This window comes from Dipodomys spectabilis, unplaced genomic scaffold (genome assembly GCF_019054845.1).
Source record: "Dipodomys spectabilis isolate Male_0828 unplaced genomic scaffold, ASM1905484v1 ptg000009l, whole genome shotgun sequence".
NCBI classification, from domain to species: Eukaryota; Metazoa; Chordata; class Mammalia; order Rodentia; family Heteromyidae; genus Dipodomys; species Dipodomys spectabilis.
In genome coordinates, this window is record NW_024870686.1 from 16368194 (window position 1) to 16484735 (window position 116542).

At 38.7% G+C, this 116542-nt stretch overlaps 6 protein-coding genes across 9 annotated transcripts; 4 read left to right on the plus strand and 2 right to left on the minus strand.

Moving 5' to 3' along the window:
* Positions 1–412: 412 nt before the first annotated feature.
* On the plus strand, positions 413–30404 carry Pdlim3 (PDZ and LIM domain 3). 3 transcript variants are annotated; one of them, XM_042700842.1, is made up of 8 exons: positions 413–591; positions 10971–11122; positions 12590–12674; positions 19746–19813; positions 24196–24459; positions 25923–26053; positions 27871–27982; positions 29572–30404. In XM_042700842.1, the coding sequence occupies exons 1-8, from the start codon at positions 499–501 to the stop codon at positions 29759–29761; spliced, it is 1095 nt and encodes a 364-aa protein (XP_042556776.1). In that variant the 5' UTR covers positions 413–498; the 3' UTR covers positions 29762–30404. The 3 variants fall into 3 exon arrangements, with proteins under 3 accessions (XP_042556776.1, XP_042556760.1, XP_042556769.1); XM_042700826.1 differs by lacking the exons at positions 19746–19813; positions 24196–24459 and adding an exon at positions 19211–19398; XM_042700835.1 differs by lacking the exons at positions 19746–19813; positions 24196–24459 and adding an exon at positions 19211–19398 and having other exon boundaries at positions 25923–26047.
* Positions 30405–35050: 4646 nt separating this feature from the next.
* Ccdc110 (coiled-coil domain containing 110) lies at positions 35051–42658 on the plus strand. Its single transcript, XM_042699818.1, has 7 exons — positions 35051–35107; positions 35576–35858; positions 37309–37364; positions 37648–37713; positions 39062–39172; positions 40090–42199; positions 42612–42658. The coding sequence occupies exons 1-7, from the start codon at positions 35051–35053 to the stop codon at positions 42656–42658; spliced, it is 2730 nt and encodes a 909-aa protein (XP_042555752.1).
* Positions 42659–45266: 2608 nt separating this feature from the next.
* CUNH4orf47 (chromosome unknown C4orf47 homolog) lies at positions 45267–65613 on the minus strand. The gene is made up of 8 exons (XM_042701518.1): positions 65544–65613; positions 62867–63047; positions 60171–60390; positions 53585–53722; positions 53420–53495; positions 47357–47536; positions 46173–46342; positions 45267–45499 (listed from the first exon to the last, which is right to left on the minus strand). Exons 2-8 carry the CDS (start codon positions 62964–62966, stop codon positions 45451–45453), a joined length of 933 nt encoding a protein of 310 aa, XP_042557452.1. The 5' UTR covers positions 62967–63047; positions 65544–65613; the 3' UTR covers positions 45267–45450.
* A 331-nt stretch (positions 65614–65944) lies between these two features.
* Ufsp2 (UFM1 specific peptidase 2) lies at positions 65945–85040 on the plus strand. Its single transcript, XM_042701279.1, has 12 exons — positions 65945–66024; positions 68312–68390; positions 69799–69982; positions 70059–70125; positions 73625–73782; positions 74134–74326; positions 75987–76133; positions 78101–78265; positions 78470–78594; positions 81641–81717; positions 82580–82704; positions 84883–85040. The coding sequence occupies exons 1-12, from the start codon at positions 66022–66024 to the stop codon at positions 84967–84969; spliced, it is 1410 nt and encodes a 469-aa protein (XP_042557213.1). The 5' UTR covers positions 65945–66021; the 3' UTR covers positions 84970–85040.
* Positions 85010–88310, minus strand: Ankrd37 (ankyrin repeat domain 37). 2 transcript variants are annotated; one of them, XM_042701308.1, is made up of 5 exons: positions 88117–88310; positions 87822–87974; positions 86614–86705; positions 85807–86010; positions 85010–85321 (listed from the first exon to the last, which is right to left on the minus strand). In XM_042701308.1, coding segments are annotated over exons 1-5 (477 nt in total). In that variant the 5' UTR covers positions 88144–88310; the 3' UTR covers positions 85010–85320. The 2 variants fall into 2 exon arrangements, with proteins under 2 accessions (XP_042557242.1, XP_042557233.1); XM_042701299.1 differs by lacking the exon at positions 85010–85321 and having other exon boundaries at positions 85344–86010.
* LOC122126784 (LRP2 binding protein) lies at positions 88139–106344 on the plus strand. The gene is made up of 10 exons (XM_042701290.1): positions 88139–88209; positions 95308–95378; positions 97347–97473; positions 98226–98338; positions 99517–99630; positions 101779–101921; positions 101999–102104; positions 102628–102851; positions 103576–103750; positions 105852–106344. The coding sequence occupies exons 2-10, from the start codon at positions 95349–95351 to the stop codon at positions 105915–105917; spliced, it is 1098 nt and encodes a 365-aa protein (XP_042557224.1). The 5' UTR covers positions 88139–88209; positions 95308–95348; the 3' UTR covers positions 105918–106344.
* Positions 106345–116542: the final 10198 nt, after the last annotated feature.

A 116542-nucleotide genomic window follows, 5' to 3' on the forward strand; every position in this document is an offset into this window, starting at 1 on the left:
ACAGAGGAGGAAGCGAAGTTGTCAGGACTTTCAGTGACTTCACCCAAGCCGCACAGCCAGTGAGTGAAGATCAGCACACTCAAACCCAGATCCTAACCACACGCGGTGCGCCAGGGAAAGCGTGCAACCTGTATGGCTTGATGGCTTTTCCACTTCCAACAAAGTGCTCTGCCGAGATGGGGGGAGAGGATACACAGGACAGGTGTAACTTTAAGGGGATGATGGAGGCTGTAACCCGAAGCCTCCTCCTGCGCGGCCCGGGGTGGCTGCTCCCCGGGGCCCGGCGCCTCTCCCACTTCCAAAGTTGGAGCTCTCCTGGGCGGGCGGGGCGGGGCGGGGCGGTGACGTCCTCGGCCGCGGGAATAAAGCTGGCGGGCCGCCCCCCAGCGCCGGGACGCGGTGCGGCGGAGGGGGCTGGCCCGTCGGGGACCCTGGCGGTGTGCTGCGCCTCCCCTCGCTGCGCCCTCACCTGTGGAAGGTCGCCCCACAAAAGGCACCATGCCCCAGAACGTGATCCTCCCGGGCCCTGCGCCCTGGGGCTTCAGACTCTCGGGGGGCATAGACTTCAACCAGCCTTTGGTCATCACCAGGGTAGGTGTTCTCCGTTCTTAACTGTTTGTGCAAGCGCCGGATTGTGGGGTCCCCGGGAAGGCGCAGCGAGCGCCTCTGGATGGCAGAGTGCGCCTGGGAAGGGGAGGAGGGCGGACCCCGGGTGGGGAGGGGCGGGACGGTTCACCTGGGGGTCCCGGGCTGCTGGCTCCCAGCTGGGCAGCAACCACTGGGTAAGTTGAGGTTTGAAGAATGCAACGCCAGTTCTGGGGTGTCACTAAGTCAGCCCCAAAGTCCTGCCCACTCTTGGTCCCTGGCAACTTTCTGAGAAGTCAACTGACATTGCTATTTCCCTGGGTTCCAAGAAGCTGGAAAGGTCAGGGTGCCTCGGCACTCCCTGCACCCCATCTTCTTCTGGGAACAAAGAGATGGGGTGCCCCGTGGGAGGGGTGAAGGCCCGACTACTGCGAGGTTCTGGTCTGGGTGAAAACTCGAGCACCAGGCTGTTCTGAGGATGCAACCTGAGTTGGCCAAGTTGGCACAGCCCATATCACTTCAGACGGGGAAAATATTACTAATGTGTATTCCTGGGTTTCTAGGCATTTAGAATAAATATTTTTCCAAAACTGAGAACTTGGCTGAAGAATCGTTACCTATAATTCAAACTACAAAGAAAACTTTAGATTGTTTACCGGAGAGCAAGTACCACAGAGGAGTAACTCTTTAAAAAACAAAAAACTTTAATATCAAAGTCAAACTTTTCCTTCATGTTGTCTGAAGCTCTGCCCAATGAGAAAAGAATTTTAAAAGTTAAAAACTTTTGTGTCCCGTCAGAAAACTTCTAGAATTAATTCTAAAGCATTATTTGGTCTGGTTGATATTTTTCTAACATGAATTTTTTGGTTTTTTTAAGAAATAGAAATATTATCATTTGAGCTCTCACGTATAAAGCATTTTAAGGTTAATTTAAAGGCATAAACTTCTGGAGTGTCGTACTTTTGGAAAATTTTTTCCTACTGCTTATGCCCTATTTTATAAATGTGTGCTTCATAATCTGATCACTTACAGATTTTAACAAGGATATACCTTTTTCATTCTGTTCTATTTACATTTGTTTATGACATTTGGGAACCAGTGTTCTTTGTAAAATGTCTTAAAACACTTATCATCCAGATGCATACAGTGGATCATTTTAAGCTTTGTTTTACATTTTTCAAAAACATATAAACACATTTGACATATGTTTTTATATCAGACATGAAAACTTAACATACCCCCCAAATCGTTCTTAAGTAAACTAAGCAGAACATGCTTCTGTGATCTGGGCCAAGCAATTCCTTTTATAGATGTCCCAAAGAAAACAGTCACCATTAACTCTGCTAAGAAATATGTTTCGTTTATGGAGTACTGCCTTCATTTGCTTATATTAAATGAAATAAGCTCTTGAATCATAACAAAGAATAAATCATATGTAGATTAAATCCAAAAGAAATAATTATGTCAGGAAAACATTTTAGGGAATTTGTAAAAGAAATATTTTGCTATTACATGTAACATGTCTGTATGATGGTATGCTTGAATTTTTGAGTTGTTGATGTCATAAACAATGTTTACCTCTGCAGATAGACTACAAAAGCTATTGTTAATGATCCTTATTATCTGAAAAACCAATTCTGTCTTGTATTTCTAACTCTTACCTAGTTTGTGCCCCAAAATTTGATACTTGATTTATTAACAGTGCATGACTAGACATGATTATTTTGTTGGAGTCTGGTTTTTGTTTTCCAATTATTTTTTACCTCCAGGACATCAGGTTCAACTAAAGTGTTCATGTCCCATGCATGCCTAAAACCATGCATATGGTGGATTTATGTTGAATAAATGAAGGCGTGTTCTCTTGGCCATGTATTCCTTGGTGAATACCTACTTAAGAATACTTGCATTGAAACTATAAGCGCATTCAGAATCATTTGGGGTGGGGGGAGTCCTAAGATGTATTATTTTAAAACAACCCATGTGGCTATTACACTTATTTGATAACTTTTATATTGTTTTAGAAAGTGGCAAATAAGGTTATGTATGTGTTGTTATATGCTTGAGCTTGCTGTGTGTTTTTCTCAGCCCTTTATATTCATAACTCACTTCAGACTCACAATGATCCTATGCGAGGAGAGTAGTAGATTTGCCTTTTGAAGGTGAGAAGTATGAATCTTTAAGAGGTCATTAGCCTACCAGTAATTACATGGATTGGATACCATGTCAACCTGCTCCCAAGCCTGCCTTCTGTCATTTCCACAAGCGGGGGGAAAAAATCCCACTTACCACTCAGATATTTCTGAACAGGTGTTTTATACCATCCATTGTGACAAGGTCCCATCAAGTCTACTTTCAAAATCTGCTATTTCCCATTTTTAACCACCCTGATTATTCAAAATTCCCTGAGTTCACACCCAGAGATCTGTCTCCTCTCTTCAATTCACCCTGCATATCTTTATCATTCATCTTTGAAATACAAATTTTGCCCATCGCTCCCAGTTTTTAATTAAATTTGTGTTCTTTTGCAGGGCATTTACAACTTTTCATCCTCATTTCCAACTTTCTTTCTTTCCCTCAATCTTCCTTTTCTCTCCCTTTCACCTCTTTCACTCCATGCTGCTGTTCTGGGCTGCTTAAATGTCCTTCGCATGTCTTTGCTTCTAAGATGCATCCCTATCCCCAGAATTATTTTGCTCACCACAGCCCCACTTCCTCTTTGTCTATGGAAAGGCATTCAAGCATCAGTCCCCGAGCCTTCTTCTAGTAATAGTCATCTCATCAGTTGATGGGCTCTTCCCTCTCCTATTGTCATGCCTGTTCCACAGATGTTTAAACATATCAAGGTCCTGCCAGATTGTCTACTCACAGAGAGCAGAAACTTTCTGCTTTGTGATGTGCCGTGTGATGCCTAGTATAGTGGCTAGTACATCATGAATACAGACAATATGATTGACCGACTAAACTGGTCACTTTTTGTGTAATTTTATATGCCAAAGATATTCCATCATAAGAATCAAGGAAAGTAAGTTTGTTAGTTGTCTATTTTAGAAAATCATAGAAAGAAATGAAATGCCAGTGTTCATACTTAACGTTAAAGAAATCCATGAGATGTATTTCTTGAAGTCATTTTTTGTTCTCTAAGCTACTCCTGTCCTCTTCTTTTCTCCTGTGCTGCTCTCTTCTCTTCTCTCTTCTCTTTTCCTGCCTTACACTATGCCAATGCACACATTAATTGGTCCCCAATTAACAATAGTGCTACTTCCTAAAGATATGAAAGTCACAATGCATCAATCCCATACTTGGGATTTTGAGTTTGGGTTGTTTCCTGGGTTAGAATAAATGCTATGCTAATCTGTCTTGGTGCTATGCTCAGTCATGAGAGTAACAACAAAAACTTCATGTTGTACTACACTGCTATAGTATATAATGGTCAATAGATAAGGCCTACTAAATGTACTTCAACTTAACAATATTTTAGGCTGCATAAAGAACTTGGTGTTTCTCGGGACATAACTTCATTAGAGACCAAAGGGTATCTGAATATCAATGCCCCTAGATAATGAGGCTCTGTCCAGAGTTTGTAGGAAAGTGACAAGTGTAACTCTCTCCATAAACTTGAAATAGCAGTTCACAAAATTGAGACAGTCTCTGCTTCTTAACAACTCACAAACCAATTAACCAGTGGAGTGAATCTTTATATCATTTAAAAAACACATATATCAGGCCAAGCATGGTGGGACATGTCTGCTATCCAAGACACTCAGGAGGCAGAGAGAGTAGAGTCATGTTTCAAAGGTGAGTTCCAACAAAAAGTTAACACAGCATCTGAAAACAAAACAAAACAAAAAGCTAAAAGCAAAAGGGATTAGGACATGGCTCAAGTGATAGAATGCTTAGGCAAGCATTGTATCTAATGGAAAAACCTGAGGTCAATCCGTGGAGTATATGAATGCACTACACACACACACACCAAAAGGCAGATAAAGCCTGGTACCAGTGGCTCACACATCTAATCCTAGCTATGAAGTTGAGATCTGAAGGATCATGGTTCAAAGCCAGCCTTGGCAGAAATGTCAGTAAGATTCCATCTCCAAAATAACTAGCAAAAATCTTGGATGGGGCATTACTTAAGCAGTACAACACCACTAGTTCCAAGTTCAAACCCCAGTACCAGCAAAAGGGGGCAGGCCGGGGGCAGGGTGGGGAAACATCGACAGAGGTAAGTCTACAAGAGTCACCAGCAGTTTCTAGACCAGTGTACCATATACTTTGTGCAAGATAAAATTTAAGTTTGGGATGTTCAGTTTAAGGGAGGAAGTGGTCTTTCAAACACTGTCTATAATTGGCCTAAGTAGTTCATAGAATAGTGTTGAAGATTTACATCTCCCAGTGAGCTTCTTCTATTTTTCTTGCAAGATGATGCTAAGGAGTCTCTCTCTGAGGTTCTTAAACCATCTAGAAACCATCTACTCACACAAACAAGTTATATATTATTTACTTTGCATGACAAAGTGAGTCCTGATGACAGTGTGCCTTTCTTACCAAATTCTTCTTCCTCCCTTCACTCAGCCCCTCTTCTTCTCAGAGCATAAGATCATTGTAACAGGCAAGGCCAAGATGGTCCTGAGTATCAACAGAGCCACTGTTAATGTGTTCTGTATTTTTGCAGGTTTTAACACAGAAAAAAGCATAGCAATGTAAACTATATTTGAAATTTGAACTTTTAGAAAGGAATGTTTCTTTTGAAATCAATCCTTTTTCCCGGTTAAAGCAAATGTAGTAGCAGGGTTGATATGAAATTTAAAAAAAACCTATACAATTCATGCTAGTAAAGATTATTTCCATGTGGAAACACTGGTTTATATATTCACGATATTCATATTTCCAAAATATCTATTATATGTATACAATAACAGATGTGGAAGACCCTATGTGGACACAATCATAATTTAGAAAGATTTCTGTTCTCTGCCTGAGAAGCTCATACTTCAAGTGGAAAAGGTAGGTCATGTACATAAACTATGATTATACACTCTGTCCAGGATACCACAAGAAAAGTATGGCCAAAGAGATAGGAGGAGAGAGAGAAGAGAGAGAGAAAGAGAGAAAGGGAAGGAGGGAGGGAGAGAGAGAGGAAGGAAGGAGGGAGGGAGGGAGGGTGGGAGAGAGGAAGGGAGAGAGAGAGAGCTATAAGGCTCTAAAGCCAGTCCAAAGTGGGAATTTTATATTTTAATTGGATGTCTAATCCTAAGCAAGTTTCTTACACTCACTCAAAATCACTTTTCTTGTGTTAAAATCAAGGTAGTTATTTTCAAGATTGTCTTAAGGATTAATTGAAATAACAGTCACTCAATATAACAATAAAAGAGTAGTTTTTATGTCAGCCACACAAGAGAAACACCCAGATAACTTTTGAGTATACATGCCCAGCTGCATGCAAGGATTGTGCTGTAACTGACCATGGATATGCCTCTAGAAACATCTACTGCAACCAGGTGCTGGAGAATTCCTGTTGCCAGGGAAGCCATGTAACGTTTATTTGATAAGTAATGGCTTATGAAGTTTATTTGATCAGTGTTCTCAGTGCTGTTGTTCAGTACGTTCTTGCCCTGCTCTAAAATCTTGACCATTTTGATTTTTCTCGTTGCGGTGTTATTAGAACCCCTGGACTCATGAGGGAGGGTCCTCTTACCTCAGCCTGTTGCATACTTAGGACCACAGGTCTCTCTATACCATTGTGCCCAGTTCCATGTTTATTCTTAATATCAGCAACGTAACAGAGGCATATGTTGAGCTTCTCTTGTGTCTTTCATAGTAAATAAGACATAACAGATGCACTGTTTTGTTTTGAATTAGTATTTTTTCCCAAATGGACCCACGTAATAGTTTAATGTGACCAAAAGAAATCATCAGCGGCAGCTGTTGACACAAATTCCCTGGCTCTTCTCCCATAGATTCTAACTCTTGATCCCAGACATCTGGAATAGGATAGAGTCTTTATGTTCAACAAAGACCTCTTGTAATATACTAATTATGATGTAAGACTATTATAGCATAAAAATAATAGTAAATCATAAAGTGATTCTAGGAAGTAATAGGTTTTTATGTTTAAACAAATGGCTTAACTTATTAAAACCAGACCAATATAATTGTCATATTCTGATCACCAACCTAGTGGAAATGGAAAATTAAGAAAAAGTAAAGGCATCATATTTTCTCTTTCTCGTACTCTGTCTACATCTTTTATTCTTCCTCAGCAATTGTGAAGTTGAATATAAAGTCACCAGTGCATTCTAGCCATTGCTGTCAAACACTTTTCCTACTAGTATCTGAACTCTTGGTGACATAGTTAGGTAGCTGCTGTCCACTTACCAGAAAGCCAAAAGTTATTCAGATACCTTTCCTCATCTTCTCTATTCACATTGTCTGTCAGAGCAAAGGTGGAGAAAAAATACTTTCTAAAATATAACATTTTGTATGAATAGGAAACATTCTTAACTTTTGTATTACTGTTAATACATTTTAGTAATATTGAATATTTAATATATTTAAATAAGTCACCCAATACTTTTTAACATATAAATTCAATATCTGTTACTTAGGCATTCTCTGAGTTCTAATAACTGTGCACATTTACAAACAACTCTACCTTCTGCTCATCCTAACCAAAGCTAAAAAAATAAAGAACTTTCCAAAGTCAGAAATGGGTGTCAGATAACTCAAATCCACTCAAGTGTATTAGTGAAGCTTCGAAGAGCTTTAAAAGCAAACACATTAAACCATACTTTCTTGTGTTAACTCAGAGAAAAGCATCCTTGTCTTAAAAGTTTAAAAATAGCAAGTACTGACTTTGGCATACTATATCTAGAGACAACTCCAAAGTTTAACATTATTTTTATCCCTCTATGTTTTACTGAGGATGGAAACTTTTGTTCTTCTAATAGATCTGGGTCTGGGAAAACTAAATGGAAATCAGTTCCCAACCCAACTGCATTGTTGGTGGGAGTGTAAACTTGTTCAACCACTTTGGAAAGTAGTATGGAGGTTCCTCAAAAGACTCCACATAGAGCTCCCCTATGACCCAGCAAACCCACTTTTGGGCATTTACCCAACTGATCACAAACAAGACCATAATAAAACTACCAGCACAACTATGTTTATTTCAGCACTATTTACCATAGCTAAGATATGGAACCAACCCAGATGCCCCTCAGTAGATGAATGAATCAAGAAAATGTGATATATATGTGTGTTCGTGTGTATGTGTATGTATACATATATAGATACACAATGGAATTCTATGCCTCCATCAGAAAGAATGATATCACCTCATTTGTTAGGAAATGGAAAGACTTGGAAAAAATTATATTAAGTGAAGTAAGCCAAGCCCAAAGAAACATAGGTCCCATGGTTTCCCTTATTTGCAGTAACTAGTATATGTCTGGGACAAGTAGAAAAAAGGTCAAGGGGCTGGGAAGGTGGCTCAGTGGTAGAGCGCTTGCCTTGCATGCCTGAGGCCCTGGGTTCGATTCCTCAGCACCACATAAGCAAAAAGAAAAAAGCCGGAAGTGGTGCTGTGGCTCAAGTGGTAGAGCGCTAGCCTTGAGCTGAAGAGCTGAGGGACAACACCCAGGCCCAGAGTTCAGGCCCCACGACCGGACCAAAAAAAAAAGAAAAAAGGTCAAAAGCTATGTACATATGACCAGATAAGATGAAGTTAAGTGAAATGAACCCCAAGGTAGGGACACAAGTGGTTTTTTCTTTATTGCTATTGTTTCTAACATATTTATAAGGTACCATGTGATTTTTTTTTGTTGCTTTGTATGTCCCTCACCCATGGTATAACCCCTGTTTTCACTGTGTTTGATGTTGGTATAATTTGGGGAGGGGAAGGGAAAAAACAAAATGTTTAAATAAGGATACAGGTTGACCCATTGTAACAATGAGATGTACAAGACACTATGTTGAAAAACGAACTTTACAATCTAGGCAGGAGGGGGAGTGTAGATGTGGAGGTGGGAGGGAAGGGATGGGAAGGGAAAAACAAAGGAGGAGGCAACAATACTTGATAAGAAATGTACTCATTACCTTGCTCATGTAACTGTAACCCCTCTGTACAGTATTTTCACAGTAAAAAAACTTACATATAAAAAAAAGAAATACTTCCCAAAGGCGAAGATATAACAAACACCACTTGTCATCACCTTGCTTCTATCAGCTGCCCCTGCTGGGAAATCACAAGCTGATCACAGAAATAAAATGAACCAGCATTTTAGTGGTGACACTGAGACCTTTAAGTATTATTTGTTTAGATTAACTTGGAACCCTTGGATCCACAAAGTAAAATAGGATAACCAGAATATAAACAAATAGAGAAAAAAGATGAATTAATGACTGCCCAGTTAGGAACAATACAGTTTATTCTGGGAGCAGTTTAGGATTTACGTCAAGTCTTATCAATTAGTCTACTCTAAATATTGGGAACTTGCAAACATAGCAATAATAAATTGGCATGGATAGCTATAGTCTTTGGGTATATAAAGATTAGCTTCTTTTATTTTCTGAGCTGTGATATAAATAGGTGTTTTATTCATTCTTCATTATTTATTCATTCATTCTAAATACTGCAGTATACACAGTGAATTTTTAGACACACAATGCTCTTTGACTTACGATAGGACTAAATCCCAGTAAAGTCATCAGATAAATTAAATGGTTCAGGTGATAGTGAGTGCTCACTTAGCAACAATGAGACCATATGTTTCACCCCCACGCTCACCCCCACACTCCAAAATATATTTAGTACGTTTATGTTACCAAATATCATACCATAGCTTCACAACAGTATAGAGTATTCATTGTTCACCCTACTGATCATATGAATGCCTATACTCTGTAGCTTGCTACTAATTAACCCAGCAACACAAGAGAAAAATCACTCATTAGGAAAATGTCAGAATTCGAAGTATGGTCCATGTAGGCCATACCTTGGAATTTACCAAGGAAAACTGACAGTAGGGGTAGCAATCGAAAGAATTACTCATTTTAACCAAATATTTTACATTCATAATAGTTCATATTTTCTGTTTTTAAACATTTGAAAATACAGAGAAACATTTTCTCAAAATCCTTAACTCTTCTTTTCATCTTCTCCTTCCAAACATATCATCAATAGGGATTTTCTTGTAGACAGCAATGAAATGGACCGTCCTTTTCCTCAGTTTGGCAATCTGTGTTTTAAAGTGGTTATGTCTAGACCATTTACACTCAATGTGAATACTGATGTGGCTCAATTAAAATCTATCAGCTTAATTGTGTTCTGTGTATTCCATCTGTTCTTCATTCATGGAGAGGACTCAATGAGTAAATACAGACCTCCCTAGTGTTGGTAGTTCCTAAGGATCAGGACATTCACTTAATTCACAATCAACCTTTAACAATTTGTTATTTTAGCTGAATTTTTTTATGGCTAATGTGAGACTACCTTTTCCTCTGTGGAAGATGACCCTATGCTCAAGATGAGGCTTCTACCCTGCTATTTCAGATCTCTGAAGAGTACAAGAAAAGTCATAAATCTGTATATGGTCAGGCTTCTTGCTGTGAATCCTGCAGTGAATCCTGCAGATTTCTATACTTCATTCTCTTAGTTCAAGGTATTATAACAAACCAAAACAGACCAGGTGGGTTATAAACAATAGAAAGTTATTCCTTGCATTTCTGGAGCCTAGAAACCTGAAATTAGGGTATCAGCATGACTGAGACTGAGATTACAGACTCCTCGTGGTAGAAAGAATTCTCCCTAGGCTCTCTCTTTCTAAAGGTATTAATCTCATTCATACAGGCTCCATACTTCTGACCTGATCACCACCCAAAAGCCCCACTTCTAAACACCATCTGGAAGGGTTAAGTTTTAACACAGAAGTGTGGGTAGATACACATTCAGTCCATTGTACTCTCTCAAGTGAATTTTAAAGATGCTAATCATCAGAATGCAAAAATCACCTTTAATTCAAATATGAAAGTGGCGTGAATATAGTAAGACACTATTCCCAAACAGAAAATCCTGGAACAACAACAACAAAAAAAAGACTTGTTAACTATTTCTTTTAAACGATCAAAAAATTCACAGGTGGAGGTGTATGGAAGGTATTTTGAATGAAAGTAAGAAACACAATAGTAGATCAATGTAATTTGTAAAGAGATACAACTGGTTAGCATGGTAATAAAACAGAGCTAATATCGTGGGTCAGCTAAGAATTATCTTAAGATTTCCTGCCTCATGAAACATTTAAAAAATAGTCTTCCAGGCTAAAATATAAATGTCAGGCACAAAATTCAAGATAATTCCAGATGTTGTTTTGAAATTATGCTTTGATTTCTTCCAGATTACTCCCGGAAGCAAGGCGGCAGCTGCCAACCTGTGTCCTGGAGACGTGATCCTGGCGATTGATGGCTTTGGCACAGAGTCCATGACGCATGCTGACGCACAGGACAGAATTAAGGCAGCAGCCCATCAGCTGTGTCTCAAAATTGACAGGTGTTCTTGAATTTGTGGTGATAAAGCTTGTTAGGGGGACGAATCTGAACCAGCACTACAGATGATTTCCTCTTCCGAATGAGAGTTGTGGCAGGGCCTACACTTGTGATGGGCTCTTTGTATATATTGGCTACTTTATTCTGATCTTCACTACAGTCAGCTAACCTAGTAGATGTGGATTGGATAAGCCAATTTGAAATACAATTTTTTGCAATGTCAAAATAATCAAAGAGGCCAAATGAAATGTTTCTCCAGATAGTAGTCCAGTTGCTTAATTATAAAAATAGACATTGGCCCTAAAAACTCGGAAGAAAATGGCTCATTGCCCTGCTCTTTTCACGGTAGCATAGAATGAAATGGTGGCATAGAATGTAGAGATGCAACTAAAAGAATCTCTTGATGCACCAAAATGTCATCATGTTAAAACTGGTGGTTAATATTGTATGCTGTTTGATGGGGGAGAAGTTTGTTTTGGTTTGTTTTGTTTGTGCCCATTTTAAGTCTTGATCTCAGGCCCTAGGTGCCTTCTCTGAGCTTTTTTGCTCAAGGCTAGTACTCTACCACTTGAGCCAAAGCTCCATTTCTGGCTTTTTGGTGATTACTTAGAGATAAGAGACTCACAGACTTTCCTGCCCCACTTTGCTCAGGTCTGAGTAGCCTCCTGAGTAGCTAGGATTACAGGTGTGATCCACTGGCATCCAGCCTGTTTTCTGTTTTGTAGAGATTTCAAACAAAAGAATATTATAAAGTGGGAAATACGTGTGCATATGGATGTTAAATACTGAGATATTTCTGATTCTGTCCCCCTTCCAATAAGATATTCTTAACAGAACCCCAGTTGGAATCTCAGCTATTGGTTTTCATGGTTATCTGTGCATGATTACATTGTTGATGCAATAGTCACACATGTTTGAGGTAGAAAAATCTCAATCACTTAGCTACTCTACCAGTGGCCTGTGAAATAATAGATTCTGTTCCTATGTCTTCATAATATTGTACCTCTCCTAAGTACCCAGTCCCTTAGAAGACACTGGGTCTCAGATGCTCAAGAAGAGTTAAACACAGCTTAGTTCTTTGATGTCAGTAGTAAATCCATCTGGCCAGCCCCTCTCTGTTTTCTATGATGCCTTGAGTAGAATAGAGGGGCTGAGGGGAGACATAGTCTACCTCCTACTATCTTTAAGATATGCCTTCAGAACTTCCCTCTTCTGTTGATTCCTACATGTATTGGGAATCCTGCTTTCTCTAGATATCACACACTGCACTACAACTGGCCCTGATCTATTCAAGATTCCCTAAAAGGAATCTAATTGAATGGGAAAATAAAAATTAGTAAGCAAAAATTTTCTTCTTGATTTACTTATTAAGGGCTGTTAGTGTCCTCAAAAATCACAATGGAAATTAAGGGATACTAAACCTAGAAGTTCTACTCGAATTGGACATTTACAAACTTTGTTTGATTTTCAGGGCAGAAACACGCTTATGGTCTCCACAGGTATCAGAAGATGGAAAAGCTCATCCTTTCAAAATCAACTTAGAAGCAGAACCACAGGTATGAATTTTATCATAAATGATACACACTCACAGTATATTTCCTTTCCAATGCTGGGGATGCAGCAGAGAGGGGACAATACAAATGCAAACATTGGAACAAGTCATCTAATGAAGTAGTGATCTATCTTTACTCTCTAAAATTAATCTATTATGATCCATACTTTCTTAGATCAAGAAAAAAAGGCAATAGGCACGGTGACTCATTCATGTAATCCCAGCTACTTGAAGAGGTGGAGATGAGGAAGACTGCACTTTCAGACAAAAAGATGTACAATTCTCATTTCAGTCAATAAACAGGACATGATGGAACACGCATATATCCCAGCTATGTGGGAAGTCAGAGGTAGGAAGTTCGAGATCCAGGATAAGCCAGGATCCAGGCAAAAACACAAAATCTTATCCAAAAACAAAACTAAAACCAAAAAACGAGTGAGAGGGTGTTGGTTCAAATGGCATAGTGCCTGTCTAGAGAACATGAGGCCTTGAGTTCAAACTACCATTCAAACCACAGAGACAGAGGCAGGAAAAGGGAAAGTAAACCTAGGTGAATAGTTTGATAAAAATAAGTATATTTCATAAGGAAGAATTTGGCTGGCTCTACATAGAGTTCACTTTTTCACTTCTTATAATGGACTTAGGCCAAATGAGGTAATCTATGAAGTTTATGCTATTAACACAAAACAAAATAGGCTTTACATTTGTAACAGGTGTCTCTGATCTTATTCTTATTTCAAACTTCACTGCTTTAAGGTTCTCACAGAGATCTTATTTTTACATCTTTCTTTAGTTACCAGTTCTGGAATTATATAATTAAATTTATCTTAGAAAAAGGATTTAAATTATGTTATCATGTACCTATTTAGCCAGTGTTACAAAACAGAGGATTTTTCCTTGATGAAACTCTATGTCACGAGCTAATAATCTGATGCTTATCTGATTATGTCTACTTTCAGAAAGTCCAAATCGACTGAAATTAAATCAAACTTCAATTGTGATATACTGAAAAATCTAATTAAGAACAGGATTTAGGAAGCTCTACTCAGAAACTCACAAGGCTTAAAGTGAATTCAATATCCCTTTTAAACAAGCTCTCCTATAAAATGGCTAGATATTTGAGCATGTCCTTTTTCTATATATCTAATGAGGATGAGCTGAAAGCATATTTGTCACTTATACTTCAGTAGTGGACTCCCTTTCCGGATCATTACCCCCTGAGTTTATCTTCCATGCCTTTCATTTGCATCTGTAAGCCTCTTCTTCCTTCTGGATGACACAGAGGTAGCACTACATAAATATAAGTATCTCAGAGGGCTTCTCAAAGATTTAAATAAATCAGTATAAGCAAAGAACTTGGCACATGCAATTGTTCATAGTCAAATAAGTAGTGTCTGTCACCATTAGTTAGATTCGCCATCCAGTTTCAGACTGTGAGCAGAAAGCCTCGTTGGCTTTCTTGATAGTGAGGTAGAAAAGTGCCTAAGTGAAAGAGATTCCTGTTCTCATTATGACTATTTTAGCTATTTTATAATAATGGTGGCTTTCTTCATTGTTATCATGAAAGATATACTTACGGGATCAAAGCCTTATTTTTGGTTAAAATATAACACTTCCCCAGGAGAAACATCTTATGTGCTCTTTAGAGGGAGTTTACAAGTTTCTTATCCTAGCATTTTTTTTCTATTGTGATACTCAGGGTCTTGTGCTCTTTATTCAGCTTTTTCATTCACGTCCAAATCTCTACCATTTGGGCCATACCTTCAGTACACATTTCTACTGGTTAATTGGAGGTATTTCTTATGGACATTTCTTCCTGAGTTGGCTTTCAACTATGAAACTCAGGTCTCAACCTCCTGAGTAACTAAGATTATGGGTAAGTTGCAAGTATGAGCTACCAAGGCCTGGAAAGAGGGAGGAAAGGAAAAAGGAAGGAGGAAAGGAGGGAGGGAGAGAGGGAAGGGAACAAGAAATTTAAGTGCCTTATGCACACATTCATTTGTTGACCAATTCTACATTTCTTTTTCCATATATGGCACACAACCAAAATTGTACAGCACCCTTTTGGAAATTGTTTCTCCTAATTTCTTAAGCCCTGTTTCATCATAGGACCAAGTAGTAGACAGACTGACCAATGCCCCAGAAATCCTCAATCACTGGTCTGTTCTCCCATTCTGGCATGTAGGTAATCCAGTGACCATTTATTAAAGCACAGCTATTTATTAAAGCTTAGGCTACTATGAGAGTCTGTGCTTTGCTAATATCTCTCCAGAATTGGAGATTAAGAGTAACTCCTCTTTGGCTAATCTGTTAGCATTCATTTTTAACTTTTCTAAGAATTGGATTTTCAGGCCTAATCCTGATCTTAAATACACTGGTCTCTCTTTTCAATCATGTATTGGTCCATATGTCCTGCATTTTGAGGTTAGAAACATGAATATTTATGACCCTACAAATGACAAAAAAGGAAATGAGATTTCTTTTCGTTGAAGGTGAAGATTAGGTTAAGAACGAAAGAAGCCAGTCAGAAGGAGCCTTTAAAAATTCCACTAGCTTGAGTCATGACTAATTCTTCCTGGCATCCTCTCCAAGAGGCCAGTGTTTGAAGGGCTCAGAGATAAGAACAATTTCAGCCCTTTTCTTATTGGACCAAAGTATTTCTATTCCTTATGGAGACTCTTCGGCCAGATTCCTTCATGACCATCTCATATAATGTAGTACTTCAGAACCAGCATTTCCGAAAACAGAATGTTCTGAGAACATAGAGGAATTTTCTTTGAACAAAGTACACACTTGTACCTCCTTGTACAACTATTTGAAGATAATAAAAATAATTAAAAAGAACTAAAAAGAAAATGTTAGATCTTTTTTTTAATTATTACACATTTGTGACCTGTGCAATATATATAATCAACTAGAAAAAAACTAAGTTATGGTTATTTGGGGTTTTTGTAAGCAATACAAAGTTAAGCAAAGAGATTTCTTTTGATAAAAACTCTGCAAATATAGCAGTCCTTTGAACAACAGAGGCCTGTTTGAGAAATAAATAGATTAGTAGTAAAATGTTGGTGATCAATACAATGTTTCTCTACCCAAGTCACACTTCGATCAAAAGTGACTTTTGCTATTAGAATAAAATATTCACACTAGTGGCTCATACCTGTAATCCTAGCTACTCAGGAAGCTAAGATTTGAGGATCACAGTTCAAAGCCAATCCAGGCAGGAAAGTCTGTGATACTTTCTCTCCAATTAACTACCAAAAGGCCATAGGTCAGGCTATGGCTCAAACAACAGAACACTAGCCTTGAGCAAAAAAGCCCAGGGATAGTGTCTAGGACCTGAGTTCAAGCCCCAGTACCAGAAATAAAAATAAATAAATAAATAATATATATACATATATATGTATTATTTCCTGCCATCTATGGTCCAACCTTAAGTAATAATATGTTAATGGATATATTTTTCTCTATCAATAAGTTTAGGCCTGGACTTTTCGATAAACAGTTATAGTAACAATTGATATCAAATTTTAATACCTAGATTTTCTTTTTCTCTGTGCTGTTGCTAAAGAGTTAACTTTGTGTTTTTATAGATTTAACTTGAATTGTAGCTCAAAAAAGACATTAGAAGTTGTTTAGATCATTTCTCAACAACTGAATAAATTCCTTTCATACAATCTTGTCGGTCTATGCCTTTTCCTAAGCAAAGCATTGCTCTAGAATAAGGGTATATTTGTTTTCAGATAAACTGTTTTGTCTATTTTAGTTTAATGGCAATTGGATGACTCAAAAGTATAAGGTGGCTATCACAGTAGGGAAATGCCTTTCAGAAACAAAAATGGTTGCACAGGAAGAAAGCTGTCTCCATTTCTGTATACACGACTGACTCCTCCTCACAGTTTATAATAAAGACATAACTTACTTGGGCAGTCACAATTTATTTTTGTAAAATCAACTTCAACTTACAATGTTTTCAAAAGTAGAAGGCAGCCTACACAGAACAAATTTCATAATCACCATTTCCCCAGACTTTTTCCCAGTGAGCTATGGGAACACTTGAAACACATCACTGGAGAAAATAAAATGTTTTTAAGGGTGACTTTATTTTGCATTTGAATAGTGAGCATGCATAGCAAGGGTGTTCATAAGTTTCAAGCCTGATGAAATACAAAATGTCTTCACTGGGCCTTCATCAAATAAATGTTCATTCACAGCTTTGTTTCTCTTATTTTCCTGCCCTTTTTATGTGAAAATATAAGCCACAGGAAAATAAGAGAAAAAATGAATTGTATGGGGAAAACTTACTCTTTCGGATGGAGTTGGTAATAAATCATCATCTATGCGCAACTTCTTCACGTAGGAAAAATTGAAGCTGAACTGTCTGTGAGTGTTGTCATTCCTAAGGTCATTTCAAAGACTGGGGAAATAGACAATCAGGACCCACATTCTCCCAGTGTTACCAGAGCTCCATCAAATTCACTAGTTTTCACTCTGGCAGCCTCACCATTTCATTCTTTGAAAATATTATTACTTACTATAAGCTCCTAATATTCAAAATAATCATTTTAACTTGAATGATTACTTTTTGAAACCCTGAGAGAGAATATTATTTGATGATTTTTTTTTTGTCAATCTGGATAGAATAAACAAGAGCTAGATGTTCTTAGCTGCTATATAATGGGTTTTTTTTTTAAAAAAAAAAAAAAAAGGGTTGTACATGCTTTTCCAAGAAAAGCAAAAAGGAATGAAAGTAGAACAGCAAACTTCTAATGGGTTTTGTCCTTTCATTCTGTGTGACATTGCTTCCTAGTACCATACTTTTCAGGTCCTTGTTTACCTTTGGTGCATACAACTCACTGCGCTTGGAAGAATGACTCTAGAAGCCAATAAACTAATGCTTTGCAAAGCCTAAATAAAAATGTTTTAAGCCTGTTTTACAAAGACTTCTTTTCTGTGACCTGAGTTCAAAATAGAGTTTAAAAACAAACAACATATTACTCAGTTGTGACATTGGTAATGTATATAACCAAAACTAAAAATGGTAAAGAGAAAGCTTGGAGCCAATTAACATATGTGCTATTATTTAGAAGTCTAGTAGAAATTACTAATGCACAAATGTTGCAGAGAACTTGCTTCATTTACAGAACAATCACTATCCATATTTGGTCATTATTTCAAGGCAAAGATAAAAGCAGAGATTTTTTTTCCAGTGAAGATGCTGAGGAAACTAATTATTGTCAATTTAATTGTTTACCATGATTTTTAATCATACTTTGTTAAGAAAAAAAAACTAAGCTTCACGAAAACCTCGAGTGGTTCTTTCCTTCATGATTCACACTTTAATTAGCCTGAAAAATTTTATAATCCACCACAAATATATTAGGCGATTAGCCTCCTGTCTTCTTTCATACCAGAAATAGTTACAAAGCTCTAAATCGTGGCCATTTCTATTACTTACAATTATTTCCAGTTCACTTTTTTCAGGCTCTACTAATAGCTAATCAAAATGTTTAAGATAAAAGAGAGCCAATGCAAATTCATGATTAAGCAGCTAAAACAATCACACTGTGCCACTATGTGGATGTTGGACTGCACATATTTTCTTCTGTTCTGTAATTCAAAGCTGGAACATTTCTACAGTTCCAGATGGTTGTTACAGTCAGTCTGCTGCCTAACAGAAATGGCAATAATGCTTCATGCCAGCACCTCTGCACTGAGACACTCTCCTGGAGACAGAATCATAGGATTGACTGTTTGTGGAACTGAACTGGTTCACATCTAGTTTAGTATTCCCTGCTGGTTTCTTCTGTTGTATAGAATAGAAAAGTAAGATTTAATACCTTTACAAATTATACATGTGTTCCAAACTCAAAAGTATTATTCCTATGGTAAAAATATAAATATAGGTTTCCAATTATTCTAGTATATTTCAAATTCAGTGTCTAAGACTCTGTGATCCTGTGTCCCAAGAAACAAAGTAAAAATCCTCTTCAACTCATACATGCTGCTGTGGCTCACTTTCTGACATGAGCCCAGCATTCCTGCAGAGGAAGGTAACCCCAAGACCTTGTGCTAAGCAAGTATGAATGGGGCCCTGGGTTCAATCCCCAGCACTACACACACACACACACACAAAGAAGATATTAATAGAATAAAAAGATTCATGATTTCTAAATAAGAAAAAGTTAAGTCTATTAATAGTTTTTTAAAAAGCACAGTTCTTACGCAAACTTTCAGTATTCAAATAAGTCATTAGAAATAAGTGGATGAACAAGGCAGAAGCTGACTGGCAAGAGATACAGTGTTTAGATATGCTATAATATCTGTACAGATGGCCCATCCCTATGCATGGTAAGATATCGCTCGCATGTAATTTTCAGAGGGATGGTAGAAAGATGTCTCCCTAACTCTTCCTGTAACCATTCTATCCATCCCAAAGCAAGTAAAGATGCCTTCATTAACAACAGCAATGCCTTTAGTCTTGCTCACTAATGGCTTTGTGTGCATTCTGTGGCTGTGTGTTTTGTCTGCCATGTACAGGAATTCAAACCCATTGGTACTGCACACAACAGAAGGGCCCAGCCTTTTGTTGCAGCCGCAAACATTGATGACAAAAGACAGGTAGTGAGCGCTTCCTATAACTCGCCAATTGGGCTCTATTCAACCAGCAATATCCAAGATGCCCTGCACGGACAGCTGCGAGGTCTCATTCCTAGTTCTCCTCAAAAGTAAGTACTGGGTTCTTAGTTGTCGTCACGATGTTCTTGACAGTGATAAAATGTTTTGCCTTCCTTCCAAAAGTCCAACTCTTGTGGTTTTCTTTTTGCTTTCCTAAAAGCACTAGAGGGTTGTTTTATTATTGTTGTTATTTTTAAAGACCACTTTTAGAGCCCATTTGCCAGTTTCTAAACATTGAGTGATCAGACAGGGAAGAAATGTCTCTAGGTCCATCATTAAGCTCATATTGCTCAATATTTGGTGGTAAATAATTCTCTGTAGACAATTATCATTCACCCGATCTTACCCAAAATAGATCTTCCACTGAGGGACTTTTTTTAACCCTTTGTTTTTACAGGACATGAACTACTTTGAACACAAGCACAATATTCGGCCCAAACCTTTCATAATCCCAGGCCGTAGCAGGTCATAAACTGAGATTGTGAAGTTTGAAGTGCATGCTCTTTTAAACAATTCTTACTAATCACAAAGAAAAGTAACTGTTAGGTGCTTGGAGTGACTTTTCTCTTTGTAAGGCTTATGTCAGAAGCAAAAAGAAACAAACTCACTCAGCAGAGAAGAGTAGCCGAATTGCTTCCTTATAAGAGTAACTATTGGCAGGATGACAGATGTAATCTTAGGCAGGCCTCATCGTGTGTATTTATAACTAGTGTCCCTATCCAGAACATGGTGATATTTGAATCTGGGAGACTAGTTTGCCTCAGGTCAGGAAAGCCTAGCCGACAGGAACAGAAAATGGAAACTAGCCCCTGGTCAGAATTAGGGAGCTAATCTGGCTGGGGTTGCTTTATCTGTTTGACAGACACTGGTCATCCCACCGCAATACTTCTCAAAGATTCTTCAAATCTTACTCCTTCTAGCCCTTAGTTAAAAAGAAATGTTCAGGGCTAAGCATGATAGTGAATGCCTATAATCCTAGCTACTCAGGAGATAGAGAAAGGAATATAATGGTGTGAGGCCAGCTCTGGCAAAGTTAGCACAAGACCCTATCTAAAAACAAACTAAGGGCCTGGGAAGGTGGCTCAGTGGTAGAGCACTTGCCTTGAATGCATGAGGCCCTGGGTTCAATTCCTCAGTACCACATAAGCAGAAAAAGTTGGAAGTGGCACTGTGGCTCAAGTGGTAGAGCGCTAGCCTTGAGCTGAAGAGCTGAGAGACAGTGCCCAGGCCCAGAGTTCAGGCCCCATGAATGACAAAAAAAAAAAAAAAAAACTAAAAGTAAAAGGACTGGGGAAAGACACATTGATGGATATTTGCTTATCGATAATAGTGATAATAATTATTATTATTGCTATTATTATTATTAATTTTCATTCTCATGGAAACTTGCAAAGAAAGAAACGCCCCTGGAAAAGGAACTTTTTCCACCTGGGTGAAACAAGCATAAGGTAAGACTAGAGAGAGAGGTTTCTGATTCTCATAGCCAATCCATTATTCCAAGACAAATAATCATGAGCAAGATGTAAATTCTTACCTGTCAGTCAGGGAAACTGACCAGCTCCAGCTACTCCTTTTCAAGTGTCTTCTCCAGAAATGGAGCTTCAACATATGGGAAAAGAAACTAAAATCTGAAAAAGTAACATCAGAAAATCTCACACTCATTGTTCTGACTCAACCCAACTAGTCAGCAAGGAGGAGAGGAATCTGCGGTTAGACTGAGGTCATCTTTGGGTTAAGAACATTGAATAATGACTTACATACAAATTGGGGGGGGAAGAGACATAGGTGGATTGATCTCATAATTTATTTAATCCTTCTGTTCTTCAAAAATAATTTAAGATGCCAGGGCTGGTGGCTCACTCCTGTAATCCTAGCTACTCAAAAGGCTGAGATCTGAGGATTGCAGTTCAAAGCCAGCGAAAGCTGAATAGTCCCAATGACTCTTACCTCCAGAGGTAAGAGTTGGCACTGTGACTGAAAGTGGTAGAGTGCCAAACTTGAACAGAAGAACTCAGAGACAGCACTCAGGACCTGAGTTCAAGCCCCATGACCAACAAAATTAAGTGCTTTTAAGTGAGACATCTACTCACCAGCTTTTCAAAATGCTCGTCGCTATTAGGTGTATGCTATTAGCACCTGTAGACACTGGACTTGCTTCTTCTGCAAGTGGTAAATTGTCACTTAATTCGTGACTGCCAAATACAAACCTTTCAATCAGCTAGAAGCAGGTGCCAAAAACACCTCAAAACAAAGCAGTTTTATTATTTCAGCCCCAGAAAGGAAATCTGGAGTAGAAGAGAAGGAAGAAAGTGTTAAGAAGGTGATGACTACCAAAGACAGCTTTCCTCCTAGAAAAAGCCCCATACCAGCCCAGGACTTGTCTGACACCTAGAAATGAAGCTGGAACAGAATAATAAATGCTCAGCAAATGTGCTTCATGCAGGCAACTTGGGGCCATCCCGTATGACCTCTTTGTTCCTGATTCCCATTCTGTTTCCACTGCATCATTTCCTTGGTTTTGTATTTTCAATATCTTCTCTACACTATCACTCCTTCAGTAATAACAACATCATATTAGAAGCTTAAATGCTATTTCACTGTAAAGTAAGTATAAATACAATTTCCAAAGAAGCACAATGAAATTAATATACTTCATTTTCTGAGTTACCATGACTTTAAGTCTACTAATTCTGGCTATATGGCTTTCCTAAAGACATACAACAAATTTTATTTAAAAAAAAAGACCTAGTTACATAATCCTTTTATATATCTTTTTAATTTTACTATAATGATAAGGACAGGACATTCATGAGTTTATCATTTAAAGCTATCTTTAATAGAGCTGAATGGCCAGGCATCAGAGGTTCACACTTGTAATCCTACCTACTCAGTAGGTGAGAATCATGGTTCAAAGCCAACCCCAGGCAGGAAAGTCCATGACTCTTATCTCCAATACACTGCTCAAAAATAGCCAGAAGTGGTTTTGTGGCTCAAGTGACAGAATGCTAGGCTTAGGGACAGTGCCCAGGCCCTGAGTTCAAGCCACAGGACCAGGAAATATATATAGCTGAATTTTGGAGAGAGGAGGAAAGGAACAAGAATGAGATTTGTTTTTAAAAAAAAAAATAGGTGTCAAAACACAAATGTTAAACATTCCTCTCATCCTTCCCTCACCCTGAACCCCCTTTACCCTGTGCTGGAGGTTCTGAACTTTTTCTTTTTTTTCAACAATTCATCAAGGCAAAATTTTGAGGGGCAATGTTCCAAACTACTAGTACACTATTGATGCACAACTTATTTAATCAGAGTCAAATTGAATTGCTAAACTTGTAATAGGCCAACTTCCCTAGAAATTACTGCCCTCTCTGGAACAAACCTGTGATTTAAGCTATATAGCTAATCGAACTGGATAACTCAACACAATTTGTTTTTAATCCTCTCAGTGAGCCAGGGAAAGTGATGTACACTTGTAATCCCAGCCATTCAGAGATAGTAGGAACTTAAATTCAAGGCTAACCCAAGAAAAGTTAACAAGATGCTACCTCAGAAACAAATTCCAAAACATCAAGGCAGGGGATATGGTTCAAGAGGCAGAGTACTTACCATTCACAAAACTCTAGGTTCAAGTTAACTATTGAGATAGAGGAGAGAGAGAGAAAAAGAGAGAGAGAGAGAGAGTTTCCTTTCATGAATGTAGGTAGCTTAGGGTGTAGCTCAGTGGTAGAGTGGGTGTTTAACATGCATGAGGCCCTGTGTTCAATCCACAGTGCAAAATTAAACAGACAACAAGCATGCAGGAAATTGTTCAGCTATGATTGGCTTTCTATCCAATTCCATAAAGAACATGAAATCTCCTTAGCTTTTAACTTGCATGCCTGGCCTTTATAATCTTTTACCTAAAGCCTTATAGTTTGTCTTAAATGAAATGAGAAATGCATGGAGATGTATGTGTGTTTCCAAATGTTTACATAAAATACGTATGTGTAGAGGAAATATGTCTTGGCCCTAAGATATAGTCCAGTATTCTGAGACAAACTTATTTCTCCCACAGTCATTCATTTTAAAGTGATTTCTTGACTGTTTCTCATTCCTGTATTTAGCTACAGAACACCTTTCGAAAGTGTATCCTTCACACAATGAAATTATAAAACATTTCAATTGTTGGAATTAAATATTTACAATATATTATATTTATACTATATAATGTACAATAAACATCAATACGTACGTACAATATAACAATTACAATATATTTGCAAAGTAAATTGCCAAATTATTGTCAATTATTATTTGAATGAAGGTTGAACAAATTGCCAATTATTATTAGAATAAAGGTTAATTATTCATGAAACTTTTAGCCTAAATCTTCTATTAGATCTTCCAGTTGCATATTTGTTTGTTATTTGTGAAGAATTATTCATGAGTCTTCTAATTTTAAAAACTATAGTTCAGAAACTGAAAGGAGTGTACAGCAATGTAATTTCTTCTGTTATTCATTCATATTATTGTCAGGTAGAGAATTATTTGATCTAGTTTTAGAAAGTGAAGCTAGCTGTATGTTTTTACTCTATATGCCATTCTATCTATATATACATATATATAACCATCAACTTACAAATCAAGTAAAATAGAACCAACAAATGTAATATCACCTTGTGCTTTTTAATTTTATTAAACTTTCTCCAATTGTGAATTTTTCTAACATTGTATCGAAGGCACATTCTAGCCAGTGTTTCAGTTTGCTACAATTCACCTCTTACTTTTTGTCTTCAATTCCTGTAACCTCTGTCTTGTTCTCCATGTTCCATTCTGTATCTCCTGTCTGTGTCACGTGGTCATTAACACAGTGGATGCAGTACTCCTTCCGGTATTGATGGTGGCAGTGGACGTAGCACCCCTTCTTCTGTCAGTACCCTAAGTTCTATTTGCCCTGGTGACTTGAAAGTTGCTGCTAAGATGGCCCCTAACATTCCCTTGGAAATGGACCTTCCCGGTGTGAAGATTGTTCATGCTCAGTTTAATACACCTATGCAGTTGTACTCAGATGACAATATTATGGAAACCCTTCAGGGTCAGGTCTCCACAGCTCTAGGGGAAACACCTTCAATGAGGTAATATGACTCTTTTGGAACCCTTGGCATATTAACTAAACTCGTGGGTGATATCATCTTTAATGGTGTCTGGTTACATTGTTTTAATAGAGAGAAAGATACGTGGAAAAACTTTAAAGAAATGCTACTAAGAAATTATTGTAAACACCTAGAATTGAGAGTAAAGATGATTTGAGGAATCTTTAAGTAATAAATGTGGCCAGAAGCAATGAAATGAAATCATATAAGAATCTAATAATGGGTGTGTCTTTTGAACGCTACAGTGGACAAGTACTGATTTAGTACTTCTCAAAAATAGTTTATACAAAAGTCTTACTTACCACTTGCTAAACGTGATTGCAATCTAGAATCCCCTAAACAGAGGGTCTGTCTCCTGTGGGTCAGAAATTAGGAGAGGGGTAGAGACTAGAGAATGTTTATAAGATGCGACTTCTTTCCCTAATGTCAGAGGACTGAGAGGTAATAATTCTTCTACTTAAAACGTTTGCCTTGTGATTATGTTTGATAGGTGAAAAGCTCACGTTTTCATTTTGACTAATTTTTTTTCATTATGAGTATTTGTTGCCAGTATTTTTTGCCACCAAGCTTTTCTCAAAATGATTTATTATGAGATTATTACTTCTTTCAATATTGCAAAGTCACTTTTTATAAATGATTGTGTGTGCTATGTAACAATTTCCCCAAAATGACTCAGGGTGAATACAGCAGGCTAATAATAGACTATGTCATTTTGCAACCAGTTTCTTGTATATAAAGATGCTTATTTTCAGATATGCACAATTAAAATATGTGAAGTTAAAACCATATTCTCTAGATAATATTTATTGCCTGACAAATGATACTATGGTGGCATTTTTAATTATCATGACTCTATTTGTAAATATAAAATTAAAACAAAGCAGCTGTCATTGTAAATAAAATTAAAGTGCTTACTGTAAATACATTATTTAAACAGTTTGACTGATGCACAGAAAAAAGTTTCCACATTAGATGTTTTTCAACTCTGATAAGTCAGTTTTACCAATTTACAAGCGAGATGATAGCATAATCTTAGTTTAATAACAAAATAAATCTGAATGTTATTACAACCTTTATGACTGTGAACGATCCAGTTGGATTCATTCCCAATCTATATCTGGATTGTCATCATTTTTCTGAGAAAAGTTACTTTTGTTCATATGTGTAATGTTATACATCCATACACAGACTTGCTTTGTAAAATTGTTGAGCCCTAACAGTCACGTTTGCCCTCCAAAATGTTTTGGCTAGACAGAAAAGTGTGGAGGTGACTCCAAAGTTGTTGCTTTATGATGCTTTTGAAGTAACCCATCGTATCTTCCATTAGAGTAGAGGTTTGCTGGAAGAAAACCCCTGCCCAGCTGTAGACAGCGTGCTGATGCTTGGGGTGTCTGCTATCTCTCAGATCTCCTAATGGTGCCTCACCTTGAGTCCTTGTGTTTCAGTGAACCCACAGCTTCGGTGCCCCCTCAATCAGATGTGTACCGGATGCTCCATGACAACCGAGATGAACCTACCCAGCCGCGCCAATCCGGCTCCTTCAGGGTTCTCCAGGAGTTAGTGAATGACGGTGCAGGTGAGCAGCCATTAGCATCTGCTAAAACGTTCTGATCCCGATGTTACTAGGAGGGCATGGGAGGGAGGGACAGCTACGCACTGAAGTAGAAGGCTCCACGTGATTTCTTCATGGGCCAGCAAGGGCACCTGTGCTAAGGACTTGGGCAATGTCTTGTTTAGGAAAAGTTGGCAGGACATGTGCAGAGAGCCACAAAATGAAGCCAGTCATTCACAAAAATATAGTTGAAAGCAGCAGAGATACATTCCATCCATGGTAGTCGTGGGCTAGCTCAGATTGGGTATCATAAGGTTCCATTTTAAACAAATATGCTGTAACTTCTCAGCTTCTCCTCATCCTTTAGGCTATCATCCATGTTCAAGGAAAAGTAAATAAATCATAGTGATCCCTGACTGATTCAAACCCCAATACCATCAAAAATTAATTCTAATAGTGAGCCTTTACTGTATTCTGCATTGTGTGAAATACCTGGCATACATTCTCATTAACAGTCACAAAAGTCAATAAGGGAGCAGTTATTATGTTCCCTAGTTAACAAATAAGACACAGGCATGGGGAAGATGGACTTGTGCAAGGCCACACAGACAGTAAGCTGGACTGCTTGCCGCTCCTGCCCTCCTCTGGGCTTATACTTCAACCGATGCTTTCATATCCCAGAAGATACATACTTTTCTATAAAAGCCACAAAAACAGGCTGCGAATGTGGCTTAGTGGTAGAGTGCTTGCCTAGCATGCATGAAGCCCTGGGTTCAATCCCTCAGTACCACATCAACAGAAAAGCCTGGAAGTGGTGTTGTGGCACAAGTGGTAGAGAACTAGCCTTGCACCAAAAAAAAATCTCGGGGACAGTATCCAGGCTCATGAGTTCAAGCCCCAAGACTGACAAAAATACACAATGCCCTATCAGGATAGGTTCTAACAAAAAAAAATGGGAATGAATGTTGGTAAGGATGTGGAGCTAAGGGGAATTTTTGTGCCTTCCTGGTGCAAATGCACAGCCATCGTGGAAAACAGAATGATGGTTCTTCAAAAAAGTTAAACATCAAATTCACAGATGATCTGGCATTCCACACCTAGATATGCACACAAAAGAAAAAAAGATAGGTATTTGTACACCAATGTTTACATTATTCATAAGAACTAAAGAGGGCAACAAAACTCAAATGTTTATTGACAGATGATACCTAACATATAATATACATACATCTGATAGAATATTATTCAGCCTTCAAAAGTGATGATTGCTGATACATGCTGCAACATGGCAGATCCTTGAAAACATTATGCTAATGGAGAAGCCAGACATGAAGGATGAGATTCTCTGATTCTACTTACATGAGATGTCTAGAATACACTAATTCAGAGTGACAGGAAATCCAATAGCAGCTGCCAGGGGCTGTGAGGAGGAGGGATGGAGAAAGTTTTTGGCTAGGGATGTTGGGAAATTCTGGGAAAGGATACTAGTGGTTTTCCACATTGTGGATGGACTTAATGACACTGACCTGCACCTTTAAAAGTGGTTAAAACTCTCCATTCTCTGTTACCCATGATCTTCATAAGAAAGATGACTTCTGTAGATCTGAGCATTTAAAACAGCTCCCTCCAATAACACCGTCTGGTTACGGGTTCCATTTTGAAAGCTCTCTTGCAAGAACCAAGTCTCCTCCCCATCCCTCTCCTTCTAAAATGGCAGTGCAGGTGCAGGAATCCTCAGACTAAGGATTCCTTAGTCTAAAGTGCATGAGGTAAAGTAGAGGCAAAGACCACGCAGGAGCCAGCTGCTTCTTTCCATAAATAGAAACACTTTTGCCTTTCAGATGACCGTCCTGCTGGGACCCGAAGTGTGAGAGCTCCCGTTACCAAACCCCACGGAGGTGCTGGCAGTGCCCCGAGGATGCCCCTCTGTGATAAGTGCGGGAGTGGCATTGTGTACGTCTCATTTTTAACGTTAAGACCTTATACAGGAAAGACAATTGTGAAAAAGTTCAATTTCAACTCCTTGACTTTAATTACCTGTATAATATGTTGACGGTTGCTTAGCTGTAATGCCAGATTGGCATATAATATGAATCAAATTTTGGCTTTACTTTCAGAAATACTCTTGAAAAATAAGTGTACCTGCTGGGCACCCTAGCAACTCAGGAAAATGAGATTTTGAGAATCATGGTTCAAATCCAGCCTAGGCAGCAAAGCCTGCTGGAGGCATGGTTCAAGTGGTAGAGTACCAGCCAAGCAAACTGAGAAAGCTCAAGGCCATGAGTTCAAATTCCAGTACCAAAGAAAGGTCCAAATGTGTGTGTAAAAATAATATCAAGAACCATGGTTGCACTTTTAAAAACTCTCTTTTTGTTAGTGAATAATCTTTGAGCATCCTTTCTGTATAGATCCAAGGAAGCATATAAACTGGTCTTCAGGTTTTTCCCTGACACAAACTATCTTTACCTGATTTCTTAAATGAGACAGCAATTTAAAAAATAAGTTTAAGGCATACATTCATGTCCCATTCCAAGGGACTTCATGCTTAAAAGCCACACTTGCTAATTCAGATCTCTAATTGAACAAAATTATTTTCATCTCTCCATTTCATGTGTCCCACATGATTGCATCCACCTTTTATCTGCTCCCCTCATGAGCTTAGGCAGCATTTGTCCTCAGCAGGAAATATCTGTCCTGTTATCTAAAGTACATGTAAGAGGGCAATGGAGGATGAGCCTGACTAGAACCAGAAAAGGAATTGGGGACCAAAAGGAAAATATGGCAACCAGGCATGGTGAGGTGAGGCATGCTTGTAATCCCAGCTACTCAGGAGAAGGAAGAGGCAAGAGACCAGGGAATCAGCAATTATGAATCACGAATTAAGGGGGAAATTACCCAAATCTTATCTCAGAAGCAGAATACAAAAGAACTGGGGGCATGGCTCAAGTGATAGGGGCTGTAGACAACCTACAACTTTGGTCCAAGTCAGAATCATTTGCAGGATGTGTGTGACATACCTCTCCCTCTTCTTTTTTTTTTTTTTTGTCCTGGGGTTTGAACTCAGGACCTGGGCACTGTCTAAAGCTTCTTTTGCTCAAGGCCAGTGCTCTACCACTTAAGCCATAGCTCCACTCCTGGATTTTTCTGAGTAGTTTATTGAAGAAGAGTCTCAGGGACTTTTCTGCCTTGAATGGCTTCAAACCATGCTCCTCAGATCTCAGCCTCCTGATTAGCTAGGATTACAGGCTAAGCCACCAGCACCTGGCTCACCTCTCTCTCTCACAGAGAAATAGGGGTCAGGCATGACCACAGGCAAGACCCTACTTTTTTTTTCTATAGAGTTTTTGTTTGAGGATCTGAAAACTACACATCAGGGTCTAAGGGCAGCCTAGGATGGTTTGTGATAGACAGCTGTCTTCATTTGCCTGCGCCCAGCTGTGCACAGTTTTACAGCTGGAGGCTGGCTTCCAACCAGCTAATTCCTGTCTTAGGGGTCCTGTATGCCGCTGTGAGTCTCTGACTTGAATTTGATTTCCCCACAGTGGTGCCGTGGTGAAGGCCAGAGATAAATACCGGCATCCTGAGTGCTTCGTATGTGCTGACTGCAATCTCAACCTCAAACAGAAGGGCTACTTCTTCGTGGAGGGGGAGCTGTACTGTGAAACTCACGCAAGAGCTCGCACGAGGCCCCCAGAGGGCTACGACACAGTAACTCTGTACCCCAAAGCTTAAGTCCTTGGCACACACTCACGCAGCCCCCGCACCCATACATCCTTACCCCCGGCTTAGAGCAGGAGCCCCCAGACCCGAGGCCAAAGCTTTTCGACATTATCTTATTGTGTATTGATGAGAAGAAATGGGAGGCTTTTTAAAGCAATAACTTTTTCTATGTCACTGCCCACCATTTACAGTTTTAGTACAAGCATCCTGTGTGTAAACACCAAGACACTGGGGACTGGGAGGGTCTAGTTGTCTTACTTTGATGGTTGATTGGAGGGAGGGGCAATTACAGGAAACACCAAATAACAATCTTGTATTCTAACTATTCTGCGGTGGTCTTCATTTGTTTCAACTATTATGATGCATGTCAGAAAGAAATTCCCAGGATTCCTCTAGCTCCATATCTCAATATCTCAAAATGCCATACATAAAGCATTTTTTAAATGCCTAAATTTAGTTGAAAAATCAACCTTTCAACCAGAGGGCCAGCTCCTCCTTTGGCATAGCCACACTATTTAAAGGGAACTGTCTTCTTTCATTTTTATAGCTCACTCTTTCTAATGAGCCCCACACTTCTGTTGATGGGAGGGACACTTAATTCTGCTAAATGAACATAGGTCTGTCTATTTCCAATTAAAAGTGTATTTTGCTCGGACCCGGTCTCTTTGGAGTTGAAATTCTCTTTCGTGTAAATGCAGTCAAACTGAAGGTTCAAGGTCTATCCAGGATTTTTTCTCAATGCTGACACAGAAAGTGAAAAGTAGCTAAGGGGGGGCGGAAAAAAACCTGAAAATCAACCTCAATTTACTGTCTGGAATTTTGAAATAGCACAAGAATTCAAAGCACCAGCAACTTACGGGCCAGAGGATGAAAGTTAGGACTACCATGAGGAGGACTGAGTAGAAACCAGTTTAGAAGCATTTAATCCCAAGAGACTCCTTCTCCTTACACAGCCATACACACTACTGGAGGACTGTGAGCATTTATCTCAAAAAGCTGAAATGGAGCATTTTTGAGGATAAAAAGGGGGAAAAATCCTGGGTGATCTAGGTACTGTACTAAAAAGAAGATAAATTAAGAAACCATGAAAGACTCATGAGAAAAATTTACATGGATGTCCACTCCAGATCAGACATTGAATAGTGTTTTGCATAATATTAGATTTTATTTGTTGCAGAGTGCATAATGACTGCTTAAGTTTTGGTTTAGAAAGGAAATTTATAATAAACATAAACTAGTATAACACTAATCTGAAATTTAGGAAAGATACAACATAGGTAGGTTAGACTGCGTAACAAAAAAAGCCTATGAAGCATACCCTATATTCTTAATGGAAGTAGAGCTATGGCTCAAATGCTAGAGTGCTAGTCTTGAGCAAAACAGCTCAGGGACAATGCTAGGCCCTGAGCTCAAGTGGAAGTTTAAAAAACTCTGTTTTCAAAAAAAGCAAACGGGCTGGGAAGGTGGTTCAGTGGTAGAGCACTTGCCTTGCATGCCTGAGGCCCTGGGTTCAATTCCTCAGCACCACATAAGCAAAAAGAAAAAAGCCGGAAGTGGCGCTGTGGCTCAAGTGGTAGAGCGCTAGCCTTGAGCTGAAGAGCTGAGAGACAGCGCCCAGGCCTCCCACGACTGGACCAAAAAAAAAAAAAAAGCAAACAAATAAAAAGCCAGCAATAAGGGATTCATATCATAAGCAAAGGATGCCAGCCAGTGTCTTACCTTCCTCAGAGAATATCATATTTTTTAAGGAAAAAAAAGACCTGGTCATAGGCTCTGTGTTTAGACTTGTAAGCTTTTGGAAGCAAACAATAATCAGTGAAATTATCCATTGTTAAAAATTGGACCTCTTTAACTCCTTTGTACAACTAAAGATAAAAATAAATTTTAAAAAGTTGTAGCTCTGTGAACTCATCATCTCAACTCTTTGAACTCATCATCAACTAGTTATCAACTAGCTGTTCTTTCAGAGTACCTGTGGGAAAGAATTGCTACCCTCTCCACCAATAGATGATTGATTGGAAGAAAAGAATTCCATTACTACCTATTTTTGCACATGTATAAGCAGAGTACAGCAAGACACAATAGCCAATGCCACCCACTTAGAGTTTTCTCATCTCTGCATAAGATATATTTCTCAGTTGTCCAACACAGGAACACTGCAAGATAAACAAAATAGAAATAAGACAGCATATGGTCCCTCTCTGTGATCCAAGCATAATCTTTAGGGTATTTGTCCAAATATCCTATATTCTTCCTATGACTTGGTCATTTCTTCATACTACTATGAATTTCATCTATGAGTAATGATAGCCTTGTGATCTCATGAAGATCTTATGGAAATAAAAAAGCTCCACAAGTATTTTAGTCTGGTAACAAGTTGCTAAGAATAGATTTGACTAGCTTGTTTTTGTGCAATGCTCTTGAGATCACTCCAGATTCTTCACTCTGCAGCTGTTGGTGAGCAGGTGAAAGCAGATTCTCAAAAAAGAGAATGTGAAGATTTTTAAAAATACTGTAACTCATAGAGTCCTTTTGAAATTGGTAGTCAAATTTTTAATTCCATCCTTTAGCAATGAACTTCACCATCTAAAGGAGTAAAAGTGTTTTTTCAGAGTAGTTGGTGGACTGATGGACTTATGTCATAGAGAAGATGTATCATCTGACTAACAGGCTCTGCTGTCTATGTAGTGTAAGAAGATATGAAATAGAAATTGCTTACCATGTGGAGAAGATGGTATTCATGAAATGTGATCATCTCAGGATCCAGGAACTGGTAGCATCAAATATAGTTAGGTACCCTCTATCTAATTACAAATATAAATAAATAGATAAAATACTGGCGTACCTCCTAAAACTCTGGTATGTTAAGGAAGGAGGGAGAAACTTTGAAGATGTACAGAACAATATAAAACCAAGGTTTCTGAATCAGGAAGTTTACCACTGGCTTCTATTTCAAAGACTTTTTTGAAAAGTTCCTAAACTTCCCCATCTTTCCATTTTTCCCCATGGAGATCTAGAAACAAAAATTCATAAAATACAACAATTCTCAACACCATGCAAAATAAGCAAAAATATTGCACCATAAATCCAACTATTTGAGGATAATCACATTAATAAGGGAGGAAATTTAACTTCCCCCAGAGTAAGTGTTCTGAGTAACAATCTGGGTAGTATTAATAGAGGATAATCATTGTAACTTATTGAGTAATCCAAACCACTCTGATCCATACAGATAATTATGTATGTATGTATGACCAGCTCTGTTTCCTACCTAGCTAGTTCACCCCTCATTAAACAATCTGGTGGTCCCCGGCTCCCAGGAGGTTGCCATATTGATGGCTGACACCTGATGAGCATAGTACACTACAGCTCAGCACTCCTGAATTCAAGCAATCTTCCTCAGTCCACTGAGTAACTGGAACTACAGGCACAGGCCACCATGCCCCACAAATTTTTTTTTTACTATTTTATTATCTGTAAGTAGTTGTGCAAAGGAGTTGCCATTAACCGAAGCAGGTTGTGGATACAGAGCATCTTGATCAGTGTCGCCCCTTTCCACATTCTCACCCGCCCCTCTCAACCCTCCTCTTTCCTTGCTTACCTTGTATTGAATTATTCGCAATTTAACCAGGCAGTTTAAGTGTACAATGCAACCTGACTATGTCTTCACCCCTCTTCCACCCACTCCTTCTCACAAATGTTTTTGGTGTTTTGGTTCTGGAGTTATTTGTGGTACCAGGGTTTGGATCCAGGGGCTTGAGCCCACTTGGCTTGCTTGTTCAGCAGGCACTCTACCACTTGAACCCCACATCTCCAGCTCATGAAAGATGGTGGGAAATGAATTGTTTGCCTAGTTCGAAGTATCTCCCTAAGAAGTACTTATTAATTACAAAAAAATAACTTTAGAGTGGAGAACACTGGAATATACAACCTGAGGCGAGTCTTCAAGTGAGTATGATCACAGTCACGTGGCACCTAACGAGAGGCGAAAAGAAGGATGCGCATCACTTTGATGGTCCTGATGAAGATGCATGATCACTGGGAAATGGCGACAAAATCCACAGGAGAGAATATTTTACACAGTTAACTGGGCTATCATCTTCCAAGGTGTCAAGGTCAAAAACCTGGAAACTGTTCTGACTGACACACAATAAACAGACATATCATGGCAATTAAATGCAAGGCAAGATCTTGTGCTGTGTCTGTTTGTTCTGTAGGACATTGTTGGTAGAACTAGTGAAGCCTAAATGAAGCCTGTAGAGCAAAAGTAGGGCTAAAGTATCTGGGCTAATCTCTGATTTTAGCTGAGAATATTCTTTATTTATTTTTGGGGGGTGTGGTCTGGTCGTGGGTCCTGAACTCTGGACCTGGGCGCTGTCCCTCAGCTCTTCAGCTCAAGGCTAGCGCTCTACCACTTGAGCCACAGCGCCACTTCCGGTTTTTTTTCTTTTTGCTTATGTGGTGCTGAGGAATCAAACCCAGGGCCTCATGCATGCAAGGCAAGCGCTCTACCACTGAGCCAGCTCCTGAGAATATTCTTATACGTGACACAACAAAGTATTTACGAGGAGATGGAATATCATGACAGCTACTTACTTTTAATACATCATACTTTTTTCCAATTTACTGCAAGTTGATGATCACGTCTAAAAAATACATAAATACCAAAAATATCAATATACTAGAACTAGGATACATCTCAATCCTGTTTTCACTGATGTTAGTTTGAAAACTACATCAAGGCCTCAAAAAATTGTTAATAAGGCATGCTATAGAATAAAATATAACTTATGAAATGGTTTACGAGTAATGTTTGAGATTACCAAGTAAATAATATATGCTCTTCAAGCTTTCACTTGTAGATCCCTTGTCTAAATGGGACAAGAATTCAAAGCAAGCATGCCACCCAATCAGTAAACAAACCCTCATCTCCAACATGTTACCTTTTGCAATGGGTTGGCTCAAGTACATAGAAAATTAGCAGGTTTCACAAACGGAGACATCACTCCGCTACGTTTACCATTAGGAAATAGAAGCCTTCTTTTTAACTGCATCAGACAAAAGTCCTCCAACATAGCGATCTCTTTTACATCCCTAAATGCTAAGACAACGCTAAAGGATGAGTTGAAATAAAAGGAGTAAGGCAACCAAATAAAACATAAAACAAGGAAAAGGCAGGAAGGAGAAAGAAGAAGGAAGAAAAAAAAAAAACCCTTTCCAAGTGCTTGTTCTGGAACCTGTTAGGTCTCCACCAGCATTTAAATCGGATGGAGAGCCGTTCCCCTGGGCAGGGAGGACGGGATGCGCAGGGAGGGGTCGGAGTGGGATTGTGCCTGGAGTGTGGGAGGGCACCTTGCAGTTTGTCTTAGTCTCGCAGCCCTCCCCCCCAGGACTGGGGGGGGGGCGGGGGGAAGGGCGCGCGGCGCGCCCTCCCCACTCCCCCGCCCCCCCCGGTTGCTAGGCAACGGGATGCCCTGGGCGTGGGGCGCGGAATGCGTGCGGCCAGGCAGTTGGCAGAAAGATCTTGAGCAGCAGAAATGAGCCCGGGTAGGAAGCGGTCGAGGGGGGCTGTCCTTGGAGGGGGAGCCATAGGAGGGAGGTGGCACGAGGTGTTTCTAAGGCCGGCCTGGAGTGAGAACTTGTTATGTTTTGCTTTGTTTTGTTTGAGACAGGGCCTGGCTGTGTTGCCCAGGCTGGCCTTGAACTCGGTACGTAGCCCAGATTGGCCTTGAACGGCCTCAGCCCCTCCCGAGGGCTGGGATTCCGTGCGCCACCGCGCGGGGCCGCTGTGAGCATCCTCACCAACTGCACACAGCCTGGGCTCAGTCCCGGGAGAAACGCGCCCGCCCCCCTCCCCTTCTCCCACCGCCGCTGCGTGGCCCCAGCGCGCCCCCCGGTGGCCACCAAGGACATGGACGATCGGAATCCCTACCTCTCCCCTCCCTGGCTACCTGTCAGTGCTTCCTCGCAACAGAACTAAAAACCTTGCTGGATTCTGTTACAGAAAAGCATCCTGAAGAAGAGAATGAAGTCGATGCCTTTCTCCTTTCAGCGTCCAAGATCCTAAATTCCTCCGAGGGGGTACAGGAAAGTGGTGGCAGCGAAGCAGGTAAACGTCTCCAGGGTCAAGGCTGCAATGATAGTGATGATTCTGCCTCGTACTGACTGCAGGAACAGGCCCATGGCCTACATCCCTGGATGAGCTTGAATGCAATGAACTATCTAGCACCTATTATCATACCAACAGCAGCTAACACGACACTTCGTGCCAGAGTACTAAGGACTCAGACTTCACCTAAGTCCTAGGAAATAGATACTGTCATTACCACCACTTTACAAATGAAGAAACAAGCCCAGAGAAGCTAACCAACTCCCCCAGTTCACACAGGTAGCAAAGAATAGAGCCAGGTGCCAGGTGCCAAATAAGAAGTATCCGGTGGCTCCTATAATCCTGGTTGCTAAGGAGGCTGAGATCTGAGGAGCAGTGGTTAGAAACCAGTAAAGTAACACAATTAACCACCAAAAAAAAGCACCAGAAGTGGTGTTGTAGCTCTACTAGTAGAATGCTAGCCTTGAGCCAAAAGGATCAAGGATAGCACTCAGACCATGAGTTCAAGCCCCAGAACCCACACCAATAAAATAAAATGGAAGGATGAAAAATTGCAAGAATAATATCCTAGTGTTTAAGTGAAGAGCTTTGTGCACACATAAGAGAACACTGTAGAAGGTAAACAGCAAGTAGCATGAAAAATTCTGAGCTGATGTGGAAGAGAATATAATCCTTATTTTCTCCTTTTTATTCACAATGAATAAATCAACACAGAGTACAGTAGAAATGCATGTGTTAAACCCACAAAGATCCTAACCACTTAAACCTTTTCATGATATGTTCAGTTTTCACAAAAAGCATTTCTTTAGAATCTCTGAAACAGAGATATTTACATCTTTTAAATTTTTTATATTTTGCTGATGCCAGCTAATGGTTTGTTATAAGAATGAGAACACTATTGTAATCTTAAGGAGGTATCTTCTTTTTTTGTCATTAGTGGGGGCTGAGCTCTGGGCCTGGACACTGTCCCTCAGCTCTTCAGCTCAAGGCTAGCACCCTAACACTTGAGCCACAGAGCTTCCCAGCTTGTAGGTATTTTCTTAAAGTGAGGATTGTTTCTTTTTTTGCGGGAGGGCGGGGAGATCCGGTTGTGGGGCCTGAACTCTGGGCCTGGGCTCTGTCCCTCGGCTCTTCAGCTCAAGGCTAGCACTCGACCACTTGAGCCACAGCACCACTTCCAGCTTTTTTTTTTTTTCTGTTTATGTGGTGCTGAAGAACCGAACCCAGGGCCTCATGCATGCAAGGCAAGCGCTCTACCACTGAGCTACCTTCCCAGCCCAAAGTGAGAAATTATTTCCTAAATTTATTTTGACAGTAGTCTAGTGCAAATATTAAATATGCTCACTGACTGTCCCACTACCCAAGAAAGTTTGGAGGCTCTTTTGTCATAGTAACTGTTAAATATAAACTTTAAGGATTAAATGACATAATTTTTCTATTTACTTTTTAGAATATGGTTCTGTATCAGAATCAGAAAATCAAATCCAACCACAATCAGCTCTGAAAGTGAGTGTATATAATTTTATTATCTTCAAAATCCCAGGTAAAGTCTGATCTTGTTCAGAACAAATACTTCTTTAATGCATATAGTTTCCTTCACTTAAATCTTCAGAGACATTCATGTAAGTGCACTGGCAAGCCAGGGAAATGACTTAAGCACGTGGTGACCTGACTTTTATGTGATCCTTCCTGGTATCAAGTAACTTTTAGGAATAGAGGAAAAAGATAATAATTGAAGAAATAGTTAGCCCTCTTTTTAAATCTAATACATTGGTTAATGTCATTATAGGTCCTTCAACATCAACTGGAATCATTCCAGGCTTTGCGAATGCAGACTCTACAAAATGTTACCATGGTACAACTTTTATCATCTACCTATCTATCTTTCCTATCTATTTATCTATATGTGAAATAGCCTAACTTCAGGTAGCATTCCATTTCTCAACTAAGGGAGCACTTGCTAATTATTATGTCCAGATAGAATTCAATATTAACAGGTGACTATTTCAGGTTCAAATTTTTTCTTGGGAAAAGTATATTCTTCTCTCTGTTATACTTATTTGGATGTGAAACCAAAAAGAAATAGCATTTCCTGAATTTTTAAATACACTATTAAAGTGTTACCTGCATACCATCTCACAGAAACTTTCGTAAGATTTAAAATGTAACTGAAGTAGAAGGATTGCAATTCAATTCCAGTTGGGGGAAAAATTAGCAAAACTCACCTAAAAACAAATGAGGCTTGGTGGTTTATAACTAGTCCCAGCAACTCAAGAAGTGGAGGTAGGAGGATCTTAGGGCAGGAGGGAAGGAAAGGCAAGATGTCTGGGTAAAACATTCTATTACCTCCAGTCCTAGAAATCACTGGTTTCATAGGATCGGGACTCCTGCCATAAGAAGCAAGTCTCATTCCTTATTTCAGTTCTGCTTTCTAGGATGGTATGTTCCCAGAGTTTATATGTTGTCAGCTGGACTGAGAGGCCCTCTAGCATTTGTTTTCCTAGAATCAATTCAAATAAAGAGGAGCGCACACGATGTACTTTTCGTAGTTTATACTAAGAGTCTTGGCCAGATTTTGGTTTTTATTGCCCAAGATTGAGTCACATTCAGTACTTGAACAATCACTGTTTAGAAGGAGGTGGTTCTTTGACATATTGAGTCATATGCCCATCGTGTATTCTTGGTGCTAGAAGACAAATATCAGCATCATCCAAGGCAAAAGACTTCATACGGGGGAAAGGAGCACTGTAAGTAAGACAGGGTACCGATATTTGGGTACATAATGCAATATATGCTAACTCGATATCAGTGCGGGCTCATTATGCTATACTCAAAGCAACTACAGGGAATGAGAGAAAGCCTCTGAGTGATGGAAAGGATTCTTTTCTGCTGACAGAAATAAAATATCTCTTAGTTCTTCACAAGGTCAGACATCTAACATTACTGGCATGTAGTTTGTAAAAATCTTACTGTTTTACTATATTGCCGTTCTGACTTCATAATCTTAAAATCAAGGCATAATTTTCTGAAAGATGCCTTCGATGATAAAGTTTACAGTAAGTAAACAATTGACCTTCTCTATTATGGGAAATGATTTTTATGTGCAGGAAATATGAAGGTATCTTGCCATTTTAGGTGTATTATTCCTGTCCATGTATAAGGTACACAATCAAGCTTTAACGTTCTCACCTTGTCTTTTAAAGGTGCAGTCTGAAATCAGTGAGATATTGAACAAGAGCATTATTGAAGTAGAAAGCCCACAGTTCAGCTCAGAAAAAGCTCTCGTATTCAGCCCCTTCACTGAAAAGGATTTGGTATGTCATCTACACATTGCCCCTATATTTGTGTACTTCAAAAGTGTTACGACTAGTCTATCTTCACCATTACCTCTCTCCTTCTTCACAGGAAGAATGGGCTGTCAAAGAGGAAAACAAGGAAATTCCCATACTGAAAACCTCAAAAGATGTGCGTTTACCTCTGTAGTTTGACAGTTTTCCTATTTCTTTTAAGAGAGTCTCTGAGAAGCAGAATGTCTGTCTTAGGCCAGATACCTGAGATGTTTCCAAGTACATTCTATGCAAATTTGTATATCTAACCATCCACTTAGGATTGATGTAGACTTAGGAGGAATTCCCCAAAGCAGCTCCAAACCACAGTGACTACCACTGTCCATGCTAATTAGAAATCACATTTGCAGGACCATCACAGTCCCAGAACTAGGAATGCAAGCAACCATTGACAAATAGCCCATAAGTAAAAATATTTTCTTCCTTTCAGTTTCACATGGAAACCGCTCCATGTGATCTACTCCATCACCTAAGATAGTCTTTAAAAATGCTAACCTTCTAGTTCTGAAATTGAAGGATTGGCCATGCTCCTTCACCCATAAAGAAATGTGTGGTTTTAATGAGTAAATTGTGAATGTCAGAATTATAAATCTTGAAACAATTGTTCTTCCCAACTTAAGGATACCACCTGGGGACACAGGGAGAGAGAAAGACAGACAGACAGACAGACACGAGACAGAGATAGAGACAGGGACGGAGAGAAACAGGGACAGAGAGAAATAGGGACAGAGACAGAGACAGAGAGGGACCATGCTTGTTATGTTTCTTTGCAATATAAATGGATAAAATGCTTAATTCAGTTGTATAAATAAAACACAAAAATCTTAATTTTTTGATCATGTGACAAATGGCAGGACATTTATATATGCCCTTTATAATGCTAGCCTCTAGAGAAGCAAGAAAATACCCTTTCTATGGAAAAAAATCATCATTTTGAGGATCCCAAAGCTTTTCATTCAAGGGAAGAAAAATTTAATAGTAATATTGTTAATGGTCTCTCTCAACATGTAACTACTCCATGCCAGACACATTTCAAGGACACATTAACACCGGAGAACTTGACGAGGTCAACAGATAATTCAGCTTCAAGTACAACTATGGGTTCTTCAGAAAATTCTGATATAGTGAGGAACTGCAATAAGGTATACAGTTTTCTACCTATAGGACCTCAAAATATGTCATCATCTGGCACAGACCTTCTTGAAAAATCTAAAGTTGCTGAACAATTTCTGAAGCATGGATTCTGTGAGAATTTAGAGGATATTTGCTTCTCCATTAAACACATGAAGGAAAAGCTTCAGAAGTCACAGGAGAGGGAACTGGCACTAACAAGTGAACTTCAAAACTTAAAAACAGACACAAATACATACAGTAATGGCAAATTCAACCTATGCCCCATTCAGAAGGAGCAAATGAACTTTGTTAAGGAAGAAAACATAGGTGCTAACATAAATGATGATCTAAAATCAAAAAGAATTTCAGAATTAGAGGCATTAATCAATAAATTACTCCCACTCAAGGACACGGTGGCAAAATTCCACGTGAGTTTTTGCAGGAAATGTAGAAAGCTATCTAAGAGTGAAATGCACTGGGGAAGAAGGAATGAGAGAAACAGTAAAGACATTCCTCTCACCAGCAAGAATATCACAGACTTAAAATTCCACTCGAGAGTTCCAAAACACACGCTGTCATGCCTTGACCAAAGAAAACACGAAGTGAAAGAGGCAGAGAGGCAGCCATTTGTAGTAAACCCAGGATCCATGCTATTGGAAGATGAGAAGAACTCCAGTGTCAATTCTGTTGCTGACTGTGTTGCCAAAATTCAATACTTACAGCATTACCTAAAAGACTCCATGCATGTACAGAGAAAAGTTGCAGAACTGGAGAGTGAAAATCGAACCCTTAAGGCCAAAATGAAACCTCTTATCTATACCACACAATCAATGATCCAAAAGATGGAAATGTATGAAAAGCAACTCACCAGTCTGGTTGAGGAAAAGAGTGTCATTCACTCCAAGTTACTTAAAGAAGAAGAAGAGAGCCAAGAATGCCTGAAAGAATTTAAGAAACTAATTAGTAAGTATAATGTTCTCCAAAGCCAAAATAAAATTCTAGAGGAAAGAAACAGTCAACTCTCTTTGGAGAAGCAGCAAATGTCCGAAGCATTGGAACAACTCAAAAGTAAAGATCACAAAACTCAGAATGACATGGTCCTTATCCATAATGAAAACAATCGAATGAGCATAGAAATGGAAGCAATGAAAAGCAACATCCTATTGGTACAAGATGAAAAGGATGAGTTGGAGAAAAATGCCTACCATCTACTGAAGGATAAAAACCTGCTGGAAAACCAACTGAAAGAAAACCAGCTAGAGATGCTGCAGTTAAAGGAGAAAGAAAAACTTGCCCAAACGGAGCAAGAAGCACTTCTTCAAATTCTAGAATCATTGAAGCATGAAAAGCTGAATCTCGAAACAGCCCTAGAAGATTCCACTGCCGCTAGGCAAAGGATGGAACAAGAAATGGAGAACGTCCAAAGCTACCAGTCCACGGCCGAAGAGAATTTCCTGAAAGAAATAAAAAATGCAAAAGCAGAAGCAAGTATTTACAAAAACAGCTTGTCAGAAATGCGCGAGGAATGTGAAATGTTATCCAAAATGGTGAGGGAAATTAAGACGGACAATCAAATTCTGAAAGGAGAACTAAAGAAGCACACTCAAGAAAACACCAAGTTTGAAAAGAGCATCAGCCGACTGACTGAAGACAAAGTATTTTTAGAAAACTATGTAAGAAGCATAGAAAATGAAAGGGACACCTTGGAATTTGAGATGCGGAATCTGCAGCGAGACTACTTGAATTTGAGCGGTAAAATGTGTAATCAGCATAATGACCGACCAAAAATTACTTATGCTTCCAGAAGAGAGAAATTCCATTTTGACAACTATGAAGACACTACTAGATCCAGGAACAGACCTTTAGCCCCAGATTTAAAAGGTGTGTATGCTGTGATCCACGAGTAGCTATGTATGTAAGATTGCTCTAGCCTATTGGACACTTTAGAGTACAGAAGTAAGAATGAGACTTGAAGATGAACATAATTGAGTTTTGAAAGTTTTGCATTTATCTATTCTGTTTGGCTTTTTGAGGGACTGTCACACTATATATGTCAAACTGTATTCAGACTCATAATTCTGTTTCCAGAGTGGCAATGAAGCTTAGCTCAAATTTATTAGATTATAGAATTATTTAAGAATTTTGTGCCCTGGATGAAATCCCTATTCCACTTTTAACATTTACATATATTAAATGTGAACTATACTTCTTTGGCAGGAAGCAAATATTTTTAAATTATTCTGAAATATATTGAGCATTCGCACCTTAAACATATTTCTTTTCTCTTTTTCAGGAATTCCAAATAAGCTATATCAATTGGTTCCATCCAAGACAATGTAAATAAAATTTCTAAAACATCAGTGTTTCAAAACTTCTTTCCCCCTCTCCACACTAAATAATCTTAAATTAATTTTATATATTATAATAATAACCTTGTAACTCACCCAAACAAATTAGTTTTCAAAATTAGAAATTGGAATTAGGCATTTAAACATATATATCTATATAGATAGATAGATAGATAGATGTGCATATATACATACATATATGTGTGTACATACATATATAATTAGACTGTCAAGAAGTGTGAAGAATCGGATCATTTATCCATTTAATAAGCTAGTTTAGTATCCTACTACAATTTCACGGAGTCTAGGGAAAGACATGGAAGTCTTGGATCAGCAACATAGGAGAATTTGCTACTTGCAATGGTATAGTAGCTTACAGCATTAGTATTTTTGCATAAGTCTCGTCTCAATTTCCTATAAGCAACTTAAAGACCACCACCATGCAGTGGGATGCATAGGAGAGTAGCCTTGATATTACAGAAGCTAAATCTTTTATAGGGTGCAACAAACTTGCCTTTTTCTTTTCTGTATGGAAACATTATTGCTGACAGTAAGATGTCTGCCCTGCCGCCTCCCTCTAGCTTCCAAGGCTGTAAGCAAAATTACTCTTTGCTCCAGATGGCAATAATATCTTTTAGAACTGTTGGCCTTAGAATTCCTTGTTAAATGCTGCAAAATGCCTTTTCCTGCACTTTAGATAATCATGTATTTTCTTTCTTTTTGATCTGTTAATATGGTAAATAACATTAATTTTGAAACATCATACCAACCTTGCATTCCTAGAGTTAACCCTACCAAATCATATGGTATTAGTCTTCCATAGATAGATAGATAGATAGATAGATAGATAGATAGATAGATAGATGAGTAGATGAATGGACAGACAGACAGATAGAGGGAATTTATTTTTTATTGTCTACAGCTGGTCTGGTTTTAGTATCAGGAAAATCCTGGTCTTACAAATAATTGTTGAGAAGTGTTCCCTCCTCTGTTTACTGATAGTAGTAGTATAAAGTTAACATTGTCATTATTCATACTAAATCTAATCCACCAGAGAGATTGGGATTTTCTAATCTTCTGAGAAGATTTTAAATTGCAAAATGTATTTCATTAATAAATATGGAACTATTCAGGTATTATGATTTAGTCAGTTTTGGTAAATTGTATGTTCTGAGGGATTTGAGTTTATCATGTAAATTTTCAAATTGTCATGAATTTGTAATATTATTATGATTTAATGTCCAGAGATCCTGTGATATAATGTGTTATATTGCTGATACTGGTTGTTTGGGGTTGTTTGGCCTATCTAGAGTTTATTTCATTATTCTTCTGTAAAATCAGCTTCTTGTTTCTGGTTTTTCTCTATCAATTTGCTTGAGTCCATTGATTTGTTTTTCTATTTAATCAATCAGTCCTTAGCTTTCTTTGGGGCTTAATTCATTTCTTTTCTACTTTTTTAAGGAGGAAGGGCCCTTATTTTTCTCTACCATGTATGTTTAAAACTTTAACTTTCCTTTCAAGTACTTATATAAATGAATTATCTAGTTTGATATGTTTTCTTATTCAAAATATTCCTTGTTTCTCTTGTTATTCTCCACTAGATGGAGAATTATAACTGAATTGGATATTTTCAGATACTTTTCTAATTTTAATTTTTCTAATTCTGTTATAATCAGAGAACATGTCTGTATAGTTTGTCTTTTACTGAGACTTGTTTAATTTCCCAGAATATGGTTTACATTCACTAACACTTAATGTGAACTTAGAATATTCTGCTGTTGTTGCATGAATTGTTTTATAAATATCAACTCAGCACTGACAAGCGCTGAAAAAAAATCTGTATTTTTACTGGTCTTCTTTCTACTGGTTCTAACAATTACTGATGGAAGAATAAATAGATTTCATTCTACCTGTTTTTGTTACACATGTATAAAGCACACTGATGTACTTTTCAGCATGTGTATGTCCTGTTGGTGAGCTGACCCCTTTTTATTATTATGAAATGGCTATCCCTGGTGAGATCTCATATTATGAAATTTTTGATATAGAAACCATAGTTTTTTTTATATTTGCAGAGTATACCTATTTGCATCCTTTTACTTTGTGCTGCGTCAGTAGGGCTGAGGAGGGATGGATGCTCCAGGAGAGGCAGCTGTACGCAGCTAGGGACAAATACGAAAGACTGCCAACCACAAAGCTCATCCTTCTTCTCCTTGTAAGACGCCAAGCCAATAAGTTCATTCTCATTTCCCTCAACTCATAATCTGTTGCTTGCGTAAGTTAAAAACAGAAGACATAGCACCCTGTATCATAGCATGCATGATACAATATAAACAAATCTCATTTGTATTTGCTATTGAGCATATTGATAGGTTATGACATTTGAATATCACTATTGAAAATGCCTCGAAGAATAAGCAACTTAAGAATGTGCTGTGCACTTTCTCACCTCCGATCCTTACCACTGCCCCTCCCATCCCCCTTACAATTTCTTAAAACTAAAACTCCTTAAAAATGATAGGCTACATTTCAACATTTAGTAGACAGCATATTCTACTTAGAAATATAGATCTAAAGACATAAGTCAGAAAGCCCACTTCAATTATTAGCAAATACTCTTTATTAATTGATAGTATTGAAATCAAAAAGAATATCAGAGTTTCAGGTTGAAATTTCTTTGAGATACTTGAGCTATCTGTTCCACATTTTGTATTTTTTTCCCAACAATTAGCTCTTCATAAGGAGTCATTGGTCGTCAGAATCTAAAAGCTACTTGTCTTCCAGTTAATAGGACTGTACTGAAGCAGTCTTGTAATTATTTGTATTCAGTGTTCTACAATTAGAAAATAACACACAATTTTATAGTTATATTTTATAGGTGAAAATCTGTGCCCTCTCATAATTTGTTAACATTCTCATAATTTCCTAGCATGCTAATTATCCATAAAATGTTTCCTTCCTTTTATAGTTGTGAGTATCTAACCTAGCACTTTGACATGTTATACATGCGAAGCATGTAGTCTCCCACTGAGCAATACACATCTTCAGCCCACAAACAAAATATTCTTGTCAACTTAAAACCTTTATCTTTATTAAAGTCAGATATATCAGGGAGCCAGTAACTCATGTCTGTAATCCTAGCTACATAGGAGGCTGAGATCTGAGGATCCTGGATCAAAGCTAGCCTGGGCAGGAAAGTCTGTGAGACTCTCCTATTAATCACAGAAAAAGCCAGAAATAGTGCTGTGGCTCAAGTGGTAGAGCACTAGCCTTGAGCAAAAAGCTCAAGGACAGAGTCCAATCCCAGAGTTTGAGCCCCAGGACAAGCAAAATAATGATGACGATGATGATGATGATTGATGATGATGATGATGATACATATATACATACACACATAAAGTCAGAAAGCATAATTTAAGAAGAAGAATTATGGGAAATAAAAGATTACTTTGAAAGTATAAAAGGTAGACATCTTGATTGTTGAGACAAGTAAAAGATCTTCCTACCTTTTGACATTCAAAGCCACTATACTTTCAACTGGTCTGCTTTTTGGTCCATTTGGTGGATGGAAAATCTTCTCACTTTTTCCGACAGGCTCCTTTCTGAATTTAACCACAGCTGGTTCAACAGAATGTGACGGATATGGGTCAAATGTTCCAGCCTTCATTCCACCAGGCTACCAAGAAAAAATAGACTGTCTCATGGGATTTTGTGAAATGCTTCTGCACAATTAGATCCTGAAGAATTTCCTTCATATTTTGGTAGTCTATAAAGTTGGTTACAAAAGCTATCTATTCTTTATGGACAGGGCTGGGAAAGGTGGGAAGAATGCTGGAAGTGATGACATTGATCAAGATGCATTGTACTCATAAACTGACATGTTGAATTGAAACTCCTTTATACCAGTGATACTGATCAAGATGTACTGCATTTATAAATGGATTTGTTGAATGTACCCCTCTGTACAATTACTTAAAGATACAACTGAAACCAAGCACTGGTGACTCACTTCTGTAATCCTAACTACTCAGAAGGCTAATATCTGAGTCTTGTGGTTTAAAGCCAAGCAAGGCAGGAAAAATATATGAGATTCTTATCTCCAATAAACTACCAAAAAGTCAGAAGTGGAGCTGTGGCTCAACTGGTAAAATCTGAAGCCTTGAGACAAAAAAAAAAAAGCTCATGCCCAAGCCCTGAACTTAAACCCCAGGAGAGCACGAGGAGGAAGGGGGGGAGAAGGAGGGGGAGGAGGAGGAGGAGGAGGAGGAGGGGGGGAGGGGGAGGAGGGGGGAGGGAGAGGGGGGAGGAGGAGGAGGAGGGGGAGGGGGAGGATGGGGAGGGGGGAGGAGGGGGAGGGGGGAGGAGGAGGAGGAGGGGGAGGGGGAGGATGGGGGAGGAGGAGGGGGGGAGGAGGAGGAGGAGGAGGACAGGGGGGAGGAGGAGGAGGAGGAGGAGGGGGAGGGGGAGGATGGGGGAGGAGGAGGGGGGGGGGGGAGGAGGAGGAGGAGGAGGACAGGGGGGAGGAGGAGGAGGAGGAGGAGGAGGAGGAGGAGGGGGGGAGGAGGAGGAGGAGGAGGAGGAGGAAGAGGAGGAGGAGGAGGAGGAGGAGGAAAAGCAACCCTTTTGTACAACTAATGAAAAGTAATTATTGAAAATGAAAAATGAATTGATTAAAATGAATTTTACTTACTTTTTTTCCAGGAGAAGAGGGTTTAAAAGCACCTGAAAGTAATTCTCTTTTCGCTTCTTTTTTGATTGGAGGCAAAGTTTCCTCAAATACGTAAGGATTAGCATCAAAGTAATCCTTCGGGTAAAGATTCAACTTGAATGCAGCCCCCTTCATCAAACGGCGGTGGTCCTCTATGTGTTTCTATAAATTGAATGAAATTACACAGCGTAAGTAATGCAATCTGAAAAGAATTTAGAGTAAAATTCGTTTACATTTTAATATAAACATGTAGGCTCTATGACATATATTGCTGAATACACTTTTAAATTTTTGTTTTACAAATGAAAAATATGCCGATCTCTGAAGAAGTATATGTCTTATTTGTTTGGTGTGTACATTTTTTGAAGCATAGAATGTATTACCGGATCAAAGCTTTACTTTCTGGGCAATATTAATTCTATTTAAAAAATTTGATTGATCTCTTGTGTACTGTTCAAATCCCAGTTCCTTCTTGCTTTTTAAGGATTTCTCAGAGAATTTTTAGAAAGTTACTTAACTTTTATAGTGTTACATCTTCTATAATTGTAAATGAGACTATTCCCCACCCATTAATATGTTGTGAAGAATAAGATAAAATTATGGATCTAAAGCACCCAGTATATATAGTACATCCTCAGTTAAATTCATTTTATTACAACAAAAAAGCTTTATTTTACTTTGTATCTATTTTATATTACAAGATTTTAGCTACTTAGTCCTCAAGTAAAACAAAGATTTATTTTGTACTTACGTTGCAATCTTTTTGTAGGACAGTACTAAGTATAAAAATTGCTAGCTGTTAATAAACTAGCAAAATAATTTACGTGAAAACAAATTATTTCTAAAATTCACTAAATGGGGCTGGGAAGGTGGCTCAGTGGTAGAGCACTTGCCTTGCATGCCTGAGGCCCTGGGTTCAATTCCTCAGCACCACATAAGCAAAAAGAAAAAAGTCGGAAGTAGTGCTGTGATTCTAGTGGTAGAGCGCTAACCTTGAGCTGAAGAGCTGAGGGACAATGCCCAGGCCCATAGTTCAGGCCCCACAACCAGACCCCCCTCCCAAAAAAATTCACTATATATTTTAGCCAGGCCCAAATGGTCATGCCTGTAATCCTAGCTACTCAGGAGGCTGAGATCTTAGGATCGCGGTTCAAAGCCAGCCCAGAAAGTCCGGGAGACACTTATCTCCAATTTTACCACCAGAAAACCAGAAACAGTGCCATGGCCCAAGTGGTAGAATGCTAGCCTTGAGCTAAAGAGCTCAGGGACAGTGCCCAGGCCTAGAGTTCAAGTCACAGGACTTGAACTCTACACACACACACACACACACACACACATATACACACACACGCACACACACACACACACACATACATATATATAAAGACATCTAAGAAATTAACATTGCTGACATTTTATCATTCAACAAACTGAATTTAACTGAAATCTCAAATAGTTACTTGAGAGAAATTATTTTCACTAGTAGGACCACTACCCAAAGCTCTTTTGGATTTGTGTGTGTGTGTGTGTGTGTGTGTGTGTGTGTGTGTGTGTGTGTGTGTGTGTGAAAATACTGTGCAGAGGGGTTACAATTACATGGGCAAGATAATGAGTACATTTCTTTTTTTTCAGATAAAATATTATAGGTTTATTTAAAACTTAATTCTCACCTTGAGTATGCAAAATACAAACTCCACAAAATGTTCAATTTTTTTTACTTTGTAGTTTACAAATATACAAAATAGAAGTTTGCTTAAATTTATATTACATATTTATTAAGGCAAAGAACTACATAGAAAACCACATTTGTTCTGCTTAAGGCATGCTTGGGAATAAACCATTGTACAAATTATTGCACATCTGAAACCACAGTGCATAACAGACTGTCTGCATTAAAAAAATGTTAAAAAGTAGGGCTGGGAAGGTGGCTCAGTGGTAGAGCGCTTGCCTGGGTTCGATTCCTCATCATCACATAAGCAAAAAGAAAAAAGCCGGAAGTGGTACTGTGGCTCAAGTGGTAGAGTGCTAGCCTTGAGCTGAAGAGCTGAGGGACAGCGCCCAGGCCCAGAGTTCAGGCCCCAGACCGGTCCCAAAAATAAAAAAAAATGTTAAAAGTAAACCAGGCGTAATTTACCTGACTTAGGTCATACATGTAGATCAGAAGACGAAAATACGACGACCCACACTGCCAGAAGAGAATTGAGTATTATTTTTTTCAAACCTTTCACGTTGTCTTCCCACGTGGGGAGAGCTCAGCTGGCAAAGCACTACAATCATGTTCACAACAAGTCAGCTTGTGAAATGGATAATCAAGAGAAAGGAGGAATCCAAAAAAGACAAAAAAATTTAAAAATAAAACAAAAAAAAATCAAAGAACAGATGGGGTCTGAGACTGGATCTTTTATCATTCCAATTCTAAATCAACTTGAATATGCCCGGACTTACAAACACCACAATGGGGGTGACCGGAAGCTGTGGATATCAGGGTATAAATTAGATCCCTCAGTTGAGGGGAGGGGGAGTAGGGAAGACCAGAATTCCCTTGAATTGTGTTTTCAGATGCAATATAAATATACAGATCACCTTATGTTCTCTTTGCCTTCTAAAAGCCATTATTCAGTTATAAGAAGAGGAAGAAATTTCAGGTACAGAATGTGTTCTAATAGCTTAAATGATGGTGCTTGGTGAGTCTTGGTTCTAAAGGTACCAAAAGAGGAAGCCAAAGTTCTCAAACTGCTGCATACTTTGACAAGGAATCTATTTTTGTCTTCCTATCTACATGTATGAGTACATTTCTTATCAAGCATTATAGCCTCCTCCTTTGTTTCCCCTTCCCATCCCTTCCCATCCTCCCCACCCACGTCCCCCTACCCAATCCTCCTCCCCACCCCTCACCAAAGTTGTAAAGTTCGTTTTCGAAATAATGATTTGTACATCTCATTGTTGCAAGGGTCCACCTGTATCCCTAGTTAAAGGATTTGTTTTTCCCTTCCCCTCCACAAATTATACCCATACCAAGGCAGGGGTTATACCGTGGGGGAGACACATACAAAGCAACAAAGAAATAATCTTATAAATGTGTTAGAAACAATCGCATGAAAGACAACATTTGAATACATATCTTAGGGTTCATTTCCCTAATGTCAACTTATCTGACCTTTTCTGCTTGACTCATACATATACTAGATATTGCAAATAAGGGAAACCATGGAACCTATGTTTCTTGGGCCTGGCTTACTTCACTTAATATAATTTTTTCCATGTCTTTCCATTTCCTAACAAATGGGGCAATGTCATTCTTTCTGATGGAGGCATAGAATTCCATTGTGTATATATACCACATTTTCTTGATCCATTCATCTACTGAGGGGCATCTGGGTTGGTTCCATATCTTAGCTATGGTAAATAATGCTGCAATAAACATAGTCGTGCTGGTAGCTTTAGTGTGGTCTTGTTTGTGAACATTTGGGTAAATGTCCAAAAGTGGGATTGCTGGGTCATAGGGGAGCTCTATGTGGAGTCTTTTGAGGAACCTCCATACTGCTTTCCAAAGTGCTTGAACAAGTTTACTCTCCCAGCAACAATGTAGTAAGGTTCCCTTCTGTCCACATCCCCTCCAGCATCTGTTGTTATTAGAGTTCTTGATTATAGCCATTCTAACTGGGTGAGGTGGTATCTCAATGTTGTTTTGATTTGCATTTCTTTTATGGCTAGGAAGGTTGAGCATTTCTTCATGTGTCTATTGGCCATCCTTCTTTCCTCTTCAGAGAAGTTTCTCTTTAAGTCTTTAGCCCACTTATTTCTTGGGCAGTTGTTTCTTTGAAGATTTGTTGTTGGGGGGTTTAATTTTTTGAGTTCCAGGTATATTTTAGATATGAGACCCTTGTCCATTGTATGGCTAGTGAAGATCTTCTCCCAATCCATGGGCTTTCTATTGATCTTGCTAGCTATGTCCTTTGCCATGCAGAAGCTCTGCAATCCCATTTGTCCAACCTTTCTTTGATTTCTTGTGTTTCTGGGTTTCTATTAAGAAAATTTCGGCCTGCGCCAAGGAGACCTAGGGTTTCTCCTATTCCATCCTGTAATGTTTTCAGGGTGTCTGCTTTGACTCCGAAGTCTTTGATCCATTTGGAGTTCATTCTGGTGCAGGGTGATATATAAGGATCTAGCTTTAGTTTTCTACAAGTAGTTAACCAGCAAGTAGTTTGCCAGCACCATTTACTTTATTTTTTTTTTATTTTTTTTTTTTACCCTAACCCTAACCCTAACCCTAAGCACCATTTACTTTAAAAACTTGAAAAAGGAAATCAAAACATAACTTAGAAAGTGGCAAAAACTCCCATGCTCCTGGATTGGAAAGATCAACATCGTGAAAATGGAAATACTTCCCAAGGCTATCTACAAATTCAATGCGATACCTATCAATATTCCAACCTCATTCTTCAAGGCAATAGAAGAGGCAAAATTCATATGGAACAATAAAAGACCCTGAATAGCAAAAATGATCCTCAACAGAAAGAGCAGTGCTGGAGGAATATCAATACCAAATTTCAAACTCTACTATAAAGCCATAGTAATCAAAACAGCTTGGTACTGGCACAAGAACAGACCTCAGGACCAATGGAATAGAATGGAAAACCCAGAAATGAACCTACAGACCTATAGCCATCTAATCTTCGATAAGGGAACTAAAAAAATAGAATGGAAGAAAGACAGCCTCTTCCGTAAATGGTGCTGGCAAAATTGGTTAACTACTTGTAGAAAACTAAAGCTAGATCCTTATATATTACCCTGCACCAGAATCAACTCCAAATGGATCAAAGACCTCGGAGTCAAAGCAGACACTCTGAAAATATTACAGGATGGAATAGGAGAAACCCTAGGTCTCCTTGACACAGGCCGAAATTTTCTTTTGGATTTTTTTTCATTCCTTTTAAGATTTTTTTTTCCCTGCTCCTCTGTGCTCTGTTCCTTTCTCCACTCTGCAAGACTTTGACCAGTTCTTTGCATCTGCCCTCTCCATCCCATATCACCAAGTGGTACTGACCATTTATTCTATGTATATTTTGGGCATAGCATATTTCAAATTTAGATTTCATAGGAATCACTTTTTAAGCTATTTAAATTATAAATAACCAAAATCTTACCTCATCGATTTCTGATTATATTGATATTCTGTATGTTCCATCAATTTGCAGATACTCTTAATGATTCTGATGCATGTTATTATGAGGTTAATATTTAAGGATTGTGTTTTTACTCAGTGTAATTATTGTTATCAGAAAAATACGGTATATTTTATAATGACACCTGAACTAGACTCCTCAGTGAGTACTGAACACAGAGAAAAGATCCTTCTTAAAGAATGGTGGTAATGGTGTCTAGTTCTGACACAGAGCTTGGTACAGGGGAGATCTTAGTAGCTATGCAGAAACTTCATGATTCACAGGGTATGGAATAAAATACCCCAAAAAGTTTTGTCTCGTTAGTGAGTAATTATTTGCCCTAGATCTAGCCCAGCTCTTGTCCCACTTAATATTAAACATTTGAGTAATTTAACTACCTTCCAAAGTACAACCCAAGAATATAAAAATACAAAAATATACAGCACTCAACAAGGCCAAGGCTTCCAGTGCCTGCCTGAATATTACTAATAAGGCAAAGTAGGGAAATTTGCCATTATGTTCCTAAGCATAAGATATAAGACATGTGGTAGAGATGAGGCTGCAGATTTAGACAGACATGACTCCACTAAAAAGCAAATAAACAAACTTGATCCGGCCAAGTTAACAGACTTACAGCTAGTTCAGAGAAATTCAAGACAGATGTGAACAACAACAGCAGGAGATACAAATTCATCCTGGAAAGAACAGACAGGATCTAAAGCAAAACCAGAAATCTCCCAACAGGAAAATTAAAATGATTACCAATTTATAAGCGTCCATCTACTATTGCCTCAATGATACAAAGAGATGAAACCAGTTTGATCACAAGTAAATCTTCTAAGTCAGACAATAAGATTTGAAAAGTTACAAGTTATTTTACCTTATAATTTACTTTCGCCTCATCATAGAAATCAGCAGAGTGTGATAATTGCTTGCCTATTGTCACATTTGCATAGCTAAAGGAGGAAAAATAAGCAATGGTGAGTTATACAGGGTTTTGTTTTTAATTCAAAACAAATACATAAAGCAATGCAGAGTGCCTTACCCATATCCAGTTCCTTTCTTTCCTGGGTTTGTGTATAAATTCTTTCCAGGTGGTTCATACTTATCCTTAGGTTTTGCCTGCGCACTGAAGAATGGGATTGGACCACCTATGGTTCCATAGTAACTTCCCAATCCACACCTTCATGACAAATGGGGTTGGTTTGGAAAAATGAAGAGGTTAAAATGTAATTGCATCTTAAATATTTCACTGAAAATGTTTCAAATACTGATTTTTTTTAAAAGTATATAAAGGGATTGGCCCGCTTGACTCTAGTAAGCAAACCAGAACCTCTTTCTGTTCACTTTAATCTATTTTCCTTATTTTTCAAAGGCAACTTTTTCTTTTGTGCCAGTCTTGAAGCTTGGACTCAGGGTCTGAACACTGTCCCTGAGCTTCTTTGTGTCAAAGCCAGCACTCTAGCACTAGAGCCACAGTGCCTCTTCCTGCTTTTTCTGGAAATAAAAGTCTCAAGGTCTGAGCTGGCTTTGAACTGCAATCCTCGGATCTCAGACTCTTGAGCAGCCAGTGCCCGGCTAAAGTCACGCATTTTGAGATATGCTTTTGATTTTTTAATGTATGTTTCAAATGTTCCACATAAATAAAACTTTACATATAAACATCATAATCTAGGCAATTAGGATGGTTCCCATTTGTCTAGGAGCCTATAAACAGAATTTTAGTGTTTTTAGATGACTTTTTAGGCATTTTTAGGCAAGTTGGTTAATAAATGATTTATTCTGAAAAGTATACTTTCAAAATATATATTTCAAACTGTTACTGTTGGACAGAAAAAACCATAACATTGTTTGATTACATCTAAGTTATATAATCAAAGAATTTATTACCCAGCACTGTTTTATCAAATGTTTTCTTTACATTTTTTATAAATTTGAAAGGATAATTAATGCATTAACAATCATATTAATTTCCAAGTTACACTTAAACAACTTTTTACATTAATGAAATAGTCTACAAAAATGAAATACCATACATTTATGTTAAATTTTTTAAACTAAACTTGGTTCCAGTGGCTCACACCTAGAATCCTAGCTACTCAGGAAGCAGAGACCAAGAGGATCATGGTTCAAGACCAGTCTGGGTACAAAATTCACAAGACCACTTCTCCACCAGTTGTTGAGTGCAGTAGGTGTACCTATCAGCTAGCTACAAAGGAGAATGAAATCAGAAAGATTATGGTTCAGGCCAAAACGGTCTAAAATGTTTGGGTGATTCCATCTCAGTAGAAGAAGCTGTGCAGGGTGATGTGTACCTGTCATCGAGCTCCTACAGGAAGTCTAAAATAGGAGATTCACTGTCCAACCATGTGTTCTGACAAAAAGTCAAACAGCTAGTACAAAAAAGGGCTGGAGGCATGGCTAAGTAGTAGAAAGGCCCCAGGTTCAAACCCTAGTACTGAAAACATAAATTTGGTACAATAGTAACATTCATTGCCTATTTTTATTAACTCCTACTTATGATCATATGTGATAACATTTTTAAATGCAATGAGGAATAGTATTATGTAAGGATATTGCAGTGAAAAAGAATTCTAGACTAGCTTTAACTAGAACATGATTAAAGCAATCACTGAAAGTCACTACATTTAGAATGTATTCAATGACTGTGGCTAGGGGCGGGTAGATAATGGGAGGCTGGATTGATCAATACACACTGTATGAATTTGTTGGAACCCATTAATATATGCAATGAATATATGATAATAAAAATGTTTCATGGATTTTTTGTCAGTACTGAGGCTTGAACTTGGGACCTCACGCTCTTGCTCGGCTTTTCTACTCAAAGCTTGTGCTCAACCACTTGAGCCACACCTCCACTTCAGCTTTTACCCAATTAGATGGAGATAAGAGTCTCAAGGACTTTTCTGCCCCAATTGGCTTTGAATCATGATTTTCAGTTCTATGCCTCCTGAGTAGATGGCACCTGGAAAAAACAATGATGATACTTAATAAAAAATAAAATCTGTCAGTAAGAAGTATATATGAATAAAATAATCATGAAGAAGAAAATATCTTTGTCTCCATACTTCGATGTTGAGTAAGTGCCTGTATCAGGGCTGTTTATTTAAATCATCCATCTCTCTTTTTGGAAACACTTTCTATATCCCACCAAATTACAAGTTTTTATTTTGTATCTATGAACTTTTCAAATAAAGGAAAGCTAACCTAGTTATAAAATTGTTATTGCTTGATGAACAAATATAGGCATATTATAAGTTAGTGTATCAGTGTGTCAATTCAAAGACACTACCGTAAGGAAAAGTTTATTACAGGTAGTAGAAAGACTGAGCAACAAGAAAACATAATTTAAAAGGTAAAACATAGTACATGGAAAAATAATGAAGTAATGACAAAAAGAAACACAAACAAGGCCATACTAAAGCTACCAGCACAACTCCGTTTATTGCAGCATTATTCGCCATAACTAAGATATGGAACCAATCCAGGTGCCCCTCAGTAGATGAATGGATCAAAATAATGGAATTCTATACCTCCTTCAGAAAGAATGACATGGCCTCACCATTTGTTAAGAAATGGAAAGACTTGGAAAAATCATATTAAGTGAAGTAAGCCAGACCCAAAGAAACATAGGTTCCATGGTTTCCCTCATTTGCAATAACTAGTATATGTCTGAGTCAAGCAGAAAAGGTCAGATAAGTTGATGGTAGGCGAAAAATGAACCCCAAGATAAGGACTCAAATGTTTCTTTTTTCTTTCTTGCTATTGTTTCTAAGATATTTATAAGGTATTTCTTTGTTGCTTTGTATGTCCCTCCCCCATGGTATAACCCCTGTTTTCACTGTATTTGATGTTGGTATAATTTGTGGAGGGGAAGGGAAAAAACAAATTGTTTAAATAGCGATACAGGTGGCCCATTGCAACAATGAGATGTACAAGATGTTATGTCGAAGAAACGAACTTTACAGCTTTGCCTTGGGGTGGAGGGGGCGGGAGGGGCTGGGGGAATAGTGGGTGGGGGAGGTGGGAAGGGATGGTAAGGGGAAACAAAGAAGGAGGCAACAATGCTTGATAAGAAATGTACTCATTACCCTACTCATGTAACTGTAACCCCTCTGTACCTTATTGTCACAATTTAAAAAAAAAAGATGATGCTAAGTGAAATGAACCCGAAGATATGGATACAAAAGTCCTTTCTTTGTTCTTGTTGTTTTTAATGTACTATGTGATTTTTTTTTTCCTTTGTATGTTCTTCCCCGCTATGGTATATCCCCTGTTATCACTGTACTTGATTTTGGTACCCTGCATCTTGTATACACATTTGTCTAATTTGGGGAGTGGAAGGGGAATAACAAAACACTGAAACAAGGACACAGGATGACCCACTGCAACAATGATATAAGACAGTATATTGGAAATGGACTTTACAACTTTGGACAGGGGTGGGGGGAGGAGGGAGGGAGGGAAGGGATAGTGGGAGAACAACAAGGGAAGGGGTAACAATGCTCAAGAAGGAATGTACTCATTGTACATTTTTAAAAAGAGCAAATATAATTCTCATTTTTCTGATATTAATACAACACTTAAAAATTAGAAATGAAATGGGTAGTAAAATAACCTTTTTTCTGCAAAAATTTAAAAGCTAGCAAATAGAAACTCTTGGAAAAATAACATAACATAATTTAAGCTCTTCTTAAAACAATAATAAGGAGAATATTTATTTTATGATGGAACCTAAATAATACAAGTAAAACAATGTGTTTAGGAAATTTCTAAAATCTAAAAATGTTATGGTAACTAAAAGAAAGCAATAAATTAAATCAGTAAAATGTACTGAAGGTATAGTATTCTGAATTAAAGCAAGAGGAATTAATACTTATAAGCAGAGACTAAGAAGAAGGAAAAATTTTACATTCAAATATTAGACTATTTCAAACTATTATCTTTGGGCTGGGAAGGTGACTCAGTGGTAGAGTGCTTGCCTTGCATGCATGAGGCCCTGGGTTCAAATCTTCAGTACCACATAAGCAGAAAAAGCCGGAAATGCGCTGTGGCTCAAGTGGTAGAGCGCTAGCCTTGAGCTGAATTGCTGAGCTGAGTCTGCCCAGGCCCAGAGTTCAGACCCCATGACCGACAAAAAAAACTATTATCCTTGAAAATAATGGTAAAAACAGGCAATGTGTTATGATACATAATGAGAAAAGATAATATACATGTTTAATGTGATAAGAGAAAAATTAACTGGAAAAGATGAAAGAATATTCACTTTGTATAACTGATGATCAATGTATTATAAACTTTTATGAAGCTTGTAATGTCTGAAGCAAACTAATATACCAAATTTGGTGATTTGAAATCTATCATTTGGTTTCCAAAGGTAATAAAGGACTGATTTCAAGAATTGTCTCAGAAAAGCCCAAGATCTAAATATTTTTGCAGAACTCAACCAAATCTCTAAAGTCAAGCTCTTGAAGTTATTTTAATTTTCCGATTTTTATTAGATAAATGTACATTGATATTAAAATGTGGCCAAAGTGTATAATAAAAATATCCAAGAAACTTCAACCTCTCAATGAAATGTTCCAAAATTAAGTGTGAACATTTAATTATGTATATTAAATAAAAGCACAGCATAAGAAATTGAATGATATGCTAACTTTTGAGGTGAAATGTGTATCTATGTCTATGTATGCTTGAATTTGTGGTCATGTACCTTAACATAATGGGATGCTTACTGCCTTATTAAATGGGAGTGAATATCTAAACAGAGGAGAGTTTTTATGGAGAGGTATAAGTTCTCATTTTTTTTGTTATACATTTTGACAACTTGATATATGAGGTATTTGACTGTGTTACTCATCAACCAATAAATAACTTGAAGGAAAAACAAGAAACACAGTTCAACATTTATACCTAGAAAAATGAAGAAGTTCAAGAAACAAAAATAATATTTAAAATAAATATTCACACCTATTGAAAGTATTGAAAAATAAAATATTAAGCCCTAAGGAGAATTTCAATGGAAAATGTACTCACTCCTAATAAAGAGCATAATGTTTGCAGAGAAGACAAGATTGCTTATGAGAAGTAAGTCTGAATGATGGAAATGTAGTAAGAGCCTATCGCCAGTGCTTCACACTTGATTGCTAGCTCAGAAGGCTGAGAGATCTAGAGACTCACAGTTTGAGGCCAGCCCAGACAGAAAAGTTTGTAAGACTCCAACTCCAAAATAAACAGCAAAAGAAGAGTTGGAGGAAGGCTCAAGTGGTTAAGTGCCAGCCTAGCAAGAGCAACGCCTTGAGTTCAGGCCTCAACACCTCCAAAAAAAGAAGAAAAAAAAAAAGAGAGAGAGAAAAGTATTCCTAGTAAAGAAAATATAGCAAGTAAGCACCAAATAAGACTAAGCAATCCTATCATAAATTCTAAATCAGGAGAGTCATTAATATGAATGAATGATATTCTAAATCTTAGCTTTATAACATAATATAGACTACCCAGTCTTATTCATTAAGACATTTATTTAATGATTAAAAAAGAAACTTTCACATTAATAACTGTCAAACTATTGTTAAATCCCTACAGTGTATCATCACAGTGATTTTATTGTTTTTATCAGCACACGTTAAATTGTACAAAAGGATTTCATTGGGACATTTCCACAAATGTAAAACAATGTATCATAATTGATTTCACCCCCTGGTCACTCTCCTAGAACCCTCCCCCTTCTTTAAACAATTTCAACAGATTTTAACATTCCATTTTCAAATGTACAAAAAGAAACTCCATTAACCATATTCATCCTCACTCACTCATCTCAGTGACTTAAAAATACTGTATTTCTTATAAATTAGATTTTTTTTTTTTGGGTCCAGTCATGGGGCCTGAACTCTGGGCCTGGGCACTGTCCCTCAGCTCTTCAGCTCAAGGCTAGTGCTCTACCACTTGAGCCACAGCGCCACTTCCGGCTTTTTTGTTTTTGCTTATGTGGTGCTGAGGAATCGAACCCAGGGCCTCAGGCATGCAAAGCAAGCACTCTACCACTGAGCCACCTTCCCAGCCCCTAAACTAGATTTTTTTCATCAAAAAAGATTCCTCTTAATTTCTCCTAATTCCATTTAAAATCTGTACCTTTAAAATACTTGAGTACAAAAGTAATGAAGAATATAAAGGTGATAAACCAAGATAATTTTTCCCCTGATTTGTCTCTTGCGAAGTTCTTGAACAAATTTATCTCCATCATTTAGTTGGCTTTATCATACGCTCTAATAGTGACAAAGATAATTAAAAATTAGTATGGAAGTGGCTCTGTGGCTCAAGCGGTAGAGCGGTCGCCTTGAGCTGAAGAGTGCAGGGACAGCACCCAAACCCAGAATTGAAGCCCCAAGATCGACAAAAAAATAAAAATAAATAAAAATAAAAATTAGTATGATTATGGGAATATATTTCCAGTTACCTGCTAACTTCAATTGCCCAATAAACAAACTAGCCTACAAATCACACTAAATATGGACTGTCATTTGGAAATCCTACAGAAAAACATACATGTTTTTTCAGCTAGATGGGAAAAAGTGCAGAAAGTGTATTGAAGACATTTCTCCCCGAACACTTACGGCTTCTTCCCTCCGCTACTGGGGATGAAGGCTCTGGTTATGTTCTTTTTGGCTTCTTCCATCATAGCCCGTCTCCTCACTTGATTCATATTTATATAGCCTTCACCTTCAAAAATCCTTGAAAACTGAGGATCAAAATAACCTGCCTGGAGGGCTGACATTGCTTTGGATCCCCCAGGTAGCATCTGTCTATTTTTGGTTGCAGCCTCATTAAATGCTCCTTTAAAAACAAAGAAAAAATTGTAATTTTGAAATTTAGTAATTAAAGGCATAAAAATCTTTTATATCAGAAAAGTTTCCAATGTGATTGAGGACAGTTATGAGTTTGAGCTCTATAAACACTGTTTCAACATGTCTACTGAAATCTGTGTTAAATGCAGTATTGACAACCCAGGTGCTGGTGGCTCATGCCTGCAATACTAGCCTCTGGGGAGACTGAGATCTGAAACTGGTGTTTTGAAGTCAGCCCAGGCAGATAAGTCCAGAGATCTCCTATTAACTACCAAAAAGCTGGAAGTGGAGCTGTGATTCAAGTGGTAGAGTGTTAGTCTTGAGCAAAAAGGCTAGGGACAGTGTCCAAGGTCCTGAGTTCAAGCCCAACACCAGGAAAAAAGAGAAAGAAGGAAGGAAGGAAGGAAGGAAGGAAGGAAGGAAGGAAGGAAGGAAGGAAGGAAGGAAGGAAGGAAGGAAGGAAGGAAGGAAGGAAGGAAGGAAGGGAAGGAGGGGGGGGAGGGGAGGGAGGGAAGGGAAGAAAGGAGGGAGGGAGGGAGAGAAAGGAAAGAAAGGAGGGAAGGAGCAAGAGAGGAAGGTAGGAAGGAAGGAAAGAAGGGAGGGAGGGAGAGAGAGAGGGAAGGAGAGAGGGAGGGAGAGAGGGAGGGAGGGAGGAAGGAAAGAAGGAAGGCAGGAAGGAAGGAAGGAAGGAAGGAAGGAAGGAAGGAAGGAAGGAAGGAAAGAAGGAAGGAAGGGAGGGAGGGAGGGAAGGGAAGGAAGGAGGGAAGGAGGGAGAGAAAGGAAAGAAAGGAAGGAAGGAGCAAGGGAGGAAGGGAGGAAGGAAGAAAAGAAGGGAGGGAGGGAGGGAGGGAGGAAGGAAGGAAGGAAGGCAGGAAGGAAGGAAGGAAGGAAGGAGAGAGAGAGAGATGGAGGGAGGGAGGGAGGGAGGAGGGAAGGAGGCATTAAAATCTAAGAGATTCTTTTTGTTTTTTTTTATTGTGAAAATACCGTACAGAGGGGTTACAATTATAAAATCTAAGAGATTTTATCTGAACAAGTGGGGTTAAATGTTATGCAGTCTGAATTCTAGAGGTAAAAGAAAACTTAAGGATCACCTAATCCAATGTTTCTCCAGCAACTGGGAAATAATGTTTGTGTGTGATCAGTAAGAATATACAGGCTGGAGAGAACAGTGTACCTCCAAACTGGAGCGATTCTGCCCCTAAGGATACGCTCAGAACACATGAGGGCTATGTCCACCTATGAACAAGAATGGTTCATAGATTTTTGTTTGTTTGTTTTTTGTGGTCATGGGGCTTGAACTTGGGGCCTAGGCATTGTCTGCTGAGCTCTTTTACTCAAGCCTGGCATTCTACCACTCTGAGCCACAGCACCACTTTCTGGTGATTAATTGGAGATAAGAGTCTCAATGGACTTTACTGCTCAGGCTAGCTTTGAATTGCCATCCTCAGATGCCAGCCTCCTGAGTAGCAAGAATTACAGGCATGAGCCACTAGCACTCTGCTTGGTTCATAGATCTTTAATAACATTTACTAATTGTACAAGGCAGGAGGGCACTTCTGGGCTTAATCATCAAAAACAAGACACAGCCCAAATGCCCATCAACAGAACAAACTTTTAAATTGTTATGTTTGTATAAAAATACTAGCATCCCAGTAATTTGGTTTAAAAGTAATTTGGTTTATAGTTTGAATTTGGGACAGCTTAATTTGGAAAGCCTTAAAATAGGAAAACATTTTTTGAAGTGCATACAACCCATAGTTCAAGTGGTTAATAAAATGTGAATTTGGATCACCAAAAGGTGATACGTTTAATATTCAACTCAAATTCAATAGTACAAATATCTTCTTTTAGCACTTGGTCACCCCATTCCCTTCAACAGACAGAGTAAATATTGGATAGCCTTTTTGTCATTTTAATGCTTAGCAAAAAATGCTTGTCTTGGTTTTTAAAATTTTAACATTTTATCTTGAGATATTTCCATATCAGAGCATTTTTCCTTGTCACAACAATCTCTAGATGTCAACAAATTTAACTAATACATACAAAGTGCACATTTAGGCATTTTAATTATAACTTTTCTAAAAATTCCCTCAGCTTTTCATTTAGCATTTCAGTTTTCAGGAAAGTGGTAATGGAGAGCCTTTTGGGATACAAGTGGAAATGTTGTTTGCATAGTCTCGTGTCCACTCCATCTTAAAGCAAAATATTCTTGGAGAAACTTCCTAGGAACCTTTATGGAAAGAAATGAAATTACTTTTGAGAACAACAAAGAAAAGTCAAGGAAGTAATACAATGAGCTTCCTACTCTTGGAAAGTTAAGTCGTCTCTTAACTGTATTGCCTTGTTTAGAACTCAGTACTGTAATACACAGACCACTAAAATAGCATTTACCTTACATATTAAGTACAATTGTTTGACAGAAAACACTCACTATTCAGCCATATGCTATCAAATATACTTACGATTATATGATGATACATATTTATCACCAACAGTTACGTATTCCATCTCGCTGAAGAGGCCAATCCTCTCCATGTCTGTTTTTCCTCCTTCAGCAGGCATGATTGCTTCTTATACTGGCAACGTCTAAAGCTTCCTTAAAGCTGCTAGGCAGCAACTCTTAAAACAAATTATTGCTTTACACTGAAAAATAGGAGGAAAAACTTTAGCCGAAAAAGTGATTACTAAATTTCAACCCAAGTTATTTTCAGCTAAGATTTCTAATATTTACTATAAAACAATAGGGGTGACAGTGAACAAAATACATTATACTCATAAATAGACATGTTGAATTAAAATCACTATGTACAACTATGTAATTAATAATAATAATAGTATCCCAAACTACTGGGAAAAGAATCTACTTGGCTGTGTGGAGAATAACACCAGGAATCAAAATTATCACCAAGAAGACAGCTTTTGCCTCTATGTGAAATGCATACAAATTACCAAGGAACATGTATGATAGCATCGTCTGATTATTTGTTGGAAATAAAATTACTACCATATAGTAGAAACATGGATAAGTGATATGCTTCATTTGAGAAGTTCAAGATAGATTTTTAAAACCATAATTATATGTGGTAGGCATAGTTGGGATGAATTTGACATCCTACATTTGTCTAAAACATTGAAACTTATAACAGCTTTTCAGAATGCACAGCATTCTGTAGTATGTGGGGGATTTCTTTTCAAATTTAAATGAATATAAGAAATGAGTCACTGGCACAATTAGTTCATTAATGGGATCAGGAAGGGAGAAGACAGTGGCTTAGGCAAAATGAAAATACAAACAACTAAACAGACAACACTTTGTGATGAATTATGAATATGTAAAGCTCAGACCCTAGTGAGATTGCTTTAGAAATGATTTCACAAACAAAAGGTGAAATATCACATTCAACCTGCAAGTATTACTTTAGAAATTAATGTTTTAATTACATACATTCTTAAAAGGAAGCCAAATGAGCTAATAACACTTTCATATCAATGCTTTTTTTATTTCAGCATAAACTACAATGTGGGCCCAGGCATGCATTAGTGATCAAACTCCATAGTGTCCTATGGAGCTCATGCTAGGACCAATGATAAGCACTCTCCCTAGATGCCTATTTTGCTATTGATACTTCGTTGCTATTATCCTCCTTTTCAGAATAAGGGGATGGAGCACAAGTAGGTCAGTAAATTTACAGGGAGACCTGAGTACAGATGAGAGTAAAGTCCATTCTCAGTAAGGGACCCTTGGATACAGATCAAGGCTATATCACCTGGCCAGACTCCTGTTCTACCTCCAAAACAAGTTAAGAACCTGAGTTCATAGTAAGCTGTTTCCATGCTCCTTGATACCCTTACCTATTTGCAACTATGGTTTATCTATGTGTGAATCATTGCTAATTTGCTGCATCAAAGGGCAAATGTAGATTCAGTTAAGAAAAAAAAAATACCCTACCCCTTTTCCTCTACCGAGTACACTTGAAGACTTTAAACATCAGTGGTATTTGGTTAAAGATTGTTTCATCGCTTTATATTGCCCATGCAAAGCCTTAAGGGTTCAAGTACACAAGGCCTACTAGCAGTCAGTGATATATGTCGCCACTGAAATTCATCATACCCTACTCCCCTTTTCAGGGTTGTTTTTTAAAATAAGGTCTAGCCTTCAAATAAAGATCCTCTCATCATGGCCTACAAAATGCTGGGATACAGCACTCTGATTGGGCTTCTCGTTCTAATTCTCAGGTTGGGTAATTAGCAACAGTGCTATTGCACTTTTTTTGTTATCCAGGTTCTTCTTTGTGCCTTCTCTGTCCCCACATCCCAATTAACACTGATCTTTCTTTCAGACTGCTTGTTTTTCACTTCTTTATCCTATCATAGCAGCATGCTCATCTCCTCTCAAGTTTTCATCATGGTTTTTCTAATGGGTCATCGTTTTACAGCTCCAACATAAGAAATTTGTTTTGGTCTACTACACAAATCTAGTAGACTGGAAAATAAGTGTAACACATTCCCCCACTAAACTTTAGTTCTTCACTACTTTTTGGGGGACTTATTTATGCTACCCAGGTTGGATTTAAACTACTAGTTCAAGCTGGGACTACAAATGGCTCGCTATCCCACAACCCTGGGAGCAACTTTGGTTCTACTTTACCACAGAATTCCGGTCTATGTAATGTCGGGTACACAATTAAGTCAGCCAGGGAGGAGGACAGGGAGGAAAGTGGTTGCCTTTGACGTTTTCCCCCTACTTAATTCTCCTAAATTTTTATTGAGCAGCGTTCACACATCCATCCATCCATTCACTCATTGAACACATGCTTTGCAAACTCTCCTTCGAGGCGGGTTCCCAAGTAGGAAAATTGAGACTGCAAAAGGCATAGATTTCCTCCCGAACAGATATTACAATCCAGAAGTATAACAAGAGTGGAGAATGGCAAGTTCCCCACAAAAGGTGTGTGGCCAGCGTGCCGTGGACGGGATGCTGTACAAGACGAATGCTCCAACTGAGGCGGTGGGCAAATTCATGGTCGCTGGGGAGGTACCGAGTCGCCAGGTATCTAGGTATTTAAGGGACCCCTGGTGTCCGCGAGGTCACCTCTTCCAAGGGAGCTGGATCCGACCACCCAGATAAGACTGTCCCACCTTCAGGCCGGATTAACTCCGCTGCAGCAGCCGCGAGGGCGCGCTCTACGCTAAGCACGAGCACCCCGGGAATGGCTGCCCAGTCCTTTCTGAGCGTTCTTCCCCTGGCTGGCCTTTGTTGTGCGGCGTTGCCATGGGTACGGGAGAATCCATTTCCAGTTCGCTTCGGGAAGGCACGAGAGGAGCTCGAACGCGCACCAGAAAAGACAAAGAGTGATTTACGATCAATAGTAATAAATAGTCCTCAGAATATTAAAACAACTCAACCGGAAGAAGTCTTCCTTTTCCCGCGCTTCCAGCCAGCAGCGAGGAGGCACAGAGTGGTACGCTCCATAACGTAGTGCTGCTGGGCATGCTGGGAGTTGTAGTCTGGAAGTCCAAACCCTACCTCGTAGTCGGCGATGACGCAACTTCCTGTTCGGCTCACGGAACCCGTAGACTGACGTTTCCGCACTCCAGTCACAGCCAAGTCGCAGACATGGTAAGTGCCACTGCTTGTCCGCGACGCTTGCCTTTCCCTTCGGATTCAGGCCCCTGAAAGGCTTTCAGTGGCAGCTGCGAATTGTGTGGCGCGGGCAGCCCTCTTCTCGGCCTCCCCGCTGTAATTGCAGCTGCATGGAAACTGCTCCCCCGATGCACTAAAATGCCCCGGGCCTGCCTCGCTGGGACGGGCGCTGCTCGTAGCTCCTCGTCCTGATGCCCGTGTTCCTCGAGGATGCTTCCCACCAAGTTGGTATCTCCTGCTTGGACCTTTCTTCTGAGCCCCCAAGCCACACCAGCGCCGACTGTGCCTCCACTTGGGTAGTTCGTGTGTGTTTCATCAAGTTCACAAGGGACTCGTCGCGTCCACCGTCCCTCTCCCCGCATTTGCTCTTCCTCCAGAAATACCTATCTCTGCAGATGGCAGCGCAGCCCATTCCTGCTGGGCCTGCCTGCTGCAAACCTGGAAATCACCCCGGATACTTCCCTTTTCTTAGCTCCCCAAGATTCTCTCCTAATCATGTCCTTTGGATTCTACTCCTAAATAGATGTTGTCCTTCATGTCCTTGCCACCATCAGGTCTAACCATGAAATATTCTCCTTAAACAGGCCCTCACCACTCTGTCCCTGTGTGGAAGTGGCTTCCCCACCTCCAGTCCCCTTCTTTCCTTTAGTTGTGCAAGGGGAGATAACATTTGATCAATGTTATCCCTTCTATCCTTTTCCAGTTTTATGCAAAGGAATAGATGAGCAATTAAATTATACAAAATCTTACAGTAGCACAATTAAATATTCTTTTGCTTGTCTTTTTTGACTTTTATCTTCAGTTTATTACTTTAAAAATGATTCTTTAAAAAAAGGATTCTTTATTCAAATAGGCACAGACACCCTGCTGGTGGTTCATACCTGTAGTCCTAGTAATTCAGCAAGCTGAGATCTGAGGATCATGGTTCAAAGCCAACTCAGGAAGGAAAGTCTATGAGACTCTTATCTTCAATTAACCACCAAGTGGAGCTATGGCTCAAAGTGGTGGAGTGCTCAGGCCCTGTGTTCAAGCCCCACAACCGACCGCCCCACAACCGACCTCCACTCCCCGCACCCCCATTCCAAAATGGGCACAGACAATTTTGTGTGTTAGTATTGTTCTTTATTTAACTGAATTTGTGTGTGTGTGTGGTACTGGGGTTTGAACTTAAAGACTTCCGCTACCCCTTGAGCCAAGCTCCCAGCTCTTTTTTACTTTAACTGTTCAGATAAGTTCTTGAGAAATTTTGGACAAGCCTCTGACGCCGATCCTCCTACTTCCACCTCCCTCATATCTATTTAGTAATAATCTATTTAGTAAGTAGATATTAGTAATTATTTCATAGTGGTATAGTGTGGTTCTTCAGCCTATTTGTGACATCTGTTGACAATCTGATAAAATCTTTGAAAGTTTTTCTTAAATGTAATCTCTCCCCACACAAGATCCTTCCCCTTTCCCTCCCCCCCACACACACATAAAATAGAATAGTCATTTATCATATATCATCCATGCTAGAGCTCAGCATGTGGACCCAAGTTAAGAATGGATAGTCATTTTTATTTTACAATTACTTTTTTCCTTTATAAGTAACAAGCCATTCACCTATACCATTTAGTCTTTCTCTAAAATTACCCTTTCTGTGAATTCATAATTATGTAACCACTTTCTTGTTGATTGGTTAACATCCTTATATCATAATCTCTGTCTGGGTTGTAAATGTTCTTAGACTGTAACTTTGTAAATGCAAAATCGCTATTTGCCACCTTGTAAGACGAGTTCTAATTGGCTTGCTAAGTATTAGTTTTCTCTCATCGTCTTGACCACTAGGTGTCATCGTGTTAAGTTTAATGCTCTTGTCACATTCTTGAACTAGATCTTTACCATTGATATATTCTGTTCTTGCTAAATCTACCTAGACTATAAGTTGGAAATAATTGGCTTAAAGCAGTACTTCCCAGCATTTTTTTCACATTAGAATCATTGGTGCCTTGTGCCTAAACCCACCTTATACCAATTCACCAAAAAAAAAAAAAAAAAATCTGGGCTACAGCCCAGGTTTCAGAATTTTAAGTTCCTCAGATGATTTCAAGTATGGAGCAAAGGTTGGAATAGAATTTAGGAATGGGATTGTTCTGTATTTCTGTGTGAAACAAGGAGTTAATGCAAATAATTTGAAGATTACCCTGAACTCATATAGATTCTAATTTATATTATGATGCATGTATTTTGCTTTACAAGGGAGTTTTGGGTTTATCTATTGTAGGTAATTTCAGAAACTGCCGATATACTCTTCAGAATAAGAGGAGGCCTTGATCTGGCTTTTCAGCTGGCAACTGCTGACGGTAGGTTTTCCAAGGAAGTCTCCCCTTTATTATAGAACTGATGATGAGCTATAATGACCACTTTTCCATTTTGCAAATGAAATGAGTAGCATTCCTATCACTCACAAGATTATATATTTGGAAAGCAGATTAAATCAAATTTAAATTTAGTATGTTAAATTAAATTTAATTTGCCAATGAAATCAGTGATATTCTTATCACTCCTAAGATTATATATTTAGAAAGTAGATTAAATGAAATTTAAATTTACCAGCCCAAGGGAATAACTCTGTGAAAAATCAGAAAAAGATGTCCCCTACCTAAGGAAACTTTACAACCTTCTCAAATAAATTGTCATAATAAATATAAAATAAATATAATATGATTGATATATCTAGATTTGAACATTGCAGACTTGCAGCTATACATAATAATCCTATATTTCCAGAACCCATTCTTTTAAATCCTGTATTAGATTGAGATGATACTAGAAATTTGTGGGAGAAACATCGACTAGATTTGTGTAAAGCAAATATCAGGATGTCTTCCTGCTTGCAACTTGGGCTGTTTCCCCAAACTGAGATAAAGAATATCAGAGGAGGAGTATGATGAGCTGTGTTTGGGGCTTGTTTCTTTTGAGATGGAACCACCAATGAAAGTTCCCAATAAGCATTTGGTTGAGTCCAAAACTTAGTGTAGAGTGGTCAGAGTGGGAGCTAGAGAACTTGACATCTCTAAAGGATGATAGCTCATACGCTTGTATCAAATGAAATCATTTATGAAAGGTATGATTCGTGTGCTAGCGCTGCAGAGAAGCTTTGTAAGATTATAAGTGCAAAGTGAATGCGGAATGAAGAGTAACTACTGATAGAGCAGGATTTCTTTGAAAATGGTTAAAATGTTCTGTGGTTATAGAGTAATGATTGTAAAGCCTTGTGGCTATTCTAAAAGCCACTGAATGGTATAATTGAAAAGAATGGATTGTATAGTCTATAAATTTTGTCTTTATTTATTTGTTTATTTATTTTGGTTGTGGGGCTTGAACTCTGGGCCTGGGCTTTGTCCCTCAGCTCTTCAGCTCAAAGCTAGCGCTCTACCACTTGAGATAAAAATGAATTTACATTTTTCTGGTGTTGTACATTTTTCTGGTGGCTTATTGGAGATAAGCATTTCAAGTACTTTCCTGCCTGAGCTGGTTTTGAACCACGATCCTCAGAGCTCAGCCTCCTGAGTAACTAGGATTACAGGCATGAGCCACTGACGCCCAGCTTTGTCTTTATTTTTTAAGAAGACAAGCAAAGAGTTGTTCTAATTATTGAAAATGCAAATGGGTGTTTGAGAGTCACCCTTACTATATTCTCCTTTTGTGTGAGTTTGGATTTATTCATGTTGAAATTTTTTCATGTCTGTTTTTATCCTTTTATTTTAGAAATTTTTATCAGAAAGGTACTAAAACATGCACTGAGTGACCTGTCAGCAAAGCTTTCCTCAGACGCCCTCGTATTTAGAATTTGCCACAGTTCCCTATATGTCTGGCCTAACAGCGACATAAACACCATCCCAGGAGAGCTGACTGATAGCTCTGCTTGTAAGAACATAATGCGCTTTATTCAGTGAGTATGCTCAAGGACTTCTAGAAATCATTGCCAAACATCATTTCACAGTTGTAAATGTCTGTTAAAAATTTAGGTTTGAGCAGGAAGAAGATACAAAATGGAAATTCATGAGAAAGAAAGACAAAAGGCTGCCAGACATGGTAAGCAATTCATCTGCCTTCTCTGGTGGTAAAAATGTTCTATCCTTCCATTTGGAGCTGAGTGAGATCTGAGAGATCATTTCATGTAACCCTTTTATTTTTATGGATCAGATTATTGAAGTCCAAAGTGGTTATACATCTGTTTTACATATCTAAACTTTTAGAAGAAAGGCCTTTGAATGCCTTCTTTACTCCCACAAAAATTAAACACACTTGAGCACATTTACAAATTATGTTAAAGTAAATATGAAAAACACATTCTTTTATATATACATTCATAGTTCAAGGGAACTTCACTGTGGTAATTCTATAGATGTGTTCAATGTATTTTGAACATATTTACCCCTTCCATTATATTCCTCCAACCTGCCTCCCACCTCCTCCCTTTTTAAATCAGTGTTCGGTGATTTCAGTATGTTGTTTTCATATATATGTGTGTGTGTGATATGTGTGTATGTGTGTGAATGTGGGTATAATGTACTTTTATGCTCTTTATCCTGTCCCCCACTATCCTCTTTTCCCCTGCCTCCTTCTTGCTGATCCCTCTTCCTACAGAAAGTGCTCCTTTTATGCTCATGTCTAATTTTTATAATTATCACCATCACCTTCATTTTAGGTCTAGATTCTACCTATGAGCAACAACATGTGCTACTTAGCTTTTTACTTTTGCCTTATCTTGTTCAACTCAGTTATCTCCAGTTCGATCCAGTTTTCTAAAAATGACATATTTCATTCTTCTTTAATAGCTGTGTACCACATTGCCTTTACCTGTTTATCAGCTTTTGGGGATGTAAGCTAATTCTACAGTTTACTATTGTAAACAGTGCTGTGATAAATAGTTCTGCAGATAAAGGACTCATTCCTAAACATGATGTAGTGACACATTATGCTCTGAAAGATAACAAATGTTAAGTATTTCTTCGGGTTCTACTGATTCCAGTATTACCAAGTATCTTCCCTTTGCTACAAACTTTGCCAGATGCTGGTGATAAAAATGAGTTCATTTCTTCAAGAAGTTGTACAAAGTTGATATTGCTTCAGTGTTTCCCTAGGTGATTAGGTAATAAATGGTGAACATGGTTGGAGAGACCTAACTGACTCACTAGTTAGGGAAATAATAAAAAGAGACTGAATGCCAGAGATTATTAGGAGAATCGGTGGGTTGGGCTTTGAACCTCTCAGATACAGCATCATAATTAGTTTCTTGTTGGCTAAAGCTGGAAGATGGGAGGATGGGCTCAGTGTTGGTCATGTGTAACATACCACTGGGATGAACTGTTAAATTTATCAACATAGAGTGTACAAAAGATTGTGGACAGAGGCAATTTGAACATTAGCAAGATTTGGAGCTTCGTGTTTTAAGTAATATGTGGCAGTTACTTTCTATTATGTCCCCTACTTTGGATTGGTTTTGTTGCCTCTTTGTGATTAGATTCCTGCATTATTGGCAGAATATCATAGAAGAGTTGTTATGTCCTTTTCTGCACAGTATATTAACCAAAACTGTAGCAAATGCTACCAATCTCTTTCTGCCATGGGTCATGGTAGCTTTAATCACGTACTTTTGATGGTATCCACCTGTTTCCTCCACTGTTTAGGTACTGTATTTTCCCATTGTGATCAGTATGTCATGGGAACATGCATTGAGACTTCTAATTCATCAGATTTTTACCCACCACTTTTAGCATCCACTGATAAAACCTGCCAGAATTTAGTATTGATCTGATAGTTGTACCACAGTGATTTTTCTTTCTTTCTTTTCTTTTTTTTTTTTTTTTTTCACCAGTCATGGGGCCTGAACTCTGGGCCTGGGCACTGTCCCTCAGCTCTTCAGCTCAAGGCTAGCACCCTACCACTTGAGCCACAGAGCCACTTTCTGCTTTTTCTGCTTATGTGGTGCTGAGGAATCTAACCCAGGGCCTCATGCTTGCAAGGCAAGCATTCTACCACTGAGCCACCTTCCCAGCCCCACAGTGATTTTTCTAGGTCTGTCATTTCCTTTGTCTTTATTAGATAGCATTATACAGAGAGGAAGAGCTTTCCTAATGGAAATACGGCTTCTTATTTTATATAGGAGCTTATAAATTTATTGTCATTAGATATTTTGACCCCCATATTTTCCAAGATTCAGCTACTAAAATCCTCTTCAAGTTGGCTCTGGCATTTTGAGCCCTCTGTACTTGTATTTTCCTCTGTAAGATGTTCCAAGTGCACCTGGACCTCTACCTGCTCTAGCTCAGGAAGCATTCATTTTACATGGAACACACACACACACACACTCTGCAAACACAAACACACACATAACACTTATTCCAATTTACCTCTATAAGTCTTATTTGTGCCTCCAATTCTACTTCAGCCTCCCCAGAGTTCCTAACTCCCAAATTCCTCTATTTTTCTAGCTTTGTTCAATACACAGAAGGTAGTTTCAGCATTGTTCTATACCACTGCACAGATTTAACGTAGTAAGTAGAACTCAACATTTTCTTATGGTTCTTTATGTATTTAAACCAGGGGCATATAATTCTATTTTTAAAGTTATGTTGGTGTGGCTATTTTATGGTATTCATTTGATTTCTTTTTATTGTCCTTAAGTAGTTCTACATCACAAGTTGTACAGTTCATGTCAGTTTGTGAGTACAATGCACCTTGGTCACTATCACCCCTTCTATCATTTTCCCTCCCAAACCCACTCATTCCCTCCTTTTCCTAGTTCCATTTGCACACATAGACATTTAGTATTAATAACTACATTTTCCCATTCTTCTTCTCTCCATTTGTCTGCCCCTTCTCTAATCTCCCCCTCACCAACAATACATGTTCCAACTTCTGGGTATTCGTTTTGTTAAACTGTAAGTCAGTAGGTTTTTTTTTATGTTATTCATATGACTGTAAAAAGATTTCAGTCTATACAAAAGTTGAGAGAGTAGTATAATGAACCCCAGTGAACCTACACCTAGTTTTAACATTTATCTACACATGGCTGGTCTGGTTTCATCTTTACATCCTACTCTCTTTCCATTTTTCCATAGACTATTTTTGAGCAGAAAGGAACTTCTTTTAGGGACTGTAGTTCAATAGTGGTAGGGTACTTCCCTAGCATGCTGAAGGCCCTGGGTTATAATTGGGTTTTTTTTGTTTGTTTATTGGTTGGTTGGTTGTGGGGCTTGACTCTGGGCCTGGGCACTGTCCCTCAGCTCTTCAGCTCAAGGTGAACCCTCTACCACTTGAGCCACTGCACCACTTCCAGTTTTCTGGTGGTGGTTTATTAGAGACAAGAGTCTCACAGACTTTTCTACCCTGCTGCCCAGGCTGGCATTGAGTGGCCATCCTCAGACCTCAGCCTCCTGAGTAGCTAAGATTACAGACGTGAGCTACCGGTGCCCGGCTTGTAATTGCTTTTAAGCAACTTAACATAACTTTATTGTCCTTTAAAAAGTCCTTTTACTCTTTAGTGTTTCATGTTCCTCAAGCTGATTGTTACTGTTTATCTGTATAGCAACAAATAGTAAATATAGATCTTATGCTGGAAATGTCAACCTCTCTGGCGGCTGTAACCCCCATTATTGAAAGGGAAAGCAGAGGACACCACTATGTTAATATGACCTTGCCAGTTGACGCAGTTGTTTCTATCGCTCCAGAAGAAACATGGGGAAAGTAAGTATCTTTATGGTGTTACCATCATATTATAATAAGGATCTGTCCTGAAAGCAATCAGAACCCATTTTTACAATGATACTTAAGAATATCCAGGGTGGTGGTCGTTTTTACTCTGATTTGCTCCTTGTTTAATATCAACTAGAGTCATCTAGTCAGGAAATGTTTATTTGAAGGAAGTAGTAGGACATTCAAAAACCTAGGTTTCCCTTTATCCACTCAGAACAATTACGTATAATTTACCTGGTCCAATCAAATGTAATTTTTGTTCTATTTTGTTTTCGACTATATTAGGGATATACTGACTGTGCAGTTAGTTACAGTTAATGCATGTTAATGTTTCCCCCACAGAGTTCGTAAATTTCTAGTGGCTGCAATTCATAATCAGCTAACTGATATGGAAAAATGCCTTTTGAGATATATGAAAGGAACATCTATTGTGATCCCTGAACCACTTCACTTTTCATTACCAGGGGAGAAAGGTCTTGTAACAATCTCATATCCATCAGGAATACCAGATGGTCAGCTGCAGGCCTATAGAAAGGTAAAACCAGTTCATTTATGCTGAGAAATACAATAATGACTATCATTTATTTTGTAATTTCAGTTTTCAGTAAATAGAAATTATATTGTGATTTATTTGTGGTTTGTGAAGAAATTAGATTAAAAAAGAATATGTGCTAATTGTTATGATTTTAGTAATATTCTCTGTGACTAAGATTATTTGGTTGTTACAAAAGGAATTCTGGAGGAAACATGTCCACCATCGAAAGAAATGAAATTCATTGGCAAAAGGGGTGTTGTTTTTTTTAAGGATATTTTTTTTATCTGAGGCCAGATACTCATCAAATTATAGCATGTAGCATCTTCCTCACCTCTGTTGCAAAGGTGTGATACTATAACACTCTGAATCTGGTGAATTGGCTCTCTGAGGCAATACCACACAAGCTGATCTGTTGAAACCACTAGTATATCGCTGTGCTAAACTTTTTTTTAACTATTATACATTTTTATGTAGATGAGAAAATATCATTTGTGTGTGTGTGCCAGAACCAGGGCTTAAACTAAGGGCCTGAGTGCTGTACCTTAGCTTTATCTCTGAAAGTTGCTGATCTACCACTTGAGCCACAGCTCCACTTCTGGCTTTTTGCCTTTTAATTGGAGATAAGAGTCCCACAGACTGTGTTGCTGGCTTTCAACTGAGATCCTCAGATCTCAGCCTCCTGAGTAGCTTGGTGCAATTGTGAGCCTGTTAACTTCCACTAGTGTTATATAGAGAGAGTCTTAATTTTTTGTATGTCTTGAAAGGAGAAAATCAAATGTTGATCTTCAACTGACTTTTATGTTTGCCTCCTGTGCTTTTCTTTCTTGTTTTTTGTTTTTGTTTTTTGGTTGGTCATGGGGATTGAACTCTGGGCCTGGGCGCTATCCCTGAACTCTTCAGCTCAAGGCAAGCACTCTACCACTAGGGCCACAGTACCACTTCCTGTTTTCTGGTGGTTAATTGGATATAAGAGTCTCAGGGCCTTTCCTGGCCTGGCTGGCTTTAAACCACAATTCTCAGATCTCAGCCTCCTGAATAGCTAGAATTATAGGTGTGAGCCACCAGCATCTGACTCCTGCGCTTTTCTTCAATGATAATAAACCAACAATGTGGCCAATTAATATATTTTTCCTTTCCACAATTCTAATATTAAAATATGATAAAATTGTTCATTATAATTTTCATTTAGTTTCAAAACCAGTCTTTAGCCTACATGTATTTTAATAGAGTATGCTATAATGAATAAAACATCCCAGGTCTCTTGCTCTAACAAATTATTTTTATTTTTTGTGTTCCCTTTCAGTTTCTATACATTTTTTTTCTCCTTTTTTTTTAAATTTATTTTTTATTGTGAAAATACTGTACAGAGGGGTTACAATTACATGAGCAAGGTAATAAGTACATTTCTTATCAAGCATTGTTGCCTCCTCCTTGGTTTCCCCTTACCATCCCTTCCCATCTCGCCCAGTTTCTATACATTTATGAACATAAAAAGGAATTTTGTTAGGTTCGTCTGGCCTTAATGAATTAAATCATGTGTTTACAAACTTATAATCAATATCTTTCCTTTTTTTGTTGTATAACTTGCATAGTTTGAATTTATTCATTAATTAGGAATGTAATAATTAACTTTTTATCTATTGATTTTCATTTCATTTAGGAGTTGCATGATCTCTTCAGTCTGCCTCATGACAGACCTTATTTCAAAAGGTCTAATGCTTATCATTTCCCAGATGAGCCATACAAAGATGGTTACATTAGAAACCCACATACTTATCTTAATCCACCTAACATAGAGACTGGTATGGTAAGTTAACCAATTGTTTATAAGAGTCAATTGATCATTAAAAGTATTTGTTTTTGTGTTGTTATTGTTGTTGGAGAATTTTAGTGTATATCATCTCTAAAAAAATCTCTTATCTCTCTCAACAGTCATCATTTAAGGTAGTAGTAATTAACAATGATCTAAGTTAAAGTTTAGGAGTAGAGAAGATATACCATATTTCTCTTCCTAAGATTTCATTCTCTAATTTAATGGTCTGTCTTGTTTAAACCTGAGAATTCATGCTAATTAAGAATGAATATACACAAATTACACTCTAGAAACACTCTAAATAGAGTGTTAAACTTACTTTCTGTATACCATGTACCTGGTTGCAAGGAACATAGATGCTCATTAGAGCTAACTCAGATACTAGTAGATTGGATTTAGTCAAAGTTACAAAACTTAACTTTCCAGCCAACAAGAAAATTCTTGATTGTTTTCTAGTATATGGTAACATAAGTGTTTTCTCTATCAAACAATATTTAGAACTCCTTCAGGGTAAGTATTGTATCATATATTCATTTTCCATTCTCAATATTTCCTTACTAATCAAAATACCCATAAATTTCTAAGTAAATGCAGAATGATTTTAGTTTTTGGTTTCTGTGTTAGTCTTGGGGCTTGAACTCAGGCCCTGGGTGCTGTCTCTGAATTTCTTTTGTGCTCCAGGCTAGCACGCTACCACTTGAACCATAGGTTAATTGGAGATAAGAGTTTCAGTGACCTTTCTCTGCCCCAGCTGGCTAACTACTACCCTCAGATCTGAGCCTTCTCAATAGCTAGGATTACAGGCATGAACCACCAGCACCTGGCTGATTTTAGGCAGTGATATGCATTCCTTATCTGTATTACAAAAATACAAAAGCCTTTATATATTTTTAACATTTATTTTATAGCACTTGGCCTGTGTGTATAGCATATATAAATACTGCATTGAATAACACAGCAAGGAAATGAGTACCAGGGAGCTCCTATTTCAGAACTGAACATTACCATGTGTGTATTTCTCTATTACCTATTTTTTAAACTCATTTTTTAAACTCATTCCCTAACTCTTCTGTATTGACTTTTAAAAAATATCAACATTTTTGAAAAAGACATGTGAACGTCAGCATTATACAACAAGTAAGAATTACATGATTATGTGCTGTCAGTATTTTAATCATTAAGTTATATCCCTGAGCTGTCAGGTTTACAAAATTACACAAGTATTCTTCCCCATTTTGTTTTTTTTTTAATACATTCTTTATTCCTTCCTGTGCTCAGCAAGCCATCATTTATTCAACAAAATTTACATCAACTGTGTGCCAGCCTGCTGAAAAAGCTTGGGCCCAGAATGAATACAATACTGCATGTTCTCAGCAGCTCACATATTACTGTGGATAGGTAGATATTTAAAAAATAATAATAGGTTATGTGTGAAATAGCAGTAAGTACTTTGAATAAATATTGTGTATCAGTGTAAGAATATGTGCATATTTATAGATGTATATCGTATTACATGTATGAATTTAGTTAGTTAGTTAGTTGGTTGATCAGGGAAAGACCTCCACCATTTGAAGGTAGAGGTCTTCCTTTGTGAAGGAAGGCTGAAAACTCTAAAATTATTTGGGAAAAACGTGTTTAAAACCAAGAGAACTGTAAGGCTTTGATGCCAGATTGTCCATGGTAAATTTGAAACAAAAGCAAATTAACAGATGAGGAAATGTGTAGAAGATAAAGTTGCAAAGGAAGTGAGAAGGCAGGCCTTTCTAGATCTTTGGCAAGGACTATGGATGTGTAGGGGGAAAAAAAACAAGAAGATATCAAATTAAACCATAGATCTGTGAACATTTTTATAAGGATCTAAAGTAGAAGTCCAGCTCTCAGAACAGCACACAGGATGGAGGCATATATGCAAGTATTATGCTTCTGGGTTAGTACTTGAGTATATTTCTTCTTTTATATAGACTTATGTGGTCCAGGGCACATACGGTTACCATCATTATATGCAAGATCGGCTGGACGACAATGGCTGGGGCTGTGCCTATCGATCGCTGCAGACAATCTGCTCTTGGTTCAAACATCAGGGATACACAGAGAGGTCCATTCCAACACACAGAGAGATTCAGCAGGTATTAAACATGCCATTTGAAATTACAATCAATTGTACATTGTATTAGCTCAGCTCTTACTAGACCATTGATAATCAAATTACCTACTAGTTGAGATGTATTTCTGCTTTGGGAAAAATATTCTTGTACTTGTAAATCAGGAAAAAAATACCCTAAAATTGTCTTAAATATGGATTTTTTTAAAAATATTTTTAATATATAAAGGCTCTAGTTGATGCCGGTGACAAACCAGCAACATTTGTGGGATCACGACAATGGATTGGATCCATTGAGGTACAGCTGGTACTGAACCAACTGATTGGTGTAACTTCAAAAATACTGTTTGTCAGGTAAGGAAGCTTTGTGAAATTAGCTAAATCCTTTCAAAGTGATAGGCTGTCATTTTATTAAACTAATTTTAAAAAAACTGGTATCTTCTTCCCTCATTTATTTTCATTCCTTTCTCTTCCTCTTTATTATCCCATTGCTTTATAAGTTTCATTTTAACTCTACAAGTATATATTTGTTATTTATATATTACTTGCTAATAAGATTTTCATGACTAAACTGTGATATGTACTTGAATTATCCTTGCCCCACTTTAGACCAAACAAGGGAAACTTAGAAATACATTAACTTCCAGTCACGTTGTAGCTAGATAGTCTAATTTTGTTGTGCTTAAATCTTCAAAATGTCAGCTGGGTGCCAATGATTCATGCCTATAATCCTAGCTAGTCAAGAGGCTGAGATCTGAGGATCATGGTTCAAAGCAGGAAATTCTGTGAGATTCTTATCTCTAATTAACCACCAACAAATTAGAAATGGAGTTCAAGTGGTAGAATGCCAACCCTGAGCAAAAAACCTAAGCAAACAGTTCCCTGGCTCCAGAAAGAGAGAGAGGTATAGTCAGGAAAAAAAAAAGAAATGGGAGAAAACGAGGAAGGGGTTATACTGTTTGAAAAGAAACGTACTTATTACCTTGCTTATACAACTGTAACCCCTCTGTATATTACCTTTACAATAAAATTAAATTTTAAAAAAAGAAAAAAATCTTTTAAGTCCTAAAAGGAGAAAATCAAATGTTAATCTGCAGCTAACCTTTATGTTTGCTTCCTGCTTTTTTCTTTTATGCTAATAAATCAACAGTTAACATTTTATCTTTTCCACAATTCTAATATTTAAATATAAGAAAATATAAGTTAATGACTGTTGCTATTTCTGACCACACCTTTTCTCCTTTTCATCTTTTCTCCTTTTCTCCTCTTCTCCTCTGTCTGTCTGTCTTTCTTTCTCTCTCTTTTCTAGTGCCAGGCCTTGAATTTAGAGCCTCTCAGTCTTGCTCATCTTGCTTGCTCAGCTAGAATGCTTGATCTATGCCACCTCTAGCCTTACTTTTGTTTGTTGTGTTTTTGTGGGGGTCTTGGGTTTGGATTTTTGTGGTTGTGGTTATTTGAGATGGTATGTAGGACACTTTTCTGCCCAGGCTGACTTTGAACTTTCATGCTCTAGATCTCAGCCTCTGAAGTATGTAGAATTAGAGGCATGAGCACACAGCTTTTGCTACTACTTACTCCTTACTGGGTGAACTTATGCACTAAAATATATTTCCTATTGAAAATTTTAGTGGCAGGCTTCTTATTAACCAAGGACTTAATATGTTTGACTTCACAATAACATTTTGGAGTGGTTATGGAAATCAATGCCAAATATTGACAGGAGACTAAGAAGAAAAGGACTGTTTTTAAAAAGTCAAAGTTTGGGTACATTAAAACTATATTTGCCAAGCTGGGAAGGTGGCGCAGTGGTAGAGCACTTGCCTTGCATGCCTGAGGACCTGGGTTCGATTCCTCAGCACCACATAAGCAAAAAGAAAAAAGCCGGAAGTGGTGCTGTGGCTCAAGTGGTAGAGCGCTAGCCTTGAGCTGAAGAGCTGAGAGACAGTGCCCAGGCCCAGAGTTCAGGCCCCATGACCGAACCCAAAACAAACAAACAAACAAACAAACAACTGTATTTGCCTTGTTATCCACTAAGCCAAGAGCTAAGATTTAGTACTGCCTAGCACGTCCAAAAAAAAACCAAACAAACAAATGAAAAAAACCTCAGCTTAAGATGGTTCAATTTACTATTTTTTTACTATTTTTTGATAATGGTATGTAAAGTTCAGTAGTTCTAAGTTCACCATCCATTTCAGAACCATCTTTGTTTTCTCAAAAAGAAAACAATTAAATGCTATATCAGAATACTTCCTAAAATAATAGTGTGTTGTACCTGAAAACATTTTGCTGTTTTCATATTGGCTTCACAGGCAAGTATACTGTCCTAGAATATCTTCTATCATGTACAGAGGGCAGGTATTATTAGGCATAATTTGTTTTGTTTGGTTTTGTGTGTGTGTGTGTGTGTATGTGTGTGTGTGTGTGTGTTGGTCCTAATGTTATTGCTGTCCTGGATGCCTGGATGCTGTCCCTGAGCTTTGTTGCTCAAGGCTACTACTCTACCACTAGAGCCACAGATCCACTTCCAGCTTTTATTTGTTGTTGTTATTAACTGGAGATAAGAGTCTCTTGACTTTTCTGCTGGGGCTGGCTTTGAACTATGATACTCAGATCTCAGCCTCCCAAGTAGCTAGGATTACAGGCGTGAACAACCAGTGCCCAGCTTATTGGTTCTAACTTAATGAAGAGAATACAAACTCTGAAGTCCCACAGCAAGATGACAAAAACTCAAACCTTGAGCTGGGTACATAGCTCAAGATAGCTCAAGTTGGTAGAATGTTTGTGCAAGAAGCTAAGACTTAAAACTCATTTTGCTGATAGTTAAATCTACCCATAAGAGCCCCCTGGGCATCAAGGTGTGACCAGCTTCAGTATCATGTTAAAAATCCACAACTTTCATCCAGTTACAAAAGCAAAACATCAAGGTCTTTCTGCTTCTTTCCTAACAGTTAATGGTCTCTACCAATGGCTCATGCCTGGAACCATGGCTACCCAGGAGGCTGAAATTTGAGGATTGCAATTCAAAGCCATACTGGGGCAGGAAAGTCCAGGAAGACTAATCTACTAAAGAGCTGAAGTGAAGCTGTGGCTCAAGTAGTAGAGTGCCAGCCTTGATTGAGGGAAAAAGCTCAGAGACAGCAACCAGACACTGAGTTCAAGTCCCAGGACCAGCTTAAAATAGATAGATAGATAGATAGATAGATAGATAGATAGATAGATAGATAGATAGATAGATAGATAGATAGATAGATAGATAGATAGATAGATAGAAAGAAGCTGTCAATCCTATCATTTAAATTTTAGCTCTTATTTTCAATAACAAACCATAAAGAAAAAAAAGGTCAATATTTCATCTTAGTGTGAGCAGTAGGTTAACTGATAGAAAATTGTCTCTTTCTAGCCAAGGTTCAGAAATGGCTTCTCAAGGACGGGAACTGGCCAGTCACTTCCAGAGTGAAGGCACTCCAGTGATGATTGGTGAGTTCTTTCGGTGACCTTGGGTTCTTTTGGCAGTGGAGTAGAGACTCAATAAAACTTACAGATATATAGTATTAATGTTATAGAAAATAAACCATTTTCAACATTTAAAATTTTTAACTTTTATAACATATTGATCTTTGGAATTTTTTTTCAGTTTCCAAAATGGAGAGGTTACAAAAATTTACTAATAATAAAGTCTGTAATAGCAGACATAAAAGTTGAAAAGAGAAATAAGGACTATGTTTAAACATTTAAAGACCCAAGGGCAATGAAAAAAGGAAGTGACAAGTCATTTGACACAGCATTATAAGTCATGGCTCTTTTACAATTTGGCTGGCTGTGTGATTCTGTAATTTTATAAAATGATTGGATTCACTGATCTAATGACTCATGATTGAATAAAGGATAACATTTGTTCTGTAATGAAATGGCAAGCTAAGACTACTATGTGGGGATGGAGATAGGCCAATGTCAGCAGCACATCACAAAGAACGTTTGCAAGTGGATGGGCCAGATGACTGGCAATGCTCAGAGCAGAGGCAGCAGCACCATCTACTGTAAGAGGTACAACAGCACTGATGACAACTGTTTGGAGGAGGTCGGACCTCTAAGACCCTTTCTAGATATACTTTAGGAAATTTGAAAGGAGATATGATTAAAGCTGGGATTGCATTTTTATGTCTTAAAGATTCATTCTTTTCACAGTATATTTGCCATCATGGTCTTTTACAGTATAGGGAGAGCAGTCAACATTATTGCTGTTTCAAGACAGTTAATAGGCCAAATGATTTTTTCAAATTTGAATTGAATAGTCAATTGGGACTCATTTATGCCTCTTGTATCTCCTGTTTCTTCTTAGGAGGAGGAGTGTTGGCTCACACTATACTAGGTGTTGCATGGAATGAGATTACAGGACAGATAAAATTTCTGATTCTAGACCCCCATTACACAGGTGCTGAAGATCTGCAAGTTATTTTAGAAAAGGTATGTAACCATTTAATACAAATTTAGATACAATGTAAAGAATCCAGAAGTGAAGGGTAGCACCCTAGCTATTAAACCAAGGGCAGATTACACTCTAAGAAGGTATTCTAAGGTGAAGGGTCTCAAATAGGGAGGACAAGAAAAACACTTAACCTGCAAAAGGCAAAATTTAGGTTAAATTTGTAAAAACAAAAAATCTTTTCAGTTATTAAACACAAAGTTCATGATATATTCCTTTGGAATACTCTTTATAACTTTGCATAGACAAACATATTGAAGTTTACAATGTCTTCCAATAGAATAGAATAAACTTTATTTTAAAAAATATATAGCAACTGAGCAGCTGGGCACCAGTGGCTCACACCGATGTTCCTAGCTACTCAGAAAACTGAGCTCTGAAGATGACAGTTCAAAGCCAGCTTGGGCAGGAAAAGTCCATAAGACTCTTATCTCCAATTAACCATAAAACGCTGGAAGTGGAGTTGTGGCTCCAGTGGTAGGAGTAGTAGCCTTGAGCAAAAGAGCTCAGGGACTGCACCCAGGCCTTGAGTGAAATCCCCAGGATTGGCAAGTGAATGACTGAATAAATGAATGAATGAAGCCAAAGAATGCTTGTCTAGAAGGTATAATGCCCTGCGTTCTGTATCAGAGGAAGGAAAGGAAGAGCAGAAGGGGTGAGGAGGAGGAAGGAGAGGATGGAAAAAGAGGGGAGGGAAAGAGAGAGACAGAGAGAGAGAGAGAACCTTGAAGCCACAACACAGCCTCAGAAGTACTATTGATGTGAAGAAACAATAAAGGCTAAACCAAAGTCAGGTGCTGGTGGCTTATGCCTATAATCCTAGCTACTCAGGAGGCTAAGATCTGAGGATTACGGTTCAGAGCCTGCCAGAGCAGGAAAGTGGATGAGACTCTTATCTCCAATTAACCAAAAAACCAGAAGTGGCACTGTGGCTCAAAATGCTAGAATGCCAGCCTTGAGCAAAAGAACTCAAGGACAGCATCTAGGCCCAGGGTTCAGGCCCCACAACTGACAAAAAAAGACTAAACAAGAGATAATGTAAGTCTTTTTTATACTTGTTCTAAGAAGACAGATTTAAGAGCTCAGATTTTTTTTAATATTTTTATAAAAATATAAGGGAGTTATAATGTATAGAAACAATTCAACAGTTATTGAAACTTTATGGTGCTTACCTGGAAAGGGCTGATAATTTTACTTTGATCTTTCAGTATGTATCTTATCTTTACAATCAAAAAGAAAAGGCCATCTACAGTGAGCCAGCCCTCCATGTGAGAAGAGAGCTAGAGCTAGTTCACAGTTGTCCTAACGCACTTTGGCTTTCAGCCCTGCCACAATGCCCAGCAGTTTGAGTCAGCTACAGTTAATCCACTTGTCACACCGTGGTAACAAGCCTCACTAGTGTTTCTCAAACCAACTCATTTGAGTATTATGTAGCCTTATATAGACCAGTCCTCTGCTTTTTCTTCTTTAAATAAATCAAATGTGATCAACTTCCATATTCATAACAAGTACCCTATGTTGAAAACAAAAACTTTACAACTTGGGAAGAGGGGAGGGAGGTGTTGGGGAGGTAGGGAGGAAAGGACTGGTAGGGGAAAAACAAAGGAGGGGCTAACAATGCTGGATAGGAAATGTACTCATACCTTACTCATGTGACTGTAAGCCCTCTGTACAGTATGGTTACAATAAAAGATATATATTTAATTAAAAATCAGAAATGTGATAAACATCCATATTCATAACAAGACTGTGCTAGAAAGTAATCTTCAGTCTTATATGCTAAAGATGAATAATGCAAAGGAGAACTGCTTGTAGCATGAGGAAAATGAAAACACACTAATGCATCGGGCAAGCTGAGCTTTCTCACTACATTTCCTCAAACCTAAATGCACTGAAGGTTACCTATTTGCACTCATGGGTATAACTAAGATAACACAGTCCATCAGCAAATCAGGGCATTACATGTTATCAGTCACCTGAGCTGTGAAACTTCCATCTTCAAAGGAATAACATATAGTATCTGAATTCAGTTTTTACAAAGACTCGTGTAGAAATAAAAGTTTTAAAATCTGGGAATTCTATGTCACTGATAGAGCTTCATTTTAGAATTTCTACCCTGAAGTCTCATAATGTTGTAAACATTTCCTTTCCTTCTCCAGGGCTGGTGTGGATGGAAAGGCCCAGACTTTTGGAACAAGGATGCTTACTATAATTTATGTCTACCTCAGCGGCCAAAGATTATATAATCTCGGATTCAGAAACTGAAGTAAACTGCTATAATAAATCTGTTAATAAAAATGCTTAATATCAAATTAAATCCTGGGCATAGTTTGATCGTGCAAATTATTTTTCCCCCAAAGGTAGTAAATAACTGCATGGACACTTTTATCCTTTACACATTTTAATAACTTGAAAGTCAGAGTATGTACAACCAGAATATTACAGGCATGTAAATACATGTATTTCTTAAATGTTCTCTTCACTTGGAAGCAAATTTTCTTCCTTCTCAGAAGGAGTTAGATGTATATGATAAGCCAAAGGCCATTGCTTGCATGCAATGAATCACTTCTTCTAACTTCTTCAAAATCCACAGAATATCTGTTTTGAAAACATGTTAACTTAAAGACTTAAAATAAGTTTTTCTCCCTATACTTCTATAGGTCTTAGAATCTAGCAGTAGGAACTGCAAATAATATTAAAATGTTAATGAAAACTAAAGGGTAAATCCCAATGATAGACGCAGAGTAAGAGTATCATGGTCTGAGGCTAGTCCCAAGTACAGAAGGAAATGGAAAAGGGTAAAGGATAGGGAGCAGAGAAAGGAAGGGAAGGGAAAACAGAAGAGAAGAGAGAGAAAAAGAAGCAAAGAAAGAAATACAAGACCCTAAACTAGGAGTGTGTCAAATGGTAGAGCAATTGCCTAGCAAGTATGAAGTCTCAAGTTCACACTCCAGTACCAGCACTGCCAAAATAAATAGATACAAATAATGCTAGAAATAAGAATGCTGGTATTTAAATGAAACACTAAATCTATGCTAGAAGAGATATTCTTAAGGGGGAAAGAAGCAGCTTATGTTACTTACCAACACTTCCGTTTCACATTGGTATTTTCTACACTTCCAATACATCGTTTCTGTTTAAGTGATGGGACACAGTCATCTCTATTGGATTGTTCACTTGATTTTACTGTCTGCATACATTTAATCATTGTGAGAAACTTGGCACATTCTGGAAATCCACATGACCAAGCAAGATCTTCTGCTGTTTGCCCATTCTTATTACATAAACTGAAATTAGACAAAAGGTGAGTTCAATAAAAGTTGACAATTGTCCAGCCTTTTTAAAAAACTAACAATTCCGGCTCATCTCAGTTTGGATGCAGGTTAGTGGAGGACCCTTATTTAATTCCCAGCACATAAACAAACAATAACAGGCCAGGAGGAAGAAGAAAGAAAAGGGGAAATAGGAAGGAGGACAAGGAACAAGAAGGGCATAAAGAGGTAAAGGGAAATTTTGTTTTTGCACACACTATTATCACTAGTGGCTAACAGATTCAACATAAGCATTCCGTAGATTTTTATGATCATTTTTTACTGTTTGATGAATACCGAGTATTTAATGTTCCCTGTCAATGAGTCACCAAACATCATTGATGAAAACGGTAGAATAGGTTCTCCTAAGGCAAAACTGAAATAGAATACTGCCATGCTGAAGAACTGCAGCTCTGATTGCTCAGGATCCATTTTTTTCACTTGCTCAAATTGATATTAATAAATCACTTAAGAGCTTAGATAAACATTTCAATACTAACACCAAGTTTCCAATTAGACAAGTAAAAAGTTTGATTAATCCAACAAAACAAAATCTGAAAGCACTGATTTGCTACTCACTCAATTTGGGCATCACTGGCAATAAGCAGGCTAAGACACTGCAGGCTTCCCGCTTTTGCTGCCTTGTGAAGAGGTGCTTCTCCCCAAACATCCTTTAAAATAAGAGCATATTTCTGAGTCTCTCACTTACCATGACCTTGTGGAAGCTGGTAAGGAGGAAGTCTAATAGCTATTTGAGGAAAACAGTTCAAACCATTGTATAGACTAAAATTTTCAATCTTTCATTGAAAAGATGGAAACTCTTTCCATCCATTAAAACATGTGCAGCTACATCCTTATATATCAATATTTAAGTGAAGGCAAGCACCAATAGTTATAAGTTAAAATTTCACTAGACTTCAAATATTCAGTGAAATACGCACATCACCCCAAGGAAATTCAGTAGTAAACTATGATGATTGTGGGCATGGCTGGCAGTTACTTCAGCCGTTGTGCTGAGAGTGGTAATGTAACGATTACTTTTTTTGAAATAAACCAGTCAACTAGGGTAGCCTATTCCTGAAATCCCAACAATCAGGAGTTCAAGGCCAGCTTGTACTACCAAGAAGACCTTGTCAAAATTTAAGAGGGGGAGGGGACCACCAAAAAACTGTTGACCTAGTGCAGTAACCACTTACAGCGAAGAAGCATTTGAAAGGTGGTTGAGATATGCTATGAGGGTAAAATACAGGGGGCAGGGAAGGTGGCTTGGTGGAAGGAGCTTGCCTAGCATGCAGGAAGCAAGCCCTGGGTGGATTCCTCAGCACCACACACACCAAGGAAAAAAAACCAAAAATCAAAAAAAAAGGAAGTGGCGCTGTGGTGGCCTCGAATCAGAAAAGAGGCTCAGGGACGGAGCCCGGGCCCCGAATCCAAGCCCAGGACTGTTGTTTTTAAAAGTAAAGTAGGTCCTGAATTGTGAGATGCAGTATGAAAGTGTAAAATACGTGTCAAAACTATACTGATCGGGCATTAGATAAGGTCATGTCACGTTTTGTCTGACGGATGTGGACACTCAACCTGCTTAGGTTACTTCTGTGGCTTGCGCGACATGCAGCCTGGACACCTCTGCTAGGGACGCGTGTCCCGCAGCCAGGGAGTAGATTCCAGCCTGGACATCTCCGCTAGGGACGCGTGTCCCGCAGCCAGGGAGTAGATTCCCGCAGCTCGCAAGCGTCCGTGTGTACGCGGAGGGCGGTGCGCACGGCAACAATCAGTTACCTAGTTACCTGTTGGTTGAGGTCAGCGCCCGCTTGCAGCTGCCGGAGGAGGAAGCCAGCGAGCCCGCCGCCCGCGGCCAAGTGGACGGGCGACTGCTCGTAGGGATCCGGGGGCGCGTTGACCGAAGCCCCCGACTCCAGCAAAGGCCTGAGACCCTCCACCTGCGGAGAAGAGAACAGACTCAGCGCCCCTCTCCATCGCCCGCGCCGGCGAGAGCCTTCCTCCTAACACGGCTGAGCTTGCAGCTGTCTCCCCCTCCGTCCACGGGCTGCGGCCTGCGAGACCCGGAGGGACGGTGCTCACCTCAGGGGTGCGATCTAGCAACAGCATCTCCCGCCGGACGCGAACGCCCCGACTCTGAGTGTGCTGCTGGCCAGGCTCGGCGCAGACCCGCAGGTAAGCGTCGCACCCGCCGGCCTGGAGGCCCGATTATTTAAAGGTCGCTCGGGCCGCGCCCCGGCAGCTTAATGAATCCCCAACCGCCAACCGCCCGAACATTCCCAGCCCCGCGGCCCCCGCACGTACACAAACACTCCCACGTGCGGAAGCGAATACAACGCCCCACCCCCCCCCCACCCCCCCGCCCAGCCGCCGCGAGCGCGCGCGCACTCACACACACACACACACACACACCCGAGTGACTGGCAGGGCGGGAGGAGGGGCTGGCAGGGCGAATCCGCCAGCCGATTCGTTGAGCCGTGCTAGGAGACGTCGGGAACGCCTACTGGGGGGGGTGGTCCCTGGGGTCGGTCTGGGAGCTCCGACACGAGCATGCGCTTCGGAGTAGGCGGGCGACGTGGACTCAGAGCCCGAGTGGTTGATCTTCAGCATCCGCCATGAGACGCGCTCGGTTAGACACGTACCGTGCTCCATTGCCAAGCCCTTTAATCCTCTAGAGAAGCCGGCCTCCGGGCCAAAGGTTTTGAGTTCTGCGAGCACGCACGTATCCCGGAAAAGAGGAAACCACAAGCAGTTCCCAGGCTGGCCAGACCAGTCACCGCCTCTGGAAGCAGCCACCAGCTGGAGAGGAGTGACACCTCTGCCTCAAGTTCAGAGTCGTCCCAGACGCCTGTTACCCCCAAGCCCGGGCCCGAGATCGTGCACCTGAGCATTCAGGGGATCAGTACTAGAAGAACCAGCCTCCCCCAATGGGCTGGATTACCCTGCCAGGCCTGGGGTCTAAAGGGTGATCCCCCCCCACCCCATTGTCGTGTGCGAACCCTGAGCGCTGGGCCCAAGATGGGCCTTGCCCGGTTTGGGAACAGTTCTTTGGACAATGAACCGACAGGAAGTAGGAGCTGACTGTAACCCCATCCTCTTAGGGAAAGCAAGGCAGGAATATGGCTGTGTCGCCTGAGCCTCATTCGTTCTCTTCTATAAACTTGAGAATCAGACTGGCTTCGAATAGTAGCCCCTGGCATCATAGTCAGTCCATGACTCTCCCTGAGTACTCTTTCAGATTAACCTAGCTAAAAATCAAAGCTTCAGCCATCTCTTTTCCTCTAATATCCTAGTAACTTCCTTCTATCTAGGTCTGGAAAAACTATATAATCATACATTGGGAAAACAAGCACAGATGTCTTTTCAATGTCAGCGGTCTTTTAGCTCCAGTTTTGGATGCAGAACATTTTCAGTCATAAATTTTTCTTACACATATGCATTAACCCAAGGGAGTAAGGTTTAAACATTTGTTTTCATGTGTATATGAGTGTATATTTGAAATAGTACTTATGTTCTGGGTTTTTAATATTTAACCTCGCAATACCTTTTGAGGTGAAGGATGGTACTGCAGAAGAGCTGTCAGACGTAGCAGACCACATGGTTCCAGTCTCCTGATTTATTTAGTTAGGTGAACATCTTTTCTAAAGGCACATGAAATTATGCTTCAGGTTTGCACAGATGTCCATTTTTAGAATTTCCTGATCAAAGATGTGAGAGTTTCTTAGAGTTTTAAAAAACATATGTGATTAGCTCACATAATGGGATGTGAGGTGTGGAAAAATGGCTCTAAGTTACATCCTTTTCCTATAAAACAGGTGCGTTTAGTCTGGTTGTTTCCCAGGAAAAGAGACATCCTCAGAAGTTATTACAGCTTTATTTCCTTTGATCGCTCAATAACTTTCCATTGCTCACTTTGATTCAGAAAAAAAAAATGTTTTCTATCTCAACTGGATATGCTCTAAATGCTTAGGAATGCTCTAAATAAACCTTTAGCTTATTTAGAACTGTATGAAGCAATCTGGCACAGAAACACAGAGAGCAAGTGCATTATGAGACATTGAACACTAGAATTTTTACTGAATATGTAGCAGGTAGGGTGGATTTTCAATGAGGAAGGTGGTCTAAGACACATAATTCAATAGACACTCTCCTGAGCATTGCTAACTCTTACATATTTTATTTGCTAGTAGAGGTGTTTAGAAGAATGCCATTTAGAATGAGTGGTTTCTTTTGTTTTTATTTTTGTTTTTTTGCTATTAACATGTATTAAATTTCCCAATTACAGTTACTTTACACATTTATATGGGAATAATCCTTAACACACACACAAAAACAAGCATATTACCACAGGTATATAAAAAAGTATGATGAACTACCTAATTCAAACCCATAATCTCCACAATTTTGTAATGAGGCTAAATTCTGAACACAGAAAAGGTTATGTGTCATAAAACAAAGAAATCCAGGGCTGGGAAGGTGGCTCAGTGGTAGAGTCCTTGCCTCGCATGCATGAGGCCCTGGGTTCAATTCTTCAGCACCACATAATCAGAAAAAGCCAGAAGTGGCACTATGGCTCAAGTGGTAGAGCGCTAGCCGTGAACTGGAGGGACAGCATCCAGGCCCAGAGTTCAGGCCCTATCACCGACCAAAAAACAAAAATGAAAAAATCCATAGGATATGGAAACAAACGAAAGAGACAAGTGAGAAAGTTCTACCAATCACAGGGAGAGAGGCAGCTAGCTTCCTTCTGAAACCAGCTGACCAAGAACCTGAGCTCCAAAGGAAACAATACTAAAGCAAGAAAATGCCTCCATCTGGGACAAAATAGAATTAGTATTAAAAAAAAAAAAATGAGATGACCATCGAAGGAGAGATGTGTGGGGTGAGTTGGCTAATTGATTCAAAGAGGGCAGGGTATTTCTAAGAAGTGTAAAGTATCTTCTGCTGTAGGGAGAAGTATGTGCAGCTCAGTCTGGTGACAGTACATGAGACATACACCATGAAATAAAGCGAAAAGCTTCCAAGTGACGAATTCTTCAATGCCACTAATGTATATTCCAGGTTATTATATGGAGATTAAATCAGTATTGCTATGTAGTAAAATTAACACTAGTGATTATAATTATCTTGTCTATTTTACAGAAAAAAATAACTCAGAGAGGATCTCTAAAACTTGTCTAGTGTCATGTAATTACTGAGAAGTAACACTGATATTTTAGCTCAAGCTGTTTGACCTTTGAGCCCACATTCTTTTTGTTCCTAAGCATTTAAAAAATATTTTGGTCCTCTCTTATGAATATAAAATGAGGACTTGTCCAGGAAAAGATTGGTGGGAGAAAGGAATGGATACTAAAGAGTAAACAGAATTGAATACACACACACACACACACACACACACACACACACACACACACACAGGATTGCAGTATAATGAAGCCCACTAAATACTGTTTGAAAAAATGGGGAGGAGGGATTGGAGGTATAAGAATATAGTAAATTTGTTCAAAAGTACACTGCGTCAGTGCATGAAAATATCACAATGAAACCCCCTCATATTACAAATGTATGCTGACTCAAAAAATAACGACAAAGAATTTTGGTAAGTTCAAATTACTAAGGTTATTTTCATGAAAGCAGCAGTCTTTAATAAATTAGTATAATCTGCAGAAAAATAATTTTTGCATTCAATAAAATAGTGATTAATATTACTTTGTTCCTAGAATTGAATCTTCCACAGTGCTTAGCCTACTGCCTGTATTGAAAGAATGCCTTTGAATATATGAATATGTAATAGAAACTAAAAAATATGAAAGTGGAATCAATAGGCTAATTTTTTTTGTACAGTAAGAAAGCCACATTAATTCAGCATCCCTACTTCAATTCCATTTCTTTCCAGAATGTTTCTTTTTTGCCAAAAAGATACTGAAACATGTTTCTTAAATGCACAATACTGAAAAGAGGAGAAATTGGATATCTACTAATAATCCCCTTTTCACTACCATATAGCATCTAATTAAGTTGTATACATAAAGTCCTTAAAAATTAGCTCTAAATTAAGGGAAAGAACATAAAGTAATCCTAAAAATCTTAATAGTTGGCTTAATTTCAATATGTGAAACAATCTCAGCTCTTCTAAGAAAAATGAATAAGAGCAAAATACATTCAAGTAATATTCATCAAATATTTCTAAATGTGATAATTGTATTACTACCCAGGTGCCCAAGATAGGTCAAGACTGACCAGAGTTCTACTGTGAAAACTAGTTTTTTATTTATTTTTAATTTTTTAAGTTTAATTAATTTTGTTGGTCATAGGGCCTGAACTTGGCTTGGGTACTGTCCCTAGTTTTTTTTTTTTTATTAACAATATTGTGATGATAATTCTATAGCTAAAGATGATCTATCCCTAAAGAAAACTTTACAAAGATAGAATAGATGATTATAGACAAATCTGGAATTTCAACAAATAGCCTTTGGTTTTAACCATTCACAAATTTAAACTTTCACAAATTCAAATAACTTGAACTAATTGATTCAGTTATGACCATCATTAGAAAAATCATACTCTAATATTGATTATACATAGGAATTTTCCACCAAAAAATTCTTCATTCCTGATAAATAAATTCTTCCAGCATTGGTTACTCAGACTTCTTGAGAAAGTTGACAAGCTACATAGTTCTACCCAATTGCATCAGGGTATTGTGAGGAAGGTATGTACATTCATCCTCACTTGATGGTGATTAATGTCTTGCAAATGTGTTCATGAAGGCTCTAGTATCTTCACTGGTGACATGTATTCAGATGTTCACTTCGGGGCAGGAAGAGTAGCTCAAGTGATATAGCACTTGTAAGCTTGAGTTCAACTCAGGTACTCAATTTAACCTACAGTATTGCTGAATAAAATGAAATATAAAATAATAAGAAATGGAAAGCACCTTGAAGAGTGTTTTATTGTTTCATTATTTCTCCAGGCCATATTGTTCTTTCAGTGAAGTGTAGAAATTACAGGAGATATATAAAAAATATTGAGTGAAATGGAAAAAAATTGGAAAGTTGGCCCTTAAGATTAAACTTTATGGAAGTGGTGCTGTGGCTCAAGTGGTAGGACTCTCGCCTTGAACTGAAGAGCTGAAGGACAGCGCCCAGGCCCAGAGTTCAAGCCCCATGACTGACCAAAAAAGATTAAACTTTATAGATAAGAGGTTTCATATCATTGGGAAGTTTTAGTGAAGTGTGGAGAGAGCTAAAATGAGCCATATGATACTGGTTTGTCAAAGACATCATAACTCATAGTTGCATTAATGTAGATTCAGAAGGATGGATGTAGAAATAAGTATAGGTATGTATGTCTATATGAATTAGGATGTATACATTTCCTAGCTTCCTACCCTGAGAAGCCCTATAAGCAATAAACATTAAATACCCTTTGGGTTCTTTTGTGGTGTGCGTGAATACTAGAGTTTGAACTCAGGACTTCACACTTGCTCACCTTTCTTGCTCATGGTGTTCTACCACTTGAGTCACATCTCCAGTCTGGCCTGTTGGCTGGTTAACTGAATATGAAATCATACAGACATTCCTGCCCAAGCTGAGTACCAACATCTATACTCCAAGTCAAAGCCTCCTGAGTAGTTAGCATTACAGACATGAGCCAAAGTCACCCAGCTTTACCATTTGATTTCTAATACCATCCTTTAATAAAAGAAACAGAGACTCCTTCTTAATTCTAGAGCTAGAGCAGGGAAAATAGAATTTGTGTCTGGTGCCTTCTGTATTTCCAGAAACTAAGGAAATATTTGAAAAACAATAGGATAGGGACATGGCAGAGAGACACAGATCAGCTGGACAAGAGTCCCCAATGGCCAAAACTGGAAGAATTTAAACACCATGCTACTGTTGGATTAAAATTCTGTAACCGAAATCTCCATGAATCCTTAGTGATATAAATAAATAAGTTTATTTTGGTAGGAGATGAAGGATAATGCTTCTTTAGGAAATTCCACATAATTTATATACATATTGTCTAGAGTTGAGACTAATCCACCATCACAACCTCCTTGCTTCCAGAGTGTACACTATGGAGAAACGTGTCCAAAATAACTTTGGCTAAGTAATTGTTAACATCATCAATGATAAATTATGTGGGCAGCATAAACTCTTGATATAATGATGAGAAGACCAGTTCCTCTCTATGCTAGTCATTCCCAAACCTATATGTAACCCAAGTCCAGCTAGTCGTAAGACATCATATAAACCCAGATTGGAGCACACTTTGTAAGTTACCTGACACTCTTCAAACAAATGTTTGAGAAACTACGGGCAAACCAGAGGAAACCAAAATACATGATGATGAATTGCAGTGTGGTCATTTGGATAGCATCAATGGAAAACTTGGTGAAATTCTAATGACAGTGTACCAATGTTGATGTCTTACTTGTGAGAAACACCATAGTAATGTTAACCATGGTGAAAACTGGGTGAAGGAAAAGATGATTAGAAGCAACTTAAATCATTATGTTTCCCTCATTATGGTTTTCTGCCAGGCACTGGTAACTCATATCTGTAATCCTAGCTACTCGGGAGGTTAAGATCTGAGAATTTTGATTCAGAGCCAGCTCAACCAGAAAAAGTCCTTGAGATTCTTATCTCCAACTAAGCAGCAAAAAGCCAGAGTGGAGGGGCATCTCAAATGGTAGGGTACCAGCCTTGAGAAGAAAAAAAACAAGCAACAGTGGGAGACAGTTATTATTAGATTGTTAAATATTACAAGTTAAAAATGGCAATAGTAGGAGCTGGAAATGTGACTTAGTGGTAGAGTGCTTGCCTAGCATGCATGAAGCCCTGAGTTCAATTCCTCAGTACCACACAAACAGAAAAAAACTGGAAGTGACACTGTGTATCAAGTGGTAGATTGCTCAGCAACAGTGCAGGCCCTGAGTTCAAGCCACCCAGGCCTGGAAAATAATAATAATGGTAATAGTAGGAATCTTGGTGTCTTTTTTTAATTCAGGGAGAGTACCATTTTTCCTTCTCTGAATGTACCTTTTTCTGTTCTTAATTGAATCAATCTCTTTAAGAAAGGCACAATGCCCCTGATATCAGGTAAGGTATTGCAACTTCCTCACGGTGGATGCCTCGGCTTCCTCCTATGTTAAATGGGCCTCATTAGAACAGTCCCAATTTCATGAGGTTTTGAAGGAGTGCTTGTAAAGTGGAACAGAGAGCAGTACCTGACATGTCATAGGAGTTAAATAAATCTTTTCTTTTCCAGACTCTCGTCAACATTTCTTTTAAGCTGCAGCAGCAAACACGATGGACAGTCTTACCATAACAGAAGACAATGTGAGCTCAACACATTATTGCTTATGATTCATTTCATTGTTGAGTCCCTTCCTGCATATGTCAAGCTTCTTTCTTCAGCCTTTTGGATACAGCTTAATAAAGGGGGTTGTTTGAAGTGAAAATAAACACTTCTGCACCCAGTTTCTGAGTAATATCTGATACTGCAGGATCTGCACCATCCCACTTGAAATGTTTTTCTCCTAAATACCTTCTCTAGATTGCTTCATTCTAAAGCTCCTTGGGATTTCGTATTTATTAATGCAACAATAGATTTGGGAGATCATATAATCAAATAATTTTATATATCTAGGAAGGGGATATATAGTTTTCAATCTTTTAGTTCAAACTACCTATAAAAGTCCAAACTATAGGCAAAAAAAAAAAAGACATTATGTTTTGGCAGTACCAGGGTTTGAATTCAGGGCCACACATTTGCTAGGCAGGTACCCTATTGTTGAGCCGTACCTCCAGCCCTCTTTTGCACTGGTTATGTTTTAGATAGGGTCTTCCTTCCTGGCCAGGTACACACATGAATCACAATCTGCCCAGCATTCTTTCTGACTTTCCTGCTCAAGCAGACCTTGAAGTGTAATCCTCAGACTCTCAGCTAGGATTACAGGCATGAGTCACTTAATGGTGCCTGGCTAAGAAACCTGTGTGTGGAGGGGGGGGGGGGGGGGGGGGGAGTGTGTATGCACATGCACCTGTGAGCCAATCCTCAGACTCAGAGTCTGAGTGCTGTCCCTGAGCTTTTCTGCTCAAAGCTAATGCTCTGCCAATTGAGCCACAGCTCAATTTCTGGCCTTTTGGTGGTATATTGGAGCTAAGAGTCTCATGGACTTTCCTGCCCAGCTGGCTTCAGTCTAGTTCCTTAGATCTCAGCCTCCTGAGTAGCTAAGATTACCAGTAGGAGCCACTGGCATCCCACTGGAAACTGCTAAATAAACTTCTAAATAAAACAACTCTTCCAGATTCATGAAGATAGTTCAGGAAATTTTCTTTTTGCTAATGTATCGAATGCTCTCCCCTTTCTACATTTCATCTCATTTAATACAGCAATTAAAATAGTACCCTCTAGTTCTGTAAATGCATCTTTCCAATCACACGAAGAGTCTCTTGAGCTCTTCCCTTGACCACCAATCAGGAACCTTGACTGGAATGTGGCCCCTTATTGGTGAAAATAGATTGTAACAATAGAATGTCAAGAAATAAACAAAAACAAAAAAGCATAGCAACACAGAGTGACAGAGTTTGCTGTCTCAACTACTCTCAGCCCAGGCCCACCTGGACTCCTTCATTCCAAATGAGGTGGCCTCTACATTGTTATTAAGGCTCTGATTTACCATTCAGCTGTGACCTGTCTCATCACATGGGAATCCATTGCAGAAGGAAGGCTAAAACTGAGCAACACAGCTAAAACATTTCCCCAGGTAAAATAGACATATGCTTTAAGTTGAAATGGATTCCTTGATGTGCTTCAGTTATAAAGCAATAGGAAGACACCAGTGCACAAGAAATATATATATGTATATATAGATAGATAGATAGATAGATAGATAGATAGATATTTCTTAATATAAGAAGTATATACAAGAAATATGTATATGTACATATATATTAAGAAATATATATGTACATATATATATTTCATATATAAGAACAGCATCACCAGTTCTCACCAAGAGGCAGCAGTTATAAAAAGTAACATGACTCTCCAGTGTGTGAACTTAAAGCCAGACAGGACTTGCTAACATGGTTCCTCATTATCCCCTGTGCAAAAAAAGGCAGAAGGATGGCTATGAGAGATATAGCCTATGTAGGAATGTTCACAACCCTGGTACTTTGGTGTCTACTGATAGGTGAATAGGTGAAGATGCTTTTTACAATGGGTACCAACTATAGGAATGGAATCTCGCTGTGATTTTTCAGGAGAAACAAATGTCTCCCATTTTTGTTTCTTGTTTACAGAATACACATTGTGAAAACAAGATGGACTTGACCAGTGAAAAGTTGCCCAAGAATCCTTTTTATGCCTCTATAGCTCAGTATGCTGCTAAGCACCAAAAATTCTTCCAGTGGAAAAATGATAAACCTGGTATTTAATCTTCCTTTGGACAATATTTTTAATCTTCTCTTGGACATTTAATCTTCCCTTAGAAAATGTTTATACTGAAATTTCATTGTTTATGCTAGAAAAAAAGCCAGGAAATGCATCTTATTGATTTTAAGGAGATGGTTGATTTTCTAGTTCTAGCTTTCCTGCAAGAATCTGTGAAATTGCTTCTTATTCTGGGAACAAATTATCAGTGGAGAAGTCTCCCAATTTGGTCTAGGTTCTAATATTACTTTCAGGATGTGACAAACATGCTCCTAGAAAAAGAGGTCATATGTCATTTTTGTTCAAGATAGAATATCCTGTTTTATTTGCCTTACTTGAAATGAAGGTATTTGAAGGTATTGTTAAATAGACTCAAAGAAATTAAACCAGAATGATCAGCTTATTTGGTTAAAGTTCTAATTAAGCTATAGGTTAAGAATTTAACTCACCTACAGATCAGCTCTACCAAAAGAAAAACCAATCCCTGCACCTTGTTAGAAGTCCTATCTGGCAATGAAAAGAGGTTTGAAAAAATCAATCAATGAATATTTCTTGATTGTAAGTTTAGGTTTAGGTCCTGTGATAATGCTTTTATTTAGGTCATCCTTTTCCCTTGAGCCAAAGAGGCCAGTTTTAGGAATAAAAATTAGGGAATAAACTAATATTAGCAATGTGAGATGAGTTCTAATTATTTCAAGAGAGAATAGTCACATGAAATGGTTAATGGAATTTTTACCTTTTAAAATCAGATCATTATACCCATGCTATTTTGGTGGATAAAGCATTGCAGCTCTTGAAAGAAAGAATAAGAAGAGGGGATAGTCTGGCATATTTTCTAAGAGGTCAACTATATTTTGAAGAGGTATCTATTTTTTATTTCCATTCTTATTAATCTTATTGTTAGTGACTCACTATTGGGGCATTACTCAATGATATTACTTGGCTAGTATGGCAACATCCTGGGTTCAAAATCCAAAAACATCTATCTGTTATCAGATGTTCATATCAAAATTTCAAGAAGACTTCTTTTCATTATTACACCAAGGAAATTCTGTGAAATCAATTACATTATGGCTGTAGCTTTAAGAATGATATAGTGTTAACCATCTAAAGGAGATACCTGAATTTTCTTCATTAAGAACATTATCATTTAAGGGAGTCATTTTGGTATCAAAATCAGTTTCTCAGAACAAATTTAAAGCATAGTGTTTATAATTTCTCGATATTATCTATAAAATATCTTCATATAATAACAATTCAAGGCCTACCTTTTATCTAGTGCTAAAAGTAGCTTTATGTGTTCCTACAGAATGTGAAGAGGCAATCCCCGCCATCCCCCCCCCACTTTCCACCCCCCTCCCGCCACACACAATATTAGGGCTTGAATACAGGGTTTAGGCACTGTGCCTTACGTTTCTTTGTTCAAGGTTACCACTCTGTCACTTGAACCACAGATCCCCTTCTGACATTTTGCTGCTTAATTAGAAGAGTCTCACAGATTTTCCTGCCTGAGCTGGCTTTAAACCATTATCTTCAGATCTCAGCCTCCTGAGTAGCTAGGATTCTAGGTGTGAGCCCCCTGCACCTGGCTAAGGTTATTTCCCTTTTTAATGACTTTCTATTGAGATGGCCTGGGAAGTAGACCTCAGAAAAGCTATGCAAGATATCAACTGGAGTTGAGTAAGATAGCTCTGATTCTCCACTGAACTTGAGAGAAAATCCGAGAGGAGACTGTCACAAACCCTCATGATTTCAAATTTAATATTTGGGCAGTTGTTCACCCATATCCCATTTTCCTGCTAATATTTTGATGATGGCACCTTCACTTATCCTGGAGACAAGTTTTTGTTCATGAGTTAGTATGAACTTATCCCTCCTAGATGGCTAAGAGCATGACTTCCCACCTTTGGCCATTGGGTCCAGTATGATTGTGTTATTAACTTGTTAACTGTTCTTGGGCACAAATAACCTCTTGGTGCCTCAGTTTGGGATAACTTTTGGGCCATTATAAAACAATGAACTGTTTCTTGGGGCTTGCAGGGATGGTATCAAGAAGCATTAGAACAGTTTGAAGAAATTGCGGAGAATGATCATCAAGCAACATACCAGCTAGGAGTAATGCATTATGATGGACTGGGGACTGCTCCTAATGCTGTAAGTTACTATCTGATTCACAGTGCCTAAGATTTCATTGCCAGTGGATTATTTGATACAATAAAATTATGTTTTAAACCAGATGCTGACGGCTCACTCCTATAAGCCTAGCTACTCAGAAGGCTGAGATCTGAGGATTGTGATTTGAAGCCAGCTCTGGCAGCAAAGTGCATGATATGGTCATCACAATTTAACCACCAAAAAAGAAAAAAAAAGCCAGAAGTGGAGCTGTGGCTCAAGTGGTGGAGGACTAACCTTGAGCACAATTATTCAGTGATAGCACCTCGGTTCTGAGTTTAAGCCCCTGGATTGGCACCATACACAACAAAATTATGCTTTAGTAATATATCTAATTTTGTATTTTTGTACTTAAGGTTATAGCATAAAGTATATTAATATCCATTTACACCTGAAACAAAATTGATTCCTTCTGGCCCGTCTTTTTTTTTCTTTTCCTTCACCAACTCTATCCCTAGCCTTGTAGCTTATCTCCAAAATCCTTCCAGATGCTTTTTGAAACTATCAAAAAGTAATGAGCCTGTCTCTATTGAATTTTTGTGCTTACTTTGAATGACTCACCTCCAATGCTAGAAAAGTGCTTAATTTTTTCCATCAATTCTTTTACACTTAATAAAGTTGGGTTATTGTAAGTTGGGTTATTGTAAGGAATTGCCTCAATGTTGAATTGGCAATTATATTTTTGCTCACATGTTGAAAAAAAATCTGTTAGAGTTTCTTGTTAATTGGCTATCATTTGGGTCAGTTTGTCTGTTCTGGAAAATATTAACTCTACCACTGAGAGGTTCACTTTATTAAGGGACAGGGAAGGAAAGAGGCAATCCTTTTCTGAACATAGTTCTCATAAATAACAACAGAATCTTTGAAACTATTTTATTTCTTCTAAGCTTAATGATCTTAGAAGTTGAATTTGTATACACTGTGTAAGTATAACGATATCTGTAGATTTTTATTTTCTTGAGATACTAGGTTAGAAACAAATAGTGAGAAAATCAGATAAACTTGGATGACAAATTATATTGTCAATTTTCCATGAACTTTTTTTGAGTCTGAGTCTGGTACATCTCTAATGTACCATGGAAATTATTTCCTTCTTTCAGTAGTTATAAAAGTGTTTTAGAAACGGGCACTGGTGGCTCACACCTGTAATCCTAGCTACCGAGGAGGCTGAGATCTGAGGATCACGGTTCAAAGCAAGTCCAGGCAGAAAAATCTGTGAGACTCTTATCTCCAGTTAACCACTAGAAAACCGGAAGTGGTGCTGTGGCTCAAGCAGTAGAGTGCTCCCCTTGAGCTGAAGAGTGCAGGGTTAGTGCCCAAGCCCAGAGTTCAAACCCCATTGCTCCAAATTCTACCACCATATACAAATATTCATTATAAATACATAACTGATTGAGTCAGGTATTAAAGTCAGAAAGAACATTCAAAATCATTAGGCTGCCAGGTGCTGGTGGCTCTTGCCTGTAATCCTACTCAGGAGGCTGAGATCTGAGGATCATGGTTCAAAGCCAGCCCTGACTGGAAAGTCTGTGAGACTCTGAGCTCCAATAAGCCACTAGAAAGCCAGAAGTGGAGCTGTGGCTCAACTAGTAGAACTCTCACCTTGAGCTGAAGAGCTCAGGGACAGTGCCCAGGCCCAGAGTCCAAGCTCCACAATTGACAAAAATAAATAAAGTCATTAGGCTAAAAGTTTGCTTATCAATCATTTCTGCCTGATAAGAGGCTTGCCCTTCATGGAGAATTGTCTCTGGCTTTACAATCTCCTATGACTAGTTCTACCCCAATCTGGAAGTTAATATACCCACACTATGCTTCTCATATAGCTGCAAGGATAGGCATTCACCACCAAACCGAGATTTGTTGGTTGAGATGGGTTCTCAATCAACTTTTCCTGGGCTAGCCTAGAACCACAGTCTTCCTAATCTCTACCTACCTTTCAAGTAGCTGGGACATAAGCATATGCCACCAAGATGCACTTTCATTATTTCTATCTTTCTTTAACTCCAGCCCTGAAAATATAGAACAATTATCCCTTCGGCATAGATTTATTTTACACGTCGTGTCAAAATACAGTTGAAGTAAAACTAAAAATCAGGGGATTTTTTTGTTTGTTCTTTTACTTTGTGGAAGGATAAAGGAGTGGAATGTATGAAGAAAATTCTTGATTCCCCATGTCCCAAAACAGGACACTTAAAATTTGCTGCTGCTTACAACCTTGGAAGAGCTTACTTTGAAGGAAGAGGTGTTAAACGATCAGAAGAAGAAGCTGAAAGGTGAGTCTACCTGAAAACAAAATTTTGTTTTCACAAAATGCTAAAGCAAAGAATAACTTGCCTTGTTTCTCTTTTAGACTGTGGCTTTTTGCTGCAGACAATGGAAATCCAAAAGCTAGTGTGAAAGCTCAAAGTACCCTAGGACTGTATTATTCAACAAAAGAACCAAAAGATTTACAGAAGGTATTATTTCCCTTTCTTCTTATTGACTGATTTGATCCCTACCTATACTGAAGAAAACTATGATGTGAGAATATTGTGAGTGCTATAAAAAGTTATACAATGTATTATAAAAGCTGGAAAAAAAAAGAGGGACAGTCCTGACACTAAGGCTCAGATCCTCCTAAAGTATGAATAAAATAATACTGCCTTAGACTTGAGGAATGATCCTATAAGTTAAACATACAAAGAATTAAAATTAAAGGGGGTTTGATGTGGAGAGGAAACACACGGGCACTTTTGTGGGGGGATGGATATTAGAGGGAACAGTCTAATGAGAGTAGAAGAGGATGAGTATGGTTGAAATAGATTGATATAGTCTGTTGGCATATATGAAAATAGAACGATGAAACTAGTTCAAATTTTATTGGGAGTGGAATAAAAGAACATGGAGGGGATTAGTTGAAATACATTGTGTGTGTGTATGTGTGTAGAAACTTACAGTGACCTTCCCCCTTGTTAATGACAACATTGTGCTCTTTCTTAGGCATTTTACTGGCATTCAGAAGCATGCGGCAATGGAAATCTGGAATCCCAGGGTGCACTTGGTCTCATGTACTTTTATGGACAAGGCATCCCCCAGAACACTGAAGTTGCCCTGAACTGCTTACGAGAAGCAGCAGAGCGTGGGAATGTCTATGCCCAAGGGATTTTGGTGGAGTATTACTACAAGATGAAATTTTTTACAAAGTGTGTTACGTTTTCCAAAAGGTGATTGTCTTAGTCCATTTTATGTTGTTTAAGTAGCAATACACGGCTCTCAGCTGCCATACTCGATAACACAGTTCTATGCCATTAATGCAGGATTTCAGTACTGTAGCTGAAACAAATTTCTTAACTTTTTAAAACATCAACTGCTTAATTTGTAAGAAAATACCTTTACAGCAGGAATATAACAAAACGTATATAAAGTACTTACAGAGAAAATTTTTGTGTGTATGTGTGTGGTGGTACTGAGGCTTGACTCAGGGCTTAGCAGGTGCTCTGCTGTTTTAGCCATACATACAACCATTTTGGCTCTGATTACTCTCATTTTTGCCAGGGCCAGCTTGAATTCTTCCTAGTTGTGATTTCCATTGTAGTTGGAATGACAGATGCACACCACCATGCCCAGCTTTCTCTGTTGAGATGGGGGCTTGAAAAAATTTTGCCAGCTTACTAGAACCATAATCCCTCCTGCGGCCTCCTGAAATGTCAGGGTAGTTACTGAGAGTTAAATCATTTTTGGATTTGTCTGTCTGGGTTGGCTTCAAAGAAAGAGCCTCACATATCAGCCTCTTGAGTTGCTAGGATTTAAGCACTTGCACCCAGCTTTCATTGCTCATTTCTAAAGCATTTTTGTGCTAGTTTCTTAAGTGTTTTCTGGTCCATGTGGCCATCATCCAGATTTAAGTTTCCATGGGTTTCTTAATTTTGAATTTTAATGTCCTGTCAGGATTGCCGACTACGACGAAGTTCACGAGATCCCCATGATAGCTCAGGTCACCGACTGTCTCCCCGAGTTCATCAAGAGAGGCATGGCCCTGGCGTCTTTCTATTATGCTCGGTGTCTTCAGCTTGGCTTAGGCATCACAAAAGATGAAGTGACAGCTAAACTCTATTTCTCCAAAGTAAGCTCTAGAACCAACTACAAATTACTCAATAGAAAGGCTGGGTTTTTCATTAAGACTTAATTTCATGGATTATTGTTTTTGTCTATGGGAATCATTATGCAGATAGCCTGTCTAGTAAAAGATGTTCTAAGACTTACAGATGACTTTCACACAACCCTGATAGGTTATTAGCATTCTTTAAAAAGGACAAAAATAAAAACAAAATCCTCAAACCTATGCCAAACCAAAAATCCTGTGCTGATTTAGATCCATGACATTCTGGAGTGCAAATTGACATTATGCCATTAGTTTTTGTAAGGCAACTTGTATACAGCACCAATTGTTGAGCTTGAGCAGAGGAAGAATTTTCTTAGTCTGAGGTCTGACATGATCGTAGTGATTCCAAAACTTGTCTGTGCTGAAGGCTTCATTCCAAAGCTGTGAAGAACTGGGGACCAGCAGAAAGTGAGGACCACGCTCTCTTAATAGATTTTAATGTACAGGCAAGTTTGGGAACACTGATTGTGCTTGGAATTAAAACTTTCAGGGCTGGGAAGGTGGCTCAGTGGTAGAGCGCATGCCTTGCATGCCAGAGGCCCTGGGTTCGATTCCTCAACACCACATAAGCAAAAAGAAAAAAGCCAGAAGTGGCGCTGTGGCTCAAGTGGTAGAGCCTTGAGCTGAAGAGCTGAGGGACAGCGCCCAGGCCCAGAGTTCAGGCCCCATGACCGGACCCAAAAAAAAATAAAAATAAAAATAAAATAAATAAAACTTTCAAAGTATCAACACATCTGGTAACCACAGAAATATAGAAACAGTACACAAAACTGTGGGATACTTATCACTACCCTATTCTTCTGAGAAGTATATATGTTTAAAAAGTCATCTTTGTTAATGTTTAGAAAGTCTAAATGGTAATATGGTAACAGTTTCAAACCAAGTCGAGTTCAGGTTCAACCTATCCTATGATCCCCACTTTCTAAATAAACAAAGGCAAAGAAAAATCTGGGTAAGACATAGCTTGAAATTTGTTATATATAGCCTGAAAAGCAGTACAACAGACTACAATGACAGCAATATTTCCCATATAATAATCCTCTATAACTCATAGATGATGACAAGTCATTACTCAGCTCTAGTAAGACATCTAGAATACAGTATTCACTAGGGGATGCTGCTAAAATGGGGAACATTCCCCAGCATTCAGAGTCCGGAATAAGCATATAGGAAGCATGAGAAGAGAAACGGAGAATGTTTCAGAGTGAAACGTGACAAGGTTCTGAGAGCAAGCTTCACCATATGGATTAGCATGTATAGAAAAGTAAATGTGGGGTCAGGAGCAGCACCAGAGCCAATGAAGGTGTTACAATAAGGTACTGCCACTGTCAGGCTGGGTGACTCTGCCAACTGCTTTGCTTCTTAGGGTTTTGAAGGATTTTGTAATTCCCAGGACCTTTCAATGGTTCTAAAGTACAGGAAATTTCAGCTGAATGTAAGGAGGACTCTAATTCAGCAGTTTAGAAAACAAAAACAAAAGCTTTCTCCTTAATGACTTTCTACCAGGAGGCAACAACCAAGCAAATATCTGGTGACTGTTTTGAGCACTGAACAATTTCTGCAAAGAATAGGGTTTGTGCCAGATAATCTCTGACATCTGTGAAATGCTTGATATTTGAGAAATCGCATCACTATTTAAAGTAAAACTGCATTTGAAAATAAGACCTTAGATTTTGCCATTCAATGAACTATAACACCCTTGAGGCAAAAGTAAACACTATTTTACTTATTCTTGCCCTTGATCAAGTTTCATCTCTTTCAAAATATCAATGATATTTTGACTATAACCTGCTTCACATAGGTAATTTGAAAGCTCATATATTAAGTAGGAAATCAAAATAGAAAAAAAGCAATTCCTTGCAGGAGGGAACATAGCTCAGAGATAGAGTACTTGCCTAGCAAGAAGGTACTTGCCTAGCAGGAAGGTACTAGGTTCAATCCTTAGCATTGCAACACCCTCCACTATATTACTGTACTATTCTTGAAACAACATAAAAAAAAAGCAAAATTAAAAAGAAATAAAAAAGACACAAGTAACTCTCTTCTCTCTTTGCTTTTAAAGGCTTGTCGTCTGAATCCTACATTGGCAGATAAACTTCATGCATTACTTATTTGTCAAAGAATTTAGACTACAACGAATTTCAATCCAGATCAGCATTCAAACATCATATATTGTGTGCACTTTTATAGCAGCTATGTTTGTTATTTTCTGCATCCCAAGTTACACTGTTTGGGGTATTTGATAGATGATATGTTACCTTCATTCTCGAATTTGTATGCTATAATTCTTGCAACCTGAAACTTAGCCACAGAATCATATTTCTGGAAGAGTCCTGAGTGGCCTAGATAATAGTAAATTTGAAACCGTTCCATAAAGTATCTTTTTGCTTTCCTAAATACAGTGTCTTGAATGACTCAGTGCGGTTTCAGTTTAATAAGTTCTGAAACAAACACTGAAAACTTATTTAAAAGTTATCATTTAAAAGTTGAATTCTTCACATTTTCTCTGGCACTTATATGAATGTCCATTGTTTTTTGTTCCAGTCACTTAATTTTTTCACAAAAATAAGGACCAAAGAAATGTACAGAATTAGGCTTTCAAACAATATTTATGATAATCATCTCTGTAAGCAGTTCTTGTTAAAAGTTAATTGATTATTAACATGAAAAGTGGTTTAAAACCCACGTGCCAGTGGTTCATGCCTGTTATCCTAGCTACTCAAGAGGCTAAGATCTGAGGTTTGCTGTTCAAAGCCAGTCTGGGCAGAAAAGTCCATGAGACTCTATGTTCAATAAACTACTCAGAAAAAATCAGAAGTGGCACTGTGGCTCAAGTGGTAGAGTGCTAGCCTTGAGTACAAAGAAGCTCATAGACAGTGTCCAGGCTCAGAGTTCAAGCTCCAGGACCGGCAAAAAAAAAAAAAGGAAGGGGGAAGGGGATTAAGAAATTGCTTAGAGGGGGGGACCAAGATGGCGACGGGGCAGTAGGGAAACGCCACAGCTCTCTCCAACCAAAAAGAGAGTTCGAGTTCCAATGCTTAATCTCCCCAAGAGACCGACAACAACAAAAAGATGAACACTCAGAGAAAAACCAGAGGTGGAAAATAACAAAAAAAGAAAGAGAGGAAAAGAAGAAATTCAGAACAGAGAAGAGCGAAGACCCCTCCCCCAACCTTTACTGGCCGCGCGGCAGTGCGCCAAGCCGCCGGCCAGCCGGCCCGGCGGGGGCTGCCAGAGCCACAGAGACACAGGGGGCTGCTTGCAGATCACCAGGTACTGGATTGCAGAACAGCGGATCGCCAGGAACAGAGAAACCTACCAGCCGGGAGTCTCCATGAGGATCCCACCCCCACCCCTCACTCTCCACTGGAGCGGAGAGGCTCCATCCCACCAAAGCCGCCCGGCACCAGCAGCGCGACAAAGAGACCTGTCCGCAGACCACCCGCCCAATCGCGATCGCAACGACCCGGCGGGGGGCCGCCCAACCCAGCCCGCAACCACCCCAACTGAACTCGGATTGCAACAACAACTGACAACCTACAGGGTGAGTACCCCACAGGGGACAGTGAATCCCTCAAGGGAGACCAGAGCTGGAGGGAATCCCCAGACCCTGACCTAGACTCCCTACCCCAACACCTGGACCACAGGACCCACTAAAACTGGGAACTGTTTGAGAGCTCCACCAGCCGGTGGAGCACACTCTGCTGGCCAGGCCAGAGCAAGAGCGCCCCTGGAAGGGAGCTTAAATGCCCAAGCCAGGAACAGCGCCCCTGGGTCAAGACTACCAACAGTAGAAGAAATTTGAACTGTGTCCTCCAGGCTGCATAACCTAGGTGGTATACACATTAGCACAGGCCTAATGAGCGCGCTCCAGGCTGGGGCCGGAACCAGGCCCGGGGACAAACAAAGCAAAAAGGGTCAGAAGTGGGGCTGTGGCTCAAATGGTAGGGTGCCAGCCTTGAGCTGAAGAGCTGAGGGACAGCACCCAAACCTAGAGTTCAAACCCACAACCAGCCCAAAACAAACAAAAACACATCAGGAGCCCATAGCAGACTCCAGTATTTGGGAGAGTGCATCCAGAGCATCTGATCTTCCCAAGAGCACCCGTAGGAGCAAACACAAGCAGTCTAGGCTGCTCAACCCTTCCAAAGGCGGGAATTGCCAGCAATCTACAGCAGAGAGCTGAGAATCCTAAGTAAGTCAGAACAGCAGCTGGAAATAGGCTCCCAACAAAATCCAGATCAGGCACAGACTCTCTCTACCAATACAGAATCAGCAACCAAGCAAAGACAGACACACCAAAACAAGATTGAAGAGCAGTCTCCTGAACCCCCATGTGAAAATCACAGAGAAAAATCACAAGGTTTACCACTACCCAGGACAGCAAGCTCACCTCAAAAGCCAGCAGCCACGCAGGGGAGAGCCCCAGTGGGAGCAAAGCAGGAATGGAAGACAAAAGCTACATCCAAGGGTTGCTGGAGGCAATGACTCAAGAAATAAAGTGAGAAATGGATCAGAAATTGAAAGAGCACAAGGATGAACTATCAAAAGATATACAGGATATCAAACAAAAGTTGGATGCAAAAATAGAAGCTGCACAAACCTCAGTAAGAAGTGAGATAAACGCCAAATTAGAGGTAATGCATACTGATCTCACCTCATAGGGAGGTGAGATCAGTACTCTGAGAACCAACATTGAATCCATAAAAGGATCCATTTCCTCCATGCAAACCACAATAGAAGCCACGGTCAACAGAGTGAATGAAATGGAAGGTAGAGTGTCAGATACAGAAGACAGAATACACCAACTGGACCAAAAAGTGACAGATATGGAAAAATCACTCAAATTAAACCAAAGGGAAATTCAAGAGCAAGATAATCAGAGTGGACGAAGGTGAGGAATTCCAGAGCAAGGGAATGCAACACCTATTTAACAAGATAGTCAATGAAAATTTTCCCCACCTCAAAAACGACCATTTTAACTACATCACAAAAGCTTATCGAACACCCAACAAGCAAGATCCCAGGAGAAACACTTCTAGACACATTATAGTAAAAATGATGGATCTGAATAATAAGGAAACAATCCTGCATGCAGCAAAAATGAAGAAGGAGCTATACTACAACGGGAAAAAAATTAGAATCACTGCAGATCTCTCCACACAAACAATGAATGCAAGAAAAGCCTGGGAAAGCACCATACGAGCCCTGAGAGCCAATAACTGCCAACCCAGACTGATATACCCGGCAAAGCTAGCATTCACATTCGATGGAGAACTGAAAACTTTTAATAGCAAAGAAAAACAATGAATACATAAACATTAAGCCAGCATTACAAAGAATTCTAAGAGGGGGGACACAACCTGAAGAAAGCAACCAGGAACTGGGACCTGCCCCAAACAGGCATTACTCAAAGTCTAACTGAGCAAGCACAGGAGGAAAGGAAAGAAGAAAAACTTAGGAAAACGGAATGGCAGGGACAACAATGCATCTCTCTATACTTTCTCTTAATATAAATGGGCTGAATTCGCCAATTAAAAGAAAACGAACTGAGGACTGGATCAGAAAACAAGACCCATCCATCTGTTGCCTTCAGGAGACCCACCTCTCAGCCAAACATACAAACAAACTCAGAGTGAAGGGGTGGAAAAGGATCTACCAATCAAATGCCCCCAGTAAGAAAGCAGGTGTAGCTATCCTGATATCTGACAAAATAAACTTTTAATTAAAATCAGTACAGAAAGACAAGGATGGACACTACATATTAATAAAGGGAACAATCCAAGAGGAGGATATAACCATCATCAACTTATATGCCCCAAATATCGGTGCACCCAGATATGACAAACAAATGCTCTCAAACTTACAGAATAAAATAGATCCCAATACGATAATACTAGGAGACTTTTAACACGCCACTCTCACCAAAGGACAGGTCTACCAACCAGAGGATTGGCAAAGAAGCTACCGAACTAAGTAAGGCCATACTTCAAGCGGAATTAACTGACATCTACTGAGTATTTCACCCTAAAACAACACAGTACACATTCTTCTCAGCAGCTCATGGAACTTTCTCCAAAATAGACCATATCATAGTTCATGCAAGGAACTTAAGCAAATACAAAGGGATCGACATAATCCCCTGTATCCTATCTGACCACAGTGGAATCAAGCTAGCTCTCAATAACAAAGCATACCGCAGAAATTTCTCTAATACATGGAAATTGAACAGCACACTCCTTAACAATACCTGGGTAACAGAAGAGATCAGAGAAGAAATAAAGCATTTCCTACAACTCAATGAAAATGAAAACACCTCACAAAGAAACTTGTGGGACACAGCAAAAGCAGTCCTGAGGGGCAAATTTATTGCCCTCAGTGCCCACATCAAGAGAATGGAGACAGACCAAGTAAATAATCTCATGTTGCAACTAAAACAGCTAGAAAAACAAGAAAAAATGGGATCTAAAGCTACTAGACAAAGCCAGCTAACCAAATTGAGAGCAGAGATTAACCAATTAGAAAATCAGAAAACCATAACCAAAATAAACCAAACAAAAAGCTGGTTCTTTGAAAAACTAAACAAAATTGATGGCCCGTTGGCAAGATTAATTAAAAGAAGAGAGGAAACCCATATTAATAGGATTAGGGATGCCACGGGAAACATCACAACACGTACCCAAGATATCCAAACAATTCTAACAGACTACTTTCAAAAGCTATACTCTCTAAAGGAAGAAAATCTGGCAGAAATGGATGCATTTTTAGAGAAATACAAGTTACCCAAACTGAGCAAAGAAGAAGTTAACCAATTAAATAAGCCAATATCCTATAATGAGATACAGGAAGCTATCAAAAGTCTTCCAACAAAAAAAAGCCCAGGACCAGATGGATTCACAGCAGAATTCTATAAGACCTTTAAAGAAGAACTAATACCCATACTCCTCAAGCTCTTCAGAGAAACAGAGAAGGAGGGAGCTATCCCAAACTCATTCTACGAAGCCAATATCACACTCATCCCCAAACCAGGCAAAGACCCAACCAAAAAGGAGAATTACAGGCCAATCTCCTGGCACACAGATGCAAAGATCCTTAACAAGATTCTAGCTAACAGAATCCAGAAACACATAAAAAAAATAATACACTATGATCAGGTAGGCTTCATCCCAGAGACACAGGGATGGTTTAACATACGTAAGTCAATAAATGTAATCCAGCATATCAACAGAGCCAAGGTCAAGAATCACATGATTATCGCCACAGATGCAGAAAAGGCCTTTGATAAAATTCAACATTCATTCATGCTAAAAGCTCTGGAGAAAATAGGAATAGAAGGAACATTTCTAAAAACAATAAAAGCCATTTATGACAGACCAATAGCCAATATTATACTTAATGGGGAAAGGCTACAACCAATCCTCCTAAAAACAGGAACAAGGCAAGGATGCCCACTGTCTCCACTCCTCTTCAACATAGTCCTAGAACCCTTAGCCAGGGCAATAAGGCAAGAAAAAGACATTAAAGGGATCCGCATAGGGAAAGAAGAAGTTAAACTATCCCTTTTTGCAGACGACATGATACTATACCTCCACGATCCCAAAAGCTCCATCCCCAAACTTTTAGAAATCATAAGTCACTTCGGCAAAATAGCAGGATACAAAATAAACCCACAAAAATCAGTTGCCTTCCTATACACTGATAACGTACAGGAAGAGAGGGAAATAAAGGGAGCAACCCCATTCACAATAACCTCCCAAAAAATAAAATATTTAGGAATTAACCTAACCAAAGATGTAAAAGAACTATTTAATGAGAACTATAAAAAGTTAAAGAAAGAAATTGCAGAAGACACTAGGAAATGGAAAGACCTCCCATGCTCCTGGATAGGCCGACTTAATATAGTAAAGATAGTAATACTTCCAAAACTAATATACAAATTCAATGCAATTCCTATTAAAATCCCAATGACGTACATCACTGAAATACAGAAAACAGTCCAAAAATTTATATGGAACAACAAAAGACCTAGAATAGCCAAAACAATTCTAGGGGATAAAGACAATATGGGAGGGCTATCCATGCCGAACTTCAAACTCTACTACAGAGCTATAATAACAAAGACAGCATGGTACTGGCACAAAAACAGACCCGAAGACCCATGGAACAGAATAGAAGATCCAGAAATAAATCCACAGGCCTACAGCCAGCTGATATTCGACAAAGGAGCCAAAGACATACAATGGAAGAAACACAGCCTCTTCAACCGTTGGTGCTGGGAAAACTGGGCAGCCACATGCAGAAAACTAAAAGTGGACCCCAGCCTATCACCATGCACTAACATCAACTCAAAATGGATTAAAGACCTTAACATTAAACCTGAATCTCTGAAACTACTGCAGGACAGAGTAGGAGAGACACTTAAACTAATAGGCACAGGAAGGAACTTCCTGAACAGAGTCCCAGGGTCACAACAAGTTGGAGAGAGACTCGACAAATGGGACTACCTTAAAATAAAAAGCTTCTGCACAGCTAAATCTATCGCAACTAAGCTAGAAAGACAACCAACTAATTGAGAAAAAATATTTACCAGCAATATATCAGACAAGGGGTTAACATCCTGTATATACAGGGAACTCAAGAAACTAATCCCTCCCAAACCTAACAAACCAATTACTAAATGGGCAAGGGAACTAAAGAGGGACTTCTCAAATGAAGAAATAAAAATGGCAAAGAAACACATGAGGAAATGTTCATCATCCCTGGTGGTGAAGGAAATGCAAATAAAGACAACCCTGAGATACCACCTCACCCCAGTCAGAATGTCCCACATCCACAAATCAGCCAACGACAAATGCTGGAGGGGATGTGGAGAAAGAGGAACCCTATTACACTGCTGGTGGGAATGTACACTTATACAACCACTTTGGAAAACAGTCTGGAGGGTCCTTAGAAAGCTAAAGATTGACCTCCCTTACGACCCAGTCATACCACTTCTAGGCATCTACCCTGAACAACAGGAACCAATATACAAGGACACGTGCACCTCCATGTTTATTGCAGCACTGTTCGCAATAGCTAGGATATGGAAACAACCTAGATGCCCCACCACAGATGAATGGATCCAAGAATTGTGGTATCTATACACAATGGAATATTATGCAGCCTTTAGAAATGACAAAATAATGGCATTTGCAGGGAAATGGATGGAGCTAGAAGGAATCATGTTGAGCGAGGTAAGCCAAGAACGAAGAGACAAACGGTACATGGTCTCCCTGATAAGTGGATGCTAAATCCAAAATGTTAGGTGATACGACAAAACTAACAGGACTTAAGAAACAAAGAACTCCTGCTCATCTGGTTGAACCACTACTAAATATCCCCATGCTGCTGATCACAAATATGGTATATAACATGTGAACACTGTTATATATTACAGACTGTGGTAGACAATTTGCTCCAGGGAAGTTAGAATGAACTTGTGACTTTGAAATTATGTAATCACTTAATCACAATCAAAAAAAAAAAAAAAAAAAAAGAACCTCGGGGAAGGGAGGGAGGGAGGGGATGGTAGGGGGAAAACAATGGAGGGGGTAACAATGTTCAAGAGGAAGTGTACTCATTACCTCACTCATGTAACTGTAACCCTCTGTATAGTATCTTTACAATTAAAAAAATAAAAAAAAATAAAAATTAAAAAAAAAAAGAAATTGCTTAGAATTATATCTCTCCAATCTTTCCAAGTCTTCCACAGAAAAACCATTTACTATGAATTAACACAAAATGTTTTTCCTTATTTTCCTTTGCTTTACTTCATTTTCTACATTTTAGGATAAAGAAAAAAATTCAGATTTAAACCATCTCATATGAAAAGTCTATCTTGACAGAAATAGAAAGAACACTATCACTCAAATGCATAAAATTGTAAAGCAATCATGTATCTGTGAGTTACATATATAAACATATTAAAGATAATGTAACATCTTCTTGTCAATACATTTTCTCTATTAAACTGAAACAGGTTTTATACATCAAAATACTCTTTCCAATAGATTTTATAAACAGGACCTCTTTTAGAGTTGGGGGAAAAATCAGTTAATATATGTGATGTCACTGCAACTGGTGCATAGCAGAAAACTACCTGATCTTGTTTTAATTTCATGGACTGTTTTGGCTTAATTTGTCTTTTATAAAAAGGGAAGAAGTTTCAATACAGGGATGTGAGATAGCCTCAAGTATATACTTCTGACACCTAAAAAATATTAGCCTGAACAAGTCCCTTGCTTCTAAAATTGTAGTTGGACACTACATTATTCTCTATTACTATTGTGTCCCCAAACCATACAATGTTGTATAATACGAATCTAATTTCTGTCCATAAACTTGCTTTGCTCTAGTCTGAATACCATTGTTGTAATATTCTTCAGGTATTTGAAATCCAGATTTTGCAGTTCCAAAAGCTTTCCTTTTAGAATGCAAACAAAGGAACACACGGGGCTGGGAAGGTGGCTCAGTGGTAGAGCGCTTGCCTTGCATGCATGAGGCCCTGTGTTTGATTCCTCAGCATCACATAAGCAAAAAGAAAAAAGCTGGAAGTAGCGCTGTGGCTTAAGTGGTAGAGCACTAGCCTTGAGCTGAAGAGCCGAGGGACAGCACTCAGGCCCAGAGTTCAGGCCCCACAACCAGACCCCCCCTTCAAAAAAAAGAACACAGTATTTTCATTGTTGTTTTAGATAAGGTTTCTTGCTGTGTTGCCCAAGCTGGTCTCAAGCTCCTTAGTCTCCTGAGTAGCTAGGGCAGGAATGAACCAATGCTCCCAGATACAAGAAAACATAGTAACAGAGTAATGATGACATTAGTGACACATTTAATGGATCTGCTATCTTCATCCCAAAGTAAAGACCACTTTTTAAACTGCCATAAAAATACATGTTTCAGGGTTGGGAATGTAGACCAATGGTAAAATGGCTTGCTTAGCATGAGTGAGGCCCAGAGCTTGATCTCTTAACACTTGGAAAACAGAACAAAGTATACATCAGAGAAATCCTAAACATTAAGAATCTGATGCACATGTGGTACTATGCCATCCCTATATGTGAACCCAACTTGGAATTTAGAATTTCAGTTCACTGTACTTAACAAAAGTGATGATCTGGGACCTGCAAATCACTACCTTAACCTCTAAGTGCCATCTGTCTTTAACTCAAGTTAGCTGAGGCTTCCAGATTGTTTTAAAAACTCCTGTAATATTCATTATAGTTACTAACTCATAAAAATGAGAATTTATTATTAAGAAATACTGAGGAGTCTGAATACCTTCCCTCACATAAATTAACAGCAAGAATTGAAGTGACAGAATGGAGTTATGCAGAAGACAGACATTTCCAGTAACTGTTATGGTAAGTATTTTAGGCTTGGCACCTTCAAATTTTTTAGCTACACTAAATGCATTTTAAGTAGTATTTTCAATATCACTTTGAAGGGACAATACAAAATAACCAACCTTGGGTTTTTCTGAAGTCTCAAATATCTTGGTTTGAAAAAGGATCAAAAAGTCACTAGAAGAATCTCAAAGATGAAATTTGGTGTACTAGTTTTTAATACTAATTCAGAATTTATCAAAAATTTATCAAGTATGAGCTATCAATAAGCTATATACCACTTGAATATAGTCAGTAATTTTCTTTTATATCAAATAAATTTTAAATTTTAATTGTTCTGTTTTCACTACTTTTGGGAGCTAGTGAAGTTATATCACTGCTCAGGAAATGGTAAAGCCCCAGTAAACTGATTAAGTGACTTGTCCATGGCCCCACTGTCAAAAACAAAACTTCTGTATTCTGGGCCTCACCAATGCCCCTCAAAAGTAAGACTTAATGACATAATCAAGTCTACAAAGTCTCTGAAGTAACATCCCTCCCCTATTTTCCTGACCTTCCTGCAAGGTTCAGTTCACCTCATTTTAGCACTAATTTGGCTCTTTTCATACAATAAAACACATGTATTTCATATATGTATGCCTGAACAAAGAAGTATCTTCTTGCAGAAGTTCTTTAGTGGACTGTGTTTTCTACAAAGAACTCAATATTTTGATGAACTTTGCCTTTTGTAAAGAATCACACTGAGTTCTCCCTTGAATCTACCATATTTCAATATATTTGTATATACTTGCATACAACCCAATGTATTATAAGTTTATAAGCTAATTCTTGCTTCCACATATAAGGGAAAACAGGCATCCTTTGTTTCTCTGAGCCTGACTTACTTCACTTAAGATAATTTTTCCGTCTTCCCATTTCTTTACAAATGGTACATCGTTATTTCTAATGAATGAATAAAATTCTATTGTGTTTGTATATCACATTTTCTTGATCCATTTGTCGGTTGAGGAGCATCTGAGCTCATTCCATAAGCTTGGTTATGGCGAACAGTGCTGTAAAGAACATGGTTGTGCTGGTGGCTTTCCTGTATCCTGGTTTATAATCTTTAAGATAAATGACCAAGAATGGAAATGATGGATCATAGAGTACTCTTATGTTTCATTTTTTGAGGAACCTCCATATTGTGGTTGAACAAGTTTACATCTGCACCAACAGTGATAAAATAGGGTTCTATTTTGGCTGCATCCTCATCAACATATGTTATTATTTTCTTCATAATGGTGGAATTTCAATGTTGTTTTGATTTGCATTTTACTTATGGCCAGAGCAGAAATCAAATCAAGTACTTGAGAGGGGTGGGGTGGGAAAGGGATGG

What these genes read in the sequence shown, in the direction of transcription:
- Ankrd37 (XM_042701299.1), bottom strand. Translation starts at nt 88,143, where the DNA reads ATGCTGTTGCTAGATCGCACCCCTGAG. An exon ending in TGCTAGATCGCACCCCTGAG is followed by an intron (nt 87,975 to 88,116) that starts GTGAGCACCGTC and finishes TCTTCTCCGCAG; the next exon opens with GTGGAGGGTCTCAGGCCTTT. An exon ending in GCCAGTGATGCCCAAATTGA is followed by an intron (nt 86,011 to 86,613) that starts GTGAGTAGCAAA and finishes GTCTAATTTCAG; the next exon opens with TTTATGTAATAAGAATGGGC.
- Ccdc110 (XM_042699818.1), top strand. Translation starts at nt 35,051, where the DNA reads ATGCGCAGGGAGGGGTCGGAGTGGGATTGTGCCTGGAGTGTGGGAGGG. An exon ending in GTGTGGGAGGGCACCTTGCA is followed by an intron (nt 35,108 to 35,575) that starts GTTTGTCTTAGT and finishes GCCTGGGCTCAG; the next exon opens with TCCCGGGAGAAACGCGCCCG. An exon ending in AACCACAATCAGCTCTGAAA is followed by an intron (nt 37,365 to 37,647) that starts GTGAGTGTATAT and finishes ATGTCATTATAG; the next exon opens with GTCCTTCAACATCAACTGGA.
- Ufsp2 (XM_042701279.1), top strand. An exon ending in TCAGCTGGCAACTGCTGACG is followed by an intron (nt 68,391 to 69,798) that starts GTAGGTTTTCCA and finishes CTTTTATTTTAG; the next exon opens with AAATTTTTATCAGAAAGGTA. An exon ending in CTAACATAGAGACTGGTATG is followed by an intron (nt 76,134 to 78,100) that starts GTAAGTTAACCA and finishes TCTTTTATATAG; the next exon opens with ACTTATGTGGTCCAGGGCAC.
- LOC122126784 (XM_042701290.1), top strand. Translation starts at nt 95,349, where the DNA reads ATGGACAGTCTTACCATAACAGAAGACAAT. An exon ending in GTGGAAAAATGATAAACCTG is followed by an intron (nt 97,474 to 98,225) that starts GTATTTAATCTT and finishes TTTTAAAATCAG; the next exon opens with ATCATTATACCCATGCTATT. An exon ending in CTAAACTCTATTTCTCCAAA is followed by an intron (nt 103,751 to 105,851) that starts GTAAGCTCTAGA and finishes TTGCTTTTAAAG; the next exon opens with GCTTGTCGTCTGAATCCTAC.
- Pdlim3 (XM_042700842.1), top strand. Translation starts at nt 499, where the DNA reads ATGCCCCAGAACGTGATCCTCCCGGGCCCTGCGCCCTGGGGCTTCAGA. An exon ending in ACTTAGAAGCAGAACCACAG is followed by an intron (nt 12,675 to 19,745) that starts GTATGAATTTTA and finishes TTGTTTTTACAG; the next exon opens with GACATGAACTACTTTGAACA. An exon ending in ATAATCCCAGGCCGTAGCAG is followed by an intron (nt 19,814 to 24,195) that starts GTCATAAACTGA and finishes TCATTAACACAG; the next exon opens with TGGATGCAGTACTCCTTCCG.
- CUNH4orf47 (XM_042701518.1), bottom strand. Translation starts at nt 62,966, where the DNA reads ATGCCTGCTGAAGGAGGAAAAACAGACATGGAGAGGATTGGCCTCTTC. An exon ending in AGTAGCGGAGGGAAGAAGCC is followed by an intron (nt 53,723 to 60,170) that starts GTAAGTGTTCGG and finishes TTTGTCATGAAG; the next exon opens with GTGTGGATTGGGAAGTTACT. An exon ending in GTGGCTTTGAATGTCAAAAG is followed by an intron (nt 45,500 to 46,172) that starts GTAGGAAGATCT and finishes TTCTAATTGTAG; the next exon opens with AACACTGAATACAAATAATT.